We start from the raw sequence: 102,838 nt of genomic DNA, 5'->3' as shown, positions 1-102,838 counted from the left end.
GTCGTCGCACCGCCGTCGGAAGCTGACCCGTTTGGTCCCGACAGCTTCATCATCAGTCCCTGAGCACGTTTCAGGCCTCACCTCTCGCTTTCGGCAAGCTTTTTCGTCAACCCTTGTGTGTTCTCTCTTTTTCGTGTTAGGGTTTGTTGTTTGGATCTGAAATGGCCTCCTCTAGACCTATTTTCTCCTTTTCCGGGACTCCAACCATCACCACTGCAAAGCTTAACTTGAAGAATTACCTTTCGTGGTCTGCTTCCGTGAAGTTGTGGTTTCTCAATCAAGGGCACCATGACCACTTGGAGAAAGCTTCTGATTCTATTCCAGACGATAAAAGACCTGAATGGGAGAAGCTTGACTATCAACTCTACGTTGTGTTATGGAAATCAGTTGAGCCAGATATTTTGGAGATCTTTCGATCATTTAAATCGTGTCGTTCTTTTTGGAAGAAAGCCCAAGAAATCTTTGCCTATGATATCTAAAGCTAGTTTGATGCAACCATGAAGGTTACAGTCCTCAAGCAAACCAGCCATGATATGATCGCTCATGTGGGTAAGGCTCGGGCTGCCGTAGAAGAGCTGAGAAAGTTCCTTATAGATGATTCATTGGAAGAAGTGAACAGGAAACTTGACAAGTTCTACATGATCCTCATTCTGAGGAGCTTACATTCAGACTTTGATCATGTGCGTGATCAAGTACCTGCTGGGGACCAAGTTCCATCAATGGATTCCCTCATCACTAGACTTCTCTGTGTGCCTCATTTATTGAAGGATGAGAATCCTGCTGATGGTGTGGAGACGTCAGCCATGGTTGCGTCTCAAGATAGAGGAGGCGGCTGCAACAGTAGAGGAGATCGCAGTGGAAGGGGTTGACGTCCTCATTGCACCTATTGCAAGAGGATTGGTCACACCCAAGAGAATTTCTATTCATTGCATGGGTTTCCCGACAAGGTCGCATAGGTCTCTAGATCAGAGAAAGCAGAGTCTAGATTCTCTTATGAGGAGTATCAGGAGTATTTTAAGCTTAAATCTGAGAAACCTAGCAACCAAGCTCAATCCTCATCTGTACCGTGTTTTTCCACAGCATGTATCTCTCAATCCATTGAAGGTCCTAGTCCTTGGATACTCAACTCAGGTGCCTCTTATCATATTTCTAGTAATAAGTCCTCTTTTTCATCATTTTCCTTTCCAAAAATTCCTCACCTTGTTACTGTAGCTAATGGCTCCAAGGTTGCGTCTTAAGGAAGTGGTCAAGTTTCATTGTCTCCCTCTTTGAAATTAAATTCTGTGTTATTCATTCCTCAGTGTCCCTATAATCTAATCTCATTAAGTCAGTTAACTAGTTCGTTAAATTGTTCAGTAACCTTTACTGCTAATTCTTTTGTTATTTAGGAACATGGGACAGGGCGACTGATTGGAGAAAGACATGAATCACGAGGACTTTACTACTTGGAATCCATTCCACCTGGGTCTTGTTTTGCAATCTCAAAACCCAAACTTTTGCATGACCGTCCGGGTCACCCAAGTTTGCCAAAATTAAAGATGATGGTTCCTACTCTTAAGAATCTTCGAGTCTTAGATTGTGAGTCTTATCAACTAGGAAAACATGTCAGGTCATTATTTCCTCAAATTGTACAAAGATGTAACTCGGCTTTCTCTACCATTCATTCTGATATTTGGGGACCAAGTCGTGTTACATCTTTTAATTTTCGATATTTTGTAACCTTCATTGATGAATTCTCCATATGTACTTGGGTTTATTTAATGAAAGACAGATCTGAACTTTTGCCTGTATTCATGTCATTCTACAATGAGATTGAAAATCAATTTGGAAAAATAATTAAAATTTTCAGAAGTGATAATGCTAAAGAGTATTTCTTTCGTGATCTCTCTTCCTTTTTGTCTTCCAAAGGTATTCTACATCAGTCCACATGTCCTCACACACCACAACAAAATGGTATAGCAGAAAGGAAGAATCGTCATCTTCTTGAAACTGCATGTTCCCTAATGCTAAATTCTAATGTTCCTATACATCATTGGGGAGATGCGGTGCTTATTGCTTGTTTCCTAATTAGTAGAGTGCCCTCTTATTCTCTTGAAAACCAAATCCCTCACTCAATTGTTTTTTCTCATGATCCATTATTTCATGTTTCTCCTAAAGTGTTTGGTTGTACCTATTTTGTCCATAATTTGTCTCCTGGTTTAGACAAACTTTCTACTAGGTCAGTCAAATGTGTCTTCTTGGGTTATTCTCGTCTTCAAAAAGGTTACAAGTGTTACTCTCCAACCACGAGACGATACTACATGTCTGCAGATGTAACCTTCTTTGAAGAAATACCCTTCTTCTCACCCTCCGTAGACCATACTTTGTCTCTCCAGGAAGTTCTTCCTATTCCTTCTCCTTGTCCTCTAGGTAACTCAGACCAAAATGTCAGTGTTGTCCCATCTTTTCCACCAAATTCACCTGAAGTTGCCTCTCCACCTTTGATTACAGATCAGCACAGGACAAGGCAGATTGAATCTCCAGTACCTGAAGTCTCTCCTCGTGATCCTCGTTCTTCTTCAACCAGTCCTCAACTCATGGATCCTTTCTCTCCTTCCACTTTTTCTCATCATTTTGACTCAGATTGGCCCATTGCCATCAGGAAAGGTACTCGCTCTACTCGTAACCCTCATCCTATTTATAATTTCTTAAGTTATCATTGTTTGTCTCCTTCATATGGTTCCTTTGTTTTTTCATTGTCTTCCTTTACTATTCCTTCCACTATCCATGAGGCACTTGATCATCCTGGCTGGCGACAAGCTATGATTGATGAAATGCAGGCTCTTGAAAATAATGGTACTTGGGAGCTCGTTTCTCTTCCTCCTGGCAAGACAACTGTGGGTTGTAGATGGGTCTATACTATTAAAGTTGGGCCCAATGGTAAGGTTGATCGGCTTAAGGCTCGCTTGGTAGCCAAAGGCTACACACAAGTATATGGCCTTGATTACTGTGATACTTTCTCTCTTGTAGCCAAAATCACCATTGTTCGTCTGTTTCTTGCTATGGCTACCGTCCGTCACTGGCCCCTCCATCAGCTTGATATTAAGAATGCCTTCCTCCACGGTGATCTTGAGGAGGATATTTATATGGAGCAACCTCTTGGGTTTGTTGCTCAGGGGGAATATGGCCTTGTGTGTAAGCTTCACCGATCTCTCTATGGGTTGAAGCAATCTCCTCGAGCTTGATTTGGTAAATTTACTCATGTTGTTCAACTTTTTGGATTGAAACGAAGTGAAGTTGATCACTCTGTTTTTTATTGTCATACATCTCCTGGAAAATGTGTTTATCTAATGGTTTATGTTGATGACATAGTGATTACAGGGAATGATACTACTAAGATCACCCAGCTAAAAGAGCACTTATTTAGTCATTTCCAGACCAAATATCTGGGATATTTGAAGTATTTCCTTGGTATTGAAGTGGCTCAATCAAGAGATGGTGTTGTGATCTCTCAAAGGAAGTATGCTCTTGATATTTTAGAAGAAACAGATATCCAGAATTTTAGACCTGTTGAAAGCCCTATGGATCCAAATCTGAAGCTCATGACAGATCAAAGTGAAGTTTATCCTGACCCCGAGAGATATAGGAGGCTTGTGAGAAAACTCATTTACCTCACCATTACTAGACCTGATATCTCCTTTGCTGTGGGAGTGGTTAGCCAATTTATGCAGAATCCTCATTTGGATCATTGAAATGTTGTCATGCGTATTCTGAGATATGTTAAAAGAGCTCCTGGACAAGGGTTGTTGTATGAAGACAAGGGTAATACGCAACTATCGGGATATTGTGATGCTGATTGGGCTGGATGTCCCATGGATAGGAGGTCTACATCAGGCTATTGTGTTTTCATTGGAGGAAATCTTATCTCTTGGAAAAGCAAGAAACAAACTATTTTCGTTCGATCCAGTGCAGAAGCTGAATATCGATCTATGGCTATAGTTACTTGTGAACTCATGTGGATTAAACAATTTCTGCAAGAATTGAGGTTCTGTGAAGAGTTGCAAATGAAGTTGTATTGTGATAATCAGGCTACTCTTCATATTTCCTCAAACCCAGTCTTTCATGAAAGGATTAAGCACATAGAGATTAATTGTCATTTCATTTGAGAGAAGCTTCTGTCCAAGGAGATTGTCACTGAGTTCATTGGTTCTAATGATCAGCCAACAAATATTTTGACTAAGTCCTTAAGAGGACCCAAAATTTAGACTATATGTTCCAAGCTTGGTGCGTATGATTTATATGCTCCAGCTTGAGGGGGAGTGTTGAATATTTTAATATTTATCTATGTTTGGTAGCTTAGTTGGTAAGTTTTATTCAGAAGGCAGCAGTGAATTGTCACCGTCAATAGTCTTCTCTCTCTCTTGTGTCTTGTATATATGTATCATTTTGAAATCAATAAAAGCTAAGAGAGAAAGAGTGAATTTTTCCCTTAACTCACCTCAGTCTTCAAGTAGTTTATATTTTTTTCATTTGTTAATATATATACAAATTAATACTACCTCACACATTCATTATATTTTTATTAATTATTGAATAATTTTTAAATGAAAAAATTACATTATATATGACTAACTAGGGAAAAATAAAATACAAACATTTTTTTGGTTTAATTAAAGGGAGAAAAAAAAAATTCTCTTTCTTTCTTTTTACTTTTTAATTCAAATTTTAATATATTTTTCTATTCTCATTTTCCCTACTTTCAAATAAGGCCTCCTCCATCATAATATAGCACAAGTCCAATCATAAAAAAAATGATTAAGAGTTAGATTGAGTAATAATGATCGAGTTATTGTAAGTCTTTAATATTGTCTTTGATTCTCATAAATAAATAAAAAATACTATTCTTTTTTGGAATTTTAGTCTTGCTTCAATGTTTTGTATATAAATTAAGTTGTAAAACTTGTATTATTGTAAGTAAATCTAGGAGAAAAATCTACATATCTTGTAAAAAAAAATGATGTTTTACCCACTTTGAAGATTTAAAGGTGAAATTTGGTCTTAAACTTACAATAAGGATGTTGTTTGGACCTAGGAGACTTTGAGCAACAATTGTTATTTTGGTTATAAATTCAATGTTTGCATAATCTCGACATCTATGGAAAGTTAAAATATAGAGTTACAATTTTTCATTAGTGACCTTGTCCAAACTACATCATTTTAGATTGTTTTAGGGATATATTTTTTATCGGTCCTTTTTTAGGACTATTAAGGATTAATCTATTTTCATTAGTGACCTTGTCCAAATTACATCATTTTAGACTGTTTTAGGAATATATTTTGTATTGGTCTGTTTCAGGACTATTAAGGATTAGTTTAAGGTGCTAGATGACAATCAGAACAACTTCAAAAAATAAAATAAGATTTGCAAATCAATTCACAAAGTTTTTTTTTTTTTTACAGAAATTCACAAAGTTAATATGAATGTTTAATATTTTATTTTATATTTTTGACTGTCAAAAAATATTATTCAAGAGTGTTGTTAGGTGCATCTTACTGGTGGTGCACCGAACATTCTTTAAAAATGATAAAACTGTTTTTATTAATTTTTTCCTTTACGGATCAAATTGATCAATAAGTCTTAAAAATTAACTTATGAATCAACTTGATTTATAAGATATATTTTTATCTTTTCATGGTTAATATTGGATGCATCAGCAATAATGTTGAGTGATGCTAACAACACTCTTATTCAATATATTGAATCAACATGAGTCGTGCTCCAATTTATTTATTCACTGACTAATACATGGATGTGTAAAGGTTTTTACTTTTTAGGAAGAAACTAAGGAAAAAGTAAAATCAAAGAAGCAAATACCCACTACTCTAGTATATGCCAAATTATAGATTGCAGATTTTCTATAAAGTTTGAGATGTTAATTTTATTGTCCTCATTGTATAAAAAAAGAAAACAAGTGAAAGAAGCAAATAAAAAATAAATACAGGATAACACATTGAACTAATTATTCGAAATTATTTCTTCCAACTAAATGAACTAAATAATTACGTACAAGAAAAGAAAACTATATAATTGTAAATTGTCAAAGCAAGAATAACTCAAATGTTGTAATAGATATAAACGATTTGTACTGCATAAATATAAGGAGATGGATTGAGGATAGAAGGGAAAGTTAACACTATCATTCTCATTCGGTAATAGGAGAAAAAGGAAGGAATGTGACATTGGTTCGAGTGTATTTTTAAGTTTTGTCCGATTTTGGATGAAAAAATAAGTTTTTTTTTTTACAATAATAAAAAATACTCTTATTTATATCACATTATATTTTTCATTTTAATTTTTTGAACGTGAGATAAAAAATGTATTTAAATTAATTTAATCATTAATTTTACAATACAACGTGTATACTAAAATAAATATTTTTTGCTTCCATCATCCACTTGAAACACGCTGAGGGACTGGGATTACTGCCTAGAGCCACACTGATGAGTGTTACCCTCTCCAATATATCACATGTCATTATGAAAATCTATATAATATTTTAGACTAATTATTAGTATTCATTTGATAATGTTATCATATTTTTATATAAATTAAAAATTGATTTTCATATCTTACCGAAGCAAATTAAGAAGAATATATAAAAAAAATCATAAAGCACTTTTATAAGGTTTTTTATGCTAGTTTCTCCAGAACTAAAAATTTAGATTATAGAAGTACAGCAAAACAACGAATAGGTAAAGACAGCATGTACGTTAGCTAGCTCCATGAAACAAAAAAAATAGCCAAAGTTGTCCCAGTGCAGTGACCAAAACAAAAGCCAAAGACATACACTTGTTATGAAAGTTGCAGCAACTAATTAACAGACAAAACAAAAGCAAAAGACAAGTGTCCAAACGAAAAGGCTAATGTTGCCTCACACAGTGCAGAGAATAATCAAAATATCTTACCCTGCATTTTGGAATACTAGCAATTAGCAAATACATCAAATCCAAACAAAAAGCGCCATTGGTAACCAATTGGAATGACAATATATATATATATATATATATATATATATATATATATATATATGGAGATAACACCTGCATAGAAAAACTATTAGCAGGAAATACTTTAATATAAATAGATAGATATATAGATTATAGTATTTGTATACAATTAATTTTTATGCATAGAAGAACAGAGCAAGTAAAATGATTACTGAACCCGACACTTACCATTAGTCAACGATAAATTTATGGCGCCAAATACGCAAACAAGACCATTACAGTTGGAGCGTAAATCCACACACGACAAAACAAACTAAATAAAATAAAATAATAGAAAGCACTACGAGCCCCCTTCATCGTGATTAATTATTGTCTTAATCATTCCATTTCTTTATTCATTACTTGAAATGAATCAAATACCAAAACAAAAACCAATATTTTACTTCCTAGAGTTGTTTCCAGGAGAATTAGTAGTTACGTGTCCCTTTAAGCGAAAAAAAACCACATCTGTTTTGACCCAATTGATGTTCATGTCGGCTGTGTCCTTTTCCTTCATGGAATAACAAAAATTGGGTTGCAACCTATTCATGAATTTATTACCCCAATTTGCTTTCTTGCAAAAGGAAGTGACCCTGATTGGTTTTGTTGCATGCAATGGAGATTTTGGATTATGGGCACCCCACATAATCCAAAAAGGTCTTACTTTTCTATTCAGAGAAGGTTCTTTCTTCCACCCCCTCTTTATTATTATTTTTGTATATACTTCTTGAGTTTCTTCATCTTCTTGTTTTTCTTCTTGATGCTGATGATGGTGGTGGTGATGATCTATGAGGCTTTTGTTGAGGGTAAAAAGGTTTGGAAAATCATGATCTTGTTGGAATCTTGATTTGCTTGTGTTTTTGTCAAAGAAAGTTTCTATTTTTTATTTTATTTTTTATTCTAGTGGAATCACAATGATTTTGTCTCCTTCTTGTGTTTCTATGAATTTAAGAACTTTATCATTTCTTGTTTTCGGGTTGGCCCTTTTCCAATAATCATGCCTTGTTTCGATTACCTGAGCACTTTACGTTGTTTCTTTGCTGTCAGTGATTGCACACAGTTGAATCAGATTCATTGACATGTTGATTTGATGATTTCTTCCTCCTTTACCCTTTTATATTAATATTATTGTAACATTTTTATTACGTTTGTTTTGCTACTAAATTGGAAGAGTTAACTACAAGGTTTCAACTCAATGGATGAACAGTTTTATAATGATGAATAGGGTTTAGGGTATGATGTCTCCTATATGAGATTTTTTATTTTTATTTATTTTCTGCCGAAATTGAACTTGCTTTAATGCCTTTTCCCCTTTCTTTTTTAGGTCTCTTGTGCTAATAGAGCATTAAAACCATTTCCAGTAAGTGTTGAAGCATAGGAAGCTCTAGATTCCTCAACCCTATTTTATTTTTTCTTTTGGCAACAGATGAGATGTAATATCTAAGGTTGGCTTGTGATTCTTCTTGCTTTGAGTTCACTGTGTATATAAGTTGTTTTCTATGATAGCTGAAAAGGAAAGAAATGGCAAAATAGATTATGTTTATTAGCGTGTATTGATCACCTTTATTTCCTTGTAACAGTCATTGTGATTTATTGCAGACAGTTTCATTGATTTTTAGGGAGTGCTTGAGTTCCAGTGTATCAGCTTGATCTTGTAGAGTAATTATTGCACAATGGAATCCAAACAAGAAGCACCAAGTGTTATTTTAAACTTGATGGGTCTTGATCAAGTGCCTACCCAACATCCCATTAGAGATAAGCAGAAAGTGCTCTCTGAGAATTACCTGCAGAAAGTTGCCTCTATTGGTGTCAGAAAGAAGCGTTCATCTCATCAGCATCATTCCTCTGGAATGAATACTAGTGAAAAGGAAGAATTTGAGGATGTTTTAAAAGTGGTCAAAGCACTAAGGCGAGGTAAGCACCATAACCCATCAAAGGGAAATGGTAAAGAGAATCCTATTTCTTGCAAAAATTCTAATTTGGATGATGGGCTGCTCCAAGAGATATTTTATCCTAAAAGCATGAGACTGTATCCTGAAATGAGGGAGAGAAAGAAAATATCCTATCACATGAATTCTGGTAAGCAGAGTTCAAGGCCTTTCAGTAAAATTTCAGAGGAGATTTCAATGCAATCGGGAAATGTTGCAAACGGAGTTTTAAATACTGCTTCAAGTTCTTTTCTCAGAGGGAATGAAGCATTTGCCAGTGATATGCTAAAGCTGAAGCCTGCTTCAAATATTTCAGTTAATGAGATCCAATTCAATTTCCCTTTCCTCTGTTCTGATTCCAGGACCAAAACTTTGGCACAGGGGGATGTGGCTGAAAAATTGCGAGAACTTGGACGGTGTGGTCAAGTCTGTATACATAACCAGTTGCCTATGATTTCTGAACATGGAAATGGAACAAGAGATTTGACTCATCAAAGTGGTTATTATAGCAATGACAAAATTAGAAAGAACATTAGATGTAAGGCTGGTGTTAATTACAGCTTTGCTAGAAGAGTGTCAATACCTCTTTGTGCAGCTTCAGTTATTGCTGATAACGGTAGAACTATGAATCAGGATATCTTGTTTCAGAGATATTGGGGTTTGAGAAAGAATGCATCTGCAAATTGGTTATCATGGAAGTCGAAGAATGAAAATGTTAACCAGAAAGAATGTATGGAAGATGTGAACCTCAGTCCTGGCCATGAGAAACTCCCTTCCCTTTCCTCTTATTTCCATAGTAATCACACTGAAGAGAATGGTATAAATCATATGTCAGAGAAGAGAGTTTATGGGAAGGATTTGTCTGATAAGGTAACTATGCCTCCTCAATTGTCAAGTTCTAGTCCTTCTCCCGAATTGATAGACAGTCAGATCTTGCAAGAGAGGCGCTTAATGAATGATGAAGTGAAGAACAAAACATATGAAGACAGTAGTATGCCTATGCAAAATGTTGTGTCTCCTGATTCATCAGTTGATTTCTTGGTATCTGATGCAACAACTGAGGTTGTTGGCAGATCACATTATAACCCAACCAATCATCAATATAAATCAACAGTCTTCTTGTCACAAGAAATTGATTCTCTGAGTTATACTTCAAAGAAACAGGTTTGCATTTTTTCTTTCACAGAATTGTTGGGAATATTCATATTTTTTCAGTTAGTTGAATGTTCAATAAAAAAATTTAATGGTAAGAGTGGGTACAAGTAAGATATTCAACTTTTATTATCGGTATGCTTGTATCCTGAAATGATATTATGTGTCAGAATTTCCATATTTGATGGAAACATGGATGAATTTTCCACAATAGAGTAATATTATCGTGTTAGTCGTGCTTTATATTTTATCAGTTTACTGATGAATGAACATACCATAGAATGATGCATGTGGTTTGTTGAAATTTAGTCATTAAATGCATAAGAAATGTTAAAAGCTTTATTACCTCATTGACTATTAACGGATTACCTGTTGAAGGTAGTTTTATTGTTGCCTTGTCACGTTAAGTCATAAATTCTAGAAGTGCAAAAAGTAAAAACCCTCTTTGCTTTGAAAACTGGACCATCATTTTTTGTGTTCTTTTTTCTACTTGTAATTTATACACTCAAGAGTGTTGCTCATTGTTCTGGGACCTTCTGCTCAAAGTCCCACCACCTACCACCTTATCAAAACCAATGTGGAAAAATTCTAGTAAGTGATGATAGTTTCAGGAATGCTGACTTGTTACTGAATGGCTTACTTTGCGGTCTTCTTTTGTTTTTGAGTTCTGACTTCTGATATTTTATCTTGGGTATATTGAAGGCAAAATATAAAGGATGAGCTTGACAAAACAGTAAAGTTGCTGATTATTGACTAGGGCAGGGGGGGGGTCATATTTTTTTTTAATGTATCCATCTTTTTGTTATAGTTAATTACTAAATTAAGTAAATACTATCGGATTTTTTATTTTATTTTGCATTTCAATAGAAATATCTTGAACGAATGAGCATTTGAGTTTTCTAGCTTGTTCTGTGCAAAAATTATTGAAATCATTAAACTATTAATCTCAGGTAATATGTAAAATTTATGCATTTTGTATCAGGCATTGAGCATAAAAGTTTGATTGCTAAGTTCTAGTTATCATGTCAGTTTTGGTGAAGTTTAATTTTAGAAGTTAATGCAGCATCAATTTTTCCATTGAGTAACATCTTGAAATGTCCTTAATTATATTAAATATTCTTTTATTGGATATCAAATAGTTATAGACAATTCATATTTAACTTTTTGAGTTGACTTTTTTCTTTATATCACTGCATTGCATATAACATAGATAATCTTTTGAATTTCTTGTAATTGTTGTTATTTCTGTGATGTTAAGTTTTCTCTTCAGGTTTAATTGCTGAATCATGCTGTTGCTTTGTATTGTTGTTAAATTACAGGATACATCAGATTTTCAAGAAGATTCTGTACTTTCACTTTGCTCTGAGGCTGACCCCGATTCCATCAGTAGCTTTGAGGAGGCATATGAACCTAGTCCAATTTCAGTTTTGGAACCCTTATTTGGAGAGGACAGTCGATTCAGCTCTAAATGTGGCGATCATGTATATGGTGTGTAATGATTATGTTTAGTCATTTGTTTTGCATATCATCCACTTTATTTGAGGTCAATGCTTCATTTCCTAGTCTCCCTCCTTTTATTTTGGTATTAATTACAAATGTGCCATGATTTGTTCATTTTAGATTCCTCTGAAGTGGATGATGAAGAATATGATTTGAATGTTTCAAGTGATGAAGATTGTGAGAATGAATATGTAGATGACCCTGAAGAAAAGAAAGATATAGCAGGATTATTTAGAGCTGAAGAAAGTAGGGATTTCTCATATGTTGTTGAGGTCTTAACCGAGGCAGGTATATGTAATAGGAGCTTGTTCACAGACTTTTCTACATGGCACTCTGCAGAATGTCCTATTAGCCCTTCTGTCTTCGAAATCCTGGAAAAGAAATTTGGCGAGCAGCAACTTTGGAAGAAATCTGAAAGGAAACTTCTCTTTGATCGCATTAACTTAGGGCTGCTGGAGATTCTGCAGCCATATTTGTACATCCCAATGTGGGAAAAGCCCATGTCAAGAAGGTTGAATGCCGAACCAAGCCAGAACATGATTGAGGAGGAGATGTGGGGGTTGCTTGTTGCACAGGAAAAGAAAGCTAGTAAAGGGTTAGCAGACAGTATCCTCGAAGGGGAGATTAGGTGGATAGAACTAGTTGAAGATGTTGAAGATATTGTTAGAGAGATAGTAAATTTGTTAATAGAGGAGCTTGCAAACGAGATAGTTAGCTTGGAGAAATTTTGAAAGATTATAGTTTTGTGTGCGGCTATAGCATTTTTTATATGTTACAAGCAATTGGTGTACAGCTTGATTGAGTCGATTTTGGGAGGTTGGTTTTGAGTCAATGTTGAGAGTTTGAATTAGGACATAGGTATTTTCAAGAGTTTGAAATAGCATATAGGTATAGGTTCACTATTCTTTCATGTGGGACAACATTGTATTTCATTTTATCCAAAAAAGAAGAATATGCTTGTTGATTTGTTGTATTCGCTATGATGATCTTATGCATCTCATTGCATTGAAGCAAACATCAATTGTATTTTAGAATGCAAGTGTCTTGTTTTTTGTTATCTTTCCCTACTATTTGATGTTATAACTTGTAACAACCTTTTAGTAAACAATTTAGAATTAAAATTTAAAAACAACAAATGCTTAACTTTTATCTTCACGATGTCAAATTTTCCTTATCTGATCGTTTTTTTTTTCTTTCCTGGTATACCAGCCACTTTTTCTTATAACAGAATGAATAAATGCAATGATTCAGTACTGACAATTAAGAGACACAAATCAATAATACTCCCTCTGTAATGAAATAATTCTGTAATTTAACTAAAATATTTTTATGTTGCTAGCATCATGCTCCAAATAAAAACTTAGAAACTGGTTTAGTCGGGTGTGCCAAGCCCATGTAGTAGTGCAACGCATGAGCAACACCTAAGGGCCCCAGTAGCAACTTAGCAAGCTACTGTAGTGGATCCTCCCCTCAAAAAATTAATTTAGTATCGTGTGAACCAATGGTTCACATATCAGATATTAAACTAATAAAAACAGATAATTGTTTCTGCAGTCCTTAGGACAGTATTTGTTTGGTTCAACCAGCAACCATCCTAGTCTACAAATCTTTGTTCTAACTATGGATAATGGATGCCTTCAACCACAATTAGCAAAGCCAGGATAGCTACTTGGTTCAAGCTTGTTGATTACTGCATAATCCTGGTAATTTTGACAGATGAGTCTGAATGAAATGTTTCAGAATCACAACCTGTTGAGTCTTGAGACTGGTATATTCTAGCTCTGCATAGTAGACAGAAACAAAAAGTCACTCCGGTAAAGACCAGAAACTGATATCTCAATAGTCAATTGTGTCAAAGTATAAATTATACTTAGTTTTCCAGAGAAAAATCTTTGGACCATCTGAATCCAAATTTACTAACTAATAAATGGAACCTCCAATACAACTACATCATTAAAGAATTCTGCTGGACAATATTCTGTAAAAATCCATTAACTTAATTGATATACTCACTCATAATTGTGCTATCTTGTTCGATGTTTGTTAATTTTTTCAAATTGGGATGTTGGTTTCCATTATATCTTTTGCAAAAAATTTGAGCATTACAAAATAAAATTATAGAATAAGATAAGCAGTTGGGGATAGAGAATCTCATTTTTCTGCATTTCGTTAGAGATATTACGTTATATTAGATACTTCAGTGTGGTTATGACAAGAAACTCTATACTTTCTGGCATCTGAACCAAAGTTGTGGTAGACCCACACTAACATCATACCAAAGTGCTCATTCTTCACAGAGTTAGGAAAAACTATACTTAACTATAAAAACTCTGGCTGTACTCACAAGAATGCTAAGCTAGTTTTCTAATATTAATTCAAAATACAGAAAATTATGTTTAATCTTACACTGGAAATCAACGAAAAGAATGGAAAAAATAAAAATGAGGAAGAGCGTATTGGATTGTTCACTTTAACATCAACTTATATCTCAGGAATTGTAAAGCATCCCTGCATCTCTATATGAGATTTTAAACTAATCCAAACAAGCTAACCCTTCCTAGTCCTAGAACTCTTATCACATGCTGAAAGGTATACACTCACTACTAACTAAATAACATGAAAATGATGTACACTTTGATTACAAACATTTTAAGTTTTAACTGGTTTAAAAATAGTTCATAAAAGAGAATAATATATAGGTTCAACAGTTTTCCAGCTAGTCCGCACACCTATTTGCCACTTTGAAGCTGTGTGTCTATTTCCGCTTTGAAGCTGTGTTATGAGATAAGACAACACTCCAACTTTTATTCTACAAATGCTGATTTTCTTAACAAAATCTTGTTTCTACTCTTATGTTGCTTGCTAATTAATACCTTACCATGTCAACATCTAACTTGAGAAGATCTATTTTTCTAAATAAATTATGTTTCTTCTTTATATAATCGGCCTTCGCTAATTAAACTTTATTGTCCTTCCTTTTTATTGCTGTTCTACTAGGAGCAAGGTAAATTGCGGTTCATATGCACCAACTAGGATGTACAAACTTGTACTAAAAAGTAGGAATTGTGTTAACATGTTTGATTTGTGCTATAGAAGCATCTTAGAAAAGCAATTATTGCATTTGCACGGCACTTAATGCAAGCTGAAGTCCATGATAAAATCATTTAGTAATATCTTTTAACTTTACTGATTATAATATACAACATTTAATTGGATTAGGACTCTTGATTGAAAATTGTGGGTGAGCTTTTAAATGGTAATCTATATCTTTATATTAGGACATATATGTACTAAAATTTAGGGCAGTATTATTGGGCTTGGGAGGCCCGCCCATGAGAGTTCTGCAAAGTAAGCAGCGTCAACTCACGGCCAGCCTATGACCCCTCCAAAAACTTCTTGCACATCACAATGAGTGCCGCAAGCAGCTCCCACTGCTTGCTTTGTTTTCCTTACTCATTAGTTTAAGGCAAGTTTTACAGTGCTGCTTTCCTCTTATTTATTGACTAGATGTTGGGTCGATACCTCGTTTCCAATCGATGTGGGGACTCTTTATTCGAAGTTTGCTGAACTTGTGCTTTGCTATCTAAGCCTTGCACATCAGCTTTTGTTAAATGATCCCTTGCACCTTGAATCATGATCACATTTTAGATTCTGATATTAGTATTATGCTTTTGATGGAATGCAAGGAAAGGATTTTTAATACAGATACAAAATGATACCAAAAGGCTTTATCAATTGATTAAAAAAAGTGCAAGTGTTATTATGCATGCACTTGAATTTGGTTACAACTTGATTTTTTACACAGCTTGGAATTTACTGTTTGTAACAACTTTCTCCCAACACAAGTTTCGCTCAGTTTTGAATCATAAGGTTAGTAATCATTCAGCTGCTTTCAGTTATTTGGATCCTTCTTTGGCATGAATGACTTTTGGTTTTGGACATACTTACAGGAATAATAATATAAGCTGGGATGCCAAAGATAATTGGAAAAGTACTCTTCTGCCTTCATGGTACTAGGCTTTTTTTTCTGTGAAAAATAGTGACAGTACAAGAGACTTTTAAATTGTATCAAACTGAAAAATCTTTGAGGCGATTTCTATTACCTTCAGCTTCTTTAAGCTCAACCAACTGCAGCCAGACAACACAAGTGTATAGCACAATTCGGTGTAATATATTTGAGTATGAGAACTTTTTTTCATGACACGAGGAATAAGTGCATCAAGTTTAGCATTATAAAGTTACTGTGCCGACAGACTTGGGATTTCCATGCCCACAAAGAAACAATAAGAGGGAATATTGATTTTGCTACACACGCATATATGGTGGCATACATGTAAGATTTAGTAGTCATGATTATATTCACCTCTCAAACTCTTGCATGATATTAGTCTGGTTGATTAATGGTTTAACAAGTAGTAATAATTAAAGTGAATATTATTCTGTTAAGAAATTATTGCTCACAAAAGAAAACACGCCTCAAGGTATATTTACTGAGATCAGCAAAGGAAACTTATTCTTTCCGGAATCAACTTTCTGCTTTGGCTTGACCTCACTCAGTCAAACTGTCAAAGTCAATTGACCCCCCAATTTTTTTAACTAATCAAGTAAAAGAAGAAAAAAAATGGATTCCCATTTAAATATGATAATCGTGACAGGCTTCTTCTGAGTCAAATAACTTAGGTGACCTAAACCACTCTGTCTCTAACCAAACTATTCCATTTACATACATTTTAGTTGAAGCACTTGCTGGTTAAGAATTAATCAGAACAGTATAAAAAAAGAAAAAATCAGAAACACCAGTGACGAAGTATTCAAATTTCAGTTATAACTTATAACCAAATCCATTTTATCAACTTCTATGTTAATTGTCATTGAGACTGTCCTTTATATATAGTACACACGTGCCCACAGATGCTCCTCTTAGTCTTAGACCTCACATTCACCAAAACAAAGTAACTTTACATGTGCCATAGTGACATGACAGTAAACATACCTGGTTTTTTTCTTGGTATGACAGGAAATGAGGTCATTGGCTTCTTCTTGATTTTTTTTATTTGTTTTTTCTTTTTTGTTTTTTTCTTCTTTGTTTTTCTTTGTTTTCTCTTTGTCTCTATTAAGCTGTCTCCCTATTTACTCCTGGGTCAATCATTTTTTCTTTGCGAGTTTTGTAACCTTAGCTCTACTAAGACGTTCCTGTTGTATCCTAAGAGGTTTGCGTGGAACACCATGAATAAACATTTTAGGTCAGTGACTGCTACGCCTCAAGAAGTTCAACCGTGTTCGTGATTTTCGACTTCAGCAACAACAATCTAAAAGGTTTTTTTCATGGCTAAAGCCGCAAAACCTGTCAACAATGCCAACACTTCCAACCTCACGCCACTGACGACAATCTTTGCTAAGTCGTTGCTTGACTTCTCAAAAATTGAAGTCTTCACTAGCCAAAATTTTCGTCACTAGCAGGAACACGTTCATACCTTGCTGGACATGCATGGAGTTGTCTTCGCTCTTTCCACTCCCAAACCTGATGCCGCAACAGATGTCAGTCAACTTCAACAATGGGTTCAAGCCAATAAGGCATGTCGTCACACTTTGTTAAGTGTCTTATCTACTAATCTTTTCGATGTCTATTGCTCCTACAAGGAATCCAAAGAGATATGTGATTCTCTCATACTCAAATACACTGTCGAGAACGTGGTCAAACAGAGATTCATCATTGCCAAACTACTATCGTTGGACCATGAACGAAGAAAAAGACATCAAGATGCAAATCAATGAATACCACAAGTTACTGAAAGACTTGAAGACTCAAAACATCTCTCTACCTGACGAATTCATTTCTGAACTCCTGATTAAGAAGTTGTCGAAGTCTTGGACAGACTATAAACAACAATTAAAGCATAAGCACAAACAGATGTCATTGTCAGACCTCATCACCCACATTATCATTGAAGATACAAATAGGAAGGAAAGTGTTGCAACAAGGACCAAAGCAATGTCTGTCAAGGCAAACATGGTACAAGACAAACTATTTCATAAGAGGTATGCCAACAAAACTGATCACAATAACAAGAATAAGTACAAATATAGTAACCCATGTGTTGCTCCTTCTAATCCCATCCCACGTGTTCCTGCTTCTAATCCTTCTTTCAAGGAAAAGGGAGTCTACTTTGTTTGTGGGAAGCTGATGAGAATCATGAAATTGGCCAAATACAAGCAAAATGCCCAAGTGGAGAAGGATGAAGGCCCAGAGGCAGAGGCACTACCAAGACTATTAATTGTTGTTGAAGGCCCAAATTAATTTGAAGGCACATACCAAATATGTTCTGTTTTTATTAATAATTTTTATTTATTGTAATTTTGGCCCAAACTGTTTAGAAGACCCATGTCTATTTTTATCTTTTTGTTCAGATACACTATAAGTATTGGTTTTGGTTTTTGTTTTCAATAAAGGGACTTTTGGCATTTGATAAAATTCGGTGAGAGTTTTTCTCTGAGTTCCTTGTTGAACCAATTATCAGACTTATCAAGGTAATCTTTGTGGCGTCTATCCCGACTTATATTCCCTCTTTGGAAGTGGCGTCATCCAGAATTTCATAGCCTGTATCAAACGTTTCGCCCCGTAAGGTTCACATCATCTGATATCAAAGCATCGGCTCTTGATACAGGTTCTATCCTATCCTATTATTTTTCTTTGTAATTTGTCCAGGTTCGTGTTTTGTCCTTGTTCTGTTATTTGTTTTCTTGTTTGCGTCTTGTTGCGTTCTTGTTTGTGTCTTTGTTTTGTTCTTGTTCTTATTCTTGTCACGTTTGTGTTCTTGTTCTTGTTTCTAGTATCTTTCAGACTTTGTGTCAAAAAAAGTTGCAGAAAATTTGAAAAAAAAAAGAGAAGAAAAGAAGAAAGAAAAAAAAAGAGAAAGTGGGTGTTTGATCTTTGAACACGAAATTGAGGCAGTTAGAGACTTTTTTTTGGCAGAAAATTGTGTACCAAATCCCCGTATCTGGATTCTCCTCTGAATTCTGAGCGTTTTGAGATATAGTGAGCCTCAAACTGACAACCGTAACAAAAGTTATGAGCATTTGAAGTTTACTGGTCATATCTGTTATCGTATCTGTTATCCTATCTGTTATCTTATTTGTTATCATATCTGTTATCCAAATTAAATCTAATTTGTTATCCAAATCCAATCTAATCTGTTATCCAAATCAAATATAATATATTATCCAAATCAAATCTAATATTTTATCCAAATCAAATCCAATCTGCTATCCAAATCAAGTCCAAGTTGTTATCCCAAATCAAATATGTTTCTCAGTCTGTGATAATTATATTGTCTTTCCTTTTATTTTATATTACCTTGTGTGTCTGATTTGGTCCATTCAGGAACTTAAGAGGGAACACGAGTGGTAAAAGGCAAGAGGGAATACATTACACAAAAGCCTATATTGAGAGCATCAAACACGAGTGAACTACCATCAAAGAGAGAAACACGTGAGTAGAGTGTGGTGAGGTCCTGAATCTTTTTTTTTAATTACTGCAAAATTCTTTGTTCCTTAATCATGGCAGGAGCTAGTGACAATGGTGGTGTAAGTGGTGTATATCATCAACTGGACGGATGTCAGCGCTTATTACTGGACGCAATGACTACACAAATGCAACGTTTGTTGAAACGTAACAATGAAGAGCTCTACAGGCGAATAGAAGGACTAGAGCACCAAATGAATCCAAATGTTGGGAGATCTTATGGTGGCAACAGAAAGGTCAATGATGGATTGAACCGAATAAAGGGGCAAGACATAATTGAGGGAGTAAAACTCAATGTGTCCTCTTTTAAAGGCAGGAGTGACCCATACGCCTACCTTACCTGGGAGATGAAGATTCAGCATGCATTCTCCTACAATGATTATCTGGAAGAGCAGAAGGTGAAGTTAGCAGCAGCTACATTCTCAGACTATGCCCTTTTTTGGTGGAAGAAAAATCAAAGAGAGATGAAGAAAGAAGAAGGGCGGGAGATAGATACATGGACTGAGATGAAAAGGATTATGCGAAAGAGGTATGTTCCAACTAGCTACAATAGAACCATGCGACAGAAACTCCAGAGGTTATCCCAGGGAAGTTTGATTGTTGAGGACAAGGAGATGGAGATGGCACTAGTGAGGGCCAACATTGAAGAGGACACCAAAGCAGTGCATGATGGCTTCACCAACAAGATTTCTTTCTAGCACAATGACCAAAAAATTATTCATAAACCTCTATCCCTCAGAGAAGTGTGTGATGACCAAATCAGAAGGAGAGAAAAGAGGGAACAAGAGAGAGACAATAGTGAGGCACCACAGAGGAATAGAAAAAGGAAGAGTGATACACTTGAGAGATGGAGTGGTACACAAGAGAGAGAGAGTGATAATTCTAATTAGTTAACTATTTATGTTTCTCTTAGTGTTCAACCCTTATTGCAAGAATTTAAAGATGCCTTTCCTAAGGAGATTCCTCATGGATTGCCACCTTCAAGAAGCATAGAACATCAAGTTGATATCCTTCCAGAAGCTTCATTGCCTAACAGGCCAACTTACAACAGCAAGCCCCAAGAGACTCAGCATAAGGATGCACAGGCCAAAGTTGAGTATGTGAAAAGATTGTATGACCAAGTGAAGGTGCAAATTGCAAAGGAGAATGAAAGCTATGTCAAGCAAGCCAACAAGAAAAGGAAGGAAGTGGTACTTGAACCCGGTGATGATCCTGGACATTTGAGGGCAAATGTTTTCCAAGAAGTTCAAGTGGAGAAGGATGAAGGCCCAGAGACAGAGGCACTACCAAGACTATTAATTGTTGTTGAAGGCCCAAATTAATTTGAAGGCACATACCAAATATGTTCTGTTTTTATTAATAATTTTTATTTATTGTAATTTTGGCCTAAACTGTTTAGAAGGCCCATGTCTATTTTTATCTTTTTGTTCAGATACACTATAAGTATTGGTTTTGGTTTTTGTTTTCAATAAAGGGACTTTTGGCATTTGATAAAATTTGGTGAGAGTTTTTCTCTGAGTTCCTTGTTGAACCAATTATCAGACTTATCAAGGTAATCCTTGTGGCGTCTATCCCGACTTATATTCCCTCTTTGGAAGTGGCGTCATCCAGAATTTCATAGCCTGTATCAAACGTTTTGCCCCGTAAGGTTCACATCAGAAGCCAGGACATTTTGCTCCTCAGTATAGGTACAGAGTTGTGAGAAATTAAAATCCTCCTAAGCCTAGGGCCAACCTGGTTGAAGGAGATGACATTATTGTTGCGGTCATTTCTCAAGTGAATGTTGTCACCAATGTGAACAAATGGGTAGTAGACTCTGGGGCTACCAGACACATCTGTGCTAATAAGAGTATGTTTACCTCCTACACTACTATGGGGGATGGAGAAGAACAAGTTTATCTTGGTGATTGGAGAATTACTTTGGTTCAAGGAAAGGAGAAAGTTCTTCTCAAGCTCACATTTGGGAAAACACTAGCTTTGAATTATGTGCTACATGTTCCCTCTATTAGAGTTAACTTTGTTTCTGTAACATTCTTGGGAAAGGTTGGGGTAAAGATATCTTTTGAGTCTGATAAGATAATTATGACTAAGAATAATGTATTTGTGGTGAAGGGTTATTGTGATCAGGGCTCTTTGTACTCAATGTTTCTAAAGTGATTAATAAGAATGCATTTTCTTCTGCTTACTTGATTGATTCTTATGATATATGGCATGCTAGATTAAGACATGTTAATCAAACGTATGTTATGAAATTGCAACGACTAGGTTTAACTAATATGCATGATAAACAAAGTAAGAAATGTGAAATATGTGTTGAATCAAAATTAACAAGAAATCATGTCCTTCTGTAAATGTGAAATTGAACTGCAAGGCTTAATTCATTATGATTTTGTTGATTTAAAACAAACTAAGACAAGAGGAGGTAAAATTTACTTTGTAACATTTATACTAAAGTTTATCTAATTAAACACAAAGACGAAGCTCTTGATATGTTCTTATCTTATAAATTCGAAGTTAAAAATCAATTGAATAGAAAAATCAAGAGGTTAAGATCTGATAAGGGTGGTGAGTACACTTTGTTTAATGACTTTTGTGAAAAAAGGTATAATTCATGAAGTAACCGCCCATATTCACCCGAGTCAAATGAAGTACCTGAAAGGAAAAATAGAACCCTTAAGGAAATGATGAATGTTTTACTTGTTAGTTCCTCTGCTTCTAACAACCTTTGGGGTGAAGCCTTCTTGACTACTTGTTTTTTACAAAATAGAATTTCACATAAGAAAACAGGTCTAAGCCCTTATGAGTTATGGAAAGGTTATAAACCAAACCTTAAATATCTGAGAGTGTGGGGGTGCCTCGCCAAAGTGATGTTACTCGATCCAAAGAAAAAAGAAAATAGGATCTAAGACTTTTGATTGTTTGTTTATTGGTTATGTTGAACATAGTGCTGCCTATAGATTTCTAGTTCTTAAGAGTGATATGATTGAGTGCGACACCATCATGGAGACTAGGAATGCCAAATTCTTTGAGGATGTTTTCCCTTTAAAGTATAGGGCTAGTTTTAGTATCGTTTCTAGTCTTGAACAACTAGTTGAAACCTATAGTGAACCTATAAGCGAGGATTTGAGGAGAAATAAAAGACATAAGACGGAAAAATATTTTGGAGATGACTTTTATACATATCTTATTAAGGATGATTCCTTAAGTTTTTCAGAAGCTATGAGTTCTTCAGATGCAAACCTTTAGGAGCAAGCCATTAGGACTAAAATTGACTCTATTAAAAAGAATAATACATGGACTTTAGTAGATCTACCTGAGGGTGCAAATCCTATTAGATGTAAATGGATCTTTAAGAGGAAGTATAACCCTGATGGATCTATAAATAAGTACAAGGCAAGGTTGGTTGCTAAAGGGTTTACTCAAAACCTAACATAGATTTTTTTATACCTTTACACTTGTTACAAGGATTTCCTCCATTAGGATTTTGATAGCCTTAGTTGTAATCCATAGGTTAGTGATTCATCAGATAGATGTTAAGATAACTTTCTTGAATGGTGATTTAGAGGAAAAGATATATACGACTCAACCTGAGGGGTGTGGTATGGATGGTCAAGAGCACAAAGTGTGAAAACTTTTGAAATCCCTTTATGGTTTAAAGAAAGTACCTAAACAATGGCATGAAAAAATTAATCAAACTTTACTTCTTAATGGTTTTTCTAGTAGTGATGTTGATAGATGCGTGTATACAAAGTCTATGAATGATGATCATGTTATTATATGCTTGTATGTGGATGACATGCTTATTTTTGGTACATGCAATGATATAATTTTTAAAAGTAAATCTTTCTTAGCATCTAAATTTAATATGAAAGACATGGGTGAAGCAAGTGTTATTTTGGGAGTTAAAATTATAAGGAAGGGAGATAATATATTACCATCCCAAGAGCATTATGTTGAGAAACTTCTTAGGAAGTATATATATTATGACTTTAAGTCAGTGAGTACCCCTTATGATGTTAACTCTCAATTAAAGAAAAATAGAGGAAAACTAATTGCTCAAACTCAATGTGCCCAAATCATTGGGAGCTTACTGCATTTGATGAACTTTTCTATACCTGATATTGCATATGCAGTAGGCAGATTGAGTAGATATACCCATAGTCCTAATTAGGACCATTGGGATGCACTTGTTAGACTCATGAGATATCTGAAAGGTACCATGGATTATGGTATTGAATACAGTGGATTTCCTGTAGTACTTGAAGGTTATATCGATGCTAACTGAATATGTGATTTAGATGAGACAAAATCCACTAATGGTTATGTGTTTACTCTTGGTGGTGGTGCGGTAGCTTGGAGATCAACCAAACAAACTATTATTGTTAGATCAACAATGGAGTCAAAGTTTGTTGCTTTAGAAATTGTTGGTAGTGAGATTGAGTGGTTGAAAAACTTCTTAGTAACATTCCTTTGGGAATGAAACCAACCCCATCAATATCTATGCATTGTGATTCCTAGTCAGCGATAACTGTTGCTAAAAATAAAACATTCATTGGGAAAAATAGACATATACAACTGAGACATGATGTGGTTAAGCAGTTGCTAAAAGATGGAACCATTTCCATAGATTATGTGAAGTCAGAAGGAAACTTAGCAGATCCTTTGACAAAATCCTTAAGGAGGAATATGATATTAGAAAGATCGAGAGGAATGAGTCTTAAGCCACTTGAAAACAAAGAAGTGATGGTAACCCAACCTTTGTGATTTGAGATCCCATGAAGAAGGTTCATATGGGTAAAAATAAGTCACTTGTCAGCTCTGCTAACACTCAAATTGATTTTTATCAATTTTCTTTTAGTCCATTCCCATGGTGTGAGAAAGTGTTAGAGCTGCATTAATGAGAGGATAAACTTTATATGTTTGAGAAAGCTTTACATCTTATAAAGTTTTTAATGATTTTCATACCCCTTATGGGTGGTGTATGATTTGCAGCATGCACTTGATGAAATCACCTATATGAGTGTCGAGTGGGGCTGTTTACATGAGATCTTGGCGAGATCTCTAGAGCACTCATGAATATCGGGCACGCTCATGACCTAGTAGCACAACACAACAATAACAACAAAGACCGTGGGGGTGTCTTGATTGGTAGACCGCTATCACATGCCAAGTGTTTTTGGTTCATATAACTTGCTACACCAACTACACTGTGTTAAATCCTATCAATCTAGGTCTGGTCCTTATAGCTTGCTATAATAGGTCCGATGCATTACACCTCGTGTTGACCCACAAATTTTCTTTTATTTATTAAATGTAAATTATTCTTTTGAAATATGTGGGAGATTGTTGTAATTTTAATAATTATTTCAAAAGAATTTTCTTAGAAAATATTTAATTAAATGGACAAGTTATGACATTTAAATTCAAATTTCCTAATAATACCAATAAAAGTGAAAATCAAGAGGGGACAATGACAATTATAGACTCATTATTGGTGATAAAAGAGAAAAAAAAAGTTGGCTAATTTTTTTTTTTTTTAAATGGTTTTAAAAGAAAATGAGGTCATTGACTTCTTCTTGGTTTTTTTCTTCTATATCTCTCTTTGTTTTCTCTTTACCTCTATTAAGCCTTCTCCCTCTTTACTCCTCGATCACTCATTTTTTCTTTGTGAGTTCTATAACCTTAATATTGTTAAGACGTTTCTGTTATATCCTGTGAAATTTGCATGGGACATCATAGATAAATCTTCTAGGTCAGTGACTGTCACGTCTCAAGAAGTTCAATCGCGTTCATAATTTTTAACTTCACCAACGATAATTGGTTTCCACCATTTCATTTACTAAAAGTTGGTTCAATGCTACATTTCCAATTGATGTTAAAAACCGAAATTCGATTTTCTTTGTTGCATTGTTGATGAAAATCGATTATGGTGGATGAAAATTGGTTATTATATATACCGTGAACAATCGATTTTGAATAAAATAGTTATCTTTATTAAACATATATACTTCATTTTCTATCTCTCTTCTATTTTTTATTCACTACTTCAGTCCTTCTTATTATTCTTCCATTTTCCTAAAACCAGAAGTGAGAATGATACCAAAAAGCTATATTAAATATTAATATTAATTGATTAAAATTAAAGTGAAATTGCTTTTATTCATGCACGTGCTGAATTTGGTGACAACTTGATATTTAATTTAACACCTCGTATTTTGGACATACTAAAAGTACTCATCTGTATTATTGTACTGAGCTTTTCTGTTGAAAAAGGTGACAGTGCGAGAGATTTTTCATTTGTAACATACTGAACATTTTATGAGGTGATTTATTACCTTCAATTATTGTACTTCAGTAATTTCCTTCAGGCATGTAAAAATAAAACAGTAAACACATGGGATTCAATAAAAAAATATCTTCGGCCCCGTAGGAATTCTAATGCAGGATTTCACTAAAATAAAGTGACTTGACAGTTGTGCAGATATTATAAGACTATTTTTAGTGATAAATGAATCCAGCAGAGACCAGAGTCAATTTAAACATAATGGTGAAATTTTTGTTCCACTTCCACGATCCCTATATAATTTATTTTTAAAAATTATTATTATTATTATTATTATCCTGATTTTAAATTGCGGTCATAGCTAAAAATCATGACTACAATTTTTTCACAATTTATGACATTGCGAAAAATCACTAGAAAGTAGAAAGTAGAAACTAGAAAAAGAGACCAGCACATGAGAAATATAAAAAAGAAACTAGTCAATCAAAAAAAAAATGATAACAGGTAGAAAATTGGAGATAGTAGATTTTAATCCCTCAATCTAACGTACGTTTGCCTATATAAACATTCTAAAGCTGTTATTTTTAAGTTGATTTTGCAAGATTTGTAATAACTAAAAAAAAATCTTATTTTACTCCTTTTAATTAAAAAAAAAACATTTTTTGGCTTTTCAAAAAAGAAAGAAAACAAAAGTAACTATATTTTAAAGTGAAGGTTCCTAACTTGTTTTTAGCCGGTCCTATCATGCATCTTATATTTAAGAGCTTTAAAAACTCTCTAAAGCTTATATACAAATTATTTAAAACTTCAAATGTCTCGTATACTATTTAATAAAATATTTTTTTAATCATAAGAAATGATTGTTTTATATAAAACTGACTACTCTTACATTTAGAAGTCATGCAGTTTCCTCAAATAATGATTATGAATGATAACCAATTCTTAAATTTAAAAACCAATTCTTAATTTAGAATCTCACAAATACTGCTGTCTGGGATGATGTTGGAGATGCTCTAAGTTTTTCTTTTCTTTTATTGGATATTATTGCCTCTTCACAGTCTCAACTTGGCATCAATATTGACGGGACAGAAAAATGTGTGAATGCCAAAGGTTTAGCTGTCATGACTCATGAAGACATAATTTCTTAGCCAATAATCAGCAAACCGGCTGACCTGGAGACATTGTTGGATCGGAATGTTTATGTTCAGTCCTAGCTGTTTGAGTGCAACTAGAAAATTAACAAGTAAAGGGAGAAGAACTCATTAACTTAATATTTCAAGGTTAGTGTGATATAAGTTTATTTGTATAGTTGATTTGTAGATCATTGATTTTTTTTTTATCAGTAATATTAATTGTTAATAATTAATTTTTTTATTAGTGGAAGAATTTAAATTCATAATTTTTTTCTCTTCTTTTTTCCTTTTTTATCATTAAGACGATCTTATAATTTCATTTTTATGGTTACATGGGAAGCAAATAAAAAGCAGAAACTAAGGAACTGAGATGGAAGAAGAGTCCTTCCTTATAACTCCATTTTAAATCATTGATAAGTATTTTTATTTCCCTCTTATTCCCTAAGCGTTTGAGAAATTCATGCCAATTTCAAAGTTATGTTTTAATGTTTGAACTGTCGGCCGATTCCCCAACTAGCATTTGAGAAATTCATGACAATTCTCAAATTTGTGTTTTAAACTTTTAATGTTTGAAAATATTTATTTTATTGCATAAAAATATTGGGTGACGAGTTGAAACTATTGTATTGTTTTCCGAAGCAGGAAAACAATCAAACTGTATAAGATAGACAACACATACAGTGAATTACATCGGATGATTTTATCCTATTTGCTGAGAAGAAAGACTTTGTTTATTTTTATTTTGCATTTTATCCGTTGGGTTGACGTACACAGTAGAGAAAAGTTATAAACACTTGTATTTCTTTAGATAGAATGCAAATACTAGGAAAGCCATTGGTTCCACAGATTACAATATATAATTGTTCATACTCACGTAATGTGGCTATGATTAAGCTCCCACTTGTATTAATTAATTAATAAATTGATAATGAAAATCACATGACCCATGGGTATTCCTTCAATTATGATTGGTTCCAAAGAAAATACTAGGAAAGCCATTGGTTCCAGAGATTACAATAAAATCCATGGATAGCCAAAATTATGATTGCCAATTTGCCAGATTTCAACGAGCTAGCTAGGGCTGGCTGCCACTACATGTTGTAGTTAAGCAATGAGACAAACTACAAGAGGAGAGGAATCTAGCTTTCTGCATATATGAATGTATAAAAGACCCTATAATATCTACATTTCACGTTATTTCAGGACCCTCCTCGTCGTTTTCGATCTCATGTGTCGTATTTCTGCATGTCAGTTGATGTCATTTATTCGTTCATGATATTATTATTTTATGTATGTATGTTTTTAGTGTCCACTCCAGGTAACCCTAGGCCTAGACCTTATATTGAGAATTTGAGAGAGTCCCATAGTCGACGGAATTTTTCCTCACTTCTCTACTTATGACTGTAGGTCCCCACCATCCTTTTTAAGGTTTTAACCCAGATCAAAGTTGAATTAACCCCACCTCTTCGGAAAATCTTTTACTTGATAGCATGTTATACAAGGATTATTTGTTATGGCGGGGGATGTTTAGCTGATTGAGTTTAGTAGGAGATTCTAGTTCTTCTTGGAATCTTCATCGAGATAGGTGTTTTAGGTATACACTATATAAGTATATATCCTTTATTAGATCAAGGACAATTTTATTTGAGCTAGGTTATTAGAGTAAGACATAATATATATATATATATATATATATATATATATATATATATATATATATATATATATATATATATATATATATATATATGCAGTGATGGATCTATGATATGAATTAGTGAGAGTAATTTATTTCAAAAAATTTAATAAAAACTATCATATATAAAAAAACATGAATAAAGATATAAAAAGAGTGAGAAAATGAAATAGTGAGTTTAAACAAATAAAAATAAGAGACATAAAATATAAAATATTAAAATAAATATTCATGATTTTATTAAAATAAGAGGATACATTAATTTATCCCCATTTGTGAATACATTAAGGGGTTCAATCACATAAAATTAGGAGATTTCAAAATAAATACTTGTGATTTTATTAAATTGAAGGAATACATTTATTCATTCTCATTTGTGAATAGGTCCACCAATGAGTAGATGTGATAAAGTTGTTCCTCATGTGGTTGTATATTTTTAGGACTTTAACTCAAAATATTTTTAAATTGAAAAAATCTCATGTAGTAAGTGTTGAGAGAAGTGGTTGATGGCTGAACCCAAAAATTTCCCAGCTAACCTCTAAACTTGCTCTTATAAACTATGTGTTGGAGTGCAATTTTGAAGGTGGAATTCGTATTAGCTAGATTCGTGAATTATATTTTTCATAACAAATAATATTAATATATATATATTTAGTGGCGGACCAAGGTTGACTTCAAGGGTGTATTTGCACCCCTCATTTTTTAAAATTCACTAAATTTATAAATAAAATCTTATATTTTTATATTTTATTTTATTTATATTTATATAATTAAACTCACTTATATATATATACTGCTCTAAGAATCAAAAGTTCTCTGAATTAAATTTTAAGATTTTAGCAATTAAACTTCTGCAAATTAATCAATTAAGTAACCAAGTTTAATTAAATTCTTGGCCATGTGGTTCTGTGTAGAAAAACCATCGAGAATAATGACCCAACTGGAAATTTTACCTAAAGTTGAAGGCACTTGAATTGATTAAATGATATGCATAGATGGTTCTGCTTGGGGTGACACTTGAAAAAGTTGCTGCTGACGTGACAACGTGTCAAGCCATTTTGTTGTTAGTTATACAAGTGGTCAAAGTGTCAGAAATAAATAAATGAAAGCATTATTGTTATTTGTTAACGTTAGACACAGATGGTGCTATGTGTTGTATTCATGCAATAAGACAAATGTCCATACTTAATTAGGCTGTGCGCTTCACGGATTCAGACCTACGTTTGTCGTTTTTTATCTCCCATGTCGCATATACTGCATATCAATACAAGAAAATATATAGACACGTAAGAAACCAATCAGCATGCGCATTTGCCACACCAAGGAAAAGGATTTTAAACTTCATCTTCATTGGATGAAAACGAGAGAAGTGAACATTATTATGTAAAATGATTAAATAGGTCCAAAACCATATGAAATTGAAAGTCCAAAAATAGTAGTTACTAGAAAAAAATTGTCTAAAATACCATGGCTTTCACCAGTGGGATCTATGATCTAATCCATCAGCCAGCTGGTGTCAAACTGTCAATGGCCTTAGTGAGCTGGTCACGGTTCACATAATGTAAAAACTTTATGTAACTTTTAAACCAATTTAAAACTTTTGCTGTTTGTTCGATTCTTAATTTATTACCGCACCTATTACTTGTTCAATGTGGCTCAGATAAGATTTAATTAAAATGAATAATACAAGAATTTGACTTCAATTTATAACGACAAGTTCAATGTTTTGACTTATTTTATATGACTCTAATACTAGGCATATCATAAAAAAAACTTCATGTCTCTCCTTTGATCAGCTATATAAAATTAAGGTTTGTTTGGATAAAATGGTCCATAAGTATTATATAAGAGAAAACTGAGACAAACCTTTGAAAAATATTTATATTATATTAATGAATATAATATCTTCTCCACACTTTTTTTACACAGAAGATGTAAAATAAAACAATTTTACTGTTTTGAAGAGTAACAAAGATGAAACCCAGCCTGATATATTTTCTTACGCTATCATTATACACTCACTGTTTATCTCTCAAGCTCAGGACCTCTAAAATTACACATGAAGCTTTGTTTTTTCTGCTGCTGCTAGCCAGGTGCATTTTTTTCACCTCCAAAACTCAAATTACAGCAGAGTTGACTTTAAAGGCTTAAGCCATTAATATGCTCTTTTAACAGTCATACTCCACCTCAAAAAAAAAGACAAATATACTCAATCGTAAAAATATTATCAACATTTATATCGAATGTTAATAAAGACTCTTAATTAGAAAACTAAATATTGTTATTCAAAATCTACTTTTTACCGGCTAATATCCATTAATCACAAAAGTTTTGCCCTAAATAGTGAAATAGTGGCAATTGGTTTGTTAATATTGCCGCTAAACAATAGCCTAAAATTAAAGTAAACTTTGTTGCAACAGTGCAATTATTTTAATCTCTCATTTGCACCATCTTTCAACTTTAACATGATTGAAAGACATTTCAACCATTATTTTACTATGATTGTTGTTGAGAAAAATTTAAGTTTCACATCGATTAAAAATAAAGTCAAGTTAAAATATATAAGTGAGAGACAACTCTTATCCCTTGAGTTAATTTTTAAAATTAAATTAAACCTAAATTCACATTTAAAATATATAAGTATGTCTATTTGTGAAAAGAAAAATGATCACATTCAAACCTCCAATATGTTTGGGAATGGGAATACTAAGGTACTAAAGTATATAGAAATCATTAGATGATTCAACACTCATCCATTTTATGATTTCAGTTTTCAACCAATTTCTACATAATATATTTAATTTTTATTTTAAAAAAATTAATAACATTTAATTATAATTCGTATAGAGATTAATAAGAATTATGTAACCCACAATCACCTAATTAATAATTTATAGCTAGTACTTAAAGATAGCGTAGATTGAAAATTTTGTCCTATGTTGGACATATATAGGTATATGTATATTCCAATTAAAAACAAGCTACTCTTTGCGACCAATGATAGTTTCTGACGACCCTCTTAATTAGCACCATTCCATTTCCATATATACATTCACTCGATACGACAAGACACATATGACACACATAAAACCAGGCCTAGCTTCCTACGCTTTCCACGTTTCCATGCCTGCCACTCATCATGCTCTTAGGGCTAGCCGGGAATGATCACAACAAGGAGATACGCCTGTTATATAATGTTGGCGTTACATTGAGTTTTGTGATTATCGTATGTGTACAACACAGCACATACATACATACGTCAATATTCGCCACATCAACGACATCTATTGTATTATAATATTGTATAACGTTAACGTTATCCCATATCAAATCTTTCAGCTGCTGATATGGCACACTGTTATTTGCTAACTCAAAGATCCTCTAGCAATAGCATTTAAATAAAAGATAGGGAGAGATCACTAGAATTTTTGTTCATGAGGTAGTGGACCACTCTTGTTGTCTAGTCTCCGTGCTCCTTCCGTATGAGAACGTTACTGAATATATTATAGACATTATAGTATTTAACAACATATATTAATTTAACAATATATAAGAAATATCCATGCATGCATTGGAAACTTGAATTAAGGACCACTTATGATAGTAACGTAGCTAGAGTGAAAGAGAAGGTGTACAAGTGTGTGTTTTGGCTTATTGCAAATGGGAGTGTGAGGAAAATGAACCCCATGCATGGTAGTGAAGGTGTAGCGAGCAAAACACACACACACACACACACAGAGGTGAGATCGTTTTCAATGGCTGTGATTGATTAGTCGTTGCCAGCACCTTTAGAGGAATCTGAGATCATCTTCTGTATCATTTGGCTTGTCTCTTCCTCCGACATTCGTTCGTCCTTACTCTTGGCTTTGGCATACTCCTCAAAAAACTCCTTGTTTTCTTTCTCTAGCTCGTTCCACACTGCACACATATTCATTATAAATATGGTACACGATATATTCATTCAAACGTACGGATATATACATGTTCTGTGGTTCATAGAAAGGTGACCCTGATATTTGCACGTGCATGCTTCTGTTTGGTTTGGTGCGTGGAAATAGCATCGCAAATCAAACATATTTATACTTATTTATCTTAATTTTTAGAGATTATAACATACAACGGAAATTATACTTGAATTTTAGACGTATGTTACATTCCATAATAGTTAGGACGAAACACTTTTTTATAAGTATTTTTAGAAGAAGAAAAAATAAAATAAATTTCATCGTAAACTTATAATTACTTTATTTATAAGTTAATATCTAAAAGTTATCTTATAGATGCTTCTTTAAAAAGATGGATTTTAACTTTTACATAAGCTAATTTTAGCTTATACATAAAATTATTTCATTTTTTATTTTATTTTATTTTCTTAAAAGTATTTATAAAATAGGTTTATCCTTACATATCCTCGCGTTCTTTCAATTTTAGACCTCCATCAGCTCACTTAAAATTTCGCATTAGGTTGTCATAATAATATTAGCAACTATGATATACTGTTAGGATATATTTCTCAATATAACCACTTAGAACAAAAAAAATCAATCAGAAGTACAATATATAAGTTTTTTTTATAAGTTAAAATTTGTATCTACATAAATTAATCTGTCGAAATTTGTTATTTAACTTCTCTAATTGTTGATTTTAACTTGGGCATTAGTTCTTTCAATTTTATACATCCATCAACTTACTTAAATTTCGCATTAAGTAGTCATAATAATATGATGTTGACAGGATATATTTTTCAATATAACAACCTAGAACAGACAAAAATAGAGGGATATATAAAATAGATTTTTTTATAATATAAGTTAAAATTTTCATCTGTATAAAACTAATTTATAGAAGTTTCTTATTTAATTTTTCTAATTGTTAATTTAAATTATACATTAGTTAATTTTAACTTGTAAGAGAAACTTAATCTTAGTTAATTTTAATTAATGGGAAAAGCTTAATCAAGTTAATTTTAAATTATGGGAGAAGTTTAATCTATTTTACCTTCTAGTTTTCTTTTTTAACTGTGTTCACTGAAAAATTTATCCAATCAAAGTCAAAATCTCAAGCTAAAAGAAAAAAGAAATCAACAAAGATCTACTTTGATCTATACAAATTGGTAGTTTTACCTTCTCAATATAACAACCTAGAACAGACAAAAATAGAAGGATATATAAAATAGATTTTTTTATAATATAAGTTAAAATTTGCATATGTATAAAACTAATTTATAGAAGTTTCTTATTTAATTTTTCTATTTGTTAATTTTAACTTATACATTAGTTAATTTTAACTTGTAAGAGAAACTTAATCTTAGTTGATTTTAATGAATGGGAAAAGCTTAATCAAGCTAATTTTAAATTATGGGAGAAGTTTAATCCATTTTACCTTCTAATTTTCTTTTTTAATTGTGTGTTCACTGAAAAATTTATCCGATCAAAGTCAATATCTCGAGCTAAACGAAAAAAGAAATCAACAAAGATTTACTTTGATTCATACTAATTGGTAGTTTTACCTTCTCAATCTAACAACCTAGAACAGACAAAAATAGAAGGATATATAAAATAGATTTTTTATAATATAAGTTAAAATTTGCATATGTATAAAACTAACTTATAGAAGTTTCTTATTTAATTTTTCTGTTTGTTAATTTAAATTATACATTAGTTAATTTTAACTTGTAAGAGAAACTTAATCTTAGTTAATTTTAATTAATGGGAAAAGCTTAATCAAGTTAATTTTAAATTATGGGAGAAGTTTAATCCATTTTACCTTCTAATTTTCTTTTTTAACTGTGTTCATTGAAAAATTTATCCTATCAAAGTCAATATCTCAAGCTAAAAGAAAAAAGAAATCAACAAAGATCTACTTTGATCCATACTAATTGGTAGTTTTACCTTCTCAATATATATAACAGACAAAAATAGAATGATATATAAAATAGATTTTTTATAATATAAGTTAAAATTTGCATATGTATAAAACTAATTTATAGAAGTTTCTTATTTAATTTTTCTAATTGTTAATTTAAATTATACATTAGTTAATTTTAACTTGTAAGAGAAACTTAATCTTAGTTAGTTTTAATTAATGGGAAAAGCTTGATCAAGTTAGTTTTAAATTATGGGAGAAGTTTAATCCATTTTACCTTCTAATTTTCTTTTTTAAGTGTGTTCACTGAAAAATTTATCCGATCAAAGTCAATATCTCTAGCTAAAAAAAAAAAAGAAATCAACAAAGATCTACTTTGATCCATACTAATTAGTAGTTTTACCTTCTCAATATAACAACCTAGAACAGACAAAAATAGAAGGATATATAAAATAGATTTTTTATAATATAAGTTAAAATTTTCATATGTATAAAACTAATTTATAGAAGTTTCTTATTTAATTTTTCTAATTGTTAATTTAAATTATACATTAGTTAATTTTAACTTGTAAGAGAAACTTAATCTTAGTTAATTTTAATTAATGGGAAAAGCTTAATCAAGTTAATTTTAAATTATGGGAGAATTTTAATTCATTTTATCTTCTAATTTTCTTTTTTAACTGTGTCACTGAAAAATTTATCCGATCAAAATCAATATCTCAAGCTAAAAGAAAAAAGAAATCAACAAAGATATATTTTGATCCATACTAATTGGTATGTTTGTTTTCAATTCATTAGGTCTCGCAAATAAATTGTGATATAATATTTCATTCAGCAAAATTAATCTCAATTTAGCGTTTGATTGAAAATTTTCTCGAATCTATTTCACAAAGAATTATAATTGACACAAGTTTTAATTAGTAAGAGATTTTATTGTAAAACTAATTTATGATTATTAAATTGAAAAAATGGTAAAGATTAAAATACAGTATTAACTTGTCTAATTTAGTGCGAATACTAAGATGCTTCTAAAGCCAAAATCTTTTAATTTCAAGATGAAGCATCATAAATAGACCCAGAAGTTTGAAAAATGTTTAGTGGAAGGGTCGAAGAATGAATTATATATATGATCGAATATTGGTCTTGTGTCCAGCTTTCAAACTCCAAGAGTGAGTTGCGAGTGAAGAAACTTAAAGCTGAGTAGGCTTCGTAAATTCTCAATACATTCTCAAAACCAAAACTGAAGGTTTTAATTAGTTTTTCAATCAAATTGAATTAGCTAGCATATGGCAAGTCAGGGGTATATATAAATATAACTAGGTAGAAATTCAAATTTACTTTTAAAATGATCAGATCACGATATGAAATGGTGTGTAATCTTGCATATGTGTATGTGTTGTTTATAAGGGGTGTGTTATTTAATAAACATGATGGGTAGGAAACTTAATTGGAATGGAAAAGAAGAGAACATACCAGTGGATGTTATGACAGGCTTAATATTTGCATGCTTGGAGAGAGCTTCCATGCATTCTTCCTTTGACATGTGAAAGATCAAACACTTCTCAATCATGTGCTGCACCTAATTTTATCCAAGCATGTCACAACGATCATGAAAGGGGTATATATGATCAAACAAAAAAAAAAAAAAAGAAAGATAGAGCAGAAGTTGTAGCTAGCCCTCTTACCATATGAATGTATGAAGCAGAAGAATTAGAAGACTCTCCCATGATCAATGATACTAACACTGGTTAGCTATATGTGCAAGCTCACTTCAAGAAACTATATATGTGCACTTTGCAAGTGTGATATGCAGTGTCACAAGAGGGATGACTTATAGAGAAGGTGCAAATGTGATGAAGAAGATTTAATGCAGACGCAAGACATTTGAAAAAGAGTATATTATTGAGAGGGTAGTGAAGTGGGGCAAAGAGTCCCACGTGAGAGATAGATGATAATTGGCTGAGAGGGGATTAGAGGAGATTGTAAATGACCACTCCTTTGTCTTGTACAACTGCCAATAGAGGAGCCCCCTCCACGTGATTTGTGGGACATCCCCACATAGAATTCACTCAAACAGACAAACTCAGATCATCAATTGCTGCCACAATTTTCCTGCAGCGTTTTCAGTAACATAATAACAAACCCTTTCTAGATGGTTAACATATGTATAGTGCATAGCAGCAACAACATCATCATTAACTTGATCATTCTACACCTATGCTTTCTCTTGCCACCATCCAAAACTTGCCCATGCCTTCGTATCGGATTCACCCATTGGTCCATATCAGCCTCCTTTTCATTTGTGGTTAATCTTCAAATAATTAAGATAATATGTACAAAAGGGTATAAGTTCTTGATTATGGTTCTTTTCGATGTAATTAAAGCTTGCACTAATATGTGATACGTAAATTTATTTTGTCTGTAATTAAGATTTTTTACGAAAAAGCCTAAAATATCTCACAAACTTTGATTATTTGAATCGATTATGAGATTAATCATAAATCCGTGACTTAGTGTTATGTGCATGTATGAATATAATTTTCATTATAAAAAAATGTTTTTAAAAACAGTATTTAGTTTAAAACTTTCATATTCGTTGAAGTTTTGGTATTTAAGTTAATTGACTAAGCATCCAATTCAATAAAATTCTGCTAGTATATATGAATTGACAGTTCAAAGTTTTAGTTGTTTAAAGGATTATACTGTAAGAGTTTGCTATTAAAAAGTAATTTTAAAAGAATATTTTACAAATTGATTTTTGGATTATTGTTTTTTGGTGAGGTGATTTTTGGATATTATAAAAGGATAGTTGCATTCATATTTTTGGAAAGTTATAGGTCTCACCGGTACAAATAACCATTCTTAAGAGAAGTGTTGAATTTCACCAAAATCAGTTTTGCGCGCTAAGAAACATATTTTTTATTTTAAAATCAAAAGGTGGCGAGTTTTGGCCAAAAAATGGAAAAGACATTCATCACTATTATGCTGCATCCCTTCTCCTAACCCAATGACAACACAACCAAAAATTAATTGAAAGAAAAGAGATTAACAAAACATTTGGGAGACCAAACCAAAACCCAAGGAAACAAACTATCCAAATCTATATGATGGGAGTCCTTGCTTATGTCTAAGAAACTCCTTTGAGATGAACGGGGAAGAATTCCACCAAGTATAATTGATATAACATTTAATCGATCCTAAATATTTTAGTAAATAAACACTACTATAAAAATGTTATTCTATGATGCAAAATCAAGGATGATTCTAAAAAATTGATGTCGTAAAAAATGCAATGACATTTTTGTAAATAATCACAATTACAAAATCGTCTTTGAAACATCTGTTCAAAGACGGTTGTTACAACCATCTTTGAATTCGTCTGTTCAAAGATGGTTTTATTAAAACCGTTATGTAAATGCCTTCACATTTTACATTCTTCTTCTTCACACTGTGTAAATTAAATACAGAAGCAGAGCACTTGCTGCTACCACGCACATCAACCTCGATGTGGCCTATGATGCCTTCTCCACGGCAAGGGGAAACTGTTCCTCAAAACGATGTCGCTCTGCTTCCACAACAGCGAGGCCTACGATAATTATGTACAAAGAGCGAGGAGGTGTCAGATCCAAATCGAAGGTAACTTCTGCTGATCGGAAGCGAATCAACGACATCCTCAACAAACAGCTCGAACGATCATCGTCGTCCACATCTAGAGCTGCCGCCGCCATCAATGGCAAGGACAGCTCCTCCTCTTCCCTCTTAGCCGCCGCCAAGGACTCCCGCTTTGCCTTCGTCACTGCCTCTATTTCCAAGAATTCCAATGCTTTTGACGGTTCGCGATTTCTCCTTTTCTCTTACGATTTGATCTTTTTTCAATGCCAATCTCGCTAACCGAATCCTAATCCTTTAAATATTTAGTTGTATTTTTATACTCAATTAGGGTTATGTTAATTCACGCTATCAACTACTCGTGACTTCGATTTTTACTTTTATTTATTGTAAAAATAGCGTAGAGATGTTGAATTAGATTCTGATAGCATTTTTTAGATGTGAAATGAAAATTGATTTGATGAAGTGTGATATAGAGTGAGTAGTGAGCTGACTTTGTTTTACATTTGTTGTTGGATGCAAAGGAATCTGAAATAGATAGCTTGGAATAGTGGACTCTCCTATACCAAATGTGGATGTGAGCCTAGAATTTGTTCCTGAAATGGGATATGATGCCCTAGCAAGTACACTAAGAGGAGAAATTTGTGTAAAGGAAAAAACCTTGTTTGTAAGGTACTACAAACATGAAGACCTCACCAAAGAGGCTTTGATTAATGAATAGTTCTATTTAGGTTATTTCATTTATGTTTTCCAAAATTAAGGTTTATATCCTTATATTAGTTGTTGGGTGTTAAAACTCATTGGCAAGTGTACCAATTCGTTCAAGTAGTAATTAAAATGATAAAACCGAGTATCCTATCCACAGAAAATTTCTTGAACTTCAATGACACATATTTAGTTTGTAACAATTTATAATTGGAGTAAGGTGAAATTCAGCAAATCATTCATGTCATAAAGTAAACTATAACAGTTTTTCTAACTTAAGAATGAATATTAGAAATAAACGCTGAGTTAAATGAACGAAACAAATACCAAGTTGAATATGCCGGGCAGCATTCTACTGAACTCTCTCTTAACGTGATTATAAAAGTTTTTCTTTATTTAATATTATCCTAATGTTACATGCACCGAAAAATTTACTCTAACTGTGATTCCTCACACGAAAGAGCCTAACCCTCCTAGTTTCATTCTTGATCCCTCAACAAATTCAGCCTAAGTGGGCCACATTACGGATTAGATGCAAACTGTACTAAATTACTTCACACTATTCCTAGAAATGAAGAAATTTAGCTGCTTTACCAAGTTCTAAGGACTATAAGCATTTTCCAAAACTTACATCCTAACGAAATATATAAATGGATGATCATGCCACAAATATGAAAATAACCACAGATAGAAGCAAAGAACACTAGCAATAATATTAAATAGATAGTTAGAGTTTTTACATCAAGAGTGCTCAGTGGAAAAACTCCCCAACAATGGAGTGTTTAGCCCTCCATTAGCATGGAGAGATCAAATGCAATGGCTAAGACAAGGTAGAAATGGAATGGTGAAGCAAAAATAGGAAGAAAGTAGCTTGCTTGTCTTCCTTCGACCTTGGTGCTCTGTTTTTCGTTCCTCACGTTGCATGTGTCGTTTTATTTCCCCCTATCTTCCAGCTTTAAAGACTTTTGGGCTTCTTAGTTTACGAAGGCGTGCTCAATAAGTAGTGTCTCGCTGAGCGAAAGTTAGTGAATAGGCACTGAGCGAACGTGGACACGCTAAGCGCGAGAAGCGAAAAAAGCTTCACTGGGCGAGCTGGCTGCACGTTGAACATGCTGCTTTCTGACTTGTATTCTCTAGGGTTCTTCTTCACACTGAGTGAGCTCTCCTCTGCGCTAAGCGGGTTCGCCTCGCTTAGCGAATCTGGCTTGCTGAGCGAGTTCTTTAGCATGCACTTCCTAATCTTCCTTTCTTAACCCTGAAAATTCAAATGGTATCAATATCAATCATCAAGATGAAGCCTCCGCTATGTAAAACTCACACGAAATCAGTTATTTACAAATCTCACACAAGAAACCATAAAATTAGAGGCACATTGCTACTTTTAATCTACTTTTTTATGCATTTTGTGCTCTTGAATAGCAATTATCAAACTCCCCCAAATTTACAGTTTTGCTTGTCCTCAAGCAAAATAAATTAACAGTGATAAATCAAGTTCAGTGTTTGTCTAATAAGTATCAATCACAATGACAAAGATGACTGCACATACATCAACTAACAAATCCCCCAAATTTAGATGCATTATATTTAAAGATATGAGTGTTGGATCAAGTGGCCTCGGAATAATTAAGAAGGTAGGGTAGAATTAATTATGAACGTTTCTTGACTAATTAAAAATCTATCATTCTTAATATTACTACATTCTATTAGGCTTTTACTACAAAGTTAAGAAAGTAAATAACAGAAATAGAAACTTAACCAAAATTAAAATCGATAATTAAAAGTACACAGCGGAAATTAAAGAGTGTAGGGAAGAAGAAGACAAACACAAGATTCATACAAGATTCAGAAATTTTAGAGCCCAATTCTTTGTGAGAAGATACTTTATGGCTGCATGATCTGTGAACACAATCACCCTTGATCCAACCAAATATGATCAAAACTTTTCCAATGCATAGACAATGGCAAGCATTTCTTTTTCAGTAGTAGCATCATTAAGTTGAGCATCATTCAGGACCTTGCTTGCATCGTAAACAAAGTGAAATACCTTTCCTTTCCTCTGCCCCAAAACTACACAAACTGCATAATCACTTGCATCGCACATTAGTTCAAATTCTTGGCTCCAATCGGGCTCTGTAAAAACAGGGGCTGACACCAATCTAGCCTTTAAAGTGTCAAGTGTTGTCAAGCACTCTTCATCAAATCGAAACGCAACATCTTTGTTGAGTAAATTACTCAATGGCGTGGCAATCTTTGAGAAGTCCTTAATGCAATGCCGGTAGAACCCAACATGCCCTAAGAAACTCCTAACTCCTTTTACATTGACCAGTGGAGGCAATTTTTTGATGACATCGATCTTGGCTTTGTCCACTTCAATGCCCTTGATAGAAATCCTATGTCCCAAAACTATTCATTCCTGGACCATAAAAGGGCATTTCTCCCAATTTAGCACTAGGTTTGTTTCTTCACAATGTTGCAATACCAGCTCTAAATTAGTCAGACAACAATCAAAGGTTGATCCAAACATTGAAAAATTATCCATAAACACCTTGATGCATTTCTCCACCATATCAGCGAATATTGCCATCAGACACCTTTGAAATGTGGCTGGGGCATTACATAGCCCAAATGGCATCCTCCTATGTGAAAATACTCCAAATGGACAAGTGAATGCAGTCTTTTCTTGGTCATTAGGGTCAACAACAATCTGATTGTACCCTGAATAGCCATCCAAGAAGCAATAAAATTATTGTCCAACTAACCGCTCAAGCATCTGATCCTTAAATGGAAAAAGGGAAATGATCATTTCTGGTGGCATCATCCAGCTTCTGATAATCAATGCACATTCGCCAGCTTGTGATTGTTCTTATCGGAATAAGATCATTCTTCTCATTTCTCACCACAGTCATTCCACCTTTCTTAGGAACCACCTGCACTGGACTTACCCAAGCACTGTTAGAAATAAGGTAAATGAGTCCTGCCTCCAATAGTTTGAGAACCTCCTTGTGAACCTCCTCTTTCATCGAAGGATTAAGCCTTTGTTGTGGCTGTCTTACTAGCCTATACTCTGCTTCCATCATTATCTTGTGCATACAATATGAAGGACTAATTCCTTTGAGGTCTAATATATGCCATCCAATAGCAGCCCTGTGTTTCTTAAGAACTTCAACTAATCAAAACTCTTCATCATAAGATAAGGTATTACTTATCACCACTGGCTTTGCTTCATTTTCTTCCAAGAACACATACTTCAAATGTTCTGGCAAAACCTTTAAGGCTACTTTGGGTTTCTCTGTTGTGAGATCTTTTTTTAGCTCTTCAAAAGCACATCCCTCTGAAGGATTTACTTTTACCCTATCCAAGTCCTCCAAATAGGATCTCAGATCATTCTCTTCCTCCTTTGTGAGACAATCAACAACATTTATCTGCGCCTTCTCCAGGGAGAGTGAGAAGCCATATGTTGCACCACTATATCAACTTCTTGTTCAACTGTTTCCACCTTGAAACATGCCTTGTGATCATTATGATGCTTGATTGCTTCGAATAAATTAAAGGTAACTTTCTTATCATCAACACTCATTTCCAAGTCACCATTGCTCATGTCAACTACACATTTGGTTGTCAACATGAATGGGTGGCCTAAAATCAGTGGAATATCTGCATCCTCCTCAATGTTCATTATAACAAAATCCACAGGAAATGTGAATTGGCGAACTTTAACTAGCACGTCTTCAACCACGCCATAAGGTCTTGTGATAGAGCAGTCCGCAAGCTAAAGTGTCATTCTTGTGGGTACAATTTCTAAATTCCCTATTCTCCTGCACATCGAAAGTGGCATCAAATTGATGCTAGCTCCCAAGTCAATCAATGTCTTTCCCACTGACACAACTCCTATAGAACATGGAATAGTCACGCTTCCTGGATCCTTGAATTTTGGTGGTAGGATTCTTTGAATAATAGCGTTGCAGTTTCCTTCCACTATTATACTCTTATTGTTGATGTATTTTCCCTTTTTGGTTAAGAGATCCTTCAAGAATTTGGTATAAAGCGGCATTTGTTGCAACACCTCTCTGAAGGGAATTGTAATCTCTAGCTTCTTAAATATATCAAGGAAGTGAGCAAAATATCGCTCATTGTCCTTCTTTGATGGTACCAAAGGGTATGGAGCTTCCTTGACTTGAGTGGGGACAATCTCTCTTTTTCTCTCCCTAGCCAACTCACTTTTAGTCCTCCTCTCTCCAGTCTCTTGCCTCTCCACTCCTTCGGTATCTCTCTTTTTTATTTTTCTCTTCACCTTCTACCTTTTCCTTCCCACTTATTTCTTTTTATCTCATTTGTTCTCCTTCTTTCTCCTATTTTTCATCCTCTTCCAGCTCTCCCTCACTTTCTTTAATTTCTCCTTCCACTAGCACTCTCCCCTGACTTCTAGTGACCACAGCCTTACACTCCTCCTTTGTATTTTTCTCAGTGTTTGCTCCAAAATTTCCAGAGGATTTTTCAGCTAACTACTTGGCCAACTATCCCACTTGAATCTCCAAATTTTTAATTGCCGACTTTGTGCTCTTATGATTAGACATAAAAACCTATATAAATTGAGTTAGTGTATCCTTTAATTTGGTGGTCCACTCATACAAATTAGGCCCTTGGTTGGGAGGTCGATTGGACGAACCCCCTTGATCTTTGTTAAACTGATTCCCAGGATGTGACCGCCAGCCTTAACCTTGATTATGAGGAAAATTTCCCCCTTGCTGATATCCTGCATAGCCACCTGGATGAAATCCTTGTCTATTTGGATTCGCCATGTAATTTACCTCCTTGGATGAATCTTCTTGAGTCATACATGCACCAGACTCATGAGCTCCTCCGCATATTCTGCAACCTCCAACTTGCATGACCGCTGAATGAGTAGGTTGGACTGCATGAAACTGTGTTGGAAGTTTATTCAAAGTTTCAATGAGAGTTTCAAGTTGTTTAGCCAACAACTTATTTTGTGCCAACAAAGCATCTTGTGATGTGAGCTCAAGCAGACTTCTCTTTATAGGAATGTGAGTCCTATCATGCAATATGGCATGGTCACTAGCTGCCATGTTTTCAATCAATTCCATGGCTTCCTTAGGAGTCTTTAATTTAATCTTTCCCCCAGCTGAAGCATCCAACAATTGTTTAGATTGGGGTCACAGGCCATCAATGAAAATATTAAGCTAAATAGGTTCAGTAAACACATGAATTAGAGTCCTTTGAAGTAGACCACGAAAGCGCTCCAAGGCTTCACTAAAGAATTCGTCTGGAAACTGATGGAATGAAGAAATCTTTGCCTTCCCCCCAACTGTCTTTGACTCGGGAAAATACTTCTTCAAAAAAATTTCAACTACTTCCTCCCAAGTTTTCAAGTTATTTCCTTTGAATGAATGCAACCACCTCTTGGCTTCACTGGCTAGTGAAAATGAAAATAGATTGAGTCTTATGGCATCCTCCGGAACTCCTGCTATCTTCACAGTATTGCATATTTCAATGTATGTGGCTAAATGAGCATAAGGGTTGTTAGTCGTTATTTACGACTAACTTTTATATTTAATAGTCGCATGAAATTAGCATATTTCCTTCAATTTATGGTTCTTTTTGTAGGAATTGCACATATTTTCATGTTTAGTTTGATTTTACTCAGTAGATACTCCCAATTTTGTGAATTAATGTGAATCAACTTCAGTTTCAGGCTAAAAGAATAAGGAGGTTCAAGCAACTGGTGTCTCGCTAAATGAACCATATACGCTTAGCGAGTGGCATCCGCTAAGCGAGGCACTCAGCTTGCTTAGCGTGATGAGAAATCCTAGAAGAGGATCAGCTAGAGATGTGCTCGCCCAGTGCACTGCAAGCTCGCTCAGCCAGTCGTTTGTCTCTTCTTGTGCTCAACGCACCTAGCTCGCTAAGCCAAATTTCATTAACTCGCGCTTAGCGAGCCAATCTCGCTAAGCGAGCCTTCAGAATCTGAAATGTCAAAAAGCCTTTAAAACATTGAAGTTGGCGTAAAAGAAAGAGAGGAGTCGAAAAACAGAGAAAGAGAAGAAGTTAGAGTGACAAACCACCAACCTCCAAGAGAGTCTAGGTTAGAGGGGTGAGATTAGGGTTTTAGAGGTTGAAGGAGACATCCTCAACCATTCTCAACCATTTTCTTTCCTAAAAATTTGTACTTTGTGCTGAAAAGTTCATTGCTTGTAATGGAAGGCTAAATCTCTTATTGGGGAGTTTTGTTGAACCTTTGATGTAATACTCTTTCACTATCTATTTAATGATGTTCTTATGTGTTCATTGCTTCTATCTATGCTTATTTTCACATACTTGTGACTTGATCACCCATTTGTATGTATAGTTAGGATTTTTAGCATTGGGAAGTGCTTTAAAGCCTTAGAACTTGATAGAGCAAGCTAGAAAACTGTATGTCCAGGAATGGAGTGCAGTGATTTAGTTTTTATTATGCTATAATCTTAATGCAACTCATTTAAACTAAGTTTTTTGAGGGATTAAGGACGAGGCTTAAACAAAGTTAGGCCCATTCACTTGAGGGATCTTGGTTTGGGTAATTTTTCAGCATAAAAACACTAAAACAACATTAAATAGAGAAAAACTTTTAGCAACATCAAAGTAAGTTCAGTAGAATGACCCAACACTTTTTACTTAACTGTTTTTACTTCTAAACTTCTAGACATTTGAGTTTGTAGTTAATTAGATTTTCATATAAAAACCCCATTTAATATTTACTCGCTTTAAACAAATGTTTTCTCATTGAACATATATTCTCTGAATGAAACAAGTTCCTTGTAATTCGATACTCGGTTCTTACCATTTTATATTACTTGTGCGACTCAGTACACTTGCTGAGTAGCATCGCGGAAGAGCGAACAAGGGTCTTCATTTGGTAAACCATGAAAAGATTTCCTTGAATAAGCTGAATCAAGGAATGTGGATATGAAATGTTTGTTGCTTGAACTTTTGTACGCGCGATGCTAGTGAAAAACTGGGGCATAGTAGAACTAGAATAGTCCTCAAGAGTCACCCTTGGTGGTTGATCTTCTTCCATTACAGTTGGTCTAGAGGCACCAACTTCAGCTTCTCTCAATTCAATGGGAAATGAAGAAAAAGATTCAAATGAAGGAATCCTCTCGTCACTGAGGTCAGTTGTTTTATTTTCTAGCTCTTTTCTTTTCTTTGCTACGTTGTTTCTTCTACAAGTAGCCTTAATCTCCAAATCCAATGGAGCTAGGTCCCCTGCTGGAGTTTTATCTCGCATACAAGAAGCAAGCTACTACAAAGTAGTTAACCAGGACAAGAGATTAAATTAAATAAAAAAGAAATAACAATGCAAAAACAAATCAATGAATAAAGAATAATTGCTTCCAAACTGTGACATGCACATTAAGTAAAAAGAAATTTCATGGCAACGGCACCAAAAACTTGTTCAAACTCATTGGCAAGTGTACCAATTCGTTCAAGTAGTAATTAAAACGATAAGACCGAGTATCGTATCCACAAGGAATTTCTTGAACTTCAATGACACATATTTAGTTTGTAACAACTTATAATTGGAGTAAGGTGAAATTCAGCAAATCATTCATGTCATAAAGTAAACTATAACAGTTTTTCTAACTTAAGAATGAATATTAGAAATAAACGTTGAGTTAAATGAACGAAACAAATACCAAGTTGAATATGTCGGGCAGCAATCTACTGAACTCTCTCTTAACGTGATTATAAAAGTTTTTCTCTATTTAATATTATCCTAATGTTACATGCACCGAGAAATTTACTCTAACTGCGATTCCTTAGACAAAAGAGCCTAACCCTCCTAGTTTCATTCTTGATCCCTCAACAAATTCAGCCTAAGCGGGCCACATTACGGATTAGATGCAAACTGTACTAAATTACTTCACACTATTCCTAGAAATGAAGAAATTTAGCTGCTCTACCAAGTTCTAAGGACTATAAGCATTTTCCAAAACTTACATCCTAACAAAATATATAAATGAATGATCAAGCCACAAATATGAAAATAACCACAGATAGAAGCAAAGAACACTAGCAGTAATATTAAATAGATAGTTAGAGTTTTTACATCAAGAGTGCTTAGTGGAAAAACTCCCCAACAATTGAGTGTTTAGCCCTCCATTAGCATGGAGAGCTCAAATACAATGGCTAACACAAGGTAGAAATGGAATGGTGAAGCAAAAATAGGAAGAAAGCAGCTTGCTTGTCTTCCTTCGGCCTTGGTGCTCTGTTTTTCATTCCTCACATTGCATGTGTCGTTTTATTTCCCCCTATCTTCCAGCTTTAAAGACTTTTGAGCTTCTTAATTTACGAAGGCTCGCTTAGCGAGTAATGTCTCGTTGAGCGAGAGTTAGTGAATAGGCGTTGAGCAAACGTGGACACGCTAAGCACGAGAAGCAACAAAAGATTACTACAAGATAATTTTTTTTGTCTATCTTAAACATTGAGTGTATGATAATTAAGTTCATGATGAGTTGAAAAAATATGCAAAAATATTTTATTTTTATACAGATCTCTTGTATGTGATAAGATTATTATTGTTATACGAAAGTGAATAACCAATGAATGATGGGGGTTTTGAACATGTGGATGGCAGCTGAGGGTAACATACATGGGAGAAAAGACGTTTGTGGTGAGCTTGACATGTAGCAAAAGGACAGACACAATGGTAAAACTGTGTGAGTTGTTAGGCCAACTTTAATGGAAAAAGCTTTTCCATATTGATGCTAATTAAGGTGGTTAGATTTCACGGAAGAAATTATTTTTTCCGAAGTGGTGAATCAAGATTTGAATTTGTTAAAGATTAAAAAAAAGTTTTCCATTTTATGCTTAGGATCAGTGAAAGATATCCTTTGTGAAAACAAATAAATAATAAAAGTGGTCCCATTATCCTGAAATTCCGAACAACAACCATGTTCCATAATGATTTGTGGAATTAGGACTCTTAATTTGCTGCATGTTTTGTTTCATTGTATATGTTTCATTGTATATGGACTGGTCATTCTATATGTGCAAGTGCAACTTGTGCCAAATGTAAATAATCTATTTCTCATTTGGCTAGTAAGAAAACATATTCAGCATGTTTCTTACATCTCCCACGAGCCAAATTCAATTTCTTGGTATTTAGCTTGGTTTTTATTTTCATTTCTACTTGACAAAATAAATAATTATAAAATTACATTTATTTTTATTAAACATGGTAAGAACAAAAAATATATTGCTTTGTTTCCTAGCTTATAGTAATACGAATTGAAGGGGACAAAATACAACTTTAGATTAATATTTCTCTACCTTTGCCTTGCAACATTCTTTAAACTTTTGATAGACTTTGATATTCATGCAGATTTTATAATTTGTTCCTAAGAAGCCAATTTTATATGTTCCTTTGGGTAATGTAATGTGTCTTGTTAAATACTGAAATGCAGACTATTAATTCATTTGTGTTTTTATTTTCATAAATTACACAAGTAACCACTCAGAGTGGATATTAAATGGGAAAAATAGATAAAAACTAAGATTCTAATCTTTCATTTTAATCCATTCCTCGATCGTCTAGAAAATTCAATCTTTAATGCTCTCGAGTATGAGAGTATCCATCATAAGAATTTTATTTTCAATCTTTAAAAGTCTCAATCCAGTAAAAAATACTAATGCTTTGGGAAATTTTGTATAAATGTTGTCTATGCTTAATAGTTCTATTATTATTATTATTATTATTATTATTATTATTATTATTATTATTATTATTATTATTATTATTTCAGCATTTATGAAACTTGTGATGTGAAATGAATGACGATAAAAATATATGAAATTGAAATAACATATAATTATGAATAGAAATTAATTTTTTTTTATAAAAAAAAATATTTTAAAAGGATTCTCGGGAAAACTGTCTTAGAAAGTCTACATTCTGAGATGGTTTTTCCAAAAATCATCTAAAAACCCTCAATTTTTTTTTAAAAAAAATTTAAGGTGATTCTCTGAAAAATCATTTTAAAAAACTATCATTCTAAGATGATTTTAACTTGAAAATCGTCTTAGAAAAATATTACTTTTCTAAGACAGGTTTCTAAAAATCATCGCGGAAAGTCTTATCCCATTATTTAAAAAAAAAAATTGTTATACTATTCGGATCATTTTTTTTTTCCTTTTCCCCGTACGATCAGTCTCTTGAAGTAAATTCAAGTATTTTTCTATTTCCAGCGGTAGAATAAATTACTATTGCACAAGTTCAAAATGAACTATAGTGATAAAAAAAAAAAAGAGTTTAAAATGAACCAGAATACATACGCAACAAGTAGTGTCGTCTCGGACATATGACTAAGGTGATCGACAACCCAGAGCCTCCATTCTGAGGGGTCTCACAACTTTTAAAAAATATGAAAAAAAATTATTAATTTCATTTTGGTGAACTTTTTAATATAAGAATTTTGTGTATTATTTTTTTATGGTTGAATTTATTAATTCATGAAAATTTTTTGTCGATGAATTATTAATAAAATATATTTCCATTGTTTAGGGGTCTTTTTTTAATTTTTGCTCTTACCCCAAAAATGATTGAGACCGCATTGGTAATCAGTTTCGGCTCTTTGTACACTTCTAAATTTTTGTGTTATTTGATATTAGTTCCGATATCACATATTAGACGACAATGTGAATAATACAAATCATTAATGAAACTAGATAAGTCAATAGTGTATTGTCCTTTTGCAACAATTATTGAGCTTTTTTTTTGTGTGACAGTGAATTAAATACAATATATCCTAACATTTTTTATGCTGTTTATTATATCTGTATAATAAAACAAGTTATACTTTGTTAATTTATTGAATATTTAAAATTTTTGAAAAAATTAGTTGAAGCTATGCAGGTACTGCAAAAATTAATTGTGATAACTTTTACCTTGTCTTGGTGACTCTTACTACTTGTAGTGATATGCTCCGAAATGATAAAGTGATTTTTTAAAAGCATTTTCAAGGAAACTTGAGTGTTGTACTATTCTAGAGGCTAAGCTTTGGACTATTCTGTTTAGTATAAATATGGTCTCTGATTTAAATTATAGAGCAATTATTGTTGAAACTAATTCTAGTGAAACTATCAAGCTTGTGGAGAATCTCCGATAAGGATGTATGTTTACTTCTTATAGATCTTGCCTACAAAACTAAGAGTTTATTTCGTGTTTCATTATCCATATAATGTGCTAGACAAAAATATGACACACTGTTTTGTCAAATATGATTTAACCATTGATAGAAATATATAATAGCTTACTTGATTTTGGTGTAACTTTCATGAGGATAGATATAAATGTTGAACCTTCTATTTTGAGTAATATATAATTTTGTCTTAGGTCTTATTGTCTAAGCAATTCATAAAATAAAAAACATAATAATTTTTTCAAATGATTATTGCACTTTACCAGTGTTGTGATTGGCTTCCACCTACCACTTTATTTTCCTTATTCATGAGTCTGGGAAATTTGTTTGAAGCTAGTTTCCTCCTATTTATTTGGGCTATTATATCATGCACTCTAATTATTGCATCCTACGTCTTTCATTGCATTGTAAAATGGGCTTTCAGAATGTAAATTTATATTCCAAAATGGTGATATTCAATGCAACAGTGACTACATGTTGGGCCAACAACACACTTCCAATCCAGTGGGACTAAATTACGTTACGTTAGATACTTGGTTGGGCCTCTTATTTGAGTGCTTGCTATGTGGGCATTAATGTTGCAGTTTTCATTGGATTTTTAATTGAATATGTATATCTGTGAAGTAGCCATAAAACAACTACTCTAAAAGGAAAAAAGATGTAAAATGTTGAAGCAAAGTCTCAATGACTTCATTTTTGTAACTCAAAAGATGGACTCGGCATCCTGTCTGGCCCTTTGTTTCCTTGTCTTTCTCCAATGACCTCTTCTGACTCCTTTCTTTGTCTTTTTCTCTATTGAGTCTTGATTGTTTAAAGATTATATTGGTCGAACATGAAGACAGTTTACCCTTTGGGTTTGTAAATGCCATGCTATTGGAATCATACGAACGGAGTTTGACTAATCAAAAGTATAGATTATCGATAAAATGATGGTTGATTGGAATGGAATTAAAGAATTTTGACAACTAGAGAATGATAAGTTCTATCGAGGTGTTTCATGATAAATAACATTTTATGCATGCTTGTTATTTATTGGTGGCATCTTCAACTTTTATGCATCTAGGTACTAGGTATTAGGTATTTATTGTTTATAATAACTTTCTCCGAGTCCTAACGCTAAATTTGGCCCAGTTCTGAAGTAGAAGTTAATCAACTTTCAAGTGCCTGTAGTTATTTCTTAACAGCTACAAAGAAACAAAAAATTAAGAACATTAAGTGATTTATTAACCAAGAAACTCTAAAACATTGAAATTAATTATTGGTACTTGAGAGTGGATAGTTTATAAGCCTTGATTGCCTCTGTTTTCTTATTTAGGTCACTGGCCACGCATATAATTTGATATTTAGAATTGAGATCTAACTAGGATGACTAGATTTTCAATTGTTGTAGCAACTTTCACACGTAGAGGGACAACAAATTGGATTGACCAAATGGTCGTGCATAGCAGCGTTAGGAGTTAAGACACTAGTATAGCACAAAAGAAAGGTGGGGAATACACCTGCAGATACTATTATTTCTTATACAAATCTGGCAAAATCCACCATGTTATCTGGTAATTAGGGTTTTAACCACATCACCTGTCATTCAAACTTTGGCTAGATGCTAAGCAATTATCTACCACGAAGGACAATGATACTTTGGTAAATACGAATATATGCATGGACAACAATTACAACACATCATTTGAAATCACTAACTTTATTCTTTGTAAGGGAAGGCAGGGAGTTTGAGGGAGAAAATTCTGGGTGCATAAGGTAAGAGGCATAGAAAGAAGAGACTTTTACCAAAAAGTACAATTTTTGTTCAGTATTTTGATAGGTGAGTCTATTTTAAATTATAAAAAAATGGGATAACATCTATTATGACTCTTTATTTTTTTAATTAAAATCATAAAATATTGTATGACTTCAGTTTAATTTTTTTATATATATATGACTTCAAAGTAGTAAGTTATTTTTTAAAAAGTTTTTTGTTTTACGATATTTTATTTATTTGTATTTTTTTCTTTTGATTTCAATTTTTTAAAATTTTAAATAATTTTATTTATTTAATTATTAAATAAATATTTTTAATTTTACATATTATTATTTTTATTTAATATCTTTATATATTTTTTATATAGTTTTATTTAAAATATTTTATATAATTTTTTAATAATGTTTTATTTGATATATTTTGTATATTTAAATTTAGATAATTTTTTAATGTTTTTTTGAATTTAATTTGTTTTGTAAATGAAAGAAATAATATAAAATACTTAAATTTTATAAAACTAAAATTTTAAAACAAAATGGCTTACGGATCGAAATTTAGTTATTTTTAATAATGTTCTTGGGTTGGGCTCTAGCCTATATAGGTCTTGTCTTTTTCCATCTAGTGACCCAAAATTATAAAAAATAAAAATAAAATGGCGCTGGCGCGAGCGTGGCGCGAATCGAAATTATGGCGCGAAAGAGCTTCTTCTTCTTCCTCTTTATATTTCAAAGATTCTCACATTACACACATTTCTGCATCTGCAGCATCCATGGCTTCTTCATTGGGTCGAAGAAGAACCCACGCTCCCAAAGCATCCTCCACCCTTAACGACGACGTTTCCTGCGAGGAATGCGGCGGTGGCCACTCCCCTTCCAAGCTTATTCTCTGCGACAAATGCGACCGTGGCTACCACCTCTTCTGCCTCCGTCCAATTCTTCCCTCTGTTCCCAAAGGCTCTTGGTTCTGCCCCTCTTGCTCCAATCACAAACCCAAGTGTATGTATTGCATGCATCACTTTCATTTCCATTCAGATCCCAAATCGATCAAACTAGTGTGTACTTAATATTCATGAGCTAGATTTTAGGGTTTAATTAGATCTCAATAGGGTTTTCTTTACATTCTATCAATTAACCTCCGGTGCTTTTGAAAATTGCAGCTTTCCCCCTTGTCCAGACCAAAATCATCGACTTCTTTCGAATCCAACGCTCCCCTGAGGCATTATCAAATCAAGGTAAGGCAAAACCATTTTCAAATTTATTATTGTTATTTGGATTAAAGGTTGAAACTTGAATCTGGTGTGTGGTTTTTAGACACGCGGAGGAAGCGAAAGCGGGGTGGGGGCTTGGTGGTATCGAAGAAGAAGAGGAAGCTGTTGGCGTTCGTGCCGAGTGAGGATCCCAATAGAAGATTGGAACAGATGGCGTCGCTGGCGACGGCGTTGACCACAACTAAAACGGAGTTCAGCAATCAGCTTACTTACATGCTTGGGATGGCACCAAGGTCCGCTAATCGTCCTGCTCTTGAGCGCGGTGGAATGCAGGTGGTACCTAATTATTAACCCTAATTTTTCTTCCTGATATGTAATGCTATTGGTTCATAAGCTTTTTGATTTACACGTTGATTGATCGATTTCCTGATCTTTTTTATGCATTTAAATTGGCTATTTACAAGTGTTTGTTTATCTTTTGACCCAGGTTTTGTCAAAAGAAGACACCGAGACCTTAAACCTGTGCAAGCGTATGATGGAAAGAGGAGAATGGCCACCACTCATGGTTGTTTTTGATCCTCTAGAAGGGTATGTATATTCAGCGTAAACTGGCATTGTCTTTCTCCTCAATATGCAGCTCATACATAGTAGTAGTATTACTCACTATAGCTCAACAACTGACACATAATATGCTCTGCCACCAAATAAATAAGCATTCAACAGCAATCCCAATTTTGACATCACAAATAAATTTCTCTTTTTGCAGCTTCACTGTAGAAGCAGATAGATCCATCAAAGATTTAACCATAATAACAGAATATGTTGGAGATGTAGACTTTTTAAAAAATAGGGAAAATGACGATGGAGATAGCATAATGACACTTCTCTCAGCTTCTGATCCTTCGCGGACGCTTGTCATCTGTCCAGACAAACGAAGCAACATAGCTCGATTCATTAATGGCATCAATAATCACACGCCGTAAGTTTCTCATTCTCAGGTTTTGTTCTCTGCTACCTTGAGTTATTTTTGAAAGATGCAAGTCTGAAATTAAAGATGGGCTAATTATAATTCAGAAAGAGTGTGCATATTGTTGACATTGCTATTGGCACAAATAAACTATCTAAACTGAAGGATTTCTGTCTGTTAAATGATTTTATTCTCGGTTGAAGTAATGTGATTGTTTGATGGAAACAACTATTGATGAAGGCTCTTGCCTCTGGTGTAGGGAAGGGAAAAAGAAGCAGAACTTAAAATGCGTGAGGTTTGATGTTGGAGGTGAATGCCGGGTTCTTTTAATTGCCAATAGAGATATTACAAAGGGGGAAAGGTTATACTACGACTACAACGGAGATGAACATGAATATCCTACTGAACATTTTGTCTGATTGCGTTCAAATATCAATTATAAGCAAATCACCCTAACAGGGAGGGCTTGTAAGCTCATTGTAAGCTCGTGATTTTTTCATTTCTAAGTTGATTTGGTCACCCACCTTAAAATGGTTGCCTTGTCACTACCCCACATGTTGGATACACAATATATTTCACAGTAGACTTGTGGTTTATATTGTTCAATTATTTTTTTAATTCTTTATTGATTCATTTTATTGTATATTGAATAACCATTGACCAAATGCATATTTTTAGCAAAAGTTGATATATCTTCCATAATAATAAAAAAAAAACCTAAATAGATGAGGAAAAAGATAGTAAAAGAAAAGTTAAAAAATGCATTGGGTATTGTTACTGAATAAATTATTTGGTACTTCCCTTGTTATCATGAGTGTTTCAAGTAAGAGAAGTTGGATAAACATAAGCACATAAAATAAAAATATCATCCATGTGTAATCTTTGTAGATTTTGGAATATGTATGCCTACAAGGGTGCCAAAGAATTTTATGTTGCTTTTTATGACATTAATGGACTTAATGGTTCAATGAGATGATTTAAGTTGAATTGAAATATCATTGAATAGGTCAGAAAACCTTTTATTTTGGCAAAATGTCCTATTTAATTTTTTATTTTATTTTATTTTGTTCATTTTGTTTCTTTATTTTTTTAAAAATGATTAAAATGATCTTTTTGTTGGTGCAAACTTAAAAGTGCACCCATTGCAACAAATTTAGATATGTATCGGCAGTCATGTGGGTGAGTGGCTTTGGTTGACGAACTCTAATATTTGAGGAATTCCTTGTAGATGTGCGGGAGAGTAAGGATATTTGAGGTTTTGTTGAGTTTTTTCACCATTTTGAAATCATTCATTCTTGTTTTTTGATTGTAGGTGTGATTGTATTTTGAAGTTTAAGATTTTTGTTGTGTTGTTGAGTTGGAGACGAAGATGGCCAAAGATGAGGGGGGAGGAAGGGAGAAGAGGAGGAAAATGAAGGAAGAAAAAATTATAATGTGATAATTTTTAATCATCACTATTTTAGTGTTATTAATGGTATTAAATTTGCATTGACAGAATAATCATTTTGATCCTTTTTTAAAACATAAAAGACCAAAATAAATTTTAAAAGATAAATTATCAAAATAAATTAAAAAATAAGATAAATAATCAAATAAGTCATTTGACCTTTGATTTTTCTTTCTTTTGTTAAGAGGTCATAAACTAATCTCTTCTAAGAAGAGCAAATCAATCCCGTAAGTAGCTTTGTAATTAACTTAAAACATAACAAGACTTTCATATTAGGTATACACAGCTGATAGACGATTTACATAATAAAACCATTCTTAAAAAATCATTTAATTTTACAACAACCGGCCAATCAAATATTACACAAATTATTTTTTAACATTGTCTTGATTACACACGGTTTAACTTTAACCTATTCATTATTTGAAAGAATGGCTAAATACATTTTTTACTATACAAACTAGACTTCAATGATCTTTAGACAACAATGGCTCCAATTGGGAATCTCTCTCCTTGGGGAGTGGTGGCCTGCCATTACCAGACTCCAAGTCGGTAATTGAAAGCTTCTCCCCTCTCTCTTTTGATAATCGGGCAAACAAACTTGGTTTGTCTTCTAATGAAGAGAATGGTGCTTGTGGACTGTTAGATCCCCCTTTCAAGCTTTGAACATGTTGCAAGCAAACTTGAACAGCATCATGTACTCTCACAAAGTACCATTCTTTGCCTATCAACTCCACCAGACCGGATCTAGACAAGGTAAGCAGAACTTCTGGACTTGGATTGGATATTGCAATCTGCAAGAAGAATAAGCTCAAGTTGGTTGGTGGAGACATTGCAAACCTGTGGCGATTATTTCAAGAATTCTAACAGTAGTTGAAACTTTGGTATCTTATTCTACCTGAATGTCCCGTAATTTGTACTCCTGATACAAGTCTTTCAAAGCCTGAACAGCACTAGAATCTATGTAGGTCACAGCTGCAGTCATCACAAGTCATAACCACATGATTAGAAGAAAGTAGAATTATCATCATTATCCCTTTCATAGTTTAGCTATAAACAAACTGTAGTGGAAAACAACATTCACAAATTTCAGTGCAATATGATTTATGTAATTCAGCATGAGGTAACTTAAAAGTAATGAAAATGATCAACACCTGCTGAAAATATCTCACACAGCGTCCACCCGATCCAGTTAGACACAGTTAACCACCATTAGACATTAGACATTTCAATAATCTCAAGACATCATGAATCACTTATTAGTCATATTAACCATTAGTGCCACTAGTACACATCGATAATTATATATTCACATTCATTTACTCTTAAAATTAAATTTCAACATGCTAACGAAATGTTAGCTTAAATAGTTAAACACGTGAACAATATAGTATATGCCTCTTTGTGCACAGGACACACAAGACTTACGTGCCATCTCTAGAATCACAAAATAAATTCTTTCAACCTCAGGTCCATGTCTTTTAGAACAATCAACATCAACTTCGTATTCACGCAACCTGATAAGAGAACTCTAAATGAATTAAGGCAGGCTCTTGATTGGAAAAATGTCAATTACAACTCATTTCTCATTACCTGTCCTTTATGTAACTTGTGTTTGCAAAATAAATTGGAGCATCAACACGAACGATTACAATTCCATTATATGTATATGCTTCAGGGTACTGTTTAACATTCCTATAAACAGTTGTCCCTGGCAAACGACCCAAAACAGCTGCAGTGCAAATCAGACCAAACAATAATGTCAGCATACTTACGTATCTTACACTATTTACACACAGAGACATTCCAGTGTAGAAAAATAGAAAATGACTGAACTAAGTATTAGATGCAAGATTGCATTAGTTATATTGAAGTCGAAAGGTATACAATTTATATCTTGAAAAACTATAGCCATGCACAGATATTTATTTAAAAATCAGATTTCAAATTACTTCAGGAACTCTGTACATTGAAATACACTCCTTATAGCATTTGATTAAAATATTAGCCACTGAATTAACATAACAACTAATTCAAGCACATTACCAAAAGTAGATGCCTTAATTCAGGATTAATCCATAGCAACCTAAAACATGGTCCTGTCATATTTTCTAATTTATTTTTCTGTCTTGAGCAGTTAACATTCCTTCATTTGTTGTAGATTATTGCAATCTTCCGATACTGATGCTGATGATTCTAGTGTGATTTCTTTCAGGCAGACTGATAATCTGGTAGACTTTAATACTCCATATGCACATGTATTGAATCATAAAGGTTTCTTTCATTCATAAAGGGTTCCGCAATTTTGTTGTTCATCAGAAAAATTTTCTTTCCAAAGTTTATAAATGTATTATGTTCTTATTCATGTATCCAGATACATAAATACCCAATACTAGTCTCTTATCGTTTTTAGGTTCAAGGTACTCATTTGAAAGAAAGTATTTTTTAATTAACAATATATGAGTGATAAGACCATGATTCTTCAATATTAATGCAAGATAGTATCTATAATTTGATTCAATTCTATATACATGATACACATGTGGAACGAACAAGAGCATACATAACTTCTGAACCTAGACAAATCAACTTACCAATATGTGGATTTGCTGACTCATGAATGACAAAAGCAAGTGAAACCCCAACCTACAATTTCAAAAACCTTATAAAATGAAAAAGTGATTACTTAGCATATGGAAATGCCACAACTTTTGCATGTCCAACACAAGAAAATCATTTTATATTAGTTATAGTTGAATGAATCCAATATCTGATGAAATGATTTTATAGCCATTTCTTCTTTGAATGAAAACAAGACAATGAAGCACCGAAGTTTTAGCCAGCAAACATGGTTTCACAATGAATATGCACAACCAGATAAAGATTTCAGCTTCACTAAGTTTATGCATCAAAATATGAACAACTTATGATGCACCCTTACTAACAAAAAAAATCACCTTGTACTCACCCCAACAAGGACGCCAATCTCAATACCAAGGAACAATGTTGTAGTGCTAGTAATGGTCCAAAGAAGAAAATCTTTCTTATCTACACGCCACAAAAAAATGGCCTCATCATAATCTACCTGAAAAATCATGCGAGAATTAAGAATGAATGCTTAGTTGACAAACAAGATAACCATCCAAAATGATAAAGCAGCTAAACAGAAATTTTCTACAATGGACCATTGCTTGAATTAATAAATTATAAAATTAATTGGGTTAGACATTAAGATATTTGATATATAATTATTAATGAAACACAAAGTTCTACCAATAATAATAGAATAATATGAATTAACACTAACTAAATCAAAACATATATACAGTGGATTAGATTTCAATATGAAAGTAACCAAATGTATGTCATCAAAATCAAAGACTGTCTATCTCTTAACAAACTGAACAAGGATAGAGACAAACTTATTTTAACATTATATTTTCCATTTTCTACTGCACAAAACTAGTAATGCTACCTCTTCCTCTCTTTTCTATATTGAATAAAATTATCATTTCTAACTACATGGATGTTGAACAAGAAATTAACCCTTCTTTGTAGAGGGGAATTCTTACCAGACCTATCACAGCAGAGATCACAATGGCAGCAAGGGTGCACTGGATTGTTGTAGCCAAAAAATTCATAATCAGCATTCCAGAAAAGAAAATGCATCTCTTACAGTTTGAGTTATAGACAGAAATAAAGTAAACAACATTTAAAAAACGACAGAAAAAAAGGTAAAAAAAAATCCCTTTTTTTAAAATTTTTCAATTAAAATATATGCTTTAAAAAATTGTAGTAATTATGTATGTTTAAAACCAAAAAGAAAAATGCCAAAAAAAGCTCTTCTAGTGCTTTTCTCATGAGCAAAAAAATACTAAACATAAGCCATATCCTTGCATCAACTTTTTTAAAAACTTAAGCAAATGGAACCAAAATTTAAATTATTTTGTAAGTCTTAATGCCAAATCCATTTCATTCTTGATGTCATGGATTGAATACCAGCAGAAGTCATTTGTAAAATGTCCCAGATGGAAGTAGAACTTCCATTGAATACAAGGAAAAGCATTTCCAAACATGGCCTATGACCTATAAAGACTTGAAAACAAACCTGAGGTATGTACTCAAATAATGGTGTTAGAAACAAAAGTGCACAGGTCATTATAATTCCTAAAACTATCCCAGATACACCAGATTTTGCACCGCTTTCATGATTTACAGCTGACCTTGAAAAGGATCCTGCGTTACTCATTCAAAAGAAAAGAAAAATCTTTTAATATATATATTTTTTTACATTTGAAAAAAGTTTTTTTTCAAGTAAAATCATAATCGTGAAATTAATTGAGGCTTTGGAACCAAAATCTAAGTAGCCAACTACAAAATAATGACTCCTTATCTTTCAGAGTCCAATTGAATATGTACCTGTTGTGGGGTATGCTGAAAAAAATGAACCAAGAACATTGGAAACACCAAGACCGAACAACTGTCCAAAAATATCAGGAAAAATAGTTGTTAGGTTTCTACTTAAAAAAAAAAAAGAAAAAAAAGCTGTCTTTCTTTTTCCCTATAATGACAATCAAACCTTCCAGCCAACTAGCTGTCTAGCTCCCAACTAGATTCTTGCATAAATATTTGGGAGGGGAGTCCAGACATGTCCATAATATGTTGGAGCAGTAAATATATTTCGGAAAGAAATATACCTCTTGATTTGAATCCAACTCGTATCCATTTTTCGCTGCTAATGCCTTGGCAATTCCCACTGATTCCTGTAAGTTGAAAATTAATTTAATTGGAAAAATAATTCCCAAGACACTATTTGTTTAAATTCGAAGAGGAGAAAAAGGAGATCTTACCAGTATAGCCACACCAGTTATGAGAAGAGCAGTTGGAATTAAGGACTGTGCATACTCAAAAGATTTTGGAACAGAAAATTTTGGTAGGCCTTGAGGTATATCACCCACCTAATTAAAAACCAGTATTATTTGTTAATTCTATTATTTCTATCAGCTTCATCAACATTCTAGTGAGTTACTGACCTTAGTCATACATAGTTCTCAACCTCTCATTTACAAAAGAACATTCATATATTACAATAACAAGAGAAGTAAACCAAAAATACTAACATGAGTGTAAGACATTCAAATGAGAGAAGAGATTCCCCAATAATATAAACAAAAACCAAATTAACATGATTACTGTGTATTAAGATTACATTCATAACCAAGAGTGTTTAATTAAGTCAACATGATCAACTACTTTTTTGGTTCATGTTTCTCCTAGAACACAAATGTCAGAAATTCAGAATATCCTTTTTACCAATTTTCTCAAAATTTTATGCATCACAATTATAGGGGTATAAGAACAAAATGTTTTAATAATAATAAATAATAGTTAAATCTAGTTAATGATGGTATCCACATGCAACTTCATTCCCTGTTTATTACTTTGGCAGCTTTACCCAGATTCATATTACAATTACCATGCTACATATTTGATACTCACCAAAGAAATTGATGATGGATGAAATATTTTTGCAAAAACTGTCCCCAGAACTACTGCTGTAAGAGGACCGGCAGCTCTCAAGAATCGCAAGTACTTCCTCGACTTTCCCTGGTTTTATAACATCAATACAATGAGTAGGATGTTGATACCTAAGATAAGTATACTTTGCCAAACACCAGAGATAGATTCATACCAGGTGTTTCATGACAAGTAGTATCGCAAGCATAATGGATCCCATCACAAAGGGGGGCCATGAAAACTATAAAAAGGAAAAAAAATAATCAGTTAAAGAAGGGGTTTGACAAGTGAAAACACCAGAATGACTTTGAAAACAAAAAAACAATAGAAACAATTGAACATATATGGTGATTTTGAAGTATTATTAAATAATAGGTTCATGGCAGGCAGGGGCAGACCTACATATATTTTAGAGGGTGAAGCAGCACCCCCTCACCTTGAGAAAAATATAATTATATATTCAATGTTGTTATCTTTTTGTCCCCTTTGATTTTATAATTTAAACCCACTGATTCCAATTTTTTGTGTGTTGATAAAATTTTCTTTTATTGACTAGTTTCTCTCTTACATTTTGTTCTCTTTTCAACTTGTTAGATACTTTTATGCTTTATTCTACTAGACATTTTATTTCATCTTATGTTTTATTTTTTTATATATAATCATTATTATTAAAAAAATTGCCCCCACTAACCTAGGGTCCTAGATCCACCAATGAATTGGCAGGCTGAAGTTCAAAATGGAATCTTGATACCAAACAACATATGTTCAATTCTAAGTTTTCCAGCAAATAGCTATCTTCTCGGTTGTATGCTGCAACCAAATTCTAGGTTTGACCTTGATGCTAAAGTAACCGCAGATGTTAAGCTTAAGTTATTTTTCCTCTTCTCAATTTTATTTTCGATTATTTAATTTTTTGTACCTTCCCAAACCTAATTTACTGGGAAAGAATTGAACATCCAGTCCATAAAAACCATTATCCTTCCTTGTGCAGACTGGCCCAAGAACCCATCAAACCAAGAATTTCAATTCAGCAGGTACCGTTCAGTTCACCATACCCAAGCAGACGCTAAGTTGTCCCTAAAATCAAATGTTTTTTATTTATAATCTACCATTTTTCACCAACAAAACCTAACTATCATCAAACTGAATCCTAATTTCTTTGGTTTCCTACATGTTTAGTTATCAGTAGCATCTCTATAAGTATATGTACTTATGTAGTAAAGGTTAAAAATTAAAGAGATGCAGCAAAAGGATCAATTCTCTGTGACAGTGATATGACACTGATGCACGACTTAAATTTTCCCATAAAAATTGCTAGATAACCATACCACCTAGCTAAAAAAAATTCCATTGAATAATTCAAATTTCAAATGAAATGCATACCTTATCTGCTCCAGCTATTATACTCTTAACTACTGGAATGATCTTGCTACTCCCATCTATATCATACCCCAAGAAGTATTTTGCTTGAGATAAACCAATGACAATAGCTGAAGCGGTTGTAAAGCCAGATATCACTGAATGGCTAATGAAACGAATAAGCCATCCAAGCCTGAAATGACCAAAAAACAAGTATATGTAGGTTATCCTTAAAATCCCTTTCATAAAAAATTCAGGTTTGATGCTGAGTGCTGAGCCAGCAGAATCATATAACTGCTGCAGGAGTCCAATCTCTCGCCTTGGTATAAAGCACTCATCTTGCAACTTAAGCCATTACAACTATCATGGCATTACTACAACTGATATATCAAAATAATCATGTAATCACTTGTACATGTATAGATGCGCGAATACAGAAGAGAAAGTAGATTATATATTAGCTAGAGTATTAGATTCGTGAAAGAGAAAGAACAGGGACAGAAACTTTCATGCATGGATTCTTAGCCAAGTTAAGAAGGTATATCTATGTTGATGAAAATACCTCAAGAGTCCCATTATGCACTCCATTATCCCAACCATAAGGGACAGTAATATTGCCAGCTCTGTGTATAACTCAGTGGATGAATCAGCTATGTTACCTAGCACATTAGAGACCAAGAGAGAAACCAATGCCACCGGACCTACTGCAAGCTGGCGAGAAGACCCAAATATGGCATATACAAATAGGGGCACAAAACCAGAGTCTTCCTTGCAAAGAGAAATAACATCAATAAGCAGGCATTATACATAATTTCATGACGTAAAACATTGATGACGCATATAAATAACAAGAAAATGTAGAAAAAAAACAATTTGAAACTATGAGAACTGGTGAAAGCAAAAGGATAGAATTCCATTAATATTCAACATATCAAGAACAACACTGTTGCTAAGAAGTTAGAACAACGAGAGATAAGACTTCTAAGAAAAAAATAACTGCTAGAATTTTTCCAGCTCTTACTCAAAAATATTACACCAAACCTTAGTCCTCAAAATTTTTAGCACTGCTGTACGGAAATTTGCTTTTACCAGAAAAATCATATCAGGAAAAAGGACAGAATTATAACACTATATTCTGAAAACAATTAAACACGGAACTGAGCTTAACTACAAAAACACAATCCATAAAATTCATGAAGAGCACGGTAGTTCAGCAATCTTACAGAGTCCATATATCGGTTGAAGTCCAGCCAATTTTGCATAGGACATCGACTGCATCAACAATTAACAGAAAACAAGCATCGATTATCTAAAAACTAAACAAATAACTAGCAATTCATTCAACAGAAAACAAGCATCATCAATTACCTGAGGAACGAGCATGACACCGACGGTGATTCCGGCCATGAGATCGACCTGGAAATACTCGCGCCATTTGTAGATGCGAATCCAGCGGAGGCAAGGGAGGAAGAACTCGATCCACTCCATCCACGTCATTCGCCGGAGCTTCGCCGTCCAGCGCGAGAACGCAGCGTTCGGCGGCGATGACGACGACGTCGTGGCGGTCGGGTGCTGGAGAGGAATGATCCTGACGGGACGCGCTGACGACGGCATGGAGGAGGAGGTAGCGGCGGCGCGGAGGTCTGAGAAACTTGGCGATGCGTAGGTTATCTCCATGCGCACCGCCGGCGCATTATATATATATATATATATGGCGTGAGAGTTAAGAGTTCAGAGCATGCAGTAGCTAGGTGTGGCGCGTCGTTTAAAAATCGTAAAGGGAATGCAATGGTGGTGTTGAATTGACCAGTTAAGGAAAATAGAAAATGGGACCCACGAAGAAATCTACATTTAATAATTAATAAAGGAATATGTTAAGGTAAGTGGAGACGTGTGGGGGAAAACTTCACCCTGTTTTTTTTTTTTTATTATTATTCCTTCATTGAGGTTGCCACTACGACTTTACCACCCATTTTTCGTTTCTCATAAGACATTTTTTTTTTTTTAACCATGCTTGTTATATTTTTTTTTTCTTTTTGTAGGATCTTCAATATATTTACAATCTTAGTCTCGATTTAACTTAAATCATATTTCAAGTTTAATATATACTATTATTAACTGAATTACACTCATCATTTTTTTAAAGTAAATGTCTCTTATGGACACAATTTAATTAATTTCTAATAGTTTTATGACTTGTAGCGATTTTAATTAGATTAAGAAAGATTGTCTCTTTTTGAAACGTATATTATACATATAGCATCAATTCAATTACAAGATAATGATGCACATCACCACATTTACCTAAAATCTGTCTTTAGGTGAAATTTTATAAAATTGATTTTAAATCAGATTAATTTTAAAAAATATTTCTGCCTAAAGTTAATTTTGAGGTAAAGTGATTGATATATTTTTTAAAATATTATAAAAATAAATTATTAGTAAATTAATAGTAAATTTCAATAATAAAATCACTGAAAGACAAACTTTATGTAAATTATAATTGTACACATGCTTGAATTAATTAACATATTTTTTTCTAGTTCAAGTATAATTGTGTTAAATGATAAAGAAAAAGATTAATAAGTCATTCCTTTAAGTGATATTGGATTCAATCTCCAAATAAAATTTTGAATTTAAATCTTTTTGATAAAAAAAAAATATAACTAAGAAGAAAAAATCTTATTAAAAATCATTAATCAAGTTCTCAAACGGATCGATAAAATCAATAAACACTATCAACCAACATCATAATAAAAAAGTGTTAAAGAAAAGGAGTTTTACTACTATATGCTTTTTTTACACAAAAGTACTCATTTTCATACAAACAATAAAACAATTAAAAAATCAAGAAGATCTAAATGAAATTGATTGAGAGTGTGCGTTGTAAATTTTATAATACTGCATTTAATTTTTATCGATAAAAAAATGAAACAAATAAAAACTTAATGTTAGATCAAGTTACACGTGTCACTGTGCTGGCGGCAAGGGTGGGTCCAACTGATTAATTTTTCTTTATTAATTTATTAATAGAATAAAAAGAAACAATGAGGTTTCCAATTATTAATATGCATGTAGTTAGTTTTTTCTCATCATCTCGGATGGATGGTAATATGGAACCGGCCAAAAGCATATGATGTAATGTAAGTACTATATAACATTAAACGTTTGTGGCGGAAATTGCTAACAAAAGTTGTTTGAAAACACGTTTGAATTATTGACATGAACCTAGACTTTTCTTGGGGCAGATTCAAACTTCAAGATTGAAGACCAATATTTTTGTCAAGAAATTTTATATTATAGAAGTATCTTATCTCGTGTATAAGATATTTCTAAATACTTTATGAGAATTAAAAATAATTGATTTAACGAGAAAAAGGGTAAAAAGTTTTACATAGTCATCCAATAACAACTCAACATGTATAGTAAGTTTATTAATTTTTAAAATAATTATCTTAAAATAATTCAAACGATGATTTTAATTGGATGACAATGCAAAATTATTTTACATTATCCGTACATAAATATTAAACTTTAATCTAATTAGTAGTACTACCTTCAATCCTTATATAAAAATAAATAAAATATTTTTCTTAATTATAAAAAATTATACAACATTAATTGTTAATTTTTTTATACTTTTAATTATTATTATTAATCCTATTAATGAGATATTAATTCATTTCTCATACAAGTAAATGTTTAGACTATTAACAATATAACTATGATTATCAAACTATCGAGTTAACTCGCTAACTCTTACGCGTCTATGAGTTCACTTACTCTGTAAGTTGACTCGTGTGTAAACTCTCCTCCCAGTCGACTCTATGTATCTTATCTCGTGTATAAGATATTTCTAAATACTTTATGAGAATTAAAATAATTGATTTAATGAGAAAAAGGGTAAGAAGTTTTACATAGTCATCCAATAACAACTCAACATATATAGTAATTTTGTTAATTTTTAAAATAATTATCTTAAAATAATTCAAACGATTATTTTTAATTGGATGACAATGCAAAATTATTTTACATTATCTGTACATAAGCATTAAACTTTAATCTAATTAGTAGTACTACCTTCAATCCTTATATAAAAATAAATAAAATATTTTTCTTAATTATAAAAAATTATACAACATTAATTGTTAATTTTTTTATACTCTTAATTATTATTATTAATCCTATTAATGAGATATTAATTCATTTCTCATACAAGTAAATGTTTAGACTATTAACAATATAACTATGATTATCAAACTCTCGAGTTAACTCGCTAACTCTTACGCGTCTATGAGTCCACTTACTCTGTGAGTTGACTCGTGTGTAAACTCTCTTCCCAATAGACTCTATGTAGATTCTATAAACTTTAAGTAAATTCGATAGACTCTCGAGTTTACCATCGAGTCAACAAGTTAAAAAAATTATATCAAAATGTAAGTTATTATGGGTTGTGTTTATATCTATTTAGTGTTCAACATATTTTTATTTAGTGTGTTATTCTCGAATAAAAAAATCACATTTAATAACATTAAACCCCTGTTATCTAATAATATCAAACCTTCACTAGGAATAATCTACTACTACTATAACATATGCAAGTTATTATGTAGTAGTGATGAATTACTAAACTTGGTTATTTAAGTATTGTGAAATATATGATTAACTATTTTACTTTATTATATTGTTGAAATGCTTAATTGTTATGTTATTTATAGATATTTTGTTATTATTATTTATATGGAGTAGACTCTTATGAATCTATAAGTTGAGTTCACGAGTCCAGCCTATGTAACTCTTACGAGTCTACATAAACTCTGACTCTCAAGTTTGATAACCTTGAATATAACTCATATTCATTTGAAAAAAATATTTATTGAATGATTAGTAATGTCGTTCAATATAATTATCCCTTAAATTAATTAATTTTATGAGTATTTTTAGAATAAAATTTAAATTTATAACATTATTAATTAAAATTAAATATCAATGATTATGTACTTATAATATAAAAGTTATACATTATTATTCAATCACATATCATATTTTATGTAACTTTTAAGATATTATTGCAATATCTTAAAATACATTCTCATATATAATAAATTTGTTAATTTTAACAATAATTTTATTAAAAGTCATAATAAAAAAATTAATAGTATTAATTTTTTACTATATTAGAACCATTGACCTTTTTAAGGGGAATAGAACCGTTGACCTAGTGACGAGAAGTTTAAGTAATTTGATAGTGCTACTGTTGTACATGTTCCCCCACCCCTTCTCTGTGTGACTACTCTTATGAGTCTTGTCTTGATATTTGATAATGTTACTTACATATTCCCCCAGCCCAGCCATCCTAATACTCTAACCCTCTGTTTGGATGGAGTAATTTAGCAGATGAATTCATTTTTTTTCAAGGAATTTAAAATGATTCATGATAAAATAGCTTGTTTGGATAGAGTATTTGAAATGAGATTTAATTTCTGGTATTTTTATGAATCATTTTGATTCACTAAAATAGTGGAATTTCAAATTCTCTCAAAAAATATAGAATTTGAAATTCTTTTTTCGGAAATGCTCACTCTAACTCAAGTTCGTGCTCGCGACTCTTTTTCGCTCAACATTCAAAACTACGGGTAACCAAAGTTTTTACGGCCGATACCGACATAAGTTGTTTTTCACTGACGTTGGCCGAGGTTTTTTCGGTCAGAATTTTTTTGTATGATGTCAACCAAAGCTATTTTTTGTCGATATCGGCTAAGTTTTTTTTAGATGATGTTGGTTAGGGTTATCTTCTCACTGACATCACTCATGGGAAATTTTTGCTAACGTCGGCCAAGGATTTTTTTGGTTGTTGTCATCCAAGTTTTTTCAGTTGATGTTGACCAATGATTTTTTTTTTTGCCAACATTGACTAGATTTTTTCTATTGACATTGATCATGACTAACTTTTGAGTAAACATTTCTTAGGGTTTTTCAGCTGACGTCAACTAGGTTTTTCCAGCCAACATTAGCCAAAACTATTTTTAGCCAATATCAGTTAAGGTTATTTTTTAGCCGATGTTAGCAAGGGTGTTTTGACTGATGTCAACTAGATTTTCTTAGCCGACGTCAGTTAGAATTTTTTTGCTGACATCAGCCAGAGCTATTTCTTAACCACATTAGCTAGGTTTTTTAGTTGATGTTGGCTAGGCTTTTTTCTGCTAACACCACCTAGGTATTTTTGACCAACATCGGGCATGACTATTTTTAGTCGACATCCACTAAAGTTTTTTCGGTCGACATCGGTCAGAGCTATTTTTTAGCCAACATCAGCCAAGACTATTTTATATCCAATGTTGGGTAAGGATTTTTGTCCGACATTAATCAGGGCTATTTTTTTAACCAACTTCGACTAGGGATTTTTCGGCCAATGTTGGCCAATGATGTTTTTCGGCCGACATCGGGTAGGTTCTATTGGTCGGCATCGACTAAGCTATTTTTTAGCCGATATTGGGTAGATTTTTTTGTCAACGTCTACTAGGATTTTTTAGGCCGACGTTGGATAAAAATAGTCTTGGTCAATGTCGTTCGAAAAGACCCTAGCTGGTGTCGGCCAAAAAAACCCTAGTAAACGTTGGTAAAAAAAATCTAGCCAACATCGGCTAAAAAATAGACTCAATCAACGTTAGCCAAAAAATAGCTCCGGCTGACGTTAGCTGACAAATATTCACGACATACTTTGACATAAAAATCCTATTTGATATCGACCGAAAAATAGCCTTGGTTGATGTCGGTTATCACTAGTTGTGGTAAGGCAAAACAATCCTAGTTAAAATTATCAATATTTTATATTTATAAATTATTAAAAATTGAAAATATTTTTTAATTAATATTTCAAAATTAGATTGTGTTTATTTTCTATAAAGTTTAATATTAAAATTTCATCTACTTAAAATATAAAATTGAAATTTTGCATATGGAGGAAATTGAATTGCCCTATCCAAACAAAGAATTTAAAATGGAAGAAATTTAAATTGATTTATCCAAAAAAAGTATTTAAAAAATGAAAAAAATTAAAATCAAAGCAATTCAAATTCAAGGCATTTTAAATTCCTTAAATTTTGAAATTTTTAATCCAAACACAAGGTAATAGTAGTATATAGAATTTTAAAACTTTTTTCTCTCTCTTACCAAACAATTTTAAAACCATTTCACTTTCTCTTCCTTTCTTTCTGGAACCAAACAAAGCCTTGGGTCTGGTTGTCTGCTCTTGTCGGCTTTTTTACCCATCAAGGGTAAAAAAATCTTCAATTTTCCAATCGGGGGTATATTTTAAAAATTTACCCAAAAATGGATAAGTCGTAACAGGTGTTACGACTTCTAAGTTAGAAGTTGTAACACCTGTTACGACTTATTATTTTTTTATTTTTTAATTTAAGTTGTAAAAATATTTACGAGTGTAAATCTAATTTCTTTTAGGACTTTAAAGTCATATTTTTAAAAAAAAAATGAAAGTCGTAATATTTTACACGACTTTAAAGTTGTAAAGCCTATTTTATATTTTTAATTTTTTAAAAGGTTTACGATTTCAAAGTCGTAAACCTATTTCCTTTTTTTTAAAATATTGTTTTGCTATTTGCAGACACCTTTTTATTTTGTTCATCTATTTTCTTTTTGTAAATCTGTTTTTTTTAATTTAATATTGTTTACGATTTTATTTTTATTTTAAATGAAAATTTAAAAAATATATTTAAATATGTAATAAATAATATTAAGTTGATTTTATTAGTATATTTTTTGTGATTTTATTTGATATGTTATTATTTTATTTTAATGTTTTATTATTTAAAACATGTTATATATATTTTTATATAGTTTACTTTAAATGTTTTTTATTTAAAGTTTAAATAATCTATCAATAAAAATTAAAAACAACATAATTAATACATTAATATAAAATGCACAATACAAATGAAAGAAAAACATAAAAATTACAAGTTATTTTAGTCATGTACTTGTTTGTATGGACAGTTGGTCTGATTATGTCCTTCAGTTCTACATAATGAGCATTTCTTAGGCCTATTTGAAATTGATTCATCCATCTTATTATGTATTCGAGTAGTGGCCAGCTTGCCTGATGTCTATCGCCGTTTCGAAGGATCAGACATAAAATGCGGACCTAAATATTGAGGCCATGTGTCTTCACTTTCAAGGGAATGAAAATGATGTTGATAAACTTTGAAAATATTTTCCAACTTGTATACAGGGTCAACAAACTCATCATAACTTAAATTGGAAAAAGCGCATGCTGCAATTGCATGCGAGCAAGGTAGTCGAAGTGTTTGAAATTGTCCATAATCACACGACCATTCATTCAATTTGACAGTGCATGCCATTACTCGTCGACCAAGTCGTGTATTTGCAATTTCTTGAACCTCAAACTCCCCTGTTTCTCGAACATACATGCGAACATAATGCGAGGTAACAATGTGTTGATTTTCTTGCATCATGACATATACATCTTCAGAGAACCTATGCCCTGCCTTTACCATATTCATGATTTTGATACCGTTAGTGACAAATGAATCATTTATTTTATTAAATGTTTCATTGACTAAGGCAGCAATAGATAATGCTCGGGCTCCTTTCAAAATAGAATTCATACATTTGGCAAGGTTGGTAGTCATATGGTCATATCGTTTTCCTTCATCGTAGGCCTGAGTCCATTTACTCTTAAGAATTTGATCCAACCAATATGCTGCTTGTGAAAACTATGCTCGCATAACGAGCAACTTAGCCTCAAATCGTGGTTTCCTTATCTCATACCCTGTGTGAAAAGATAAAACAATGAGTAATAAATTTAGTGAACATGTAATAAAGCAAGAATATGATGCATGAAATAGGAAGAAACATACTCATATTGATGACTTGTTTTTTTAAGTCAACATTTTTAAACTGTTTGTTGAAAATTGATGCAATGTGGCAAATGCAATACACAGACGAAACATCTGGTCCATTTCAGCCAACGCGTTCGGATTGTAAAGCTGCTAGCAAATCGGTTCCCCTGTCTGATATAATACACAAATTTGGTTGTGGAGTAACATATCTTTGCAAATAATGCAAGAACCACATCCAAGCTTCTTTAGTCTCGCTCTCAACAATTGCAAAAGCAAGTGGAAAATTGTTCCTACTACCATCTTGTTCAATGACAATCAATAAAGTACCATGGTATTTTCCAGTTAAAAATGTCCCATCTACTTGCACAAGTGGCTTGCAATATTTGAAGCCTTCAATGCATGGATTAAATGCCCAAAATACATGATTAAGAATCACCCTAGGAGGGTCATCGTCACCTTCCTCCATTGAAGATAAAGTTTTGTACTTTACTATGGTACTTGGTATAAAGTGTTGAGCAGTTGTAAACCATATAGGCAGGTAACTGTATGATTGTTCCCAACTTCCAAATGTCATTTCAAGAGCTTTTTGTTTAGCTATCCATGCTTTTTTGTATGAAACAGTGTTACCAAACCGTTGATGCATGTCTGCAATCAAGGATTTGATTTCGATACCCGGATCTGTTTTCACTAAATGAACAATATTATGGGCAATTACAAAAGAATCTAACCTAACATGATCTTGTGATATGGTAGAATTTGTGCATGTGTGAATACCGTTTAATTTCCTCAACTCCCACCTTTTGCGTATTTTGCTGAATGATACTCTCGCCCTCCAATAACATCCATTACCATATTGATTACACATGACAACGTATTTGTCACTTTTGTTCTCGATCACATCAAAATTAAATGAATGCATAAAATGGAATTGTTTAATGGCATTCACAGCTCCTTGTTTTGTTTCAAATGTCAACCCTTCATAAATGTCATTTGTACTAACACTTGTTGTCCTTTTATAAGGATTTGAGTACTCTTGATTTTCAAAAAGTTGGCTACTAATAGTTTCAAAATATGAAGATAACTCACTTTGATTGCTTGGTTCACCATGTTCGTCAAAATCATGTTGTTGCTCGTCATCACTGAAGTCGCTAACATTATCTCTTATTATGGGTTCTTCAGTAGCCATCTATAAAAAATAAATTATTGATTAGTAAGGAATCATTGGATTGTATGTAACGTAAAAAAAAAAAAAAAAAAAAAACCTTTTTAAATACCTTTTTCGTATATGTAGCACTAAAAAAATTATGCCAGTATGACTCTAAGAAACACGTCAAAACACATGACCAACTGATTGTTTGGATGCAACATATGCACCGAAGTGAAAATGAACCCTCCTTTTATAAGTTTCACGGGAGTAAATAGTGTTTGTTGAATAGTTCATGCTACTTGTTGGTCGTCTTTACTCGTATGCTTGAAGAAGAAAAAATGAAATTAGGTAATATCGAATATCCTAATCCCCCCAAAAAATAGTCTACTACTACTTTTTTTTTACAAAGACAAAAGAAAAAAAAATGAAATGTATGACTATCGTATTTCACTTCAATGTGATCTTAGAATTAGAGTGCAAAAACATTTTATTTAAATAAATTTCAATTCTCTAAAAATATAAGATTTTTCGTTGTTTTATTCATTGTAATCAATCCTGACAAGAGCATCTTTGCAAGTGCAATTTGTGCATCATGCTTTTATCAAATTTGGCCGCACGAACTCATGATGAGATGCACATGTGAATACTTCAAGTTAGCAATGCAAAGATACACTATCATAATATAGATTGGAATACACATAAAATAATAATTTATTTATTAAGAGATTTTAGTGAAAGCAAATTTTATTTAAAAACATAAAATAATAATTTAACAAAATTAATTTATCATCTATAATAATTTATCTAACTAAATGGTAAATTAATAATAATTAAACACTAATATTCTAAAACACAAAATAATAATTTACCAAAATTAATTTAACACTAAACCATAAATTAATAATAATTAAGTGAAATTAAAAATTTAAAACTAATTAATTATTTTCAGCATGCAAACTACTTAATTATAAGAAACCACGGATTGCATGAATAGTGAAGTCGTGTGGTATTCCACGACTTCAACAATTCAACAATTGTCTCATGAATTAATAGTGAAGTGGTACTGCAAAGTAAAAAGCAGAAAATAAACAACAAAGAAAAACCAGAAAATTGAAAGGCCATTAGTTCACTTGTGCAACAAAGAAAACAACAAAAAAAGCAAAAAAGAGGTCCTTGAAAACAGCATGCGCAGTGTATTATTCATGCAGCATGTACAGTATTGCTTCACTCACGTTAATGCAGTGATGCAGTGTAGTTCACTCACGTTGCAACAGTAAAAAGCAGAAAACAACAATCAAGGGAATAACTTTCTCCAATAATTTACAACCGTGAAGATTGCACATGCATGAATAGAATAAAAGTAGTCATCAAACATGTTTACACGATTTCAAACTTGCAATAATATATACGTATCAACTGCTTCATGGTTGTACTTTGGTGTATTTGGATAAAAGTAGTCATGAAGCATCCTATGGAGTTTTCGTGCAATAATGGAAACACGTATATTTATTTCTTTTCTAAGTTTGACATTATTCCCACAGTTGTAGGTCATCTTACTGCTAATTAGTTATTTATATTACAGAGGTTATAGATAACTTAAATTGATATTTTTAACTTTAATTAATAAAATAAATAAATTTTTACGTTGTTCATAAGAGGTTATAGATACAATTAATTAACTTGAATTGAAATTCTGATACCAGGGGACAGATGTCGTACCGGATGTCACGACATCACGCTTCAGAACATGCAGATTAGATGCGTCCGTATGAACAGATTAAACAAGTAAATAACACAAGAGGATTGTTAACCCAGTTCGGTGCAACCTCACCTACATCTGGGGGCTACCAAGCCAGGGAGGAAATCCACTCTCAATAGTGTTAGTTCAAGGTCTAACAGCCCCTGTTTACAACCTTCTCACCTAACCACTACCCGTGCGATCTCTACCTAAGAGCCACTCTTAGATATGAGAACCTCCGCTCACTCCCTCTCACTCACACTCCCGTGTTTACAATTAAGTCAAAGACACACCAGAGATCAACTCTGAACAAAAGAGATCAACTCTACACACTAGAGATCAACTCTACACACAAGAGATCAACTCTACACACATAGGTCCAACACTTGATGTTAGGGTACCATCAAGGTGGCTCACAAAACACTCAAGTCCCAAAACTCACAAAATAACTCTTCAATCCCGGACTTGGTACAGAACTCGTGCAGCCTCCATGATTATATAGCAATGTGCGTTTCTGGGCTGCAACGGCTTGTGCTGGAGGAGATCTATCTTCTTCTGAAAAAATCTGCAGTTAAAGAACTAAAAGATAACTTTTGATCTTTTAGTTTGAATCTTTAATCTTTAATCTTTAATCCCTGAACGAACTCTTCTACTTTGAAATTCGAACTTTAATTATCTTTTAATTCGTTCCAGAAGATAGATCATCTTATCTCTTGCTAACTGCACAATAATCTGTTAAAGATGTAACAGATTTATGTGTCCAGTATTTTCGGGCCAGATGTCAGGACATCGTGTCTGACATCGTGGATTCTGCAGCTTCAATTCTTCATTTGACATTTTATCTTGACTTATGCATTGTGCAGCAACTCCAGTATTTTCGGGCAGGATGTCAGGACATTGTATCCGACATCGTGGATCCTGCAACTTCAATTCTTCATTTGACATTTTATCTTGCCTTGTGCATTGTGCAGCCCGATCTTATTCCTTGACATAACGTTGGACATCATGTGCAGCAACTCCAGCTTTCCTTCATTGTCTAAGTGCTTATGTTTTAACAAAATCTTAGCCAATCTTTTAAAGCTCAGTAGAGCTAAGCACTAACAATCTCCCCCTTTGGCAAATTTTGTCTAAAACATACTTAGACACTTCCTGAGCAGGTACGAGCAGTTATGCAAGTGGGATCAGCAACTTCCATTATCAGAGTAATCAAGCACAGCGGAAATTCTTCAAGTTGCAAATCTACACGTCTTCTCCAGGATGTCAAGACATCTCTCGTGACATCAGCTTTCTGCTACTGCTCCCCCTGTCTCCATGCTTACTACAGCATCTTCTATCAGCTACTAGTCTTTTCCAGGATGTCGAGACATCTCATGTGACATCCGCTATCTGCTCCCCCTGTCTTCATGCTCTTACTGCAGCATCTAGTAGCTTACATCAGTCATCCTCAGCAGCAGTAGTCTCCCCCTCAAGATCATATTCATACAACTCCCCCTCAAAATCATGAATCATGCATACATCGTTTCCTACTGCCATACATCGTATCAATCATGCATAATACGACTATTGCATACATAGTATCCTACTGCTCAAGATCATGCATAATAGCAAGCATAATACTATTATACTATTACTCCCCCTTTTTAGACATAATTTGGCAAAAGTAGGATGCATGAAATTAATGTGCAAATATTACAGACCAGTAGTAATCAACTGTTCAAAGGGACATGCCCCTTTAGCTAATAACAGTAAAAGCAAAAAACATAAAGGTCTGATGATCATGGGGTGGCTTCAGAATCATCATCTGATTCTGTCTCTTCTGCTGCGTCTTCCTCTTCCTCAGCAGCTTCTTCTTCTTCCTCGGCTGCTTCTTCCTCTTCTTCAGCTGCTTCACCATCTTCCTCAGCTGCTTCACCATCATATATGCCACTTTCTGAGAGCCTTTTGATTAGCCGTTCCAGCTCCATCTTCTTCTCTGTGTTGGCTTTGATGGTTGCTTCCAGCACCTTGCATGTGTCCTTGAGTTCAGCAATCAAGGCATCCTTGAACACAGCACCTGAAGCAGCAGCTTTCCCTGATGTCGAGACAATGTCTGGGACATGTGTCCCCTCAAACAGTTTGTAGTGCAGGGATAGAGGAGATTCTCTCTTCATCACAGAGTCAGTGTAGTTTAAAATATTTGGATGTTGACTCAACATAATGCCACACAATACAGTAGGGAAGGCAATGGATAATTTGACAGCAAATGATTCTGAATGCTTGACAGTTTGATCAAAAATATAGTTTCCAAAATTAAATTTGGACTTGGTTCCAACAGCATACAGAAATTTACCCAAACCTGTGGCAACAGTGGAAGTATGATTGGTGGGAACCCAGTTTGCAGCACCAATCCTGTGTAGAATTGCATACTTCACACTTAGCTTCCCTGCTGACAGCTTTCCTTTCTTCGGCCAATGCTGGACTTGTTTGGCAGTGATTTCCTTGGCAATCTGATGCTCAGAAACATCAATATCTATCACTCCATCAGTAGGTCTGCCCAGATATTTGTTGATCACAGCAGGGGAGAATTTAACACACTTTCCTCTGACAAACACTCTTTGATAATCATCACTTTTTCTGTTTGATATGTCAGAGGGAATGTTGACAATGAATTCCCTGACTAGGCCTTCATAACAGTCTCCCAACTTGGTGACTGTCTTCAGTAGTCCAGCAGCCTTGATGAGGTCCATGGTCTCCTTGCAATCCAAGGCATCTCTTCCCAGTTCTCTTTCAACCGCAAGTCTGCGTTGATACACATATTTCCACTTTTCAACATTGCCAATGGAGTGGAAAGAGATGTTGTCCAATGGTGCATCAGGAACATTTCCAGGCACCTTTCTTCCAGATTTCTTGGCCCTCTTAGATGTCGAGACATCTAGTTCGACATCATCATCAGAATCGGATGAGGAAATTTCTTTCCTTTTCTTGGAGGGGATAGCAACCTTGCTTCTTCTGGATGTGGCAGGAGTGATTGGAGTACTCTTTTTCTGTGCCATAGTCTTGATTCGTCCAGACCTCTTAAGGGGGGTTTTTCCCTTTCTGTTTTGAAGTCTTTCCGCAATGCCAGGTGCCAACCTGTTGGCAATGGGTTCTTCATCAGATTCGACTTCTTCCAGGTCAATGAGGTCACCTGGAGCAGTTTCTGGTGCCCGTGGAGCAGGAGTCTCCTCTGAGGCTTGATCCTCTTCTTCTGTTGATTCCTCTTCACTGGGTGAAGGGAGGGCTTCAGCATTTGGAGCGGAGGATGTTGGAACATCTTTCTCAGCATCAGGCACAGAAGCATCTTTCAGAATGCTACTCACAATACTGCGGATTTTCTTGTCCATCTCCGTGTCTACTTCCCTAGGACTTGTTGCAAGGCTAGGGTTTTCAGCAATCTTCACTCCCTGTTGTCTTCTGGGAACCAGTTTCTCAGGGACAGAAGCTTGACCAGGAATTATTTGTATGGGTTGGATGTTGAATTCAGGTTGTTCCTGGTGCGGAGATGATGGTACAGAGGGTGAACCAGAAGCTGAAATTTCTTTTGGTGAAGTAGCCATGGAAAAGCAGAGCGCTTGAAATGATTTAGCAAATTTCTGAGAGCTGTTGTGGAATGCTGAAAACGAGATTATCACGAAAATATAGGTTTGAATGAGGAATGTAGAGGGACGTGTGAAGCAACGGTCGAATTTGCTTTGATTCAGTAGTGAACGTGCTATTAATGTTAAGTGATTCGTTTGGGCACGTTCAGATATCAGTAGTTGCTACAATTCCTCTAGCAGACAAATGCCCAGCTTGCCCCTCAGTTTTTCAAACTGTTTTGCATCCAATGCCTTTGTGAAAATATCTGCTATTTGTTCCTCAGTGTCAACATGCTCCAGTGTGATAACTTTATCATCAACAAGCTCTCTGATATAGTGATGTCTGATGTCAATGTGCTTGGTTCTGCTGTGTTGCACAGGATTTTTCGAAATATTAATAGCACTCAAGTTGTCACAGTATAATGTCATGACATCTTGTTCGACATTGGACTCCTTCAGCATCTGCTTCATCCAAACTAGTTGTGAACAGCTGCTTCCTGCTGCAATATACTCTGCTTCTGCAGTAGATAGGGACACACAGTTCTGCTTCTTGCTGAACCAAGAAATAAGATTGTTGCCCAAATAGAAGCATCCACCAGAAGTGCTTTTTCTGTCATCTGCACTTCCAGCCCAATCAGCATCACAATACCCAACCAGCATTGAATCTGAACAATGACAGTACATAATCCCATAGTCACTGGTGCCATTTACATATTTCAGAATTCTCTTTACTTGAGTCAAGTGACTTATCTTAGGATTGGCTTGATATCTTGCACAAACACCTACTGCATAGGTGATGTCGGGTCTGCTAGCTGTTAAATATAGTAAGCTCCCAATCATGCTTCTGTACAGACTTTGATCAACACTGGTGCCTGCTTCATCCTTTGACAGCTTCAAGTGAGTAGGTGCAGGTGTTCTTTTATGGCTGGCATTCTCCATCCCAAACTTCTTGACAATGTTCTTTGCATACTTGCTTTGTGAGAGGAATATGGAGTCTTCCATCTGCTTCACTTGAAGTCCCAGAAAATAAGTCAGCTCTCCAACAAGACTCATCTCGAATTCAGATTGCATCTGTTGGACAAAATGTCGAAGCATCTCATTCGACATCCCTCCGAACACAATGTTATCAACATATATCTGTGCTATCATCAAGTTATCAGCATCTTGCTTGACAAAGAGAGTCTTGTCAATTCCTCCCTTCCTATACCCTTGCTTAGTCAGGAACTCTGTTAACCTTTCATACCAAGCTCTTGGAGCTTGCTTCAATCCATAGAGAGCCTTCTTGAGCCTGTATACATGATCTGGATGAGTTGGATCTACAAATCCCTTTGGCTGCTCCACATAGGCTTCTTCATTCAGGTATCCATTCAGAAACGCGCTCTTCACATCCATCTGGTACAGCTTGAATTTGAGGATGCAAGCTACACCAAGTAACAATCTGATGGACTCAAGCCTAGCAACTGGGGCAAAAGTTTCATCAAAGTCTACACCTTCAATCTGAGTGTAGCCTTGAGCAACAAGTCTGGCCTTGTTTCTGGTTATAACACCTTCTTCATTGGTTTTGTTCTTGAAGATCCACTTGGTGCCAATCACATTAGTTCCCTCGGGTCTCGGAACTAGCTCCCAGACTTCATTCCTTTTGAATTGCTCCAATTCTTCTTGCATAGCATTGATCCAGAACTCATCAGTCAGTGCTTCTTTCACATTCTTGGGCTCAATTTTGGAGACAAAACACGAGTTGGAGACAATCTCAATCTCCCTTGATCTTGTAGTGACTCCTCTGTTTGGATCTCCTATAATCAGCTCCTTGGGGTGCATCTTCTGGATTCTAATGGAGGGTCTCTTGTCAGGTTGGTTGATGTTTGATTCATCTGTAGCAGAATCAGAGTTTTCTGCATTTTCTCCACTTTTAGCTGCATCTGCTACATTGTCTCCAGATGTTCTGACATCTTCTTCGACATCCTTCTTTCTTGCTGGAGTTAGATCATCAACAACCACATTGATGGATTCCATCACAGTTCTGGTTCTGGAATTGAATACTCTATATGCTCTGCTGTTTGTAGAGTATCCCAGGAATATTCCTGCATCACTCTTGGGATCCATCTTTCTCCTTTGCTCTCTATCTGTCAAAATGTAACATGGGCTTCCAAAGATGTGGAAGTGCTTGACAGTTGGCTTCCTCCCTTTCCAGATTTCATACAGTGTGGTTGGAGTCCCTCTTCTCAGTGTGACTCTGTTGTGGATGTAGCATGCTGTGTTCATGGCTTCAGCCCAGAGATTATAGGGAAGTTCTTTGGCATGAAGCATGACCCTAGCTGCCTCTTGCAAAGTCCTGTTTTTCCTTTCAACTATGCCATTCTGTTGTGGTGTAATGGCTGCAGAGAACTCATGAGTGATGCCTTCAGATGTGCAGAATTCAGTGAACCTGCTGTTTTCAAACTCTCTGCCATGGTCACTCCTGATTCTCTTGATGACACAGTCCTTTTCTCTTTGAAGTCTTAGACTCAACTCCTTGAATACTTCAAAGGTTTCTGATTTCTCTCTGATAAAGTTGACCCAGGTAAATCTGGAGAAATCATCCACAACAACATAGGCATACCTCTTTCCTCCAAGGCTTTCAACCTGCATAGGCCCCATCAAATCCATGTGAAGTAGTTCCAGCACCCTGGACGTGGTCTGATGTTGAAGCTTCTGGTGGGACATCTTGACTTGCTTTCCAATCTGACATTCACCACAGATTCTGCCTTCTTCTATTTTCAGATTGGGAATGCCTCTAACAGCACCTTTGTCAATGATTTTCTTCATGCCTCTTAAGTGCAGATGTCCAAATCTTTGATGCCATATTCTGACTTCATCTTCTTTGGAGGATAGACATGTGGAGGAGTAGCTTGTTTCTTGAGGTGTCCATAGGTAACAGTTGTCCTTTGATCTGCTGCCCTTCATTAGAACTTCACTCTTCTCATTTGTCACCAAGCATTCTAACTTTGTGAAGTTTACATTGAATCCTTCATCACACAGCTGACTGATGTTGATCAAGTTTGCAGTCAGTCCCTTCACCAGCAGTACTTTGTCCAGACTAGGAAGTCCATCATGAACTAGCCTTCCCATTCCAATGATCTTTCCTTTAGAGCCATCTCCAAATGTCACATAGCTAGTGGAGCAGGGCTCAATGTTCACCAGGAATTCTTTAACTCCTGTCATGTGTCTGGAACAGCCGCTATCTAGGTACCAATCTTCCTTAGCTGATACTCTAAGTGAAGTATGAACAACAAGACTAACAGTCTTGTGTTTTGGAACCCACATCATCTTCCTTCCACTGCTGCTCCCTTGAGTTCCATGATGTGGATGGCCATGCAAATGATAGCAGAAGGGCTTTATGTGACCATACCTGCCACAGTAGTGACACCTCCACTTCTTTCTTTTGTTCTTTTTCTGCTGCGTTCCATGATGTCGAGACCGATGTTGTGACATCGTGGCTCCAGTGCTTGTTTTGGCAGGAACAAATTCTGTCATGGTTTTTCTGCCAGCAGATTTACGATTAAGCCCAAGTCCTCTCTGGTCTCCAACATTCTTCCCAAGCTGTAGCACCTCATCAAGCATATCTGAGCCTTTATTCAACATCTTTATTGATTTGGTCATGTTTTCCAGTTTAGAGTTCAGAAAACCGACTTCTCCTTTAAGCTCAGAGATCTCCTCTTTATGTGCCTCCTTCTCAGCCTCCAGATCTGCAATGATCTTCTTCAGTTGTGCTTCTTGCTGAAGAATCTTCTCACTTCTGATGCATAGTTCTCTATAGGAGGTAGCAAGCTCATCAAAAGTGATTTCACTGTCTGTATCACTTGAATCTTCAGCAGTTTCAAATCTCCCAGTGAGTGCATTCACATCTCTGTCAGAATCACTTTCTTGTTCACTCTCTGTATCAGATCGACATACAGAAAGTCCTTTCCTCTGCTTCTTGAGATGAGTGGGACATTCAGCTATGATGTGTCCATAGCCTTCACACCCATGGCATTGAATTCCTTTGCTGTGACTGGGCTTTACATCTGACTTTTTCTGGTATTTACTGCCTTTCCTGATGTCGAAAGGGATGTTCTGGACATGTGGTTTCTGCCTCCTGTCCATTCTGTTCAGCACTTTGTTGAACTGCCTTCCAAGGAGCACAACTGCCTTAGTCAGACCTTCATCAGTATCCAGGTCATACTCATCTTCTTCTCCTTCATCATTGGACACGAACGCCACGTTCTTGCTCTTCTTTTCAGCCCCATCCGAGAGTCCTAGCTCAAAGGTTTGAAGAGAACCAATGAGTTCATCCACTCTCATGTTGCAAATGTCTTGGGCCTCCTCTATTGCAGTGACTTTCATGTCAAATCTCTTAGGCAAGGATCTGAGGATCTTTCTCACCAGCTTTTCATCTGTTATCTTCTCTCCCAAGGCAGTGCAAGCATTGGCAATTTCAAGAATGTTCATGTGGAAGTCATGAATACACTTTTCCTCCTTCATCTTCAGGTTTTCGAATTTTGTAGCCAATAGTTGCAATCTGGACATCTTCACTTTGGAGGTTCCTTCATGAGTGGTTTTCAGGATCTCCCATGCATCTTTGGCCACTGTGCATGTGTTGATTAGTCTGAAGATATTCTTGTCAACTCCATTGAATAGAGCATTCAAAGCTTTGGAGTTTCCAAGTGCCAATTCGTATTCTTCTTTAGTCCAGTCTTCTTCTGGCTTCAATTCATCAGTGGGCTTTCCTTCTGTGTCCAGCATCTTGGGATGTTCCCAGCCTTTGATGACAGCTTTCCAGGTTCTGCTATCCAGTGATTTGAGGAAGGCCACCATTCTTGCTTTCCAGTATTCATAGTTGGTTCCATCAAGAATTGGTGGTCTGTTCACTGGTCCTCCTTCTTTCTCCATGTTCATCAGAATTTATCTCCCTAGATCTCACTCTGTGATTTCGAGTGTTGGCTCTGATACCAATTGAAATTCTGAAACCAGGGGACAGATGTCGTACCGGATGTCACGACATCACGCTTCAGAACATGCAGATTAGATGCGTCCGTATGAACAGATTAAACAAGTAAATAACACAAGAGGATTGTTAACCCAGTTCGGTGCAACCTCACCTACATCTGGGGGCTACCAAGCCAGGGAGGAAATCCACTCTCAATAGTGTTAGTTCAAGGTCTAACAGCCCCTGTTTACAACCTTCTCACCTAACCACTACCCGTGCGATCTCTACCTAAGAGCCACTCTTAGATATGAGAACCTCCGCTCACTCCCTCTCACTCACACTCCCGTGTTTACAATTAAGTCAAAGACACACCAGAGATCAACTCTGAACAAAAGAGATCAACTCTACACACTAGAGATCAACTCTACACACAAGAGATCAACTCTACACACATAGGTCCAACACTTGATGTTAGGGTACCATCAAGGTGGCTCACAAAACACTCAAGTCCCAAAACTCACAAAATAACTCTTCAATCCCGGACTTGGTACAGAACTCGTGCAGCCTCCATGATTATATAGCAATGTGCGTTTCTGGGCTGCAACGGCTTGTGCTGGAGGAGATCTATCTTCTTCTGAAAAAATCTGCAGTTAAAGAACTAAAAGATAACTTTTGATCTTTTAGTTTGAATCTTTAATCTTTAATCTTTAATCCCTGAACGAACTCTTCTACTTTGAAATTCGAACTTTAATTATCTTTTAATTCGTTCCAGAAGATAGATCATCTTATCTCTTGCTAACTGCACAATAATCTGTTAAAGATGTAACAGATTTATGTGTCCAGTATTTTCGGGCCAGATGTCAGGACATCGTGTCCGACATCGTGGATTCTGCAGCTTCAATTCTTCATTTGACATTTTATCTTGACTTATGCATTGTGCAGCAACTCCAGTATTTTCGGGCAGGATGTCAGGACATTGTATCCGACATCGTGGATCCTGCAACTTCAATTCTTCATTTGACATTTTATCTTGCCTTGTGCATTGTGCAGCCCGATCTTATTCCTTGACATAACGTTGGACATCATGTGCAGCAACTCCAGCTTTCCTTCATTGTCTAAGTGCTTATGTTTTAACAAAATCTTAGCCAATCTTTTAAAGCTCAGTAGAGCTAAGCACTAACATGAATAATCAAATGTTGTTATCATTGTTATATATATATATATATATATATATATATATATATATATATATATATATATATATATATATATATATATATATATATATATATATATATATATATATATATATATATATATATATATATATATATATATATATATATATATATATATATATATATATATATATATATATTATTAATGAAGTTTTATTATATCATCATAAAATCATATATTTATTAATTTATATAAAACTTACAAATTACATTTATTAATTTATTTGAGAATATTTAATTGCTTAATTTTAACTCAAATAAAAACCACTCACAAAGTGTGTGCGTAAGAGAATCCAACTTTTATGATTTATGATAAACAATGGACAATTTATGATAGCATGGGAATCTTGCAGCTGCTACCAGCAACCTACTGTGTAGTGTTTGGTAACCAATTTATTTACTAATAGACAATGATTTATGATAGCATGGAATCTTGCCAAAAATAAAGTAGTCAAATTTAACTTATTTTGTACAAATGATTTATAATAGCACGGACCAACTTGCTTTAAGTTGTGTATATTAGACTTCAAAAATTGTTGAGCAATATTCTACAAGTTATCATATTAGGAGGTTTTACTTTTGCAAAAAAAAATAAAATTGTGTGCACGAGTACCTTACACCACCCTCCTTTCATACCTCCGCCCTTTCATTTTGCCTCATTCTTATTTCCATCCTTGTATCCATTTACCAATGGCATATGCACAACCCTGACCAGTTGATGGTTTGTTGTTGCGCTTACAAGACAACCATATTTTAAATCAAGTGTGGAAAGGCCAAGAGAGAATCATCCTTCTAAGGTATACTTATGTTTGGGCTTTTACCCACTTGGATCAAATAGATAATCGGATAAAAAATCTAATCAATTTAGTGGGTTTCAGACATAATAAATGTTGGAAAAGTTGATATTAACCAGCATTTGGTTAGTGCGTTGGTTTTGGAGAACGAAGACACACACATTTCATTTTCCACAGAGAGAGGCAACCATTACTTTACAGGATGTGGCCTTACAATTAGGCTTGAAGATTGATGGATTGCCGGTAACTGGTTTCATCACAGGTGATGTACGTGTTGTTTGTCAGACATTACTCAGGGAAACTCCACCTGATAAGTATGTAAAAGGTAAAATGATTTACCTAACTTGGTTGCGGCAAAATTTTCAACAACTTTCCATTGATGTTGATGATGTTGTCATTGCATAGCATGCTAGAGCTCATATGATGATGATTATAGGTGGTTGTTTGATGCCAGATACAATAGGTGCAAGAGTTCATTTTATGTATCTTCTTTTATTATCAAATTGAACCGAGGCAAGTCATTACAGTTGGGGTGCAGCAGTATTAGCATCCCTTTTCCGAGCTCTAGATCGGGCTGTGAAGCCGGACCAAACAGAAATCGAAGGATGTTTGTTGTTGCTATAGTCATGGGCGTGGAACCGCATTAAATGTATTACCCCAAAGATAGATCACTTATCCATGGAAGAAGTACAAGAAGGAATTGAATTTCCTCTTGCACGAAAGTGGTCTCATCCAAGGACCGAAACAAATATTCCACCAATTCAGTGAGATTGATATGCATCATATTTGATAGACTATATATTAATGAGGTTCATTTTTTAATTTTCATGAATTAACTATTTTTTCCGATTTCCTATTCGATTATAAATATGCTACAATAATAATGTATGTGTTGCAGTTCTTGTAGACTCCTTATGACACACCAGAAATAAGGCCATTAATTAATGATGTAGAGGTATCAATGATTGTTTAGACAAAAGTCTCTCTCATATGTTTTGCAATTGTCGAATGGCATCCAATAGACAGGGTCATGAGACAATTTGGACCGCGACAAATTATTCCAGATGACCCACCAAACCCAGATCAACTCCACGACATAGATATGAGAGGGAGAACATATATTTTTTGGCCTCACCATCATCGTCACTGGATTCTCAAATGGAATAGTTGGAATAATTATATTATTCATGGTGAAATGAACCAAGGTCTTTTACATGAAAATTCAGAATATTATTATTCATAGTTATTATTCATAGTTATTTCTAACTTTGTAAATTTGAATCACAGTATTATCCTGGTCATCACCAACATCAATCATATGTGGAACCTAATGTACCTCCAGTGCATGTTCCTGGATTTATGTCTCAACATCATCCATCACAAACACAATATCAATCAACAAGTTTTTCTGGTCATGCGTCTCAAGGATGTCAACAAAGTTTTCAACCACTGGGGTTCTCATCATATATACCTCAATACTCATTCAAGTCCCTTCTACCTCAAATGTTTTTTATGGCTCCTCACAAATGTTTGTCATCACTTTCAACACTCCACCATCTGCATATAATCTTGCACCATCGAGTTCTTATTATCGTCCATCATTACCTACTCAAATACGTGACATCAGTCACGAAGATGAGGACGAGGATGAGGATAACAACAATAACAACGATGACGATGATGATGATGACAATGGTGGTCATCATGTTCCTCAACAACAACGGACAATTACACGTAAGCATCCTAGAACAAGAGGAGGTAGAGGCCGTAGACCAAGAGGACAACAAGCACAGACAAATCTAGTCCAACAAGATGAGAGACCTAGACGTGTATCTAGAAGAACTCGTTGTGGGACATCGTCTCATTATTAGTTTAACAAATATGTAATTTTTATTTAAATATAATCAATTTTTAATTTAAAGTCTTTCAATTTTTTAATGTATTTTTATTGATAGATTATTTAAAATTTAAATAAAAAACATTTAAAGTAAACTATATGAAAAATATATATAACATGTTTTAAATAATAAAACATTAAAATAAAATAATAAAATATCAAATAAAATCACAAAAAATATACTAATAAAATCAAATTAATATTATTTATTATATATTTAAATATATTTTTTTAAATTTTTTATTTAAAATAAAAAAAACCGTAAACACTATTAAATTAAAAAAACAGATTTACGAAAAGAAAATAGGTGAACAAAACAAAAACGTGTCTGCAAATAGCAAAACAACAGTTTTTTTTTTAAAAAAGGTTTTCGATTAAACCTTTAAAAAATTAAAAAAAAAATAGGACTTTACGACTTTAAAGTGTGTAAAATATTACGACTTCCATTTTTTTAAAAGAAAATACGACTTTAAAGTTGCAAAAAAAAAAATTACACTGAAATTGTAAATATTTTTACGATTTTAGTTAAAAAAAATTAAAAAAATAATAAGTCGTAAAAGGTGTTACAACTTCTGACTCGTAAAACCTGTTATGACTTATCCCTTTTGGATAATTTTTTAAAATATACTTCAATTGAAAATTTGAAAATTTTGTACCCCTGATTGGTAAAAAGCCGCTCTTGTCTATCCCTTGTGTCACGTGCCAAACCATTGCAAGTTACTGGACGCATCCCTAAGACGATAGTAGTAATATTCCCTTCTTCTTCTTCTGGAACTATAGGTTTTTTACGTGTCCTTTTTCTTTTACAAGGAGAGCCTCAAGCCCAAAGCAAAACAAAAATTATCTCAAAACGGAGGAACCCTATTATTTCCTGCACTTACACTATTAAATCTTACACCTCATATTGTATTCTGAAAAATCAATTTTGGAATGCAATCTGGAATGGACTTTTCCGAATACAATCTTAGATACATAATGCAATACTCAATCTATTGCATTGCATGTAATACACTTAAGAGAATTATTTTCTTTATTCTTGGACAATTTATGACTCGATAAGATGTTGATTAACTTGAGTATACTTGCTTATCTTTAATTAATGAAAATTATTTTTAACAAGATATTACAATATGCATAGTCGCTTAAAGTACACATGAACATGGCATCTCCCCAAATTTCCCGATAGTAATTAATTTCTGAATTGTCCTTAATAAAAAAAAAGTACTCAAGTGCAGTATTGACACCCGTAAAAAGTATGTTATGTAATCCTTACATTTTAATAAGAAATCCACTCCATTGTATTATATTATATACTTGCACATGTTAGAAATTAACAAACACCAGCACACACACACCTTAAATCCTGAATTAAGGTAAAAAGAGTGCACTGTACAAAAAAGGGGGAATGGAAAAGAAGGTAGCAAATTCTATTTCCCCTAAATGGAATCTGAAAGGGTCTTGCCTGATAAGCCTATCGTGATATACATTTGGAATATTATCAGGGCTGCCAGAAAGTTGAGATTGATAGCTAGCAACTTCTCAGTGACTTGCACTTAAGTTCAGATTCTGAACAACCAGAAATGGTTCAAATTTACAACTGACGGGAGATGAAAGGGCAACTGAAATAAACAAGAAGGCAGTGCTTTCCTGATTGCTGCTAAGAGTGTGCTTGAGCATGCTCAGGTTTGTGACTGTACTCATAATCAAGATGAACAAAAGCACGCTCAATCTCGGGCAAAAGCTCAAGCTTTTCTTGCAACGATTCCCCAATATCATGAGCCTCTTGCAAGGGCATATCCGATGGCAGGACAATATCAACCTCAACAAAGTAGTGAGATCCAAATGTGTATGCCCGAACTGTATCAATGTGCCTCACAGCCTTGTGGTGGTTCCAGCATAGGTATGTAAGTTTCTGAAGATATTCTGGTGCTGCTGATCTTCCAACCAGGGAATTAACATTTTCCAACACTGTCATTGACCATGTGCGAATGGTGTACAAAGCCAGCTGCAGCAGATGAATTACACACAAGTAAAACAAGTAAAATTTGTACAAGTGACCTGGTATAAAATGGTGGCAACCGGCAAGTTAGATATACATATACAAATAGTAAAAGTAAATTGTTTCTCAATACCAAAAAATAAATTGTTTCCAGTGAAAACATGTGCTCAAAAGAACCAACGGTGGTTCACTAAAATCTTATTAGTCCAGCATATGGCATAAAGATGTGTATTAAACCATCATAATATGCACAACATTCATGATTCATCGAGAGGTTCCAGATATTTTGATAAGCTAATTAGATAATAATATCAGATGACATTGCTCTTCTGCAATGAAAGATTTCATCTTAGGAATGTGAGATCTTGATATTTTAAATAATAGGAGCATATATGATATAGCAGAGGCAGAGACACGCAGACAGTTACAGTTGTTGATGGATCAGATTACTGGATGTGGTTCATTACCTTCTATCCCTAGGAATGAATAGTTATAGCCTTATTATAGGTATTTTTCCTTTCCTAGGGATATAAACAGAAAATCAAAACCTTTAACAAAAGGAAAGTAAAGTATTCACTTACAATGATAGCACCGACAGGGTCCATCCAATCATCAACATAATTTGCCAAAAGTGCAGCAATAAGGCCAATGACATTAGTGATCACATCAAAAAAGTGATCCTGGGCATAGGCTTTAATAATCTCATTGGTAAAAGAACGACAATAAATCATCAGCAGGAATTTCACCAAAGTCACTGAAAGCATAATGCTCACAACCCAGCGCTCTTGTTCCCTGGTCAAGTTGAATGCATTTTCCTGGAAATGTCATTATGAGACACATTAGAAATACCTAGAAATAAAAGAGATCCAGCAACTAAATGAAAATTTATTGTTTTATCAGTTTGGGAGTCAGATTTGCCTAAAGAAATAGAGCAAGAATCAACTTACAGAAGATATTAATGTGCGGGTAGACTCCAAGATTATCTGCAGTCCAAGTGTCGCCATAACAGAGGCAAAAACAAGAATTCCCTGTACCAAATTTTGAATTCAAAATCTCAGCACCAAGGCACAGTCATAATAACTTGTTAGGCCATTAGCTATTTAATAATGGGCAATGGGGTACGAAGTTTTTTTCACTTTATAGTCTATACTTTATCGATAGAACATATATATACACAACAGAAACGTATGGTAATTGCTAAGTAGTTTTCTTGATGTTTAATTTGATTATTAAGTAACTCCTAAGAGTCACTGAAATCATATTACTAGGCAAGAACAGAAGATGATGATTCAGATAGTTTCAAACAGAATATTAAATTAGGAGAACTGACCAATGGTTGCATCCGTTTCTTTCCTATAGGGTACTGATATGGGTTTGGTGTTTGCATGGAAAATGCAGTGAACCAGAGGATGAATCCAGAAAGGAGGTCAAGAAGTGAGTCTAACGTGGATGCAATGATGGCTAGGGAACCACTTCTGACTGATGCATAAACTTTGGCAACAAAAAGAACCATGTTTGCTGCGTTTGACACTCTAATGGCAAAAGTCTCACTTCTTGCTAACTTGTCTTGCTCCTCCTGCCCACACCAGTCGATATTCAGCAAAAGCATTTGACTACATATCAATCTTAAATCTAGAGAGCATAGAGGAGGAAATGAAATAGAAACCTTTGACATTCCAGGAATAAAACCACGCTCTGCTAAAGCATCCATTTCAGTAAAGCCCTCAAGCACTTCTACCTGCTGCTGATAGTACTCCGCAATATTATCTTCTTGACCTGAAGAAATATAAAACAGAAAAGAACAAAAAAAGTAAGACAAAATCCATGAAATCCCCTTTCACTTTAGTAGCACAGATGCCATACTCAAAGCACACAATTCAGAAGCAGAGCTAACCTCCCATGAGAAAAGGGGAAAAAAAGGATAGAGATTCACAGATGAAGAAAATGATATTTAAGTCATAGTTATGCTTTAAACTTCCATGGTCACAAAAATAGGACAAATGAACTTCACTTCATGGACCGCAATTTTTTTACAACAAGCTTCATAAACCAGAAATCGTCATACAAATGAAGTCACATCACAACAGGCAGGCTAATACAGTAATATGCAAACTTGGAAAGCATAAGCTTCAGCCATGGCAGGGCCCAAACAACTCATTTTTAGAAACAAAGCAGAAATCCAAAATACACTCAGTTCAAATGTAAAACCTAAGCACCAATTTTATGAAACCTCTTCCGCCAAAAATACAATCACAACAAAAAATAGTAGTAATTCAGTGTCGAAGAAAAGTTTTGCCTCTAGTCTCTAGAGCTTGCAAATGCAAAACCCTATAGTCCATCTTCCAACAACTGCCCACAAAAAGCAAGCAATACCCAATACACCAAAAACCCACCGTAACTGTTATATATAACAACAAAGCTACCGCATCATCAACCCAAATCTCAGAAAAGAGCCGCACAATATATACCTAGCTTACTTCCAAATTCCAACACACATTACTAAACCTGGCAGAAAAGGGGAAAATAACATAAAATACTACTACGCAACACTGAATGAAAACGAGTAATAGCATCTTTAGTGCAAAGGGGACACAATCCACATACAAAGAATAAAAAGGAAATGGATAAAAAAAATCACAGCAAAGCAGAAACCACAATTAACCACACAACCACTAACGTAAAAAGCAAATTACAGATTCCTATTCCATGGAAAAAAAAAATAGTGAAAATCTTTGTCAACTTTTTAAAAAAAATAAAGGAGATTCCAAAAATTAACAATGTCAATAATAATGGAAATTGTTTTAAGAAAATGGAATGAAGATGCGATTGCAGTGTTTACCAAGAACCCCATAACAGTCATGGAGTCCGCGAGGGGGTTTCACTTGCTTCTCCGTGTGCTCCGAAGATAGCTGAAACCCGTCGAAGTTCAACCGCCACGACCGGTCACCATTGCTGGAATCTGACAGCAACGAGAGCTGCTCCTCGCCGCGAAGCTCCACCGGCTCCACCATTTCCCGGTCGCCGGGGAAAATTGGGAAAACGACGTCGTTTTTCGTAGCCCGAGAAAAGCAAAGAACGGAAATGCGAAGTAGAGACCAAGAAAAGTCGTTGTGGTTGGTGCTTGTTATAACAACAGCCGTAGCAGATTTTTGAACCGGGAAAGTGGGATTCAGTGGAAAAATAAATAAATAAAATAACTCAGAGCGCGTGCTACACGCGGACGTGCGTTTTGCCAGAGGATGACACGTGTTAACTTCTTATTGGGTGGTGCTGGAGCGTCGTGACTCGCGCGTGGGTTTCATTTTCGAGGGTTTACACGTGGACGGATCAGATTTTGTCACCGAAAGATGTTTTGATGTGGCTGCTTTACAGGAGCCGCATGAATCTGAACCGCTGGGGCCCTTGTCGCGTAGTGTCGCATTTAATTTCGTTTTTTATTTATTTATTTATAGGAATAGGACGCATTAACGAATTTACAATACTTATATTATATAGTCTTTTGCTCAATTAATTTGGCTACATACTTTTGGTAATTCTGTTCCTTTGCATGGAAGGAGAAAACAAAAACAGTAAAACAAAGTGATCACATTTTTTACATTTGATTTTAATTTAAAATTTTGATCTTTTTCTTTCTAACTTAGTCCTTTGGCATCGGGATATGTTTGGGAAATGCTAGGGTGTGGTCACGTCCATGGAATTGGTGCTTGGTTCCATTTGACTCGTCTTTTGGGTGAGAATATGCAAATTATCATACGTGCTGTTATTGGTATGTGATATGTGATGGATAACAATGGAGAGGAGTTATTATGTGGTGAGTGGATTCTAGGGCCCATTGTGACTCATGATGGAATTGCTGAGCTGATATACATGACATCCCCATCCCATCATTAATGTTTTTGGTACTATTGGAATCGGATTATTCAAAGTTCAAACCTATTCTGAATTTGTGAAATAAATTAACAAGGCATTCTCTATCACTATCACTCTTTTTTTTTCAATATTTTATAATTAATGTATGTTATTGAATACCTCATTGGTATGTCAAATGCTTGATGCTTGGAGGACTATGAATTATCCCGTGCTCAAGAGGACAAACAATAGAGAAAGGCCAGTCCATATGGCAAATCCATTTTTTAATCAATCTCAAAGCTTTGTTGAGACATTTGAACAACAAAAAAAAGATGCATTATTGTCTCTCCTTTATACCAACAATAACCTAATAATAAGTTAAAGAAACAGTATAAATGATCTCCCAGAAAGCCTGTTACTCAAATAAGCTTTTAGATCTATTTAGACAACATCTTACAACCAACAAAACAAACACTAAATCACGGGAACATGGCAATTTGATAGGAGGTACATCACCTAATGACATGTCAAAATGGCACAAAGATGAGACATGTATCACTCATAAGATGTGGCAAAGAAAAGGAGTGAGAACTGCTATTAAGCACCATGTATAAATAGAAGGAGGACACCCTCACTCGTACATAGAGAGACTATATTTTTCATACAACTAGACTAGATGAAAAAATATATATTTTTGCGTGTATGGTAATGACAGTGAAGAACTAACCTAAATCTTCATGCATAGTATTTAAATTCTTACCAATAGACTAACCTCACGGAGTTAAAAAAAAACATTTTAATTTATCTAATAGTAAAATAATATTTGAAAATATATATTATTAACATTCTGATTGATATATATATATATATATATATATGGATATGATCTATTTACAACAGATGTAAAACTAATTGTTTATCCTAAATCTCAATCACTCAGTTTAAATAATCTAAAGGCTAAAATTGATTCACTCAAAATTTAAAAATTCTAATTAGCAAATCATGAGATATGATTTTATTATTTCTAATTAAATTAATTGATTAAAATCATTAATAATAGCTCGACATAATATTTTTTATGATATTATCAATCTTATCTTCATCAAAGCTAGATTTTAAATTCTATAAAAAAAAAAAACCATTTATGTACGTCTTTTTTGCTAAAAATAATATTTAACATCTATTTTCGTCTTTCTCTTTGTTTTGTTTTTAACATGGGTTACGTGGTTTATAGGGTTTGGTTACTCTTTATAGGTTTGGGTTTATTAATAATTTTGACATTTTGAAAAAAAAAATTTATTTTTTCCTATCCATACGTAATGTTCTTTTTTGTGTTCTGGACTATTTTATATCGTCATAAAGGAGAATATTGACTAAAAAAATTCACAGTAAATCATAATTATTTGTTTTTTTATATCTTTCAGGAATATTAATTATTGAATCGTGAAGCATATGTTGTTACATGGAAAGTTCTACTTTTTTGAGAGTATGGATGATGATACAAATTTCAATTTCAAACTCTTTTTTAATAAAGAAAGACGCAAATGTTAAATATTTCAAATCTCATTTTGATATTGATAAGATTGACAAATATTATCTAGTGTTATTATTAATGATTTTTATCAATTAGTTTAATTAGAATAAAAAAATCACATCTAGTGATTTTTTAATTTTTTTTAAAGTGACTCAATTTCAGCCTTTAAATTATTTAAACGAAATAAAAATATTAATTTTGCATGTATTTATACTTGGTGTAAACAGATTTTGTCCCATATATATATATATGAGAGACATATCTTATGAGATATAACATTTTAAATAAGAGTGAAATGATTATTTAGACTATATAATTTATACCAAATATGATTTGTATCAATCCAACCTTGTATTATAGTTATATATTACCAAAATTATTCATGATAAATTTTATCAAAATTAAACATTAATAATTTATATTTTAGTATATTACTAACATTTGTCACTTGTTTGGATTTGTTCCCTGTCAAGTTGCGTAATGGACCATGACGTTTCTTAGCCTGCTTTGATTCGATTTTCCGTGCAGAAAGTGCTCATTAAATTTGGAGGGGTATTATTTTCATATACTTTTTTTAGGAATAATATACCTTCTGTCTTACAAAAAGAAATGCAAATCCTTATTTTACATGAACCTAACATTGTCTTGTGGAGTGTGGGAATGGTATTGATCCTGACTGCAATGATTTGAAATAAACTGTTCTACATTATAATTGAAGTATTTGTGAGAGTAATTTAATTATTATATTTTAAGATAACATAGGCTATTTTAATCTTAAACATTTTTTAAAGTTAAACACTTTTTAATTTAAACTTTTAAAATTCTACACGATATAATTATGCATGTTTTCTATTTTTTATTTAAAAAATACCTTAATTATAAAATATAACCATGATATATTAGATTCAATTGTCGAAAGTATTTAAGCATTTTTGAGGTCTTTAAGTACGAGTAATAAGTAATTCTTTGCGAGAATAATTTGAGTTAAGTAAGAGGGAAGATTGAAATGAAAGAGAAAACACATGATTGGACTAGATTCTTATGGTCTCAGTCTCAATAACATCATCATACATTCTTACAGCTATATTTGGGCATTTGACAATAAATGAAAAAAAGATAAAACAAAAAAAAATAAACATAATGAAATTAAATATAAATATTATATACCTACTAAAATAATTTTATTATGAAATCTTCAAAATGTTTTAAAAAATAAAATCATTTTCATCATTTTTTGTATATATTATCAATATTTCAAACAATTTAATTTATATTTGGATTAAAGTTTGTAAATATTAATTTGAATATAAACTATGTTATAAACTCAAATTTGATATAAAAATTGAATTTATTATAATGTGACTTATATTCAATATTTTTTATTCAGAAGTACGTTGATAAAATGAAATATGTTCAAATAATATTAATTAAAAGTACTTTTATTTGTTTTTGTTGTTGAATTAATACTACCAACGGAAACTGAATTTTCAAAAGCAACCTATATGTTGTTTCTACGTTCTAACTATGTATAAAAAAAATGTTGCTTCTAATGAAACTCAAGTTCAACTTCTTTTTTTTTTTTTTACAGACTGAAGTTCAAATTCTTCTTTGGTAAAAAAATGACATTTAGAGGTAACTAATCAGGATAAAAAAACAGAGTTAAGAATCTAGAAGTATATTAGAAGAGCCCAAACGACTATTCAAACACACCTAAACTTTATTTCCTTCTCAACTTTTACCAAATCAAATATAACTTATGGCTTTAGTCTGTTTGGTAAAGCTAATTGACTTCAAATGTTTTTTTTTTAATGAATTGATTTCAAATGTATGTTTGTCCCATGTATAATGAGGTGATTTAGGCACTCGGGGTCCTAGGCTAAGTCCTTTTTTGTGGGTCGGTTCTTGATTAAGCCTATTAACATAGATATTACTTTTTTGGTTGTTGCTTTGGGTATCTAGTATTTTTACAAGGACACTCAGCAACTTAAGTGAAAGGGCTAAAATGTCCTTCACCTGTATAATATAAATAGTGCTATATTGACTCGTCCATACGAGTCACAAACCTTCCGCCGCTTGTGCTTCTTCCTTCTTCTTTGTTCTCCTTCTCCTTCTGCTTCTTCGTTCTCCTTCTTCCTCTGCCTCTTCTTCAAGCAAATTACTTCTTCACGCACACTGCTTCTTGCTTCTGGTTCTTCTTCTTGTTGGTGGTTCATGGTTCTTCCTGGTTGCAGTTCTTCTTCTTCTAGGTAAGTGGTTATTCGTTCCCTCTCTTTATGTTGATTCGTTGCTATTGATGTTTTGAATGATTGTATTGTTTCTGATGTTGATGCTATTGAATGATTATATTGCTTCCCTCTATTTGGTTTGATTCTGTTGTATGTATGAAGCATTGTCGAAAAAAATGGCGCTTTTTGGAAAAAAAAAACCCATATAGATTGACAATTCGTATGACCCATATAGATTGTTGATCCATATAGTTCATACGGATCAACATACAGATCAACAATCCATATGGGTCATACGTTTGTCAATCTGTATGAACCATACAAATTGTTCATATAGGCCATACAGATTGTTGATCCGTATGAGTTTTTTTTTGTTACCTGTTTATCGTTAATTATAATTTTGGTGCATTTTATTTATTTTGTTCAAATTTCTGTTACTTGTTTATCGTTAATTAGTCGTTCATGTTGATTTAAGGAATAAATTAATTTGTCCATAACAAATTATGAATTTATGTTTTTTGCAACATTTAACCAGCATAAATTATTTTCAAAGTTGACAACACAATGTGAATTGCATGCGTTTGTTCAAAAAAATGAATACTGACATAGAAATGACTACTTTGTTATTTTAGTTCTGATAGTAACAATGCATGTCTGATGCAAAATTAAAAATGACACAACATTATTGTACTTGATAACACATAGCAAGTTGCATGCATCTATTTTAAAAAAATAACACAAGTAGTCTCATTGAACAACATCCATATATACCACACCTGCATTCTCAACAATCACACATTCTCGTCCAATCTACCTTTAGAAATCAAATTCTATAAGAAACTATGGAATTTTTTGAAGAAACAAGCAGTCAAACCATTGTCAACTCCAAATTAGCTTTTATTTTTCCAAATGGATCGATTATTCAGAATGGATCTGGTGTTTATTTTCAAAGTTCCACTCCGATACCTATTTGAGTACCTAATGATTGTGGTTTTGAAACACTAAAAAGCAGAATGCACAATACCCTTCAACTAACCAACGATCAATATTTGGACGAAAAAATCCATTCGCAGATGCAGGTAACCAATTTATCTTTCAATGTATGCAATTGAAAAATGATGATAATGTTAACACAATGTTAATGTGTAATGATCAATACTCGTGTGTTGGTCCGATTGAGTTATTATGTACCATTGGTAGAACACCGGATGGTATATTAAACTTACTTCAAGCCATTATGACTCCTACTCATGATGCCCTACTATATTACAATGGGAGATGGAACATGCCACGTCAACATGACTTTGTGGGTTACTCATTCATTAGAAAAAATTCAAAAAGATTTTACATTCCTTCGGGACGTAGCATCGACTGATTGAAGGATGTGATCAAGCAAGTTGCACCTCAAGGGATTTCACCTTATGGTATTCATGAATCAAAAACGATAAGACGGTTGTTTTTTTGACAGCTAGGTCATTCTGAGTATTTAGACAAAGTTATGAAATATCTTTATTGTTTTCAAAGTACTTAATTATGTCCTAACTTTTAAAAATAATTAGTGGAAATAAATTATTATTTACTGAAATGTCAACAAAATTACAAATATCAACAAAATAATTATTTACAGAAACGTCATTCTTCACCTAAATCAACAAATTTGGTTTTCAGCCTAAACAAATTTATGTAACGTTGCATTTTACCTATGTATGGGGTGGACCACTACTTTGCCTGATAATGACAATGTGTATTCCACAACAACGCCAATGATGGTAAAGGACAATGGTCTCGTAAAAAAACTTGTTACATAACGACAAACAGATTGAATGTAAGATAACCAATAATATTGTCAGCATTTATACTAACATAGTAATTATGCAAATACATGTACATAATGATTCCCATATACATGATCAATGCATATTACACGATGCACAGAAGAATCTGGTGGTGATTGACTTCTAGGAGGAAAAAATGTCATGCGTTGTTGTCGTGAAAGAGAAAAAACAATCACGTTGTATAGTAAAGTAATGACATATCTCATATCCGTAATATTAGTCCACTTGTTCATGATAACCTACATGTAACATACAACAAATAACATATACTTAAATGTTATTTCAAGAAAAAGTGACATAACAATAAACTTATGCACCATAGATAATCCGTCAACAAGTGGAGAATACTTTAATTCCTCAAATCTCTCTATGCCACCAGGCAGGTTGGTATACTCTTCTAATCAACTTGTCAGTTCTTTATGCAGATGGTTGCGTACCAATGACCATGATTCTTCACTCATACCCAATAAGGCAGTTATTGTCTGATAACCATATTTACCATCCGCTTTGACATCAATAATGTTTTCAATAGAATCCTGGATGCACGGATGAAATTGATCCAACATTGAAATATTTCATCTTTGTATTGGTTGCTCAGATGATGATGCACTACGTTTCACTTAAGAATTACTATTTTGCACAGAGTGTAACACACCAACATACTCCCAATAAGACGAATCACGTTTTGTTGACTTTTGTTGTTTGGTCAGTGGTTTTTTTGAGCACCCTTGGTCTTCACCTTTTTTGGAAGAGGACACATAAAGTTTAGATCAGGATAAGAAATTTCTCGCAGCTTTGTCTTCAAATGTACTTTGCCACAAACATCGAGCTGCTCAAATCGTTTCAATATGGTTTCCATCTCCTTAGTTATGGTCACCTCTGCCTCACATAACCTTTGATCTAAAAACCTAAGTCTCTGCAAAAAAATATGAATTGTCTTTAGTGGTATGGAGCTAACAATATATTTAGACAACTCATATACACATGGAAGACCGTGAGTAGTTCTCATGACACATCCACAACGTGAAGGGTTTTTCCCCGCATAAGGTACACGCTCATACTCAACAACAATTTCATTTAAAGTGTACCTTAATACCATGCCAAGTACTTTTTTGTACAAGGTAACTTTAAACACATGCCCAATCACGTGCGTGCTTGTCTCAAAAGATGATTTAATTTTGGTGTGTTGAAGTGTCATCATGTTGTTCATTGCTTCTCAAACACTGCATATGTCACCAATAGAGTTTTGTCGGAGTCTCTTTAATGACCAATGAGCACTCTCAACCCTACAAATGAAATATACAACAACGTATAAACAATTGCAATATTTTTATTTAAGTCAACACTTAAACAAATCACCACAAACAAAAAAAATATTCATACCTGTTAGTGGTTGTGTATCCTAGATGCATCACTTTGTTGGTCTATGCTTTTATAAATTTTTCTTTGTGCGAAATCACCTATGTTTGACACACATAGTCCACAAACATAGACCACAGAGAGCAAACCATTTCAAAGTTTTTAAGGTATTCATCAAAAGAACTCTCACATGGATAGTCAACCTAACTCCCCCAAGCCTTCATGACATAATCTCATGCATTCTTTTAAGCCAATCAGGGTTTTGCACTTTGCCTTCACATTCTTGTCAATGTGAAACCGACACAATAAGTTCATAGCATTTGAGAATACAATTCTCATTGCATTCATCAAAGACAAATCTTTGTCGATAACAATAACAATAACCCTGGGAGTGCATCAACTCTCATGAAAAGACCCCAAAACCGTTGTAGAGCCCAAACAACATTATTAAAATGTTCTCCTTCCAAGTAAGCAAAAGCAGCAGAGAATGTCATTCCTGTTGGTGTAACACCAACAATATCAAGCAACAACAGTTTGTACCTATTTGTTTTGTAGGTACTGTCAATCAAAAAAACCAAATTACAAGAATTGGTTAATTTGACTACATTAGGATGACTCCAAAACAAGTCACGTACAACATTTTCATCCTTCATCCTATGCTAATGAATATATTGATCTTTGTCAAGTAACATCATGAGCTATTGCATTTCAGTGTTACTCCTTCTTATGGGAAAATGGTAAGCATGTCTGGCATTGTAAATTTGTTTGATTGTTGTATAACTACTGACATTGTGCTCCTTCATTGTCAAGAGAATATTTCTTGGTTTCACCATGGACTTTGTCATATCAGCAACAACAATATTCTCATCTTTAGTCAGTCGACCCACATATGGATGTCCAACTAATGACTTTTTCATTTCATGATTGTGAACCCCACAAATTAACTTCATCATCCATCCTTCTCCTCCAAAATCTGGCTTTGCACATAATTTAAATGGGCATCCACATTTTCTAGTGTCAGTGCATGTTCTTACCAAATCAATCTTCTTAGGCTTAAACTCACTACTCCTTTCGCAAACTATTAACAGAAATGAGGACCTTCCTCTAACACTAGTATTGGTGTCTGACCTCATTATCACAACAACAAATTCAATGTCATGAGCCACTGATCGAGCCTAATGTAAAACTTCATCACGGCTAGCAAACAATTATAACACAATTCAAAAAAGGTCTGAGATCAATAAACATTTATGTAACATAATTACTGTACCAACAACAAATTAGACAAATACCTGAGAAGTATAAAAAGCATAAGACATGATACTATCATACATTCAGTATTCTTCGTCCATCTTAATAAAACATTTATCAAATTCAATGATAAACAAAATACAACTTAAAAAATTTATACAATCACCTTATTTGTTATCGACATAAATATAACTCTATACAAAATTATAAAAAAAAAGTATTGTACATCATTTAGCACATACTACATTTTCACTATATATTTTCATTAAAATATCATATAAATTTTAATAAATACATTATTCAATAAATATCATATAATTCTAATAAATACATTATTCAATAAAATACCAAATTTGTTTAATTATTAATCACTATAATAAACATTAAAATACATAATTCAGTTAAATATGTAAATACATAATTTAGTTAAATGTATACACAAAATTGTTTTAGCAATCTAATATTACTTTTACCAATCTAATTATTAAATTATTTTTAATTAATTACTAAATTAATTTTTAACCAATCTAATGTTAGTTTTAGAAATTTTTAAAACTTTATATATATATATATATATATATATATATATATATATATATATAATCATTTTTTACCAATCTAATTACTAAATACATTTTTTATACCACTATAAAATAATATCACCAAATCAATATTTCTAAAGTTGCTAAAACTATTAAAAAATATAAAATACAAAACAAATTAAATATACAATTCAGAAAATTTTATTTAAATTATTTTAAAAAAATTAAAACCTACGGATCAGTAATCTGTATGACCTATACAGATGGACAATTTGTATAGTTCATATGGATCATCAATCCGTATGTTTCTAAAATTTTTTTGCATACCTTTTCTTCTCCGACGATGAATAACCATCCAACTTCACTGTATCTTCATCAACAACACATGTACACCATCAAAGACAAAAGACGCTCAGAAAAGGAGGCTAACAGAAGCTAACAAAAATAACTTATACTAAGGGTGTGAGATTTTGCGAAAAAAAAAAAACGTTGCAGAAATGAAAAACAAAACCTCCTATTTATAACCGAAAATACCCATAAAGGTATTTTCGACATTTTTAAAAATTGTTGGGTATCCCAGAAAAAATGCTAGGTACCCCATGAAATTGCCTACTTTTTTTTACATTAGAATAGAAATTACATTTTTTTTTACATAAAATAAGCATTACTTTAATATGTTAAAATATTAACAATAATTTAACCAGTCAAATGAAGACTCTATTTATAGTGTACTTGCTATGAATTAAAAAAAAGGTTTTAATTATTCATTTAATTCCTATAATTTTTAAACTTATCTTTTTTAGTCTTTATAGTTAACAAGTGAATTTTTTAGTCACATGCATTTACATTTTAGTTTGCAAAAGGTCATTGTGGTTAATTTTTTTAACTCCACTAGTTAAAGAATTGTAACGGCAAAGACTTTTTGAGAATTAAAATATAAATATAAATTTCAGGGACTAAAAAAATTCACTTATTAACTATAAGGACTTAAAAGGGATAAGTTTGGAAATTATAGGGATTAAATGAATAATTAAAGTTAAAAAAAAGTGTAATTATTATTGTATGCATAAAGACAATTTTGACAATATAATTTAGAGAAATGAAAAACATGTGAACTTTGAAGAGATAAATGATAGGTTCAAAGTTAGATAGCATGTGAAAGAGGTAAAACATTCAAAATTGTGATTAGAGATTATCTTAAAGTGCATGGTATAAGATTATGTTAAAGTGCATTGATGGTATAAGTTGTTAACATAAATAAATAAATAAAACAAGTTAGTATACATTATTAAAAATATAATAATTTAATATCAATAAAGTCTGATTTAATTGATAAAAATTAAACTCATTTAAAAAAAATGTGATTTTGAATTTTTTTACCAATAAGAAGATATTGTTAAAATTTAGTGGGCACTTTTCTAAATACTTTTTCAAGCATATTTCAACCAGTTATGAAAAGTTAGTCAATTTGATTTGAAATCTTACTATACATATTAGATGGAGTTAATAATGCATTTATTACCATAATAATAATAAATAAAACATTTAAATGTATTTAATAATAAAATATATAATAAATATTAAGAAGCATTTATTATTAAGTCAGAGCATTACTGACAAAAAGAGAAAGTAGTGCAAGAATTCATTTAATAATACTACTAATAATAAATAAAACATTTAAATGTATTTAATAAAAAAATTATAATAAATAAGTTTAAATATATTTACAGTCCTTCTAATTTAATGTATTTTTTTAAAAAATAATTATGGTTTTAATCTTTGTAAGTTATATTTATTTTGTTTATAGTCCTCAAAATATTATAAATAATCATAAATAATAAAAAAATGTTATAATATTATAAGGAAAAAAAATAAAATAAACATAATTTAAAAGAATTAAAAATAAAAAAAGTAAGGACAAAATAAAAAACACATTAGATACTGAGAATTAAAAATATATTTAAGTCTAATAAATATTAAAATACATTTATTATTAAACCAAAACATTAATGAGAAAGATAAAGTAGTTTGTATATGCATGAATTTATTTAATACTACTAATAATAAATACAAATTTTAAATGCATTTAATAATAAAATATATAATAAATATTAAGATTAATTTATTATTAATGAGAAAGAGA

The 102,838-nt window shown here is 33.4% G+C and overlaps 7 protein-coding genes and 2 non-coding genes across 14 annotated transcripts; 3 read left to right on the top strand and 6 right to left on the bottom strand.

Moving 5' to 3' along the window:
- The first annotated feature begins 3,329 nt into the window (after positions 1 to 3,329).
- LOC106797200 (uncharacterized mitochondrial protein AtMg00810-like) lies at positions 3,330 to 3,731 on the top strand. The gene has a single exon (XM_026126968.1). It carries the CDS (start codon positions 3,330 to 3,332, stop codon positions 3,729 to 3,731), a length of 402 nt encoding a protein of 133 aa, XP_025982753.1.
- A 3,655-nt stretch (positions 3,732 to 7,386) lies between these two features.
- LOC100796873 (uncharacterized) lies at positions 7,387 to 12,570 on the top strand. 5 transcript variants are annotated; one of them, XM_026125154.2, is made up of 5 exons: positions 7,387 to 7,707; positions 8,351 to 8,386; positions 8,626 to 10,118; positions 11,426 to 11,594; positions 11,727 to 12,570. In XM_026125154.2, exons 3-5 carry the CDS (start codon positions 8,700 to 8,702, stop codon positions 12,335 to 12,337), a joined length of 2,199 nt encoding a protein of 732 aa, XP_025980939.1. In that variant the 5' UTR covers positions 7,387 to 7,707; positions 8,351 to 8,386; positions 8,626 to 8,699; the 3' UTR covers positions 12,338 to 12,570. The 5 variants fall into 5 exon arrangements, with proteins under 5 accessions (XP_025980939.1, XP_006574872.1, XP_006574870.1 ...); XM_006574809.4 differs by having other exon boundaries at positions 8,351 to 8,471; XM_041011829.1 differs by lacking the exon at positions 7,387 to 7,707 and adding an exon at positions 7,822 to 7,840 and having other exon boundaries at positions 8,351 to 8,471.
- Positions 12,571 to 12,981: 411 nt separating this feature from the next.
- On the bottom strand, positions 12,982 to 13,175 carry LOC113001032 (U2 spliceosomal RNA). The gene has a single exon (XR_003266365.1). It is a non-coding gene; the product is annotated as a U2 spliceosomal RNA (small nuclear RNA).
- Positions 13,176 to 14,925: 1,750 nt separating this feature from the next.
- Positions 14,926 to 15,076, bottom strand: LOC113001052 (U12 minor spliceosomal RNA). The gene has a single exon (XR_003266384.1). It is a non-coding gene; the product is annotated as a U12 minor spliceosomal RNA (small nuclear RNA).
- Positions 15,077 to 31,158: 16,082 nt separating this feature from the next.
- Positions 31,159 to 35,977, bottom strand: LOC100795820 (uncharacterized). The gene is made up of 3 exons (XM_026125152.2): positions 35,791 to 35,977; positions 35,579 to 35,684; positions 31,159 to 32,158 (listed from the first exon to the last, which is right to left on the bottom strand). The coding sequence occupies exons 1-3, from the start codon at positions 35,830 to 35,832 to the stop codon at positions 32,010 to 32,012; spliced, it is 297 nt and encodes a 98-aa protein (XP_025980937.1). The 5' UTR covers positions 35,833 to 35,977; the 3' UTR covers positions 31,159 to 32,009.
- Positions 35,978 to 52,059: 16,082 nt separating this feature from the next.
- LOC100791762 (histone-lysine N-methyltransferase ATXR6) lies at positions 52,060 to 54,150 on the top strand. The gene is made up of 6 exons (XM_003518616.5): positions 52,060 to 52,365; positions 52,527 to 52,601; positions 52,681 to 52,910; positions 53,065 to 53,165; positions 53,344 to 53,556; positions 53,804 to 54,150. The coding sequence occupies exons 1-6, from the start codon at positions 52,140 to 52,142 to the stop codon at positions 53,961 to 53,963; spliced, it is 1,005 nt and encodes a 334-aa protein (XP_003518664.1). The 5' UTR covers positions 52,060 to 52,139; the 3' UTR covers positions 53,964 to 54,150.
- Positions 54,151 to 55,324: 1,174 nt separating this feature from the next.
- LOC100794754 (probable sulfate transporter 4.2) lies at positions 55,325 to 63,658 on the bottom strand. The gene is made up of 17 exons (XM_003519979.5): positions 63,236 to 63,658; positions 63,091 to 63,139; positions 62,430 to 62,631; positions 61,892 to 62,060; positions 60,684 to 60,749; positions 60,491 to 60,598; positions 59,842 to 59,949; positions 59,689 to 59,754; positions 59,411 to 59,471; positions 59,100 to 59,227; positions 58,564 to 58,605; positions 57,960 to 58,076; positions 57,586 to 57,637; positions 56,585 to 56,723; positions 56,420 to 56,508; positions 55,890 to 55,966; positions 55,325 to 55,785 (listed from the first exon to the last, which is right to left on the bottom strand). Exons 1-17 carry the CDS (start codon positions 63,542 to 63,544, stop codon positions 55,459 to 55,461), a joined length of 2,109 nt encoding a protein of 702 aa, XP_003520027.1. The 5' UTR covers positions 63,545 to 63,658; the 3' UTR covers positions 55,325 to 55,458.
- A 7,209-nt stretch (positions 63,659 to 70,867) lies between these two features.
- On the bottom strand, positions 70,868 to 71,932 carry LOC102659820 (uncharacterized). Its single transcript, XM_006575761.1, has 2 exons — positions 71,833 to 71,932; positions 70,868 to 71,433 (listed from the first exon to the last, which is right to left on the bottom strand). Exons 1-2 carry the CDS (start codon positions 71,930 to 71,932, stop codon positions 70,868 to 70,870), a joined length of 666 nt encoding a protein of 221 aa, XP_006575824.1.
- A 15,410-nt stretch (positions 71,933 to 87,342) lies between these two features.
- On the bottom strand, positions 87,343 to 91,263 carry LOC100791229 (metal tolerance protein 5-like). Of its 2 annotated transcripts, NM_001255719.2 has the most exons (6): positions 90,940 to 91,243; positions 89,767 to 89,876; positions 89,431 to 89,676; positions 89,048 to 89,128; positions 88,682 to 88,915; positions 87,343 to 88,106 (listed from the first exon to the last, which is right to left on the bottom strand). In NM_001255719.2, exons 1-6 carry the CDS (start codon positions 91,109 to 91,111, stop codon positions 87,759 to 87,761), a joined length of 1,191 nt encoding a protein of 396 aa, NP_001242648.2. In that variant the 5' UTR covers positions 91,112 to 91,243; the 3' UTR covers positions 87,343 to 87,758. The 2 variants fall into 2 exon arrangements, with proteins under 2 accessions (NP_001242648.2, XP_040862103.1); XM_041006169.1 differs by having other exon boundaries at positions 87,376 to 88,106; positions 89,431 to 89,876; positions 90,940 to 91,263.
- Positions 91,264 to 102,838: the final 11,575 nt, after the last annotated feature.

The sequence above is a fragment of the Glycine max genome, chromosome 2, assembly GCF_000004515.6.
Source record: "Glycine max cultivar Williams 82 chromosome 2, Glycine_max_v4.0, whole genome shotgun sequence".
In the NCBI taxonomy this organism is placed as follows: Eukaryota; Viridiplantae; Streptophyta; class Magnoliopsida; order Fabales; family Fabaceae; genus Glycine; species Glycine max.
This window is presented reverse-complemented; position numbering and strand designations above follow the sequence as displayed.

Bases quoted from the DNA above. Each gene is read 5' to 3' on its own strand.
- LOC100795820 (XM_026125152.2), bottom strand. From the start codon at position 35,832: ATGGGAGAGTCTTCTAATTCTTCTGCTTCATACATTCATATG. The intron at 35,685-35,790 runs GTAAGAGGGCTA...GGATAAAATTAG, and splicing joins CTGCTTCATACATTCATATG to GTGCAGCACATGATTGAGAA. The intron at 32,159-35,578 runs GTATGTTCTCTT...ATATGTGTGCAG, and splicing joins GCCTGTCATAACATCCACTG to TGTGGAACGAGCTAGAGAAA.
- LOC100794754 (XM_003519979.5), bottom strand. From the start codon at position 63,544: ATGGAGATAACCTACGCATCGCCAAGTTTCTCAGACCTCCGCGCCGCC. The intron at 63,140-63,235 runs GTAATTGATGAT...TTGTTGATGCAG, and splicing joins GTGTCATGCTCGTTCCTCAG to TCGATGTCCTATGCAAAATT. The intron at 59,228-59,410 runs GTACATATTCAA...TGAGTAACGCAG, and splicing joins TTCAGCATACCCCACAACAG to GATCCTTTTCAAGGTCAGCT.
- LOC100796873 (XM_006574807.4), top strand. From the start codon at position 8,700: ATGGAATCCAAACAAGAAGCACCAAGTGTTATTTTAAACTTGATGGGT. The intron at 10,119-11,425 runs GTTTGCATTTTT...GTTAAATTACAG, and splicing joins GTTATACTTCAAAGAAACAG to GATACATCAGATTTTCAAGA. The intron at 11,595-11,726 runs GTGTGTAATGAT...TGTTCATTTTAG, and splicing joins ATGTGGCGATCATGTATATG to ATTCCTCTGAAGTGGATGAT.
- LOC100791229 (XM_041006169.1), bottom strand. From the start codon at position 91,111: ATGGTGGAGCCGGTGGAGCTTCGCGGCGAGGAGCAGCTCTCGTTGCTG. The intron at 89,877-90,939 runs GTAAACACTGCA...ATATTTCTTCAG, and splicing joins TGACTGTTATGGGGTTCTTG to GTCAAGAAGATAATATTGCG. The intron at 89,129-89,430 runs GTCAGTTCTCCT...AATTTGGTACAG, and splicing joins AGAAACGGATGCAACCATTG to GGAATTCTTGTTTTTGCCTC.
- LOC100791762 (XM_003518616.5), top strand. From the start codon at position 52,140: ATGGCTTCTTCATTGGGTCGAAGAAGAACCCACGCTCCCAAAGCATCC. The intron at 52,366-52,526 runs GTATGTATTGCA...TGAAAATTGCAG, and splicing joins CTCCAATCACAAACCCAAGT to CTTTCCCCCTTGTCCAGACC. The intron at 52,911-53,064 runs GTGGTACCTAAT...CTTTTGACCCAG, and splicing joins TTGAGCGCGGTGGAATGCAG to GTTTTGTCAAAAGAAGACAC.
- LOC106797200 (XM_026126968.1), top strand. From the start codon at position 3,330: ATGGTTTATGTTGATGACATAGTGATTACAGGGAATGATACTACTAAG.
- LOC102659820 (XM_006575761.1), bottom strand. From the start codon at position 71,932: ATGGCTACTGAAGAACCCATAATAAGAGATAATGTTAGCGACTTCAGT. The intron at 71,434-71,832 runs GTGAGTTATCTT...TTGTTCATTTAG, and splicing joins TGGTGAACCAAGCAATCAAA to TGAAAACAGATCCGGGTATC.